At 44.6% G+C, this 144,179-nt stretch overlaps 3 protein-coding genes and 1 long non-coding RNA gene across 13 annotated transcripts in view; 1 reads left to right on the forward strand and 3 right to left on the reverse strand.

The window, feature by feature from the left end:
- The first annotated feature begins 9,096 nt into the window (after nucleotides 1-9,096).
- LOC140082711 (uncharacterized) lies at nucleotides 9,097-27,365 on the forward strand. Its single transcript, XR_011849929.1, has 2 exons — nucleotides 9,097-9,387; nucleotides 27,104-27,365. It is a non-coding gene; the product is annotated as an uncharacterized lncRNA (long non-coding RNA).
- RNF24 (ring finger protein 24) lies at nucleotides 26,895-88,546 on the reverse strand. Of its 5 annotated transcripts, none has more exons than XM_072126321.1 (7): nucleotides 88,437-88,546; nucleotides 80,016-80,169; nucleotides 37,938-38,087; nucleotides 33,065-33,107; nucleotides 32,475-32,516; nucleotides 32,154-32,233; nucleotides 26,895-31,482 (listed from the first exon to the last, which is right to left on the reverse strand). In XM_072126321.1, exons 3-7 carry the CDS (start codon nucleotides 38,078-38,080, stop codon nucleotides 31,344-31,346), a joined length of 447 nt encoding a protein of 148 aa, XP_071982422.1. In that variant the 5' UTR covers nucleotides 38,081-38,087; nucleotides 80,016-80,169; nucleotides 88,437-88,546; the 3' UTR covers nucleotides 26,895-31,343. The 5 variants fall into 5 exon arrangements, with proteins under 5 accessions (XP_071982422.1, XP_071982424.1, XP_071982423.1 ...); XM_072126323.1 differs by lacking the exon at nucleotides 88,437-88,546 and adding an exon at nucleotides 81,588-81,605; XM_072126322.1 differs by lacking the exon at nucleotides 88,437-88,546 and adding an exon at nucleotides 81,468-81,565.
- A 15,664-nt stretch (nucleotides 88,547-104,210) lies between these two features.
- On the reverse strand, nucleotides 104,211-115,493 carry LOC140082723 (pantothenate kinase 2, mitochondrial-like). Of its 4 annotated transcripts, none has more exons than XM_072126325.1 (7): nucleotides 115,109-115,493; nucleotides 112,676-113,028; nucleotides 108,599-108,852; nucleotides 108,293-108,469; nucleotides 108,100-108,223; nucleotides 107,660-107,785; nucleotides 104,211-107,527 (listed from the first exon to the last, which is right to left on the reverse strand). In XM_072126325.1, the coding sequence occupies exons 1-7, from the start codon at nucleotides 115,476-115,478 to the stop codon at nucleotides 107,477-107,479; spliced, it is 1,455 nt and encodes a 484-aa protein (XP_071982426.1). In that variant the 5' UTR covers nucleotides 115,479-115,493; the 3' UTR covers nucleotides 104,211-107,476. The 4 variants fall into 4 exon arrangements, with proteins under 4 accessions (XP_071982426.1, XP_071982427.1, XP_071982429.1 ...); XM_072126326.1 differs by having other exon boundaries at nucleotides 112,676-112,964; nucleotides 115,109-115,249; XM_072126328.1 differs by having other exon boundaries at nucleotides 112,676-112,964; nucleotides 115,096-115,232.
- A 16,962-nt stretch (nucleotides 115,494-132,455) lies between these two features.
- MAVS (mitochondrial antiviral signaling protein) overlaps nucleotides 132,456-144,179 on the reverse strand; it is a 21,757-nt gene continuing 10,033 nt past the window's right edge. Inside the window, exons 2-11 of one of the 3 annotated variants that reach the window (XM_072126330.1) lie at nucleotides 142,496-142,619; nucleotides 140,939-141,116; nucleotides 140,283-140,695; nucleotides 137,307-137,441; nucleotides 137,135-137,224; nucleotides 136,438-136,539; nucleotides 135,271-135,327; nucleotides 134,858-134,953; nucleotides 134,680-134,775; nucleotides 132,457-134,219 (exon numbers count right to left, since the gene is read on the reverse strand). In XM_072126330.1, coding sequence (XP_071982431.1) covers nucleotides 133,593-134,219; nucleotides 134,680-134,775; nucleotides 134,858-134,953; nucleotides 135,271-135,327; nucleotides 136,438-136,539; nucleotides 137,135-137,224; nucleotides 137,307-137,441; nucleotides 140,283-140,695; nucleotides 140,939-141,116; nucleotides 142,496-142,615 — 1,914 coding nt within the window. In that variant the 5' untranslated portion in view covers nucleotides 142,616-142,619 and the 3' untranslated portion in view covers nucleotides 132,457-133,592. Of the gene's footprint in view, nucleotides 134,220-134,679; nucleotides 134,794-134,857; nucleotides 134,954-135,270; nucleotides 135,328-136,437; nucleotides 136,540-137,134; nucleotides 137,225-137,306; nucleotides 137,442-140,282; nucleotides 140,696-140,938; nucleotides 141,117-142,495; nucleotides 142,620-144,179 lie in introns of all 3 variants that reach the window. The other 2 variants (XM_072126329.1, XM_072126331.1) reach the window with 2 other exon arrangements.

Here is a 144,179-nt window from a genome sequence, read left to right on the forward strand (position 1 = left end):
AGAAAGGTGATTTGAGGCCTTTGAACGTGGCATGGTTGTTGGTGCCAGAAGGGCTGGTCTGAGTATTTCAGAAACTGCTGATCTACTGGGATTTTCACGCACAACCATCTCTAGGGTTTACAGAGAATGGTCCGAATAAGAAAAAACATCTAGTGAGCGGCAGTTCTGTGGGCGGAAATGCTTTGTTGATGCCAGAGGTCAGAGGAGAATGGGCAGAGTGGTTCGAGCTGATAGAAAGGCAACAGTGACTCAAATCGCCACCCGTTACAACCAAGGTAGGCAGAAGAGTATCTCTGAACGCACAGTACGTCCAACTTTGAGGCAGATGGACTACAGCAGCAGAAGACCACACCGGGTGCCACTCCTTTCAGCTAAAAACAGGAAACTGAGGCTACAATTTGCACAAGCTCATCGAAATTGGACAGTAGAAGATTGGAAAAACGTTGCCTGGTCTGATGAGTCTCGATTTCTGCTGCGACATTCGGATGGTAGGGTCAGAATTTGGCATCAACAACATGAAAGCATGGATCCATCCTGCCTTGTATCAACGGTTCAGGCTAATGGTGGTGGTGGTGTCATGGTGTGGGGAATATTTTCTTGGCACTCTTTGGGCCCCTTGGTACAACACCACAGCCTACCTGAGTATTGTTGCTGAGCATGTCCATCCCTTTATGAGCACAATGTACCCTGTAACATCTGATGGCTACTTTCAGCAGGATAATGCGCCATGTCATAAAGCTGGAAGCATCTCAGACTGGTTTCTTGAACATGACAATGAGGTCACTGGACACAAATGGCCTCCACAGTCACCAGATCTCAATCCAATAGAGCATCTTTGGGATGTGGTGGAACGGGAGATTCGCATCATGGATGTGCAGCCGACAAATCTGCGGCAACTGTGTGATGCCATCATGTCAATATGGACCAAAATCTCTGAGGAGCTTCCAGCACCTTGTTGTATCTATGCCACGAAGAATTGAGGCAGTTCTGAAGGCAAAAGGGGGTCCAACCCGTTACTAGCATGGTGTACCTAATAAAGTGGCCGGTGAGTGTATGTCTTAGGTCATTACTGACACAGCCGTATGGGAGCGTTTATTCTTTACATTTTGGGGGAAATAAGTACTACTACTCCTATCCTGCATATATGGGTAGAGCACAGTACTACTACTACTATCCTGCATATATGGGTAGAGCACAATACTACTACTCCTATCCTGTATATTGGGGCACAACTGAATACTCCTTCAATTATCCTGTATATATGGACACAGCACAGTACTACTACTCCTATCCTGTATATACATGAGCACAGCACAGTACTACTACTCCTATCCTGTATATACATGAGCACAGCACAGTACTACTACTCCTATCCTGTATATATGGGCACAGCACAGTACTACTACTCCTATCCTGTATATATGGGCACAGTACAGTACTACTACTCCTATCCTGTATACATAAACACAGCACAGTACTACTACTACTCCTATCCTGTATATATGGGCACAGCCCAGTACTACTACTCCTATCCTGTATATATGGGTACAGCACAGTACTACTACTCCTATCCTGTATATATGGGCACAGCACAGTACTACTACTCCTATCCTGTATATATGGGAACAGCACAGTACTACTACTCCTATCTGTATATATGAGCACAGAACAGTACAACTACTCCTATCCTGTATATATGAGCACAGCGCAGTACTACTACTCATATCCTGTATATATGGACACAGCACAGTACTACTACTCCTATCCTGTATATACATGAGCACAGCACAGTAGTACTACTCCTGTGCTGTAGATATGGGCACAGCACAGTACTACTACTCCTATCCTGTATATATGGGCACAGCACAGTACTACTACTCCTATCCTGTATATATATGGGTACAGTACTACTACTCCTATCCTGTATATATGGGCACAGCACAGTACTACTCCTCCTATCCTGTATATATGGGCACAGCACAGTACTACTACTCCTATCCTGTATATATGGGTACAGCACAGTACTACTACTCCTATCCTGTATATATGAACACAGCACAGTACTACTACTCCTATCCTGTATATATGGGCACAGCACAGTACTACTACTCCTATCCTGTATATATGGGCATAGCACAGTACTACTACTCCTATCCTGTATATATGGGCACAGGACAGTACTACTACTCCTATCCTGTATATATGCGCACAGCACAGTACTACTACTCCTATCTTGTGTATATGAGCACAGCACAGTACTACTACTCCCATCCTGTATATATGGGCACAGCATAGTACTACTACTCCTATCCTGTATATATGGGCTCAGCACAGTACTACTACTCCTATCCTGTATATATGGGCACAGCACAGTACTACTACTCCTATCCTGTATATATGGGCACAGCACAGTACTACTACTCCTATCCTGTATATATGGGCACAGCACAGTACTACTACTCCTATCCTGTATATATGGGCACAGCACAGTACTACTACTCTAATACTGTATATATAGGCACAGCACAGTACTAACACTCCTATCCTGTATATATGAGCACAGCACGGTACTACTACTCCTATCCTGTGTATATGGGCACAGCACAGTACTACTACTTCTATCCTGTATATATGGACACAGCACAGTACTAGTACTCCTATCCTGTACGTATGAGCAAAGCACAGTACTACTACTCCTATCCTGTATATATGGACACAGCACAGTACTAGTACTCCTATCCTGTGTATATGAGCTCAGCACAGTACTACTACTCCTATCCTGTATATATGGGCACAGCACAGTACTACTACTCCTATACTGTATATATGGGCACAGCACAGTACTTCTACTCCTATCCTATATATATGGACACAGCACAGTACTACTACTCCTATCCTGTATATATGAGCACAGCACAGTACTACTACTCCTATCCTGTACGTATGAGCAAAGCACAGTACTACTACTTTTATCCTGTATATATGGGCACAGCACAGTACTACTACTCCTATCCTGTATATATGGGCACAGCACAGTACTACTACTCCTATCCTGTATATATGAGCACAGCACAGTACTACTACTCCTATCCTGTATATATGAGCATAGCAAAGTACTACTACTCCTATCCTGTATATATGAGCACAGTACTACTACTCCTATGCTGTATATATGGGCACAGCACAGTACTACTACTCCTATCCTGTATATATGGGCACAGCACAGTACTACTACTTCTATCCTGCATATATGAGCAAAGCACAGTACTACTACTCCTATCCTGTATATATGAGCACAGCACAGTACTACTACTCCTATCCTGTGTATATGGGCACAGCACAGTACTACTACTTCTATCCTGTATATATCAGCACAGCACAGTACTACTACTCCTATCCTGTATATATGAGCACAGCACAGTACTACTACTCCTATCCTGTGTATATGGGCACAGCACAGTACTACTACTTCTATCCTGTATATAAGGGCACAGCACAGTACTACTACTCCTATCCTGTATATATTAGCACAGCACAGTACTACTACTCTAATCCTGTATATATAGGCACAGCACAGTACTAACACTCCTATCCTGTATATATGAGCACATCACAGTATTACTACTTCTATCCTGTATATATGAGCACAGCACAGTACTACTACTCCTATCCTGTATATATGAGCACAGCACAGTACTACTACTCCTATCCTGTATATATGGGCACTGCACAGTACTACTACTCCTATCCTGTATATATGGGCACAGCACAGTACTACTACTCCTATCCTGTATATATGGGTACAGCACAGTACTGCTACTCCTATCCTGAATATATAAACAAAGCACAGTACTACTACTCTTATCCTGTATATATGGGCACAGCACAGTACTACTACTCCTATCCTGTATATATGGGTACAGCACAGTACTGCTACTCCTATCCTGAATATATAAACAAAGCACAGTACTACTACTCCTTTCCTGTATTGTACAGCATAACTTGTATATAACATGAATGTGATGGATATATGCTGTATATGTGTGTAACTGCTATGTGTATATTGTATGTTTTTATGGTGTGTATGTACTGTATGTGTGTACATATGCTATATGTCTGTATATGGCATTGTGTGTGTATATGCTCTGTATATAAATGTGTGTATATATATATAGTATATGAGTGTATAAATGTGTGTGACTGTACCTCACATGTGTGAGTTTTCAAATATGTATATTTTTTAAGCAGAAAGGGGGCCCCATTCAGAAGCCTGCTATGGGGCCCATCCTCCATGTCACAGCTGGAGATAGTGGAGCGCTGTAGTGTGTAAGTGAGTGGAGCAGCCACATTTGTGCCACCCGCTGCTCCAATGAGGGTACAAGTCCTGTGGAGGTTCTGATCCCATCAATAATCAATAGGTAATTTAAAAGAACCGCCAATCCCTTTTATGCTGCGTTCACACGCAGCCGAAATGCAACGCAAGGGCCTGATCGCGGACGCGTTGTTACTGAAACACTTGGGGTCAGGGACAAGTTACACGGGTGTTGTATCGCTTATATGGAAAACTCATAAGATCACAAAACGTTTCAGTAGAAACACATCTACGATTGGTCAAGCCCCTTCCCAGCAGATTTTGCGTTACATTTCAAAATGCTACGCTGTGTGTGAACGTGGCCTAAGCGAAGAAGCTCTCTACAATGTGTTCTCTGATAATATGTGCATACAGGACACCATTCTACCAGTAGAGGGCAGTACAGGACTGCTGATGTGTAGCATGTGCAGCGCTCCTCCTCCTTCACCTGTACTACAACATAAAGGGAACCTGGGCTGTACAGTCACATATCTGTGTGGGCCAGTACTAGCCTGAAGCTAGAAGCCCGGCCATGAGAGGACACACATGGGTCACAGGATGTTCTGTACATATCACTTAGCTGTACTTTACATCATCACACCAGCAGGGGGCAATGTGTCCTCCTATCACTATTAGGGGTGACTGTCCTATGCCATTGCTCCCCACATCATCACACCAGCAGGGGGCAGTGTGTCCTCCTATCACTGCTAGGGGTGACTGTCCTATGCCATTGCTCCCCACATCATCACACCAGCAGGGGGCAGTGTGTCCTCCTATCACTATTAGGGGTGACTGTCCTATGCCATTGCTCCCCACATCATCACACCAGCAGGGGGCAATGTGGCCTCCTATCACTGCTAGGGGTGACTGTCCTATGCCATAGCTCCCCACATCATCACACCAGCAGGGGGCAATGTGTCCTCCTATCACTATTAGGGGTGACTGTCCTATGCCATTGCTCCCCACATCATCACACCAGCAGGGGGCAGTGTGTCCTCCTATCGCTGCTAGGGGTGACTGTCCTATGCCATTGCTCCCCACATCATCACACCAGCAGGGGGCAATGTGTCCTCCTATCACTGCTAGGGGTGACTGTCCTATGCCATTGCTCCCCACATCATCACACCAGCAGGGGGCAGTGTGTCCTCCTATCACTGCTAGGGGTGACTGTCCTATGCCATTGCTCCCAACATCATCACACCAGCAGGGGGCAGTGTGTCCTCCTATCACTGCTAGGGGTGACTGTCCTATGCCATGGCCCCCACATCATCACACCAGCAGGGGGCAGTGTGTCCTCCTATCACTGCTAGGGGTGACTGTCCTATGCCATGGCTCCTCACATTATCACACCAGCAGGGGGCAGTGTGTCCTCCTATCACTGCTAGGGGTGACTGTCCTATGCCATGGCCCCCACATCATCACACCAGCAGGGGGCAGTGTGTCCTCCTATCACTGCTAGGGGTGACTGTCCTATGCCATGGCTCCCCACATTATCACACCAGCAGGGGGTAGTGTGTCCTCCTATCACTGCTAGCGGTGACTGACTGTCCAATGCCATGGCCTCAACTTCATCCCACCAGCAAGGGGCAGTGTGTCCTCCTATCACTTCTAGGGATGATGACTGTCATATCCATGGCCTCCACATAATCACACCAGCAAGGGGGAGTGTGTCCTCCTATCACTCATATGGATGTGTGCCTGTCCTACGCCAATGCCTTAACATCATCCCACCAGCAGGGGGCAGTGTATCCACCTATCCCTTCTAGGGGTGCCCATGGTATGGCCTAGGACAATGGGCAGTGTGTTCTCCGATCACTACTTGCAATGACTGTCCTTTTCCATGGCTCCCCACATCATCACTTAAGCAGGGGGCAGTGTTCCCTCCTATCACTAGTCGAGGTGACTGACTGTACTGTGCCATTGTTCGCACAACATCACTCCAGCAGGGGGCAGTGTGTCCTCCTATCACTTCTAGGGATGATGACTGTCATATCCATGGCCTCCACATAATCACACCAGCAAGGGGGAGTGTGTCCTCCTATCACTCATATGGATGTGTGACTGTCCTACGCCAATGCCTTAACATCATCCCACCAGCAGGGGGCAGTGTATCCACCTATCCCTTCTAGGGGTGCCTATGGTATGGCCTAGGACAAGGGGCAGTGTGTTCTCCGATCACTACTTGCAATGACTGTCCTTTTCCATGGCTCCCCATATCATCACTCAAGCAGGGGACAGTGTTCCCTCCTATCACTAGTCGAGGTGACTGACTGTACTGTGCCATTGTTCGCACAACATCACTCCAGCAGGGGGCAGTGTGTCCTCCTATCACTTCTAGGGATCACCGACAGACATATGTGTCTTCACACCATCCCACCAGAAGGCAGGGTTGAAGCCTAGGTGTGTGATGAATGTTTGTATGGTGGACAACACTATGTGGTGTGAATTAGTGGGGTCCCAGTTGATGGGTGCAGCGTTACATGGCACCACATCCCTATCCCTACAAGGAGCCACGGTTTCTTGCACTGTACAGTATATAAGATGGATGAGCTGTAGTTCCAGGCACGGCCACAAGTAGGGTAGTGGTCAGATATATTTGGTACAAAGTTGAGGGGCTCCAAGAAGGGGCAAGGCCTCCTCACTGTGCTGATAGATGAAGGTCTTACTACCTGAAACTCAAAAATATCGTCCTGGGAGGTTCTGCCATAATAGGTGGTGGGACCACTATATCAGTAGGGACTCACACAGCTGCCAAAATAGAGGGTCCTTCGCAAGTATTGCAGACCTGGAGACCTTTGGTGCCCATCATGGCTTCCATCAGGGGTATCAACCTGAGGTATCTTCTCTAGGTTCATATATTGCATGGCATATCAAATGGCAAATTTCCTTGTGAGCAAAGTGTTGAGGAGCAGACGTTACCTCGTAGACGTTCTGTCTGGGCCAGTAATTGAGCAGAGCATTGTGCTCGCAGTTGAGATGGCGTTGACAGGTCAGGATTAAGAACAGATCATTATAAAAGGCTTTAGGTTATTAAGAATTTATGGAGGCGCAGACCAAAACGACTCCACCTTCATAAGCCCCTTGTCGATCCCATAATCTGTTGTAGTTTGGATGACCTCACCATTGTTCTGAGGAAAGAGTTGGAGGACACGCCCTGAGAAGTTTTAGAGTAGAAGGGGTTTAAGGCAATAACTTCTGATTTGTGTAGAACTTAATTGGAGCCATCTTGAACATTGACTCACCTTGTTTTAAGGTTTTCGGAACTCCCACTCACCAGCCTCATCACCACTACCTTCTTCTGGTGGTCAGCCTTGTAAATCCACCACTCTACTTCAAGTAGGTCTTGACTAATCGTGCAGTGGCGTAACTACCGCCGTAGCAGCCGTAGCAGCTGCTACGGGGCCCATGTGTGCAGTGCTTTGCCAAGTGGTCCGGGAGTGCACTGCCAGGTACCTGGCAGATCGCGTCCCCGGGCCCCTCCTTCTGTGTCCCGGCTACCGCCCACCTCTCTCCTGGCCCACCCACCACTCCTGGATTGCCCAGTCCCTGAAACCGCCCGTCCGCTAGCCACCTCCCTTCCCCGTCCACCAGCACAGGTGACCGCGGCCCGCCTACCCCCTGCTTAGCGAGGCACAGTTGATGACCACGCCCCCCGCCCCAGCGAACACACCCCCCTCTCCCTCCGGCCTCAGCGAATGCACCCCCCTCTCCCTCCCGCCTCAGCGAACGCACCCCCCTCTCCTTCCCGCCCAGCGAACGCACCCCCCTCTCCTTCCCGCCCAGCGAACGCACCCCCCTCTCCTTCCCGCCCAGCGAACGCACCCCCCTCGCCCTCCCGCCTGGCGAATGCACCCCCCTCGCCCTCCCGCCTGGCGAATGCACCCCCCCCCCTCCCCATGCCCGAGCGCACAACCATACCCCCCCCTCCTGCCCGAACACCCGCCCAAACAGCCACCGGAACACCCGCCTGACGCCACGGCCGGGTGGTCACCTACACATCCTAAAAGGTAAGTAAATACATATGTATTTATCTGTCTGTATATGTATATTCTGTGTATATTGTATATATATATGTATATTCTGTGTATGTGTATATACTGTGTATATATGTATATTCTGTGTATGTGTATATACTGTGTATATATGTATATTCTGTGTATGTGTATATACTGTATATACTGTGTATATATGTATATTCTGTGTATGTGTATATACTGTGTATATTGTGTATATATGTATATTCTGTGTATATTGTGTATATACTGTGTATATTGTGTATATATGCATATTCTGTGTATGTGTATATTGTGTATATATGTATAGTCTGTGTATGAGTATATACTGTGTATATTCTGTGTATGTGTATATACTGTGTATATATGTATATTCTGTGTATGTGTATATACTGTGTATATTGTAAATGAAGACAGCGGGAGAGCAGCACTCCGTGGTGGTTAATGTTTATTCAAACACCAGTGGTAATAAGACACAACGTTTCGGCTAACTCCATGTAGCCATTTTCAAGCAATGAAAAAGTGATACAGGGCGGGTTTATATCCCCCGCAGGATGTGACATCATCAATAATAAAAAACAATTAGCATAGTGATATATTATGAATAACATACATTGGTTATACATCAGTGTCATATCGTGGAATAAAACAGTATGTGTGATATCCAAAGGAGAGAAATCTACCATAACACGCCATTATGAAAATATGTTGTAAGCACATGTCCCAAGGTTGCTAAGCAACCGCGCCAAACACTCAAGAAGGTTATCGCTGGCAATGATACAGCAGGTCCCCTTAATAAGAAGGTGGCTTTAACTTGTCCGCATAAGGGGCACTTACCCGATTCTGCGCCAAAGCGAACACAGTGACCCGATCGCCGGTGAGGGTCCGGACAGCGGGACCCTAGTGTTCAAATTGCGGCGCATGACAGGTCATGTGCCCCAGCGGATCTCGCGAGATTACGGAGCGGCCATCTTTGTTTTGGGAAACCTGGTCAAAGCCAATATCATCAAAGGGTACAGTAAGGTAAGTGTCAAAACTATGCTAATTGTTTTTTATTATTGATGATGTCACATCCTGCGGGGGATATAAACCCGCCCTGTATCACTTTTTCATTGCTTGAAAATGGCTACATGGAGTTAGCCGAAACGTTGTGTCTTATTACCACTGGTGTTTGAATAAACATTAACCACCACGGAGTGCTGCTCTCCCGCTGTCTTCATTTGGATCTTCTGGAGCCTTGAGTCGGGCTCTTGGAGCTTGCACCCACCTGGATTTTAATCCGTTTGCTTTGCTGTGCCGCCCTCACCTCCCTTCTGTGTTACTGTGTATATTGTATATATATGTATATTCTGTGTATGTGTATGTACTGTGTATATTGTGTATATTCTGTGTATGTGTATATACTGTGTATGTGTATATACTGTGTATATTGTATATATATGTATATACTGTGTATATTGTGTATATGTGTATATTCTGTGTATGTGTATATACTGTGTATATTGTGTATATATGTATATACTGTGTATATGTGTATATTCTGTGTATGTGTATATACTGTGTATATTGTGTATATGTGTATATTCTGTGTATGTGTATATACTGTGTATATTGTGTATATATGTATATACTGTGTATATGTGTATATTCTGTGTATGTGTATATACTGTGTATATTGTGTATATGTGTATATTCTGTGTATGTGTATGTACTGTGTATATTGTGTATATATGTATATACTGTGTATATTGTGTATATATGTATATACTGTGTATATTGTATATATATGTATATACTGTGTATATTGTGTATATGTGTATATTCTGTGTATGTGTATATACTGTGTATATTGTGTATATGTGTATATTCTGTGTATGTGTATATACTGTGTATATTGTGTATATATGTATATACTGTGTATATTGTGTATATATGTATATACTGTGTATATTGTATATATATGTATATACTGTGTATATTGTGTATATGTGTATATTCTGTGTATGTGTATATACTGTGTATATTGTGTATATGTGTATATTCTGTGTATGTGTATATACTGTGTATATTGTGTATATATGTATATACTGTGTATATGTGTATATACTGTGTATGTGTATATACTGTGTATATTGTATATATATGTATATACTGTGTATATTGTGTATATGTGTATATTCTGTGTATGTGTATATACTGTGTATATTGTGTATATGTGTATATTCTGTGTATGTGTATATACTGTGTATATTGTGTATATATGTATATACTGTGTATATGTGTATATTCTGTGTATGTGTATATACTGTGTATATTGTATATATATGTATATACTGTGTATATTGTGTATATGTGTATATTCTGTGTATGTGTATATACTGTGTATATATGCATATTCTGTGTATATTGCTTATATGTGTATATTCTGTGTTTATTAATATACTGTGTATATGTGTATATATGAATATACCGTGTATATATGCATAGATGCAAATGCTGTATTTATTTATTGTGTGTGTATATATATATGTTAGGATCAGTAGATCCTCTGGACCACCGCGGGAGATGTAACTAGCCAACACCCGGAACCGGAGCCTAGCGGCACCTGGTATTCACCAGAGCCCGCCGCAAAGCGGGTTGGACTTGCTGCGGCAGGATACCACTAGGTCGTTCCCAGGTGTGACTAGCCCACGGTGGCAGCCGAGGTCGAGGTACCTTAGCGGATGACAATCTCGTAGACAGGTCCAGGCACAGGGTCAGGGCAGGCGGCAGAGATGCAACGTCAGGTCCAAGTCCGGGGTCAGCAACAGGAGGTCCAGGCAGGTGGGAACGGGAACACAGGCACACGGAACACAGCAACACGGAGGAACTCAGGTAACACGGCAACACAGGACTCAGGAGCGGGAACACACAGGAATACACAGGAACGCAGGAATACACAGGAACGCAGGAATACACAGGAACGCAGGAATAATCGCTTGTAAGCTTTCTCTAAGGCTATGAGGCACAAAGATCCGGCAAGGGTTACAGGAAGAGGCAGGCTTATGAAGAATTGGGCAATATGGCCAGCGCCAATTAATGGCGCGCTGGCCCTTTAAATTTGGAGAAGGTGCCGCGCGCGCGCCCTAGCAGTCGGGGACGCGCGCGCACAGCGGAGGGGAGCGAGCCAGGAGCCGGGACGGGTGAGTTGCGCTGGCGACGCGCTGGCGGGGGCAGGGCGGCACGGGTGAGCCCGCGACCCGCGATGTGGGTCGCGGGACCACCCGTGACAGTACCCCCCCCCCTTCGGCCTCCCCCTCCTCCTGGGCTGGAGGAACCTCTGCAGAAGACTACGATCCAATATGTTGTCCTCTGGCTCCCACGACCTTTCCTCAGGCCCGAACCCCCTCCAGTCAACCAAGAAGAACCGCTTCCCCCTCACCGTCTTCATGTCCAAGATCTCTTTTACCTCATAGGTGTTGGTAGAGTCCGCCACTGGAGTAGGAGGAGTATCTTGCTGGGAGAAGCGATTCAAGATGACAGGCTTGAGCAGGGAGACATGAAAGGAGTTCGGAATGCGCATGGTGGGAGGAAGACGCAGCTTATAGGCCACAGGGTTAATACGCTTCAGCACCTCAAATGGACCCAGATAGCGAGGGCCAAGCTTGTAGCTGGGAATCTTCAACCGGACATATTTTGAAGACAGCCACACTTTATCCCCTGGAGAGAAGATGGGAGGAGGCCTGCGTTTTTTATCGGCCCAAGTCTTGGAGCGGGCAGAGGCCTGAAGCAGGGACTGACGAGTCTGTTCCCAAATAGCTTTAACCCCTTCGCGTCTAAGCCATTATATAGCTTCAGGACCAAGCACAATTTTTAAAATCTGTTCTGTGTCACTATTTGCAGTTATAAATTTAGAACGGTTTATCATACCTAGGTAATTTTGAGATTGTTTTTTTGTGACATGTTGTACTTCACGTTAGTGGTATATTTTGGTTGTTATGCTTTGCATTTATTTATTAAAAAGTAAGAAATTTGGTAAAAATTTTGAAAAAATGGCAATTTTTTGATTTCTAAATGTTATTCCCATTTTACAGTAAGTCTAACCACCCAAATTAGTAACTAATTAACATTTACCATAAATCTACTTTATGTTGGCATCATTTTTTAAATGTTATAATATTTTATTTGGCCATTAGGTGACTTTCTAATAGAACAGCAATTTTTCTAATTTTCAAAAAAATGTAAGATTCAATGATTTTAGAGGTCATTTCATATTGTAAAGGGTTTTACAAGTTATATTTTGTGGAACTCCTCACAAATCATCCCATTTTTAAAACTGCACCCCTCAAACTGCTCAGAACAGCCATTGATAAGTTTGTTAACCCTTTCAGTGTCTCATATGAATTGAAACAAGATGGAGGTTCCATTTGGAATTTTCTAATTTTTACAATTAAGTTAATATTTAGCCCTAAAATACATATGTCCATACAGGATAAAAGGAAAAAACCTCACAAATTTTTGTTTGTGCAGTTTCTTTTTACTATGGCAATAATCCCCATGTGGATGTAAACCGCTTTATGAGGCCACAATAGGGTAAAGAATAGAAAGAGCGCCATTGAGCTTTTGGAGGGCAGATTAGGCGAAGGACACAGATCAGGTGCCAGGACACATTTCAAAAGTTCCTGAGGTTTCCAGAAGGGTGAAACCCCCAACAAATGACACCATTTTTGAAACTACAACCCTGAAAGAATGTATTTTTGGTTATGATCAGCCTTTTGACGCAATGGTTTTTTTACAGTTTTCTGTTGAAATGTAGCGTGAAAAAAATCTTTGTGCCATTTTTCACAAATTCAGCATTTATAGGACAGATTTGTCAGATGCAGAGCATGAAAGTGAAACCAATGGGCTTAATTTTTATAGTGCAGTTTCTCCTGAGTTCAGAAATACGCCCAAAGTGGCATAAATATGTTCACTGGACATACGGCAGGGCCTGCAAGTGAAGCAGCAACCTGAGGCGTTCAAAGACCAATATTTGAATGATTGATTCACCAGCCCCAAGTAATGTTCAAAGAGACCGTGGACCCCCAGAATGATGGAAACCCCCCACAAATGACACCATTTTTGAAACTACACCCCTGAAAGAATGTATTTATGGTTATGATAAGCCTTTTGATGCTATGGTTGTTTTACAGTTTTTTGTTGAAATGTAGTGTGAAAAAAAATTTTGTGCCATTTTTCACAAATTCAGCATTTATAGGACAGATTTGTCAGATGCAGAGCATGAAAGTGAAACAAATGGGCTTAAATTTTATAGTGCTGTTTCTCCTGAGTTCAGAAATACGCCCAAAGTGGCATAAATATGTTCACTGGACATACGGCAGGGCCTGCAAGTGAAGCAGCAACCTGAGGTGTTCAAAGACCAATATTTGAATGATTGATTCACCAGCCCCAAGTAATGTTCAAAGAGACCGTGGACCCCCAGAATGATGGAAACCCCCCACAAATGACACCATTTTTGAAACTACACCCCTGAAAGAATGTATTTATGGTTATGATAAGCCTTTTGATGCTATGGTTGTTTTACAGTTTTTTGTTGAAATGTAGTGTGAAAAAAATTTTTGTGCCATTTTTCACAAATTCAGCATTTATAGGACAGATTTGTCAGATGCAGAGCATGAAAGTGAAACAAATGGGCTTATTTTTAATAGTGCTGTTTCTCCTGAGTTCAGAAATACGCCCAAAGTGGCATAAATATGTTCACTGGACATACGGCAGGGCCTGCAAGTGAAGCAGCAACCTGAGGCGTTCAAAGACCAATATTTGAATGATTGATTCACCAGCCCCAAGTAATGTTCAAAGAGACCGTGGACCCCCAGAATGATGGAAACCCCCCACAAATGACACCATTTTTGAAACTACACCCCTGAAAGAATGTATTTATGGTTATGATAAGCCTTTTGATGCTATGGTTGTTTTACAGTTTTTTGTTGAAATGTAGTGTGAAAAAAATTTTTGTGCCATTTTTCACAAATTCAGCATTTATAGGACAGATTTGTCAGATGCAGAGCATGAAAGTGAAACAAATGGGCTTATTTTTAATAGTGCTGTTTCTCCTGAGTTCAGAAATACGCCCAAAGTGGCATAAATATGTTCACTGGACATACGGCAGGGCCTGCAAGTGAAGCAGCAACCTGAGGCGTTCAAAGACCAATATTTGAATGATTGATTCACCAGCCCCAAGTAATGTTCAAAGAGACCGTGGACCCCCAGAATGATGGAAACCCCCCACAAATGACACCATTTTTGAAACTACACCCCTGAAAGAATGTATTTATGGTTATGATAAGCCTTTTGATGCTATGGTTGTTTTACAGTTTTTTGTTGAAATGTAGTGTGAAAAAAATTTTTGTGCCATTTTTCACAAATTCAGCATTTATAGGACAGATTTGTCAGATGCAGAGCATGAAAGTGAAACAAATGGGCTTATTTTTAATAGTGCTGTTTCTCCTGAGTTCAGAAATACGCCCAAAGTGGCATAAATATGTTCACTGGACATACGGCAGGGCCTGCAAGTGAAGCAGCAACCTGAGGCGTTCAAAGACCAATATTTGAATGATTGATTCACCAGCCCCAAGTAATGTTCAAAGAGACCGTGGACCCCCAGAATGATGGAAACCCCCCACAAATGACACCATTTTTGAAACTACACCCCTGAAAGAATGTATTTATGGTTATGATCAGCCTTTTGACGCTATGGTTTTTTTAGAGTTTTTTGTTGAAATGTAGCGTGAAAAAAAATTTTGTGCCATTTTTCACAAATTCAGCATTTATAGGACAGATTTGTCAGATGCAGAGCATGAAAGTGAAACAAATGGGCTTAATTTTTATAGTGCTGTTTCTCCTGAGTTCAGAAATACCCCCAAAGTGGCATAAATATATTCACTGGACATATGGCAGGGCCTGCAAGTGATAGGACAATGCAAGGATTTTGAAGCTTTTAGGGCTATTTCCCTATAGGTTTTGCAGGTCCCAGTTTGATTTACATAGGCCCTTATAGCCAGAAGTACCTCTGTTTTATAAAAGACCACACTAAATATTTTTTAAGGGGTTTTGTATATACGCTTGTATTGTTCTCTTGTTTTTTTGGAACAGATGTGGTGAATATCTGAAATATTGAAACACATTTTTTATCAAAAATGTCCACTTAGTACATCATTTTCATGCAACAGCAAAAATGTGGAAAAATATACTCTGACATTTATAAGGTTATTTCCCCTGCTTTCATAAAATAAACCTTTATATACTGCCTGGACACATGGCAGGGCCTGGAAGTGATAGAACGCCACAAGGATTCTGAGGCTTTCATTTACTTGGTATTCATCTAGGGGTATAATGGGAATTATGGAGGTGGACGAGATTAGGGGTTCAGAGTATTCAAATAAAAAAAGAAAACAGGTAAAAAAGAAATTTATAAGTCCAGGGATGTGTGGTAAATGCGGAAGCAGTTTTTAATACAAAGACCAGGGTGGGAGGGACATGTGTCGCACTGATATGTTGTGTCTTTGCGTTTGCCATTTTTGTAGCAGACAACACATCTTTTCTGGGGGTGACTTTTTTTTGCAGTGGGGGGCACTACTCCAGGAAAGTGCTGCCCAGGAACAATTCTGCAGACAGCAGTCGCAGAGGCAGAACTTTCTCCTCCCTCTGCCGCATTATCACCAAAGAGAAGACATTTAATTACCTTCTCCTGGTATTCCAGGTATGATCCCTGGTGACCAGTGCTCCTAAAGATGACATAGGAGTTGTACAATGCCGTTTGGATAAAATATACTGCCAGCTTTTTGTACCATATTTTACATTTCCGCATGGCATTGTACGGTTTGAGGATCTGGTCAGACATGTCCACTCCCCCCATAAATTTATTGTAATGCTGAATGCATAGTGGTCTTGAGATAGGTTCTGCTGTTCCGCGGACAGGGACAAGGGAGCTGCTGGCATCATGAATGCTAGATAGCATAAACACTTCTTTTTTGTCCCTAAATTTTAAAAAGAGGACCCCATCACTGTGAAGTGCTCTGCTCTCCCCAACCTGCAGGGTTTGGCTTATTAGGGTCTTGGGAAGGTGCCTCTGATTCCTGCGGATCGTCCCACATGCGAGTGTTTTTTTCTCAGCCAGGCACTGAAACAAGGGCACACTTGTGTACCAATTATCCAGGTACACGTGGTAACCCTTGTCAAACACTGAATGCAGGAGGTCCCAGGCAATCTTCCCAGTTATTGTGAGGGATGGAGGACAATCAGGGGGCTGAATTTGACTGTCCCTTCCCTCATAGATCCGAAATGTGTGAGTGTAGCCTGTTTCGGACTCACACATTTTGTAAATCTTTATGCCATATCTGGCACGTTTGTTAGGCAAATATTGCCTAAACTTTATTCTCCCCTTGAAGTGCACAAGGGACTCATCCACCGAAATCTCTCTTTTTGGGGTGTATAGGGAAGAGAATTTTTGGCTTAGAAATTTAATCAGGGGCCGAATCTTATACAGTCTGTCAAAACTGGGGTCATTTTGGGGGGGGCATTGGGAATTGTCTGCAAAATGGAGAAATTTTTGGACGGCCTCAAAGCGAGCCCTGGGCATTGTTGATCCATACAAGGGGGTATGATGTAAGAGATCTTTAGACCAATAGTCCCTTACTGATGGTTTTTTTGTAAGGCCCATATTTAGCACTAATGCCCAAAATTTTTTTATTTCTTCTCTAGTGGTTGGATACCATCTATATGGCCTGGCATAAAATGAATTGGGGTTAGTTTCTAAAAATTGCTGGGCATATAAGTTGGTTTGCTCAACAATCAAGTCCAGCAGGTCATCTGTAAAAAATAATTTGAAATGGCCAATTTCAGATAACCCTGCTGTTTGTACTTGGGCTCCTGGAACAGCGGTAAAGTCAAGTACTTGGGGGACATAGGAGGTTGTGGAAAACCAGTTACTTTCTGGAGGTGGAGGTAAAACTGGAGTTATGGCCCTCCTAACCCTGCGAGGAGGTTCTTCATTATCAGATGAGGAAGAAGAAGAGGAGGACAGAACAAATTCTGAGCCTCCCTCACTCGCTGATTCTGTATCTGAGGCTAACATAGCATACGCCTCCTCAGCACTGTATGTTTTTTGTGTCATTTTGTCTAATGCACTTTATTTGAAACTGTAACAATGTGTAATGTAATTTACTTGCAAATGTAACAATCGTTACAGTGACACTGACTGCTGCTGGTGGACACAGATGAACTGTCACTGTTCAAAACTGTCAGTCTGACAGTGAATAACGCTGTTGGACTCTCGCTGACACTGAAACTGGCTGTGACGGACACCGACTGGCTGTGGCGGACGCTGACTGACTGTGGCGGACGCTGACTGACTGTGACGGACGCTGACTGACTGTGACGGACGCTGACTGACTGTGACGGACGCTGACTGACTGTGACGGACGCTGACTGACTGTGACGGACGCTGACTGACTGTGACGGACGCTGACTGACACTAATTGATTATAACACTAACACTGACTTTTTTTAAAATTTTTTATGTATAAGTTTTTTTGACAAAGAACAAAGAAACTGAAGCTCCCTTAGATTAGGAGACTCTGACGGACGCTGACACTGAAACTGGCTGTGACAGACGCTGACTGACTGTGACGGACGCTTACTGACTGTGGCGGACGCTGACTGACTGTGGCGGACGCTGACTGTCACGGACACTGACTGACTGTGGCGGACGCTGACTGTCACGGACACTGACTGACTGTGGCGGACGCTGACTGTCACGGACACTGACTGACTGTGGCGGACGCTGACTGACTGTGACGGACGCTGACTGACTGTGACGGACGCTGACTGACTGTGACGGACGCTGACTGACTGTGACGGACGCTGACTGACACTAATTGATTATAACACTAACACTGACTTTTTTTTAAATTTTTTTATGTATAAGTTTTTTTGACAAAGAACAAAGAAACTGAAGCTCCCTTAGATTAGGAGACTCTGACGGACGCTGACACTGAAACTGGCTGTGACGGAAGCTCTCTGGCTGTGGCGGACGCTGACTGACTGTGGCGGACGCTGACTGACTGTGGCAGACGCTGACTGACTGTGGCGGACGCTCACTGACTGTGACGGACGCTCACTGACTGTTGCGGACGCTGACTGACTGTGGCGGACGCTGACCGACTGTGGCGGACGCTGACTGTCACGGACACTGACTGACTGTGACGGACGCTGAATGACTGTGACGGACGCTGACGGACACTAATTGATTATAACACTAACACTGACTTTTTTAAAAAATTTTTATGTATAAGTTTTTTTGACAAAGAACAAAGAAACTGAACTCTGACGGACGCTCACTGACTCTGACGGACGCTCACTGACTCTGACGGATGCTCACTGACTCTGACGGACGCTCACTGACTCTGACGGACGCTCACTGACTCTGACGGACGCTCACTGACTCTGACGGACGCTCACTGACTCTGACGGACGCTCACTGACTCTGACGGACGCTCACTGACTCTGACGGACGCTCACTGACTCTGACGGACGCTCACTGACTCTGACGGACGCTCACTGACTCTGACGGATGCTCACTGACTCTGACGGACGCTAACTGATGCTGACGGACGCTAACTGACGCTGACGGACGCTAACTGACGCTGACGGACGCTAACTGACACTGACGGACGCTAACCGACACTGACGGACGCTATCTGACACTGACAGACACTGACTGATGCTGACGGAAGCTAACTGACACTGACGGATGCTAACTGACACTGACTGATGCTCACTGACGCTGACGGACACTAACTGACACTGACTGACACTGATACTAACTAACACTGACTTTTTTTTTTTTTTTTTAGTTTTTTTGACAAAAAAAAAAAGAAACTGGGAACTCCCTAATAGTGTGGGAGTTATGGGGGATGATCACAGAGGGGCAGCTGTGATCAAAGGGTTAAAATGGTGGATTTTGACTATGAGGGGACAGCAGAAGGACACAGGCTCCGTTCTCTTCACTTCACAACGCTGAATGAGGAGAATGGAGCTTGCAGCCCTCCTCTGTCCTCCTCTTGACACGTGATCGCTGTCTGATTGGCCATTCTGTACAGATCGGCCAATCAGAGCGATCGCCGGCAAGGGACGGCTGTGATAGGTCCCTTGCCAGTTACTAGGATACCGGACCCGGCGGCCGGCGCCGAGATCGCGGGTCTGTGTCACTGTCACTCGTGACAGTGACACTTTAAAGTTGTGACGTGACTCTACGTCTAGGTGCGGGAAAGAGCCGCATCCTATGACGTAGAGTCACGTCAAGGTGCACAAAGGGGTTAAGGTCCGTTACCAACTCTTCCACAGCAGGAACATCAGCAGACACGGAGAGAGGTAGGGGTGGACGTGGATGTCTTCCATATAGAACAAAGAAGGGTGATGCACCAGCAGACTCCGAATCCAGGGAGTTATATGAGAACTCTGCCCAAGGTAGCAAAGTGGACCAGTTATCCTGACGGGCAGAGACAAAGTGACGCAGGTAACAGCCCAAAGTCTGGTTAACTCTTTCAACCTGTCCATTAGACTGAGGATGGTACGCAGAAGAGAAGTCCAGTTTTATCTGCAGTTGATTACACAGGGCTCGCCAGAAGCGGGAGACAAACTGGACCCCTCGGTCCGAGACGATGTGCAACGGAAGTCCATGTAGGCGAAAGATGTGGGTGAAGAACTGGCTGGCAAGGTGTGGAGCAGACGGCAGGCCTGGCAGAGGAACAAAATGAGACATTTTGGAAAAGCGGTCGGTTACCACCCAGATAACGGTATTGCCAGATGATGGTGGCAGATCTGTAATAAAGTCCATAGCCACGTGAGACCACGGGCAGGTAGGCACGGGTAACGGCAACAGAAGACCAGCTGGTTTTTGTCGTGAGGGCTTATTACGAGCACAAGAGGTACAGGACCGCACAAAATCCCGAACGTCCTTGACCAAATCAGGCCACCAATAGAATCGGGAAATTGGGGCCACAGAGTGCTGCACCCCAGGGTGCCCAGCCACACGAGAGGAATGTCCCCAGGTCAGAATCCTCTTTCGAAGTCCAGGTCGCACATAAGTCTTGCCGGGAGGTAATTGCCAGAGGTCCACCGGCGCTGCCAGCACAAGTCTCTCAGGAGGAACGATGTATCTCGGGGCACAGTCCTCCCCCATAACATCCGAAGCACGGGACAAGGCGTCAGCCTTGATGTTTTTCTCGGCAGGGCGAAAATGGATTTGGAAGTCAAAACGGGAAAAGAAGAGAGACCACCGGGCTTGACCCGGGTTCAACCGCTGAGCCGACTGTAGGTATTGGAGGTTCTTGTGGTCAGTGTAGATGCTGACTGGAAATCTGGCTCCCTCCAACAGATGACGCCACTCCTCCAAGGCAAGCTTGATGGCCAGAAGCTCACGATCTCCAATAGAATAATTCCTCTCTGCAGGGGAGAAAATTTTGGAGAAGAAGCCGCAAGATAGAGTACGGCCCCTAGGCCCCTTCTGAGTAAGGACCGCTCCAGCTCCTACGGAGGAGGCATCAACCTCCACAAAAAATGGTTTCTCGGTATCTGGTCTGGTAAGGACTGATGCAGAAGAAAAAGCAGACTTTAGTCTCGTGAAGGCCTGGTCAGCCGCTGGGGGCCAGGCACGAGAATTGACACCTTTCTTCGTTAGCGCCACCATAGGAGCTACCAGAGTCGAGAAGTGAGGAATGAATTGTCTATAATAATTTGCGAAGCCCAGGAATCTTTGAATAGCCCGTAGTCCCACTGGGCGTGGCCACTGAAGAACCGCAGATAACTTGTCAGGATCCATTTGCAAGCCTTTATCGGAAATAATGTAGCCGAGGAATGGAAGGCTTTTTTGATGAAACAGGCACTTCTCCAGTTTGGCGTAGAGATGGTTGGCCCTGAGGCGGCTAAGCACTTGCCGTACATGGGAATGGTGGGACTCGAGGTCAGCAGAATACACAAGGATGTCATCCAGGTAAACCACAACACAGCGGTACAATAAGTCCCTGAAGATATCGTTGACAAACTCTTGGAAAACGGCTGGCGCATTACAGAGTCCGAAAGGCATAACTAAATATTCAAAATGCCCATCACGGGTGTTAAAGGCGGTCTTCCACTCGTCGCCCCTCCTGATGCGGATAAGATTGTAGGCCCCACGAAGATCCAGCTTGGTAAAGACTCTCGCACCCCGTAGGCGATCAAACAGCTCCGTGATCAGCGGCAGAGGATAGCGATTCTTAACGGTGACTTTGTTAAGACCGCGATAGTCAATACAGGGGCGGAGAGAGCCATCTTTCTTGGTGACAAAAAAGAAGCCGGCGCCTGCCGGAGAGGTGGATTTGCGAATGAAGCCTCTTTGCAGATTCTCCTGGACATACTCGGACATGGCGGCTGTTTCAGGTACCGAGAGTGGGTACACCCGACCCCGAGGAGGAGAAGATCCAGGCAGCAGGTCGATGGGGCAATCGTAGGGACGATGTGGAGGAAGGGTCTCAGCTTGTTTCTTGGAGAACACATCCGCGAAGTCCTGGTATGGAGCGGGAAGCCCCCCCAAAGGCTTAGGAGACAAGGTAGAAGTCCCGACAGGGAGCGGATGTAGAACCTTCATACAGTGTGATGAACAATCCGGACCCCAGCGGAGAATCTCCTCAGAAGACCAGTCCAAAACAGGGGCATGATGTTGCAACCAGGGGAGGCCCAGCAGGAGAGTGGAAGTGCAGTGGGGCAGCACAAAAAAGGACAGTCTTTCTCTATGTACTGCTCCAACTTGCAGGAGCAGGGGTTCTGTGCGAAACCGGATGGGCACGGAGAGAATTTGGCCACTGACCGAGGCAATAGACAACACACATAGGGGCACATTTACTAAGGGTCCGAATCGTTTTTTTCCGCTGGGTTTTTCCAAATTTTACTGTTTTGCGCCGAATTGCCCCGGGTTATTTGGTTGGGGTCCTCATCAGCATTGTTCCAGTTCTATATGTAGCATCTGTTAGGATCAGTGGATCCTCTGGACCACCGCGGGAGATGTAACTAGCCAACACCTGGAACCGGAGCCTAGCGGCACCTGGTATTCACCAGAGCCCGCCGCAAAGCGGGTTGGACTTGCTGCGGCGTGGTACCACTAGGTCATTCCCAGGTGTGACTAGCCCACGGTGGCAGCCGAGGTCGAGGTACCTTAGCGGATGACAATCTCGTAGACAGGTCCAGGCACAGGGTCAGGGCAGGCGGCAGAGATGCAACGTCAGGTCCAAGTCCGGGGTCAGCAACAGGAGGTCCAGGCAGGTGGGAACGGGAACACAGGCACACGGAACACAGCAACACGGAGGAACTCAGGTAACACGGCAACACAGGACTCAGGAGCGGGAACACACAGGAATACACAGGAACGCAGGAATACACAGGAACGCAGGAATACTCAGGAACGCAGGAATAATCGCTTGTAAGCTTTCTCTAAGGCTATGAGGCACAAAGATCCGGCAAGGGTAACAGGAAGAGGCAGGCTTATGAAGAATTGGGCAATATGGCCAGCGCCAATTAATGGCGCGCTGGCCCTTTAAATTTGGAGAAGGTGCCGCGCGCGCGCCCTAGCAGTCGGGGACGCGCGCGCACAGCGGAGGGGAGCGAGCCAGGAGCCGGGACGGGTGAGTTGCGCTGGCGGCGCGCTGGCGGGGGCAGGGCGGCACGGGTGAGCCCGCGACCCGCGATGTGGGTCGCGGGACCACCCGTGACAATATATATATGTATGTATGTGTGTTTTTGTATATGCTGTGCATATAGTATGTATGTATCTGTATGTATATGCAGTATGTGTGTATTTGGTCTTTTTATACTGCATGTATGTGTATATATGGTCAGTGTATATACTGTGAGAGTTTGTATACACTCTGTATTAGTGTATAAATGTATATGAGTGCATAAAGTATATATAACATACTTATTGTGTGTATATAAGTATATAAAGGTGTATATGTATCAGTGTATAAATTTGTGTAATTGTATAAATATGTCCGTGTAGGGGTACATTCACAAGAATGTATGGGGGATGTATATCTGGCTGCAATTTGCTGACGGATATACATCCCTCATAGGCGACTATAGCGCCTCGGCTCGGTACAGTGAGCACAACGAGTACTCACTGTTTTGAGCCGTGGCCGCAACAGAAATAGAGCCTGAACTATCTATGGCCGTAAGAATGACCATGCGGCTCTATTCTCTATGGAGAGGGGAGGGGTGAGCCGCGATCACCTCTCCAGCGCGTCCGATGTGTGCCCGCCAGGCTATAGCCTGGCAGGCACACGTTTATGTGAATGCCGCCTACATATGTCTATTTTTTTTAAGGGGAAGGGGGCCCCATGCAGAAATCTGCTATGGGGCCCAGCCTCTCCTAGTTACGCCACTGTAATCATGTTTAGAGATGCATTAAGAAGTCAAAAATCTGAAGGTCCTTCATGTTAAACCCTTGTTCCTTCTAGACAGTTGTTTGTGGAGATCCAGGGTACCACCTACCTACAACTGGTACTTAGTGTAGAGAGTGGAAGTCTATGGGAATTGAGATCTTTCAATGGCAGACTGGAGACAACCACTGTTTTATGTCTTTAGGAACGAGTGGAATAATAATTCCCCGATAATCTGATCCAAATAATGCCAAAAACCCTCATGGTGAATAGGTGGTCAGGTGGAGGGAGGAGTCATGAGGTTCACATAGGTTGGGATAACCTTGGTCCACCTTCTTGATAAGTCAAATTGTAGTTCTACGGCAAATATTGGGTCTCAATCTTGAGGGCTTTGTACAATGCATGGTCATCAAGAGGTGTGTCCCAATCCATATTATAGGAAGAAACTTAGTTACTTTTCTAGTAAGAACAGATTAACCACCAGGAATTTCAGCATCTACACAAGATTGGGAGGGTTGCCCTAGTTATTGGTCATGAGAAGAAAAACACATTTTTGTATGTTATTTTTCATATTTTGGAAACAGGTAGAAAAGGCAATGTTGGAGGAGCTCATGAGCATTAGGCCGAGAGCCACCAACATGGATGTCGAAGTAGTCTACACAGGAGAAGATGAGGTGGATAGGAGGTGGCTATGGTCAGGAGTCTACACATGACTACTTGCTGGAACACTCCTGTCCTGTGGTGCCCAGTCCCGTGTGTAGTAGCAGCTCAGCAGAGAAGTTAAGAATCTGTTTATGTCACAGTATGCGTATGTGCATACTGCACGCGTGTCAGGGCATGCGTATGAGTGTGCACGCGTGTCAGGGCATGCGTATGAGTGTGCACGCGTGTCAGGGCATGCGTATGAGTGTGCACGCGTGTCAGGGCATGCGTATGAGTGTGCACGCGTGTCACGGCATGCGTATGAGTGTGCACGCGTGTCAGGGCATGCGTATGAGTGTGCACGCGTGTCAGGGCATGCGTATGAGTGTGCACGCGTGTCAGGGCATGCGTATGAGTGTGCACGCGTGTCAGGGCATGCGTATGAGTGTGCACGCGTGTCCGGGCATGCGTATGAGTGTGCACGCGTGTCCGGGCATGCGTATGAGTGTGCACGCGTGTCCGGGCATGCGTATGAGTGTGCACGCGTGTCCGGGCATGCGTATGAGTGTGCACGCGTGTCCGGGCATGCGTATGAGTGTGCACGCGTGTCCGGGCATGCGTATGAGTGTGCACGCGTGTCAGGGCATGCGTATGAGTGTGCACGCGTGTCAGGGCATGCGTATGAGTGTGCACGCGTGTCAGGGCATGCGTATGAGTGTGCACGCGTGTCAGGGCATGCGTATGAGTGTGCACGCGTGTCAGGGCATGCGTATGAGTGTGCACGCGTGTCAGGGCATGCGTATGAGTGTGCACGCGTGTCAGGGCATGCGTATGAGTGTGCACGCGTGTCAGGGCATGCGTATGAGTGTGCACGCGTGTCAGGGCATGCGTATGAGTGTGCACGCGTGTCAGGGCATGCGTATGAGTGTGCACGCGTGTCAGGGCATGCGTATGAGTGTGCACGCGTGTCAGGGCATGCGTATGAGTGTGCACGCGTGTCAGGGCATGCGTATGAGTGTGCACGCGTGTCAGGGCATGCGTATGAGTGTGCACGCGTGTCAGGGCATGCGTATGAGTGTGCACGCGTGTCAGGGCATGCGTATGAGTGTGCACGCGTGTCAGGGCATGCGTATGAGTGTGCACGCGTGTCAGGGCATGCGTATGAGTGTGCACGCGTGTCAGGGCATGCGTATGAGTGTGCACGCGTGTCAGGGCATGCGTATGAGTGTGCACGCGTGTCAGGGCATGCGTATGAGTGTGCACGCGTGTCAGGGCATGCGTATGAGTGTGCACGCGTGTCAGGGCATGCGTATGAGTGTGCACGCGTGTCAGGGCATGCGTATGAGTGTGCACGCGTGTCAGGGCATGCGTATGAGTGTGCACGCGTGTCAGGGCATGCGTATGAGTTTGCACGCGTGTCAGGGCATGCGTATGAGTGTGCACGCGTGTCAGGGCATGCGTATGAGTGTGCACGCGTGTCAGGGCATGCGTATGAGTGTGCACGCGTGTCAGGGCATGCGTATGAGTGTGCACGCGTGTCAGGGCATGCGTATGAGTGTGCACGCGTGTCAGGGCATGCGTATGAGTGTGCACATGTGTCACAGTGTTGTATGGGTGCACGCATGTCACAGTATGTGTATGAGTGCACGCATGTCACTGTGTGTATATGAGTGTGCATTTGTGTCACAGTGTGGCATACCTCCCAATCGACCCGGATTCAACAGGACAATTTTGGATTTCAGGCTCTGTCCCGCTATTCTGGCCGGTTGGAGTTATATCCCGGGACATCGATTTTATGACTTTCCTCCAGACACCGATAGAGTTTAATACAGTGATAAGGCAGAGGGCCATCAATGTGACAGGGAGCTGTGGGGGGCACTATGGGGAGAATGACACCACCCACAAAGTATAAGGGCAGGACAAAAGGCGGAGCTTAGAGTAAACATTACAGTGTCTGTATTAGTGTGAAACATGATTAACCAGGGACTTACTCCTAGATCCAGGCTCTTTGATGGTGGTAATCTATGGCCTCCTTCCTTCTAAAATCAACTTTTATAATTATGCTAATGAACCAGAAGGGCTGTGAGGGTGTAACCATACCTGCTCCATGCTGTTTCCGCCTCAGCACTTCCCCTTTCCTCTGCCGGATGTAATCTCATACAGTGGGAAGGGGAAATTCTCTTGCACAGTGTAACAGCCTGTGAAAACAAAGCATGGAGGGGCTCTAGTTACGCCCCCAGAGCTCTCCACGATCATTATTTTAAAAATTGATTTTAGAAGGGTGGAGTGTAAGAAGATCACGACAGTCACGGTGCCTGGACCTATGAGTAAGTGTCCTCGTTTTATTATGCTTGTTTTTGATGGTAGATTTCCCCTAAGACGGGGCCCAAAATAATTTTGAATGGAAATTTACAACTACGTCAACATAGAAAAAAAAAAAAGTTTTCAAAAGTTCTCCTTTATTTACAGTTCAAGTCACATGCAAAACAGTTTTCTCCTCTCATATGAATATCGTAGTTAGCAAAAAACACAGTTTTAATAGCAATTAAATATACAAAAATATAGCTTACAAAAAACAGTGAGTTTTTATTTTTTTAAAAGTTTTAAAAAATATTCTGCTGCAGAATTTTCTCTTTTTTTTCTTTTTTTAGTGTACAAACACGTCTATGAAACCGAGAACCTGAGGTCTCACAAACAACTCGAAAGAAAAAAAAAAAATGTATAAGACAAAGCACTGGACAATGGAACGAAGGATGAAAAGAAGACGGCAAGAAAAAAAAAAATAAAAAAAATAAACACTATGTTGGAATTTTCGTGACCTTGAGATAGATTCACTGAACATGTATAGGTTGTCTTGTGGCATTACAAAACACAAGAAAAACACACCAAAAAAAAAAAAAAAAAAAAAAACAACACACACCTTATTTAAAGGGGAGTAACACTCAGGCAGATTATTGCTCCTGGCATTTTCTTCCAGAAAGCACAAACCAGGAAATATAAAATGTATTTTTTTTTTCTCTCGTTGGGAATCTAAAAGGTATAAAACCAGAATTGGCACACCTGTTCCTTTAAAAGTCTAAATCCCCCTCTGATCAGGCATAATAATGGAGCGCAGATGTAATGAGGGATTTTTAGGTGCAGATTCACGCAGCCCAGTCATTGCATTCACTACATCATTTTTTATGTTATTGGTTATATTTTTGGAGAGTACAAATTTTTGGCACAATATTTTTTAAAAAATTCTCCACTACAGTGACACCCTCCTATCTAATATACTGTTATATACTAGAGCGCATATTTGACTAATAAACAAGCAAAAAGTAGCCTAGAATCCTAAAAATGCTTAGATGGAACAGCATTGTAGTTATACCTTTTATATACACATGACAGGGGCGGACATTTTCTTGAATAATCCCTATGCAACCATGACGACAAGTAATGTCCCCTCATTTGCAGTTTACAAGATGGCTGCCACCTGTGTGTTTTGCTGACAGGACCATATGACATTTCAGTGGATAATTTAGGTTATGAATGATCCTTCATATAACTGAAGCCCCAGTATTTGCAATGCAGGTTTTATTTCCGCCATCTTGGGTGGTGGCGGCCATTTTGTGTTATAATACTATACACTAGATAGATTTCTAGTGACTAAATATGTCTAGCTTCTATTAAATAGGTTTTCTTTTGACACCCCAAGATGGCTGCCACTTGTGTGTGTTTTGCTGACAGGACTATATGACATGTCAGTGGATAATTGAAGTTATGCACAGTTTTCATCTTACAACTAAAGCTGCAGTATTTACATCTCAAGTTCATTTCAGCCATCTTAGGTGGTGGCGGCCATTTTGTGTGTCATTTATAATACTATACTATTTAGATAGACTTCTAGTGACTAAATAGGTCTTGTTTCTATTCAATAGGTCTACTTTTTAACACCACAAGATGGCTGCCACAGTTGTCTATTTGAAAGGGATACTTGCTTTCACAAAATATTTTTTTAGACAACTATGAAAACTAAATAATATTTAAAATCACTCAGGCACAAATTTAGCAATATGCTATAAAGTACTGCCAACCAATTTACCACAACCGACATTTATGAAATTCAAAAATATCCAAAAATACTTAGACTAGCCATGGAGGAAAATTTACCAATTCTACCATTTATATTACGGAAAATAGAGTCTACATAGGATTATGTGTGTGTGTGGGGGTGGGGGGGAAAATGCCAAAACAGAAGATACTCTCCATCGTGTATGAAAAATTCAAAAAATTTGACCAACGTTTTGATGTTTTTCAAGCAAAGTTGGTGCCGAAAAAGTGCTTAAATGTTGAAACATGTTAACAAAAATCTGAATTCATTCCCCCATGCACAAGACTTCAATCTAATCTAAGTTAATCACAACAATCCTCTGAAACGTGTCAATATAGATTTTTTTTAGTCTTTTTAAGATACTTAAAGGGGAATTCCAGACCAATAGTAAAACAACATACTGCACTGAACCCTAAAACTGGGAGCTAAAGGGAACCCCATTACAGAGGGACCACATATCTCAACAACCCCCTTGGGGCTCAGTAGATATTTGTGTGGCTGAAAACCTGCGGGAATGTGCCTCCGATATCGTAACAGTGAGATTGTTGGTACCTTAAGAAGTAGCACGTGATTGGATGAAGCTAGGATTAAATAGGGAGTGCAGCTCTGGAGTATAATACAGGAACAGTTCAAGGTACAGTAAATCAGGTGAAGCATGGTGACTCCCCAGCAGAATAGTGAGCGCAGCTCTAGAATACAGAATCAGTTCAGGATAAGAAATGTACGTACATAGTGATTCTACCAGAAGAGATTGTAGCTCTGGAGTACAATAAAGAATCAGTACAAGATATCAGAGATGATGTATGTACATGGTAATAATCTTATATGTAAACAGTAAAATGGCATTTTTTACTAAAAAGGCAAAAAAAAAAAAAAAAAAAAAAAACACAACCGTCACATCTCACTAATCCTTTTATAGCAAATCGTTGCCACCATATAAAGAAAAATTTCTGAAAGGCCAGAAGATTTCTGAATAAACAACCGTATAAAAATAAGCCTACAACGTGTAACGACAATGGAGGAAAAAAAAAAACGAGTACAGGCCTTACGTGGGAGGAGCCTAATTACGAAATAAAAACATGCCTTTTCAAAAACAGTGCCACGCCTGCTCACGGGTTGTATCTGGTACTGCAATTTAGTTCTAGTGAAAGAGCTGAGCTACAGCAACAAACATAACCCGCGCTCAGGTGAAGCAGCATTCATGGAAGAAAGCAGCCATGTTTTTTTCTGCTCCGCCATAACCTAAGAATATGATGTGTTTTCTACCATTAAACTTATGATAAGAGAGAGGATTTCATATACAAACGCTGCCCCCAGATAATAATGAAGTCACTTCGTTAATCGTACATCAGGAATTATGTGTAGAATATAATGGTCGCCTCCTTGTCCTCTGAGGTGATTACCGTGATCCTCCATGTTCTTGTATTGACCAGGTTTCCCGCCATTTTTCCTCTCTGGATAGATTTATCCAGTGATATAAAAGGGGAGGGTGGATTTATGGAGAATCAGTAGGGGGTGTGAGATTATAATATATAAATATATTATATTTAATATATTTTAGTAAGTGCTCTAGTTTGTATACAGTGAAGATGGACGCCATGACAGACCTTATCTATTGGTAAGGTGGGCCTGGTCCTTGCCACCTTAAATTCTATTTAGCAATTTGTTTTTTTGACCATATCTTTGTCCAAAAAATTAATAATACAGTTATAAAGGGGTTAAACTCCTAAGTGCTGCTACGTTATCATCCACTTATTCAGTGAATTTCACCAATTTTGGCGACTTCGAGGGGGAACTTCCGTCACAAGATTTAGACCAAAGCCACTTGTATTGCATCAGGGAAACGCTGAAATTAGCTTTTGAGCATCGTATTTCCGTATCGGATTATCAATTGTGAGAAAACATCCCTATGACAACACTTCCTGCCCTAACGAACAGAACAGAGACGATGAGATTCACAGCAACTAATGAGAACTCTTGTATATTCTTGCCCTTATTAAAAAAAAACACAGCGCTGGTTGTTGTTGTAGTAGATCACAGGGCCAGTAAGTGTTGTCATAGGGACGCAGATTATAACTGCAATAACTCGGCACAGGAAGAAGAAGAGATTTTATATGAGGGACGTGTAACAGTCTAGATTCATAGTGAAGACATTTTGGGGGGGCTAGACCAATATTCTGATGGCTGAGTGCTGTACGCATTAAGATTTCAGCTCTGAGGCAATTCGGTCTTAAAGAGGCCATATATAGGATATTGATCAGACCGACAAAATGGCTGCACGCCCATGATGGGTTGACATGAAGAAGGCCGTATCAGTTACAGATAGACGCAGGCATATAAGGTATCTCTTATACACAGAGATGTGCGCGGGTTACAGTAAGCAGTTTGCATAGTGCGGCTGTACTCCTCCTCCCAGGTTCCCCCTGGGGTCTGGACCATCCCTTCCCTTTGTATATGGACAGTAGTGCCACATCCAGGACCTGGCACAGTGACATTTTCCTTCCAGTAAAGATTTCCATCTTAAAAAAAAAAAAAAGAAAACACAACCTGCAAAAGTCTGGTTGAAATCTTGTAAAGTGCTGGTCCAAGGCCGAATACTGCTGCCAAGTTCCCTTGTGTCCCCCCTGCGTAGAGGCAGACGATGAAAGTGCTTTGGTTGCTCCACAGTCCACATATCCCACGCCGGAATCCATCAGCTGCCGACCAGGATTCTGGGATCCACTTCCAACAATCGGGATGGGGACATGTGATCTGTGGCTTCTCGTGTGGGCGAGCCATGATGGCGGGTGGGCCGTAAACTATACAATGTTCTCCGCGCCAGGCAGCGGGCCTTGCGGGGGTCCGTGATCCTGGTTGCTGTGAAGTTGTGCCAACTGCAGAACTGGCATGTTACACAGGGGGCAAACTTTCCGCACCTCCAACCATTTAATGAGGCACCTAAAATAGAAGATCAGAAAATATGGAGATTACTTGTACTGAGTTACATCCTGTATTATACTCCAGAGCTGCACTCACTATTCTGCTGCTGGTGCAGTCACTGTGTACATACATGACATTACTTATCCTGTACTGATCCGGAGTTACATCCTGTATTATACCCCAGAGCTGCACTCACTATTCTGCTGCTGGTGCAGTCACTGTGTACATACATGACATTACTTATCCTGTACTGATCCTGAGTTACATCCTGTATTATCCTCCAGAGCTGCACTGACTATTCTGCTGCTGGTGCAGTCACTGTGTACATACATGACATTACTTATCCTGTACTGATCCTAAGTTACATCTTGTATTATACTCCAGAGCTGCACTCACTATTCTGCTGCTGGTGCAGTCACTGTGTACATACATGACATTACTTATCCTGTACTGATCCTGAGTTACATCCTGTATTATACTCCAGAGCTGCACTCACTATTCTGCTGCTGGTGCAGTCACTGTGTACATACATGACATTACTTATCCTGTACTGATCCTGAGTTACATCCTGTATTATACCCCAGAGCTGCACTCACTATTCTGCTGCTGGTGCAGTACAGGATCAGTAATGTCATGGTGGTAACAGATGTAGGTGTACAATCCTAGTATAATGAAGGATAATTACTTACTTTCTGTGAAAGGCGTGCTTGCATGGACAGATACCCAGCTCATCCTTGGGCTTGAATTCTTCGAGACAAACAGCACAAATCTAGAAGGAGATGAAAGGGGAATTAGATTACATCATTACACTCAATGAGGCAGTTAGCGAAAAAAAGAAAATTGGATCGTAAACTTGTACAATCCCTGAAGCAAAATTCCAGGTTTATAATTTGGTTTCCAGTTACTAGAGAGAAACAAAAATGTATTGCACCACTGTCTAATTATCCATCCATCTAGAACGTATTAGTTACATATCTGTCTATTCCCGATCATACAAATTCCATACAAACCTCGTACAGATTCAGTTCTTTTACTTTTTCTTTCAAGATAACCTGAAAAATGAATAGAAAAATTTTCACTTAAGTCATAAAATAAAACACTAAGTGTAGGAAGAAAATTGAAAAAAATATTAAAAATTTACATTTGGTGGGTACAGCAGCGCCCCCTATCTTATATTTTTAATAACGGGGGGGGCTCCTAGCATGTAATTGGTCATTGTGCACTTGTTTGTTCCAAAAAAACCTACATTTTGAACCCCCCCATGCATGTGTCAATGTGTCGTTTCTATAATGAGAGGGGACAGACGCCTCTAGTGGCTTTTTTTTACTGCAAAATCGGGGACTGTGTATGAATAAGTTCCACAACATCAATTATTTCAATCTTCCAACATTGATGGAAAGCCGGAGGGATTCATTATAGGATTGTCAGGTGGCCCACCAAATTTTCTACTAGGTTTCTGTAGGGGAGTAGTTTTTCAGCACTTAATCAAAGATTAGGAACAGCAATGGGCTCCTCATCCACCCCATATTTCCTAAGGAATGTATTAGGGGACACAAGAATGTAGAAAATGGGGTAACATTGCATCAATCCGTCTTCTCACCTGTTTATATGCGTATAGTTCTTTACGTGTCTGGTGTCTCAACCTGTAGGGGGCGATAAAATGGAGAGTTTGAGGAAAACTTGTACCACCAACAAGAGTCACACTCATTCAGCCATGTATACCATGCAGGTCACCAAGAAATTAAAGGTTTTTTTTTATATTATTTCATCATGGTCTGTGTTGTTTTCTGATCTCTCACCTGTGTCTTTCTATAAAATCCTAGCATGATTGGACAGACTCATCTACTGAAATACTCTGTGCTGCTGCAATCCCTCCTACCCTACTCCTGAGTGCAGAGGTCACTGTCCCCTACCAGATGTGCACCTATATTTCTGAAATACTCTGTGCTGCTGAACACCCTCCTGTGTGGCCACTGACACCCCTTTCAAAAAATACTCTGTACTGCTGGATACCTTATGGTTACATACATAGCTGTTCTCACATAAGTGGGTAGGTCTCGGACACCTAAAATTTAGAACTTCCGTCCCTTTGAATAATCAAAAGAGAAGAGTTCTGAGCAGCACAGAGTATTTCAGAAATATTGCTAGCTGACCCCTTTTAGGGAAAAAGAGTCAACTGTTCATTAATGTGATCAAGACACGTTAATGGAAGCAAGTGGGGGGTATAAAAAGTGCCTCACAGCAGCACAGAGCATGTCAGCAGAGGAGTGAATGGCTAGTAACACACAAAGTTAAATCAACGAATCAGCAACCAGCTTTCATAAAACAATCACAAGTCAAGCAATGTAAGCTTATGTCTGACAGGCTGCGGTTGGTCTTTTTTTGGACATATACCGGCAACAATCCCCTATAGTGTGTGAAAGAATAGCGAAAAAATTCATTTTCAATTCATTTCAATAGCATTTCCATGGCAACCAGTCATTATAGGGAAGAACATTGTTGAATTTACCTCCATTATAAGAACCTTTAATGTCTCGGAGTTCAAAACACAGAAATCTGTAAAACAGGCAGCACAGTCTAAAAGGAAAAAGCCCTTTGTAAAATGCATGACATTTACAGAAATGCATTAGATGTCAAAAAAAAAAAAAAAAAAAAAAAAAAAAGCTTAAAGTAAAAAAAGTGGAACGAGATAAATAATCGTAGGAAATGAAAAACAAAACAAACAAAAAAAAAAAACAGTAACGCTTTATATAAGATACAGTCATAAGCCTTTTAAAATCGGGAACAGTAATGGGCCCCTCACACGCCCCATATTTTATGATCACCATATTTTATGATAGACAAAGGAAAAAAATATTACTATGTACTTCTTTCATGGACTTTTCACTACTAAACAAAAATTTATTTCAAAATTGTCACATTCGGTCATTAAAATTAGTTGAAAATAAAGTTATTGTTTTTTGTAAAGTTTCACTAGACGAGTCATCTCTTTGGTTGAAATTGTCCATTTTGATCAACTTTACATTAACGTGCATGGCGAGCTTAATAATCATCTCAAAATATAAAAAGAGGGTCTCTGTGTAACTTCTACCATCCCCATCATCCCTGTGTGTACTACTACCACTTCACGATCACTCCATCATAGAGGTGTTCTTAACATATGTCCGCCACTATGACACTGGATGTATAATTGAGGCGCATTATTTAGAAACATAATCAATAAGTAGGAACAGTAACGGGCACCTCAGTGACCCCACATCTTTAGCCCTCAATGTAAGTACAACAGCCTTTCCAGTGGCTGTAAGTGGTATTGCAGCTCAATCTTACATCAGTTAATGCGCACCCCATATGGACAGGTGTGCTGCCATTACTGGAAGATAGCCATCATCGTTTTCTAATCTGGTAAGTCTCTTTAAAACGGAATGTCTGGTCGATATTATGAACCCATTGTTTGTGTAGATCTTATTTTGATCATTAGAATACCACAAGAATTAGACAAAACCTTGAATAATCTGACAGAGAATGGTCACTAAGGACATGCGACTTGACCATCTCAAAGCTGAACTGGCAATGTTTACAAGTAGAATAGTTTACCTTCGGTTGTGTCCTCACACTGCTGTGCTCTTAGCTCTCTGTAATGAACTTCTCCACAGTCCCACTTTTCTACTCTGAGTGAGTGCTGTAGTATTCAACCAGAAGCCTGCTTTTCGAACAACTCAATGCTGAGAGTTAAGAGAAGACATGGCTCTTCTGTGCATTGAAAAAGTTACAATCCTGGACTATAATATGTACATATATATTTTTTTTAGTCCTGCCGCTCCTAACAATATACACAAAGCTCTAATTACACATTTCTCCAGGGAGAATACCAAATGCTGGCTGCAGAGAGCACAGCAGTGCGAAGACATACCTCTAGTGCAGTTGTAAAAGCTACAATCCTGGAATATAAATCGATATCTCACAGTCCTGCTGCTAATAACAACATAAACAAAGTTATGATTACACATATCTGCAGAGACAATACTTGACTGTCTGAAAAAGAGCACAGCTGTGTGAGGACACGCCCCCAGTGCACTTGGAGAAGCTACTATCTTGGAATATACATATCCATATAAAACAGTCTGGCTGCTTTATGAAATGATTACACATCTCTCCAGGGACAATACACAACACTGTCTGTAGATTTGCATAATCATATTTGCTGACAGGTTCCCTTTAACACATAGACATCTATAAAGTGCTTAAAGAGCATCTTCAATACCACCTATTTTCATATGGCATCTTAAAGGGGCCCTTACTTTTGAATGTTTTTAGATCTGGCATTCTTTTTATGAACCAGGAGGCTCAGGATGAAAAGTACTAATGGTCCACTCCGGATTATAACAGTAGATATGGCGGAGCTGCAATACCAGACACTAACCATGCAGAAAGGTGGCGCTGTTTCTATAATAAAACATATTTTCTCATCTAACCCTTGTATTTTACAGCTGGGCCGGAGCCCACGAGGGGGTAGGGGGAAAGTAAACATGAAATATTGACTTTGTTATCCATGAGCCCTGCCCTCCTGTGGTTCTCTTTCAGTTTTCTGGGAGGTTTATTTTCCTATGGCCGAAGCACCCGACGTCTTAAAAGAAAGAGAAACTTTCTACAAAGTAGCGCCCCGCTATGACTCAGCAGCTGCGAGGGGGAAAGAGTATCGCCAAAGTAAACACAGGCGGCAGAGGGAACTAGGGGGTTAAAAATAGAAGTTTTCCAAAATAAATTAGCAAAAGTCTAGTCCTGGGAAAGCTGGGTGACGCAATGGATAGATCAGTCCTAAACAGCATCACCATAATATCAGTGGGGAGAAGTGGTACTGCAGCGGACACATCAACAAGGTCACGTGCTCTAGTCACATTCAAAGCTGCATTGAGAATTCAGATTGACTGCAGATTATCTACAGGGGCTGAGGACTGATTGGAACACGGGACTGGGAAGGGAGAAGGCACCCGGACTATGCAAGACAAAGGCAAGCAGTAGCCGCATGCTATACAGTGTATGCTATATGCTCTGCAGAGTATCACATATATACTGTGCATGGTATACACATAAGCACAAGTGACATACTATGAAGATATTTATACATGCATGCCATGCAGGGAAACTGTCAGCAGGTATGAGCATGCAATACTGCAGCCAGTGTTATGTACTGTCCCTGGAGAGATGTGTAATCAGATCTTTGTGTATGTTTGTAGCCCTGCAGGTGTGTCCTCACACTGCTCTGCCCTGTGGTCTCTGCAGCCAGTGTTATGTATTGTCCTTGGAGACATGTGTAATCATACCACTGTGTGTGTGTTAGTAGCAGCAGGACTGTGAGGACATGGGGTCGTGTCCTCACACTGCTATGCTCTTAGCTCTCTGCATTGAACAGCTGCACGGCCCCTCTACTCTGAGTAAAAAGGTGTTGAAAGGTTGAAGGTTGCAAGAGTAGAGAAGCAACACAATGCACAGAGCAAAGAGCACAGCTGTGTGAGGATACAACCCCAAAAAACTGGAGAAGGTACAAAGATACAAAATATATACATTTTTCACAGTCCTGCTGCTACTGACAACAAATGAAAATATTTTACGGGTTAGAAGATCCCATACACAAGGCATGTACAGGGTATACCATCAGCACACAGCATACAGCCATCTGCTGACAGTATGTAGTCTAGACCAGTGATGGCAAACCTTTTAGAGACTGAGTGCCCAAACTACAACATAGACCCGCTTATTTATCGCAAAGTGCCAACACAGAAATGTAATTTGTGATTTATACTTCCTTCTCTGTCACAGTTTTCACTGATACCAGCACCTGAGGACCCCAATAAAGCAGAAAATAGCCCCAGGTAGAGCTGTCACTTTAAAATAGCTCTGTGCACAGCAAGTCCTGGGCTGCCTGGGACTGCAGGAAGATACCTGGAGTCCTCTCTGGTGATGGCCTGAGTGCCCGCAGAAAGGGCTCCGAGTGCCACCTCTGGCACCAGTGCCATAGGTTAGCCATCGCTGGTCTAGATGTACTTTGGACGGAAGAGGAAATATAGGGGGCGCTAAAGAGACAGTTTTATTACATATTTTGCATATGTTCCCCAAGGAGGATTGCTCAAGACCAAATGGATCTCCAGCAGCAAAACCAGAATTTTCTGAGACTAGGGGAGTCGAAACTGCGAAAAATACAGACGTGTCATATAATGTGTAGCCCATTGATCGGCTCGGATTCAGTGATCGCTTCCTCTGTAGTAACATATTCCATAAAGCGGAGTTACTCATAGGGATTAATCACTAGGAGTCCAGGGACGGGCGAGGATGTGGCACCCATGGTGAAGATAAGACGCTGCAGTGAAGGGTGGGGTGACCCTAGGCCGTCTAGCAGATCAGACTGGCCATAGGCTTGTCACAGGTGGAATTCCTCAAGAGAAAGAAAGCGACCAATCAGAAGAAGCAGAACTTACCGTATCAGGTAGCAGCAGAAGAGCAGGCTCAGGATGAAGACAAATATCGCCGTGCCAAACACTACAATGTAGATGTTAAGGGGGAGGTTCTGGAATCCAATATTCGGCATTCTGAAGCTGTAGTGCTGGAAATCCGGGCTCATGGATGGGCTGCGGGATAAACAGAATGGGATCATTAGTAATAAATAGTTTTTTTTTTATCAAACTCAATTATACATGGTAAAAGCTGCACCCCCTTAGTCAGTTCTGCACCAGGTGACATGTAGTCTATGAGTGGTACCGCCATGGGGTCTACATACACCCCATATAATGAGACAGAATCCAGTTCGAGCTTGAACGTATGGTTCTGTTCATACCCGATGCCAGATTATCCAACATTCCAGATTATCAGATGATGCGAGCCTTGTTTCCTAATGGTGGCTAGAGGAGGTAGGGAAGCAGCCATGTTTTTGTAGTCCTGTAGAATCTACATCCCAGATTATTCTCCACTGCTGCCCTCCTGGTACCATTTCTACCAGCCTGTATACTGCAAATGCTAAAAATGCAATTCCCTACTACGCGTTCTCCGCAGTTTTCGCATCCAGTCTGGTCTTTATTTGCGGTGCAGTGGCCCCCTCATTGATGCGTTACATTCCTCCTCTCCTACAATTCTCCGTTACACCCTTCTGGCTGGAAAATTCCACTGGAGACAAAGAGACGGCAATGACGAGCCCACAGCATTATGTCTGCTCACTGGAGCTTTTTGTTTCGCAGGATCCAATTATTTAGTGGAAACTTTGTAATGAGAAAATCCAGGGGTGGGCACAGACCCCCTTACTGTCTGTCTCTTATATTAAAGGGATTCTGTCACGGCAGTCAGCCCTGGGGATCTGTGTAACCATACCATTGTCTGTATTGTTAGTAGCAGCAGGGGGTGTGTCCTCACACTGCTGTGCTCTTAGCTCTGTGCAGTGAACTGCTCCATAGACTCTCTCACCTTAGTCACAACTTATTATTGTACCCTAAGCCTGCTGCAGTGTTTATCCAAGTGTTGTGGAGCAGCTTGATGCACAGAGCTAAGAGAACAGCAGTGTTAGAAAATAGCTTACGGTGCAAACAGAGCCACTAGGTGTAAATCGGCTACTTTTGACACTCAGACTGGCATCGAGATTGAGGGCGCGTTCACACATTGCGTTTCGGTCACGCTTTCATTGCGTTTGAAACGCATATACAACAGCTGATGAGAGGTGATTTACTTAATTACATTACCGTTTACGTTTGTAAACGCAATGTTAACATGTTGTTAACACATGCATTAACATCACGTTTTGTAAAAGGAAATGTTAACAGTGATGTAATTAGGCAAATCACCTCTCCTCAGCTGCTGTATATGCGTTTCAAACGCAATGAAAATGCAACGTGTGAACGCGCCCTTATAGAGAGGCTTTTAGAATAAACTGCAGCCCTAGTTTTGCATCCGAATACCCCCTAACTAGGGCAGAGTGGCTCATCTGTGCCCCTTATTATCTACATACAGGACTAGTCCCCCATAGTCCCTGTGGTTATGACCTATTAGTCCAGATCTGGTCCCATAACTCTTCTAATGGAAGGATTCTTCACAGTAAAAGCACAAAATAAACACCATAATAATTCATAGCATTGTTGCCCCATAAACCCAAAACAGGGGCAGAATAGAGAGAACAGATCGTGGAGGGAGGGGGTTCCCAGTGTTACGTAACCAAAATTCAATACTGTATGATGGAAACTTCTGCGACACTTTTCGTTTCAATTTCTCATTAACCATCTGCTTCCTGTTGCTACATGAAAGCATTACCCCTAAAAAGATGAAAATAGTAAAAAAAAAAAACTTCACAGCTAAAACTTTACTACTGTATTCAGACTAATCAAGTCGTGTGGAGAGGTTTAACCTGCACTGACACACTGTAACAAACAGTCAGAACGAGAGAGATTTGTGTGACTATTGTATTCAGCTCATAGAAATGGTATAAAGTCCATACAACTGTAACAAACCCTCAGCAATGAGAAGTGCACAGAGCTCCACAGCCTCAGAGCTGTACGCACTGGAAAATAACATGCGCATGCGTTTTGTTAACATTGAGTTGTCAGCGCAAACGTTAACATCAATTCATTTTGGAAAATCTCTCTTCAGCTGTTGCTGCACATTTTGAAACACATGCAAGTGCAACCTGAAAAATGGGGGTCCCAATTACATTTGTTACCCATCTGCAGGGTTTGGAATTTTTAACTCTATCATTGCCATAGCTCCCAGGGTGTACAAAACAGTGTTCATGTTCATTGACAACAAGCAGAGAAAAGAGAGACCTAATCACAAATATCAAAAATGTAAAATTTGAGACGGAACCTCAGCTGCGAAGTGGTCACCTGTGCAGGTGTGTGGGCCTCATCCACATTGGGGGTTATGTACAACACCCAACACGTCAGCACTAATCACAGCAAGCACATAAAGGGTTAAAAGTGAACTAAAAATAAATGAGATGAAAAAAAAAAAAAAAAAAAGTATATAAATAAAAGAAAATATATTTAAAAAAATAAATATATAACTAAAATAACTGAAATAGATAAAAACTTCATTTATAACTAAAATAGATAAAACAGAAATACATGAAATAATGAAAAGCAAATACATAAAACAATGTATATATAAAGCAGAGATGCATAAAATGAATATATGAAGTGGCTACAAAATTAACTAAAATGAAATAGATAAAAGAATATATAAATAACTAAAAAAAGAGACACATAATAAATAACTAAAAATATATTAATGAAAATATAGAAGCAAATGAAATACAATTTAAAAAAAAAAAATGGAATTTCCCAGGAAAAAAAAAATACATTAAAAGAACAAGAAGCCTGTATGATGCCAACCGTGGAAATCCCCCTCTGGAAAAATCCTTGAAGACGTGCCAGGATTCCTAGTTTTAAGGAGTAAGAATGTGGCGCATGTCCTTGGAGGGGCGAGGATGCACGTACCCGTGGCGGCTGCGGTTGTACCTCTGCAGATGGAAGTGCACAGGAGGGAAGAACTGCATGGCGGAGGGCAGAGCGGGCACCGCAGCTCCTGGGAATGGCTGCTCTGTTTACACTGTCCTGGGCTCGCAGCCAGATGTATATACAAGTCACAGCCCAAAAGTGGGAGGAGCATGTGACATGTCCACAACAAGGAGGGGGGCGCATACACACACCCCGCCCTGGGGGATTAACAGGGGGCTGCTCGCCCACATCACATCACTAGAAGACACTGCTGCTTTCTACCAGAAACAGCGCCACACCTGTCCATGTGCTGGATCTGGAATTGCAGGTTGGATCTATGGAAGTGAATAGGGGGCGGGGCGGTGGCTACAATGTATCAGGTGATACAGACTGGTTACAATTGTATCAGATCCTCGGGCTGCGTTCACAGATGCAGTTTGGATCATAATGGGTGAGAACATATAATGGGTGATGCTACTCCTCCTCTTTATGTCACTCCGCTCCTGGACATCAAAAACTGCATCTGGAAAACTGAACATGTGAACACACCCTGAGGACCGAATCTTCCATGTGATGTTTTGTTTACATTCAGTGACAGCAAGCAGATGGTAAATGGTGAGAAACCGAAACAAAAAGTGGCATAACTTCTCCCCATGCGGTGACGCAGCTGTGTTTACATAACATTGGAAACTCCAGTGTCCGGGCGGATATCACTGGGTTGGTAACCCAGCTTTCCCAGACCTCTGAATGGCAGCTATAGCTGTACATACAATGAGAGGTCAGCCCTGTGTATGGAGCCAGCTGCGGGGTGGCACATTGTAACGGCACAGCTCCTGACCAGGGAGAGGTGGTGATAGGGATCAGTAATCCTCTGCGGTGACCTCTTATATCAGGTACATGTACTGGGCTTTCCAGGAACATCATGAATATACAGGCACAGCCCAACACTGCGCACTGGAGAGGCTTAGATACCATGGACTGTATCACACATATACAAACACGGTGTGTATTAGACATTATAGGCTTAGATACCAGGGATACATGGTCTGTATCACATGTACTGGGCATAGATATCAGAGATGATATTAGACATAATGGGATTAGATACCATAGATTAGATACCATAGATTATATTGCATACAAAAGGCTTAGATACCATGGACTGTATCACAGATACCCTGAGGACTCTTTCACACATTGCGCTTTGGTTGCATTTTCATTGCGTTTTAAAACGCATTACAACAGCAGAGAAGAGTTGATTTGCTTAAATACATTACCGTTAACATTTGCGTTTACAAAACAGCATTGTAAACGCGATGTTAACGCATGCGTTTTGTAATGCATTTTAAAAGCAATGAAAACGCAACCAAAGCACAACGCGTGAACGTGCCCTTAGATACCATGGAATAAATCGCACATAAGAGGCTTAGATGCCATAAACTGTATCATACCTTTGTAGGCTTAGATACCACGCACTGTATCAAACATAATAGTCTCACATAATAGGCTTAGATTACAACAGACTGTATCACACATAATTGGCTTTGATACCATGGACTGTATCGCACATACATACCATGGACAAGATTGCACATAAGAGGCCAAGTTACAATGAACTAGGCTTAGATACCAAAAACTGTATCACACCCAATAGGTTTAGACACCATAAATTAGATCACACTTTAAAGGCTTAGATACCATGTACTGTATCAAACATAACGGGCTTATATACTGTGTATCGCTTAATATAGGCTTAGATAACAACACAGTATATAAGCCCGTTATGTTTGATACAGTACATGGTATCTAAGTCTTCAAGGTGTGATCTAATTTATGGTGTCTAAACCCATTGGGTGTGATACAGTTTTTGGTATCCAAGCCTAGTATGTCTGATAGAGTTCATTGTAACTTAGCCTCTTATGTGCAATCTTGTCCATGGTATGTATGTGCGATACGGTCCATGGTATCAATGCCAATTATGTGTGATACAGTCTGTTGTTATCTAAGCCTATATTAAGCGATACAGACTGTATCACACATAATTGTTTTGGAGACCAAGCGCTGTATCACATGAAATAGGTAAATAGGCTTAGATACAATGGACTGTATCACATATGGCAGACTTAATTACAGATGCCTGTATCACACATGATAAACATGTCAGTATATTATAAGTAGTCTAGATAGGCTTAGATACATCATATTAGGAGACAGTATCCCATATGATAAGCCTAGATAAGTTTGATCAGTGGATGGTATCACACGTTACAGGCTTAGATACCCCAGCTCAGCAAACTTTGATACATGGCCTCAGGAGACATTATCGCACATGACAGGTGATATATCACACCACAGGGGGTTAATAGCTGTAGAATGTAAGAAAGGCAGGAAATGTATTCACTTCCTCATCATAACCGATACATTGTAACAGATCAAAGCTGTGACAACACAACATGATGTCACTCTGCGGTGCTCTCCATGTAGGGGGCAGGAGCCCACCTCATGCCATGTACACAAATATTCCCAATTCTCAGGAGATCCCCAGGCTGTATCCCACATGGGAGGCTTAGATATAGACTGTATCACATCATTCATTAAATGGAAAGTTTTACATAGGCTAGAAATGCCATACACAACTATTGATTTGTAGTTTAAGTACACACCTTATTAGCTTAGATACACTGTAAAGTATCACACACTGTTAACTTAGATACACTGTAAAGTAATACACATTGTTAGCTTGGACACACTGGAAAGTATCACAAATAATTAGATTAAATACTTTAGAAAGTTATACACATTAATAGCTTAGATACAGAAGAAAGTATCACACAGCTTAGATACACTGGAATGTATCACATACTGTTAACTTAGATACACTGGAAAGTATCACAAATAATTATCTTAAATGCTCTAGAAAGTAAAACACATTAATAGCTTAGATACAGAAGGAAGTATCACACATTATTAGCTTAGATACACTAGAAAGTATTGCACATCATTAGCCTAGGTACAGATACAATACATACTTATTATTGGCTTAGACAGACTGCACAGTATCTCACAAGAATATTTTAGATACATTTGAAAGTATCACACAATTGTATTAGATACACAAGACAGCCTTAATATAAATATTGCAATTTTCTGATTGACCAATAGGTGTCAGCAGAGCAATCCCCTGCAGACAGCACACAGAATATACTGACAGGACTGGACCAGCACCTGCCCAACATACATCACAACCTCCACCAACAAAGACTACACCTACTGCAAGACAGGACATGTCTACAGGGTAATGACCGACGTCCCAGAGTCACCACAAAAAAGTGTACATTACAGTTATATGTACAAAAATATAACTACTATAATACTGCCCCCTATGTACAAGAATATAACTACTATAATACTGCCCCCTATGTACAAGAATATAACTACTATAATACTGCCCCCTATGTACAAGAATATAACTACTATAATACTGCCCCCTATGTACAAGAATATAACTACTATAATACTGCCCCCTATGTACAAGAATATAACTACTATAATACTGCCCCCTATGTACAAGAATATAACTACTATAATACTGCCCCCTATGTACAAGAATATAACTACTATAATACTGCCCCCTATGCACAAGAATATAACTACTATAATACTGCCCCCTATGTACAAGAATATAACTACTATAATACTGCCCCCTATGTACAGGAATATAACTACTATAATACTGCCCCCTATGTACAAGAATATAACTACTATAATACTTCTCCCTATGTACAAGAATATAACTACTATAATACTGCCCCCTATGTACAAGAATATAACTACTATAATACTGCCCCCTATGTACAGGAATATAACTACTATAATACTGCCCCCTATGTACAAGAATATAACTACTATAATACTGCCCCCTATGTACAAGAATATAACTACTATAATACTGCCCCCTATGTACAAGAATATAACTACTATAATACTGCCCCGATGTACAAGAATATAACTACTATAATACTGCCCCTATATACAAGAATATAACTACTATAATACTGCCCCCTATGTACAAGAATATAACTATTATAATACTGCCTCCTATGTACAAGAATATAACTACTATAATACTGCCCCGATGTACAAGAATATAACTACTATAATACTGTCCCTATGTACAAGAATATAACTACTATAATTCTACCCCTATGTACAAGAATATAACTAGTATAATACTGCCCCCTATGTACAAGAATATAACTATTATAATACTGCCTCCTATGTACAAGAATATAACTACTATAATACTGCCCCCTATGTACAAGAATATAACTACTATAATACTGCCCCGATGTACAAGAATATAACTACTATAATACTGCCCCCTATGTACAAGAATATAACTATTATAATACTGCCTCCTATGTACAAGAATATAACTACTATAATACTGCCCCCTATGTACAAAAATATAACTACTATAATACTGCCCCCTATGTACAAGAATATAGCTACTATAATACTGCCCCTATGTACAAGAATATAACTACTATAATACTGCCCCCTATGTACAAGAATATAACTACTATAATACTGCCCCCTATGTACAAGAATATAACTACTATAATACTGCCCCCTATGTACAAGAATATAACTACTATAATACTGCCCCCTATGTACAAGAATATAACTACTATAATACTGCCCCCTATGTACAAGAATATAACTACTATAATACTGCCCCCTATGTACAGGGATATAACTACTATAATACTGCCTCCTATGTACAAGAATATAACTACTATAATACTACCCCCTATGTACAAGAATATAACTACTATAGTACTGTCCCCTATGTACAAGAATATAACTACTATAATACTGCCCCCTATGTACAAGAATATAGCTACTATAATACTGCCCCCTATGTACAAGAATATAACTACTATAATACTGCCCCGATGTACAGGAATATAACTACTATAATACTGCCCCTACGTACAGGAATATAACTACTATAATACTGCTCCTATGTACAAGAATATAACTACTATAATACTGCCCCTATGTACAAGAATATAGCTACTATAATACTGCCCCCTATGTACAAGAATATAACTACTATAATACTGCCCCCTATGTACAAGAATACAACTACTATAATACTGCCCCCTATGTACAAGAATATAACTACTATAATACTGCCCCTATGTACAAGAATATATCTACTATAATACTGCCCCCTATGTACAAGTATATAACTACTATTATACTGCCCCCTATGTACAAGAATATAACTACTATAATACTGCCCCCTATGTACAAGAATATAACTACTATAATACTGCCCCTATGTACAGGAATATAACTACTATAATACTGCCCCTACGTACAGGAATATAACTACTATAATACTGCCCCCATGTACAAGAATATAACTACTATAATACTGCCCCTACGTACAGGAATATAACTACTATAATACTGCCCCCATGTACAAGAATATAACTACTATAATACTGCCCCCTATGTACAGGAATATAACTACTATAATACTGCCCCCTATGTACAGGAATATAACTACTATAATACTGCCCCCTATGTACAAGAATATAACTACTATAATACTGCCCCTATGTACAGGAATATAACTACTATAATACTGCCCCTACGTACAGGAATATAACTACTATAATACTGCCCCCTATGTACAAGAATATAACTACTATAATACTGCCCCCTATGTACAAGAATATAACTACTATATTACTGCCCCCTATGTACAAGAATATAACTACTATAATACTGCCCTCTATGTACAAGAATATAACTACTATAATACTGCCCCCTATGTACAGGAATATAACTACTATAATACTGCCCCCTATGTACAGGAATATAACTACTATAATACTGCCCCCTATGTACAAGAATATAACTACTATAATACTGCCCCCTATGTACAAGAATATAACTACTATAATACTGCCCTCTATGTACAAGAATATAACTACTATAATACTGCCCTCTATGTACAAGAATATAACTACTATAATACTGCCCCTATGTACAGGAATATAACTACTATAATACTGCCCCCTATGTACAAGAATATAACTACTATAATACTGCCCCCTATGTACAAGAATATAACTACTATAATACTGCCCCCTATGTACAAGAATATAACTACTATAATACTGCCCCCTATGTACAGGAATATAACTACTATAATACTGCTCCCTATGTACAAGAATATAACTACTATAATACTGCCCCCTATGTACAAGAATATAACTACTATAATACTGCCCTCTATGTACAAGAATATAACTACTATAATACTGCCCCCTATGTACAGGAATATAACTACTATAATACTGCCCCTATGTACAGGAATATAACTACTATAATACTGCCCCTATGTACAAGAATATAACTACTATAATACTGCCCCCTATGTACAAGAATATAACTACTATAATACTGCCCCCTATGTACAAGAATATAACTACTATAATACTGCCCCTATGTACAAGAATATAACTACTATAATACTGCCCACTATGTACAAGAATATAACTACTATAATACTGCCCCCTATGTACAAGAATATAACTACTATAATACTGCTCTCTATGTACAAGAATATAACTACTATAATACTGCCCCCTATGTACAAGAATATAACTACTATAATACTGCTCTCTATGTACAAGAATATAACTACTATAATACTGCCCCCTATGTACAAGAATATAACTACTATAATACTGCCCCCTATGTACAAGAATATAACTACTATAATACTGCCCTCTATGTACAGGAATATAACTACTATAATACTACAGTTATGTATGTAGGATATGAGGGGGATATAACAATATATAGCGCCTCCTATCCTGGAGCAGGTGCAGGTCTGTGTACAGGTCTGGTGGTCTTTTCCCCTCCTGTAGTGGGGGCTCGGGGCCTCTGCAGTCTGATAGATGTAATATGAGTAATGCTGCAGATGTTCCCATGATCTGTGTGAGAGGGTAGAAGGTCGCCCAGCTGCCGGCGGTGTTACCGCACACAAAGAGTTATATTAACCCTAGCACTGCCAGCAGCATCGCTGGTGCTCTTGGTACCCCTTAAGGAGCAGGGACTATTGAGACCCCCTGTCATGATCTGCCAGGGCCAGTGCTTGGAGGTCCTTCCAACAACACACGGGAGGTCACATTACCGCAGCTTATTCCTGATCTATGAGGTAAGTGCTTCTGGGGAATCCGGAGAAACCGTACTCCACCGATACACCACCTCCTGCCTCTCCGGATATTCCAATCTTTTTATAACCAGATCCAGACATCTCTATTTTATGGCTTTTTTTCTATTACACATATTGGGAAGAGATCCCAGATCGTCAGACACACAGAGCTCCTCAGAGGAAGACATTTCCCTCCTCTGCATTCTGGATTATGACCCAAAAACTTAAAGGGGCTTCTGCCTCTTGATGTATCGGGGCTGCTGGCAGGGCCTGGCGTAGAAAAAGACGCAGCCGGCAACTTTTCACGTATGAAAAGTCACCGGCAGCAGCAAGTGCGCAGGTGCGGGGACAGTAACGCCCCGCGCCGGCCCACTCCCATCCGGCCGCACCCCCCCTTCACGCCCCTCTGGCGTGAAGGTGGCGGATTGGGGCAAATAATCGCAAAAGCTAGCAATAAGCTAGCATTTGCAATTATTTCAGGGCCTCTGCGCCACTGGGGGTGTGCAGATGTCCTGATAAATATGCCCCAATGACACTGTTTTTGGGAGATATAATCCTGACTCCCATCCTATAGTACAGGTTTAACGCGTTTTATGCCCTCTAGGACATGAACACAAACAAGACTTTGTACAAGAGCCATAATCTAGACCTCATTAGTTATAGAAATTCTCAATGGAATCTCAATCCCAAAACTTCATCCAAAATATTGGTTTCCTAAGTGTCCTAACATATAAGCACAGATTAAGGCAAATTCGGAGTAGTAGTTCCTTGTATTTCACATGTTATAGAAAACAAACAGGGAGAAATATAATCCCACATCCCAAATATAATCCCATTAGAAGTGGTGGTCCAACGCATTTCAGGTGTCCTAGAATATGAAGACGCAGAGAGCCCTTTTAATGGGTGATACTTTTCAGATCCCTCCCTACTTGTCAGGCAGTTCCCATTAAGGGTTGTCGTGGGCAGTTTAACAAGTAGGAAATAAAAAGAAAGTAGGTCATTTCTAGCTCCAATCTCCATTTATAGCCGGGAGCATCCATTGCCAAAAGAAGTTTGGATGACTCCCAAGATTTGTGCGAGTAAATTGCCTTAAGAAATACAACCGAAAGATGATCAGCAAATCCTGAGACCGGGGAGTCAGTGCAAGAGAGTAGAGAGCTCGGTGTATAGTCCCTATTACTGCTATATACCTTCCTCCTATATACAGTGATGACCGCCATGTATATATCTATTATATATCTGTATGTTTTGTATCTATTAACCGCTCATTAATTCCCAGCACAATATGTATTGTAGTAATAAGAATGTAACTCAGGATCAGTACAGGATAAGTAATATCATGTATGTACACAGTGACTGCACCAGCAGCAGAATAGTGAGTGCAGCTCTGGGGTATAATACAGGATGTAACTCAGGATCAGTACAGGATAAGTAATGTCATGTATGTACACAGTGACTGCACCAGCAGCAGAATAGTGAGTGCAGCTCTGGAGTATAATACAGGATGTAACACAGGATCAGTACAGGATAAGTAATGTCATGTATGTACACAGTGACTGCACCAGCAGCAGAATAGTGAGTGCAGCTCTGGAGTATAATACAGGATGTAACTCAGGATCAGTACAGGATAAGTAATGTCATGTATGTACACAGTGACTGCACCAGCAGCAGAATAGTGAGTGCAGCTCTGGAGTATAATACAGGATGTAACTCAGGATCAGTACAGGATAAGTAATGTCATGTATGTACACAGTGACTGCACCAGCAGAGTAGTGAGTGCAGCTCTGGGGTATAATACAGGATGTAACTCAGGATCAGTACAGGATAAGTAATGTCATGTATGTACACAGTGACTGCACCAGCAGCAGAATAGTGAGTGCAGCTCTGGGGTATAATACAGGATGTAACTCAGGATCAGTACAGGATAAGTATTGTCATGTATGTACACAATGACTGCACCAGCAGCAGAATAGTGAGTGCAGCTCTGGGGTATAATACAGGATGTAACTCAGCATCAGTACAGGATAAGTAATGTCATGTATGTACACAGTGACTGCACCAGCAGCAGAATAGTGAGTGCAGCTCTGGAGTATAATACAGGATGTAACTCAGGATCAGTACAGGATAAGTAATGTCATGTATGTACACAGTGACTTCACCAGCAGCAGAATAGTGAGTGCAGCTCCGGAGTATAATACAGGATGTAACTCAGGATCAGTACAGGATAAGTAATGTCATGTATGTACACAGTGACTGTACCAGCAGCAGAATAGTGATTGCAGCTCTGGGGTATAATACAGGATGTAACTCAGGATCAGTACAGGATAAGTAATGTCAGGTATGTACACCGTGACCGCACCAGCAGCAGAATAGTGAGTGCAGCTCTGGAGTATGATACAGGATGTAACTCAGGATCAGTACAGGATAAGTAATGTCAGGTATGTACACAGTGACTGCACCAGCAGCAGAATAGTGAGTGCAGCTCTGGGGTATAATACAGGATGTAACTCAGGATCAGTACAGGATAAGTAATGTCATGTATGTACACAGTGACTGCACCAGCAGCAGAATAGTGAGTGCAGCTCTGGATTATAATACTGGATGTAACTCAGGATCAGTACAGGATAAGTAATGTCATGTATGTACACAGTGACTGCACCAGCAGCAGAATAGTGAGTGCAGCTCTGGAGTATAATACAGGATGTAACTCAGGATCAGTACAGGATAAGTAATGTCATGTATGTACACAGTGACTGCACCAGCAGCAGAATAGTGAGTGCAGCTCTGGGGTATAATACAGGATGTAACTCAGGATCAGTACAGGATAAGTAATGTCATGTATGTACACAGTGACTGTACCAGCAGCAGAATAGTGAGTGCAGCTCTGGGGTATAATACAGGATGTAACTCAGGATCAGTACAGGATAAGTAATGTCAGGTATGTACACCGTGACCGCACCAGCAGCAGAATAGTGAGTGCAGCTCTGGAGTATGATACAGGATGTAACTCAGGATCAGTACAGGATAAGTAATGTCATGTATGTACACAGTGACTGCACCAGCAGCAGAATAGTGAGTGCAGCTCTGGAGTATAATACAGGATGTAACTCAGGATCAGTACAGGATAAGTAATGTCAGGTATGTACACCGTGACCGCAGCAGGATAGTGAGTGCAGCTCTGGAGTATAATACAAGCAGAGGATAATGAAAGCAATTAATATAAATAGTAATTTTTTTTAAATACATTTCAATTATTTAGATCATCTGAATTTGGGTAGATATTATACTGTCCCCACAGATATAAGATCCCATGTGGATCCAGCACATCTATACACGTCACAGGCCTGTACCGTCCCCTCTATCAGTAGAGCAAAGCTAATCCCCCTCCCCCGGTCTGGTGAATGGGGTTATTGAGGAATATGATTGGGATGGAATGATCTGACGCTTATAAATTGGAGCCTTTATTATCCTCTGACAACCGGCTACTTGAGGGGCTCCACATGCCAAGCATCGCCGCCCCCGTCCCTCACCAGCTACAGATTTTGTATTTGAATTGTCCACAATTGCAGTGGAATATCCAGCATTTCTTTCTACAGATCCTTCTGTAACTGGTCAGACTCTGACCTCACACCTCTAGGACACCCCCTTCTGGTCCAGTGTATAGAAACGAGTCTGCAGTTTGTGAATATGGGAGACTTGTTGTTCACGTTCTGTTCAGAAATCGCAGCGCTAGGACTTCACAACCCACGGACACTTTCTACTGGCTGTGCTAAGCCAAGGTGGGCTCTGAGTTTACAATTCACTGGCACCCCCTTCTGGTTTCAACATAGAGTAATTATTAGATCATTTGTGATATCCGGCGCAGCTTCTTGATGTATCCGTCATCTGGCTGCGTAGGACTTCTTCACCGGGTCCTACGTTTGAGAAGTCGCTGGCTGCAGCAAATGCAACGGCACAGGACGTTCCGGAACACCCCATACCAGCTCACTGCCGCATCATTCACGCCCACCTTCACACCGGAAAGGGGAAAATAATTGCCCATGTAGCGACACAGTAGCATTTGGAATTACTTTAGGGCTTAGAAGTCCTGCTAAATACCCCCCTTACTGTACGAGTTCTGCTCAGCTTAGTTGGGCTCTGACTTTACCATTGTCTAACATCCCCTGCTGGTCCAGAGCACAGAAATTAGTCTACAGTTTGTGAATTTGGAGTCATGTAGGTTCTGCTCACAAATAGCTTAGCTTAACAATCTCTTCCAAGGTATACTCTGACTTCACCATTCCCTGCCACCCCCTGCTGGTTCAGTTTACAGAAATGATTGTATCATTTCTTAATAGAGGTTGATTGTACACGTCTAGTTCTGCATAGTAATAATAATAATAATAATAATAATTCTTTATTTATATAGCGCACACAGATTACGCAGCGCTGCACAAGGCATGTCAAATTGGTCCCTGTCCCCATGGGGCTCACAATCTAAACAACCTAACCGTATGTTTTGGAGTGTGGGAGGAAACCGGAGGACACCCACGCAAACACGGAGAGATCATATAGACTCTTTGCAGATGTTGACCTGGGTGGGATTTGAACCCAGGACCCCAGCGCTGCAAGGCAGAAGTGCTAATCACTCAGCCACCGTGCCGCCCTAGTGGAAAAAAAAAAGATCACCTCCACTCACCGACTTAACATTTGCCTTCATTCTCATGCTGGTTCAATAAACTGGTCTACATCTAGAAATGTATCTTCAAAATCCATCCTGATAAACCAGGGACATTACTCATAGATCCGGGCACAGTGACTGTGGTAATCTTCTTAAATTTCTTTTCCATGGCCTCCTTCCTTCTAAAAGCAACTTTTAAAACTATGCTAATGAGCCTGAGGGGCTACCCTAGCTGCTGTGTGATCTGAATTTGCATAGTGTTACATGGTCTCACCCTCCTCCCTGCTCCCTCAGCACTGACATTACAACAGGAAGTGCACAAGTGCTGAGGGAGGAGGGGGGGACATGTAACAGGCTGTAAAGCTACAGAATTGAGGGGCTCTGGAAGCACCCCAGGAGCCCTTCAGGCTCATTCGAATACTTATAATTTATAAGGAAGGAGGCCATGGATACAAAATATAAGAAGATTACCACAGTCCTGGTGCCTGGATCTATGAGTAGTGTCCCTGGTTTATCATGAGGGATTCTGATGGGAGATTTCCTTCAAGCTATATTCACATCTAAAGCAATATTCAGATTTCTGTTGACGTCTCAGTTCTATCCCGAGTTATTTTATATGCCTGTTACTGATTCACTGTTGATACAGCAGGCATGAATAGCTGTTCGGTGAAGAATAGCTCAGTCTTCCTGTATGGAACAGAGAAAGGTGGTTCACACCACCTTCGATGCAGCTTTGCCTGTGACTGGAGTATAAGACAACTGAATTTCGCAACATTTATATGAGCACTTTTGTTTTTGGACAACCGTTTGTTTATAAGGGTCCCTCTGTTAAAAAAAACTTCTCTCATAGGGAACCTGCAGTATAAATTGTTAATCCACACCATGGACATATAAGGGAGCACATTGTCTCTTCTCGTATCTTGTCCCTTTTGCAACTTAGATAAATTGAGCAAGTCTGTGCACAGAGGCATATGTGCCAACCAGGGCCCGCTGGCAGCGTGGCAGGCCGCCATGTCTGGTGGCAGCTGAGAAAGCAGCGAAGTGTTGGTGGGATCAGCTGTCATTCAGTCGCCTGAGCAAATACATGTAAATGTATCGGAACACGCTACAGTCGCTTATTGGAATCAATCCTGGCCTGCTAACCTGTGGGTGACAACCAGAGAAATGGAGACCCTGTAGTGCCCGGGTGATGTAACTATTATTATATGGTCCGTTATCATTGGAGAGGACTACTGATAGACAGTGGCTGGTCTACAACAAAATGGCTGCCTAAAAGATTACACTCCTTCTGTAAACTGAAACCTCAGGGTGTTCCAGTAATGAAGATATCCACGTAATTATCAATGACACTTCCTCGAGGTTGGTGCTTTTTTGGAGCAGGAGTGTCACACTTCTGGTGGCCATATTATCGAAGACCAAACTGTGCCCTCTCCCATGATGTCCATGTATGGATAGTGGAGCACCCTGAGGTCTTCAAGGACCATCCCAAGATGGACATGGTTGATGGTCTGGGTCTGTATAGGAGATGTATCCCACTTTATCCCACAGGAGCGTCACGCTTCCAGCGGCCATATTATCAAAGACCAAACTGTCCGGTGTCTCGTTTTGAAGCTCAAATGGAGGGGGGGGGGAGATTTATCATTGGTTTCGCTGGGATTTTTTGGTGTAAAAAAGTCGCAAAGAGGGTTTTTGGGACTTTTCATTGCTAAAAAGTTGCACAGGAACCAGATTCATGACTTTATAAAAGTCGCATAGTCACTACAGTTGCCTGCTGGTGTATATGCTGCAACTTTTTGAAAGAAAAATCCCACAAAAAGACACGAGTAGAGCATAAGAACATTAATGAAAAGGGCCAAAGCCACTCGAATGAATCTGAAGGGCAGTGAAGCTCCAAAGACATAGAACTGTCCCGAGGAGCTGGCCTAATGATAAACATGAAGTCTATGGGGCAGATTTACTTACCCGGTCCATTCGCGATCCAGCGGCGCGTTCTCTGCGGTGGATTCGGGTCCGGCCGGGATTCATTAAGGCAGTTCCTCCGACGTCCACCAGGTGGCACTGCTGCGCTGAAGAGCATCAGAACGCACTCAAGTTCACCGGCCTATTCCTAGTGAAGGTAAGTGCAAGCTCCGCAACACTTTTTTTTTTAAATGCGGCGTTTTTTCCGAATCCGTCGGGTTTTTGTTCGGCCACGCCCCCCCGATTTCCGTCGTGTGCATGCCAGCGCAGATGCGCCACAATCCGATCGCGTGCGCCAAAATCCCGGGGGAATCGGCGCAAATCGGAAATATTCTGGTAACACGGCGGGAAAACGTGAATCGGGCCCTTAGTAAATGACCCCCAATGTGTGGATAGTTATGACACTGGAACACCCTGAGGTCTTCTAGGAGCACCTCAAGACGGAGATAGTGATGACAGGGTCTGGGTCTATATATCTGACTTTATGTCTTTACATTGAAATGCTTTGAGGATCGAGTCTTCCTCATGTAACCCTGCAACAAACGGAAACTAGAAGTGATCACTGATAAAGAAAGCAAAATGCAAAAAAAAACAACTAAGCAGAATAATCGTCTATGCAAAGTTTAGGGAACCGCGATGGGCACGGTCAGGGTGTCTTGTATCAAGGTCCCCTGGTAAGGAAGACAACTGAATACAATGTTAAAGACTCAACACTACCGGAGGAAATGTTATTTTTAGGTCATTTTTGAAAATAGATGGAAATGTGGGAAAGAAATTATCTTCCTAGTGGAAAATTTGTGTTTTTTCAGAGATTCTGGACAACACAAAATTTACATATTTGTAATCAAAGTCTCATCCATATGCATGCACGAATCTCGCAACGCTCACTGCGCTTATCTCCATGCCCAGAAACTAAATTTAGACCCCGGTCCAGGGTCACTGGGCCGATCATATATCTCCATGTGACCAATCATCGAAACAAGATATATGGAAAACAGGTAAGGCGAAACACCATTAACCCTTTGGGCATCAGTCGGCTTTCAGGTGAAGCTCCCGCAGCCAGAGTCCTGTGTGTGCAGGCTGTTTTCCCTATCGGAGTAATGCCGGCTCTTCCGCTTGTATAAACATAACATTGGAGTTATTCCTGGACTGTTTACACAAGCGATAACAAAATCTACTTTTTATTCATGTTTCTATGTATCCACTACCCTGAACAACCGTTACCGTATCCACATGACCTTTCCAGACTCACAACACAAGAGTTCTATGTCTTGATAGATTAAAAAGGTCGGATTGCATAAAAATATACCATACAGTGAATGTTTCCCATTGTGGTTCCTATCTATAATGTGAGGATAGCCATATGTAGGATAAGCTTAGACTTCTTTTTGGAAGATGCTTTGGGTATATACACAATACCAACTAAGGATGCTGGACAGCGGTGCTCCGGCTATAGTGGACAACAAGGTCCTGCCATGGGGTCTACAACCACCCCAACTGAAACCATCTCCCACCAAAACAGCAATCCTAAAAGAAAAAATGACAACGCTGTTGGGTCACAATCCTTGATTTCCTAGTAATGCCGAAAGAGGAAGTAGTATAGTATATAGTAAAGTATATAGTAAAGAAGGCTGTGGAGAAAAATGCACCTGCTAGATTTACACTACTGCTCTACTATATGTCTCTTTTGATGTGACCGTGGCTTAATTGGGTCATAGGACACTCCTTAGGGGTAGAGAGGAATGAAGAATCAAGGTCCAAACTGAACCTCCTTTCAAAACCTGGAGACACTACACTCCAGCTCCTCAGCACTGCAGGGCACAATACTAAGAAATTGGGGGTCATTTACTAAGGGCCCGATTCGCGTTTTCCCGACGTGTTACCCGAATATTTCCGATTTGCGCCGATTTTCCCTGTATTGCCCCAGGATTTTGGCGCACGCGATCGGATAGTGTCGCATCGGCGCCGGCATGCACGCGATGGAAATCGGGGGGGCGTGGTCGAGCGGAAACCCGACGGATTCTGAAAAACCGCTGCATTTAAAAATAAAAAAAAAAAGTGTTGCGGGACTCGCGCTTACCTTCACCAGGAATAGGCCGGTGAATTTCAGGACATTCCGGCGGGCCTCGGGGAACTTCAGCGCAGCAGCGCCACCTGGTGGACGTCGGAGGAACTGCCTTAGTGAATCGCCGGAAGACCCGAATACACCGCAGAGAACGCGCCGCTGGATCGCGAATGGACCAGGTAAGTAAATCTGCCCCATTGCGCTAGTACTTCATCTCCTGCTGACTAGGCTTTGCTTTAGTAGGTGCATAGTCAGCTCATCGATCAGTGTTGTAGTGATTCCTGCTAGAACTGTAACGTTCTACGATTGTCTTCTCCAAGATCTGCCAGGGAAGAGGCAATATAATATATGATACCTCTACGAGGCAGATATGAGGCATGTAACCTTTGAAGAGGACTGCTTGAAGGGATTCCAAAGAATGAATGGAAACATCCTCTAATCTGCTGGCTGTAAACCCTATACACACTCACCATCCCAGGAGACACGGAAGAGAGGAGCGATGGAAGGTTCTGGAATGGAACAGCAAGTAAAACTTGGCTCAAGCTATATGCATGAAATTCTGAAGAAATCCAACCCCCCCCCTCCCTCCCCCCCCCCCCTCTATATCCTCTTATAGTTCACTCAGGTCATAATCAAGTACATGCTACATAACAGACACCCACACAGACACACTGCTCCAAACCCTCACCGAGAAAAGAAACAATGTCCCTCAACCAAAGAGTACATAGAGGGCAGTATTATAGTAGTTATATTCCTGTACATAGGGGCAGTATTATAGCAGTTATATTCTTGTACATAGAGGGCAGTATTATAGTAGTTATATTCCTGTACATAGGGGCAGTATTATAGTAGTTATATTCTTGTACATAGGGGGCAGTATTATAGTAGTTATATTCTTGTACATAGGGGCAGTATTATAGTAGTTATATTCTTGTACATAGGGGCAGTATTATAGTAGTTATATTCTTGTACATAGGGGGCAGTATTATAGTAGTTATATTCCTGTACATAGGGGTCAGTATTATAGTAGTTATATTCTTGTACATAGGGGGCAGTATTATAGTAGTTATATTCTTGTACATAGGGGGCAGTATTATAGTAGTTATATTCTTGTACATAGGGGCAGTATTATAGTAGTTATATTCTTGTACATAGGGGGCAGTATTATAGTAGTTATATTCTTGTACATAGGGGCAGTATTATAGTAGTTATATTCTTGTACATAGGGGGCAGTATTACAGTAGTTATATTCTTGTACATAGGGGGCAGTATTATAGTAGTTATATTCTTTTACATAGAGGGCAGTATTATAGTAGTTATATTCTTGTACATAGGGGGCAGTATTATAGTAGTTATATTCTTTTACATAGAGGGCAGTATTATAGTAGTTATATTCCTGTACATAGGGGCAGTATTATAGTAGTTATATTCTTGTACATAGGGGGCAGTATTATAGTAGTTATATTCCTGTACATAGGGGCAGTATTATAGCAGTTATATTCTTGTACATAGAGGGCAGTATTATAGTAGTTATATTCCTGTACATAGGGGCAGTATTATAGTAGTTATATTCTTGTACATAGGGGGCAGTATTATAGTAGTTATATTCTTGTACATAGGGGCAGTATTATAGTAGTTATATTCCTGTACATAGGGGTCAGTATTATAGTAGTTATATTCTTGTACATAGGGGGCAGTATTATAGTAGTTATATTCTTGTACATAGGGGGCAGTATTATAGTAGTTATATTCTTGTACATAGGGGCAGTATTATAGTAGTTATATTCTTGTACATAGGGGGCAGTATTATAGTAGTTATATTCTTGTACATAGGGGCAGTATTATAGTAGTTATATTCTTGTACATAGGGGGCAGTATTACAGTAGTTATATTCTTGTACATAGGGGGCAGTATTATAGTAGTTATATTCCTGTACATAGGGGGCAGTATTATAGTAGTTATATTCCTATACATAGGAGGCAGTATTATAGTAGTTATATTCTTGTACATAGGGGGCAGTATTATAGTAGTTATATTCTTGTACATAGGGGTCAGTATTATAGTAGTTATATTCTTGTACATAGGGGTCAGTATTATAGTAGTTATATTCTTGTACATAGGGGGCAGTATTATAGTAGTTATATTCTTGTACATAGGGGGAAGTATTATAGTAGTTATATTCTTGTACATAGGGGGCAGTATTATAGTAGGTATATTCTTGTACATAGGGGGCAGTATTACAGTAGTTATATTCCTGTACATAGGGGGCAGTATTATAGTAGTTATATTCCTGTACATAGGAGGCAGTATTATAGTAGTTATATTCTTGTACATAGGGACAGTATTATAGTAGTTATATTCTTGTACATAGGGGGCAGTATTATAGTAGTTATATTCTTGTACATAGGGGGCAGTATTATAGTAGTTATATTCTTGTACATAGGGGGCAGTATTATAGTAGTTATATTCTTGTACATAGGGGGCAGTATTATAGTAGTTATATTCCTGTACATAGGGGGCAGTATTATAGTAGTTATATTCCTGTACATAAGGGGCAGTATTATAGTAGTTATATTCTTGTACACAAGGGACAGTATTATAGTAGTTATATTCCTGTACATAGGAGGCAGTATTATAGTAGTTATATTCTTGTACATAGGGGCAGTATTATAGTAGCTATATTCCTGTACATAGGGAGCAGTATTATAGTAGTTATATTCCTGTACATAGGTGGCAGTATTATAGTAGTTATATTCTTGTACATAGGGGGCAGTATTATAGTAGTTATATTCTTGTACATAGGGGCAGTATTATAGTAGTTATATTCTTGTACATAGGGGGCAGTATTACAGTAGTTATATTCTTGTACATAGGGGGCAGTATTATAGTAGTTATATTCTTTTACATAGAGGGCAGTATTATAGTAGTTATATTCTTGTACATAGGGGGCAGTATTATAGTAGTTATATTCTTTTACATAGAGGGCAGTATTATAGTAGTTATATTCCTGTACATAGGGGCAGTATTATAGTAGTTATATTCTTGTACATAGGGGGCAGTATTATAGTAGTTATATTCCTGTACATAGGGGCAGTATTATAGCAGTTATATTCTTGTACATAGAGGGCAGTATTATAGTAGTTATATTCCTGTACATAGGGGCAGTATTATAGTAGTTATATTCTTGTACATAGGGGGCAGTATTATAGTAGTTATATTCTTGTACATAGGGGCAGTATTATAGTAGTTATATTCCTGTACATAGGGGTCAGTATTATAGTAGTTATATTCTTGTACATAGGGGGCAGTATTATAGTAGTTATATTCTTGTACATAGGGGGCAGTATTATAGTAGTTATATTCTTGTACATAGGGGCAGTATTATAGTAGTTATATTCTTGTACATAGGGGGCAGTATTATAGTAGTTATATTCTTGTACATAGGGGCAGTATTATAGTAGTTATATTCTTGTACATAGGGGGCAGTATTACAGTAGTTATATTCTTGTACATAGGGGGCAGTATTATAGTAGTTATATTCCTGTACATAGGGGGCAGTATTATAGTAGTTATATTCCTATACATAGGAGGCAGTATTATAGTAGTTATATTCTTGTACATAGGGGGCAGTATTATAGTAGTTATATTCTTGTACATAGGGGTCAGTATTATAGTAGTTATATTCTTGTACATAGGGGTCAGTATTATAGTAGTTATATTCTTGTACATAGGGGGCAGTATTATAGTAGTTATATTCTTGTACATAGGGGGAAGTATTATAGTAGTTATATTCTTGTACATAGGGGGCAGTATTATAGTAGGTATATTCTTGTACATAGGGGGCAGTATTACAGTAGTTATATTCCTGTACATAGGGGGCAGTATTATAGTAGTTATATTCCTGTACATAGGAGGCAGTATTATAGTAGTTATATTCTTGTACATAGGGACAGTATTATAGTAGTTATATTCTTGTACATAGGGGGCAGTATTATAGTAGTTATATTCTTGTACATAGGGGGCAGTATTATAGTAGTTATATTCTTGTACATAGGGGGCAGTATTATAGTAGTTATATTCTTGTACATAGGGGGCAGTATTATAGTAGTTATATTCCTGTACATAGGGGGCAGTATTATAGTAGTTATATTCCTGTACATAAGGGGCAGTATTATAGTAGTTATATTCTTGTACACAAGGGACAGTATTATAGTAGTTATATTCCTGTACATAGGAGGCAGTATTATAGTAGTTATATTCTTGTACATAGGGGCAGTATTATAGTAGCTATATTCCTGTACATAGGGAGCAGTATTATAGTAGTTATATTCCTGTACATAGAGGGCAGTATTATAGTAGTTATATTCTTGTACATAGGGGGCAGTATTATAGTAGTTATATTCTTGTACATAGGGGGCAGTATTATAGTAGTTATATTCCTGTACATAGGTGGCAGTATTATAGTAGTTATATTCTTGTACATAGGGGGCAGTATTATAGTAGTTATATTCTTGTACATAGGGGGCAGTATTATAGTAGTTATATTCTTGTACATAGAGAGCAGTATTATAGTAGTTATATTCTTGTACATAGGGAGCAGTATTATAGTAGTTATATTCCTGTACATAGGGAGCAGTATTATAGTAGTTATATTCTTGTACATAGGGGCAGTATTATAGTAGTTATATTCTTGTACATAGGAGGCAGTATTATAGTAGTTATATTCTTGTACATAGGGGGCAGTATTATAGTAGTTATATTCTTGCTTAAGTACACTATCAGTAGAATGTTTCAAGAACATTTATGTGATACAAAGTAAGACTCCATGAGAAGATATCTTACATCCCACTGATATGGGGAACAATGTAGTGACTGTCTGCTATCTCCATGTGCAGTGTCAGGTGATGAATCTGTTTGTAAACATCTATAAACCCAAGGTCAGGGCTGCATAACACGAGGGATGGCCCATCCTGCTATGACATAAGCATCAGTCTGCTCTATTCGAGGCCTCGCAGCCTGGAAGCAGGATGCATTAACCTTCTAGATCTTTCCTATTACACAGTCTAATGATTTCCCTGTGACAACCTGCACAGTCGTGATCACGGCTCCGGTAAGAGTTGTCATGGTCCAGTTTTTAGACATCTTGAAAGACCTATCATTAGTCAATGATCCAGCAGTGAAGTACTTAAAGGGACATCACTTCCTCCCGGGGTGTATGTCATACACCATGTTGCTACGTTACTCGGAGGATATGGCCGTCATCATCTCTTCAAAACTCAGGTGAGCGGATAATGTGCAAGAGCGATAAACATAATGGCTGCTCACATCGCCATCTGTATGGACCATAAAGTCCCCTCCGTAATCATGAGAGCCACTCATAGCCTGTTGTATCCATGAGAAGATGTATCCGTAGATCCTTCCGTGACGGAGGATACACCTTTCCAGTGCTCAAAGAAACAATATCTATCTCTCATATCTATCTTTTGATGGTTTCCATCAGTCATGTGACCTTTTTGCAGTCCCATTGAAATAAATCGGACTGAGCTGCAATACCAAGCATGGCCACTATACAATATATGGTGCTGTCTTTCGTACTGTAAAGAAACCAGAACAACACAGACTTACTGCTAATAAGTAGGTGCCAGGTATCAGTGAGGAATACATACAAAATCATGGACAACCCCTTTAATAAATCTTGATATTGGTCAGGTCCCCTTGTGGTGCACTACTTCTATAAATCTTGATGAGTGAACTTTTTTCTCACAACTGATGTCGTACACAATGACTGATGATGTCACACATATGATTGGTAGCGGTGTGCACGGTTTTGGACAGGATTCGGCGTACGGCGGCCACTGCTGGGACATTCTGGGGGTTTTATATGTGTCCACTTGATGACCTCAATGTCTGATGTTCTCGGCTACAGCTTAGAAACAACAGAAAGCTCGAAAATATAACAAAGGTCACATCCTAACACAAGCAGCAAAGTACAGAAAAATATATGTCATCACCCTTATATCATGGGGGGTAGCTGGCCAGTGACCTATCCACATGATGGTGAGCCAGGTGCTGGGGCCTATACAGCCAGATGTATATTTACCCCCCATCTGGTTATAATCTACCCTCGTGTTGTAATATAAGGGCTGTCGACGTTGTCTATAATTTGTTTATTTCCCCATACCGCTGGCTGTGGAGTAAGGAGTTACCTAGCAACCACTTCACTTCCTGTGTGGGGACCACCATTTTGTCTTACAGATACTTATACAGGCCACAGGAAGTTTGATCTATTGGTACAATACACTGAATTTACACGCAGCACCGTCTTGTTTTGTACCCCGTTCTACAATATTGGTGTACAGGTCATCGAGTCAAGAACAAAAATAGAGATTGTAACTAATAGGTCAGATTTATCCAAATTTTCCCATTCCCCTATAGCAACCAATCACAATATAACTTTTACCAGAGCAGATTACCATGTAAAAGGGAACCTGTCATCAGGAATTGATCTTATAAACCATTACCAGAATATTGTCAAGCAGCGTAAAACTGCTAGTTATTGTTTCTTTCAAAGTCCTGCATGGTGGCATCATCCAGGAAATCAAATGGATGTATAAAGTCAAGGAGGAGGAGAGTTTAACACTGAAGTCAAGGTGGGGATCTCTGATCGCCTCCTCTTGATCATGCATCAGACTTCAGGAGATCTGCCTAGTGAGATCTCCGGATACAGCACCATTGATTACTGTGAAGGGGCTTTCTGGGGAAGAGAGAGCTTGACTTCAGTGTTAAATTCTCCACCTCCTTGACTTTATACAACCAATTTACTCCAATCTCACTTCAAAGTTGATTGGCCACCTGGCTTTGGGTCCCTTTGGCCCTTTCAGCCATTGGGTTACTGGTATTTAGGGCCACAAACCTGGTAATCTCATTAATATTTTGTGAAAGATTTCCTCTATGAGTCCATATGACTCCTTCCATGGCAATTTTTTCAGATGTTTTGTAGCGACTATTCCAGAAACGAGACCATAAATGAGTGACATATTGAATGACAAAATTACATTTTTAGGTTCCTCTCAGATGAAATTGGGTTGGTCTTCACACAATTTGGCTTCTCCTGTTGATAGGTTTGCTTCTAGGTACATGGACAGCCATGTCTCATCCTCTGATGTCTCATCCGCTTATCTTCAGTGGTATAGACCTGAATGAGGCTCCTCTAGGACATAAAGGTGGTACTTGAGTCGACAACAAAAAAGACAACATTGACAAGTCCGTTATTAGGAAAACATCACCGGAGGAACAAATGAGGTCAACGACCACGGGGCTTTCATTATTTTCCAGTTGTCTAGAGTTAACCGCCAGATAACGCATGGATAATAATACTTGACCCTCATCCTGTCCAGGTCAAAGACCTTCTGAACAAATGTCCAAAAATGACAATCAGGTTCTGTTGTCTGAGGAAGTGTTTCATCTGCTGCTTTTCTTGTGTTATGCAAACAGTCAGGTTTAGCGAACTACTAGGCCCTAATGCCACGTGGGCCCCATCGAAAACTGAGAGTACATGTCTACTGTATAGGAGAACGGAGACAAGTTGGTGGCTGACACTACTGCCAAAGCTGTGGTACACATGGACTTTCCCAAACCTTCTTTTAAAACCTTTGAAATGCGTAGAGCCAATTTAATGTACTTCCACCCAATATCTAGACTTTTACCAACTATCTAGACGAATCAGCAGTGACCAATCCAGAATAATGTTGACCAGTACATTGCATATGGAGTAATGTTTGGATTGAACACAAATTAAGATAAGACAATCCTAAACCAAAGCCATGAGAAACAAAGGCAAATCGTCTGATCTAATCTTCCACATAGTTCGTTTCAGCTGGGGTTGTCCTCACTTCTTTTCCAGCCTTTCAGAATCTCCTGTCATCTTGTCCCCATCAATGCTCATAGATAGGGGATAATTATTACCCTTAACAGCTTTCAACCCAATCAAGTAGTAGACAATCCAACAAAAAACTGGATTGTCAAAAGTTTAAGATCATATCAGGGGTGTAACTAAAGTGGTAGCAGACATAGCAACTGCTATGGGGCCCACAGTGTCAGGGGGCCCCATCATCCAACCTAAAACTAAAGAATAGAGGATGTGCACCATTATATACATATTTTACTGCACATTGTACAGTATATTATGTATATAACATATATGTGATGTATATATTCTGTATGTCTGTATATGGCAATATATGTGGGTGTATATGTGATGTGTATATGCTCTATGTGTTGTAAGTGTATAAATGTGGGTATGAGTGAATAACTGTATGTTTATGTACATAAATATATGTATATATATGAGTGTAATATGCACATTTTAAAGTGGGAAGGGGGGCCCCATTCTGAAGTATGCTACGGGGCCCTGTCTTTCCTAGTTACGCACCTGGATCATATAGAACAATCTAATGAAAGGCAATGCTTCAAAGTCTTTTTTTAAATGTTGGCCTCAAAAGATCTTGGACCTCTTGTCGTGTTCGTGTTCATTGCTATGAATCAAAGCTAATAGAAACTGGCCAATCATTGCATCCAAAAATTAAATTGACCATGAGTTCAGTCTCTTACATTGCTTTGGTTTTTTTCGAGGAACCTCCATTACATTGACGGATCTTCTATACGAGTCTCCTGTAAAGGGATCAGGAGGTAGGGATGTCACTCATTAGACTACATTAGACAGTTTTCATGTCTAGAGAGATCTCACCACCACATGGTGCGCCCAGGAGAAGGCTTACTCTACAATCTGTATACACCAGATGGTCAAAATTGTCCAGGGACCAATGTTGATATAACTCAAGCGTTATTCTTCAATGCTGGACATGGCGAACACCAAGGTCTCTTTTGACCCATCCGTGGGCAACATATGTGTCCGTCAGTCTGCCAGCTGTCACCACGGGTGACTCGGGGTCTGTGGAGGCTTTGCTTAGCCAGAAGGAGATTGTCCCTCCAATAGGTAGAGATGTCTATTTGAGTAGATATCGCCAAATGTCTAACTCCTTAATGGTAATACACATCAATTGACCACCAATGACCAAAAATTCCAACCCCCTGAATGCCCGATTAAAAGATTGTTTTGTAAATGACCTCTCCCGATAACCTGTAGACTGCAAGGCCTAGCTTATCAAGTGATACTTTTCTCATCTTTGGTGGGATAACCCAACAGGGATAATACATGTAGGTGGTCCTGATAAGAGCATTATTAATAATGAGATAAGATTAGGGAGACCCAGCACATAGTGTAAATACAACCCAAGCTCGGAGATAGCAACGGGAGCAGGACACGGGTAACTGGCATCATTATCTTATCTGCAGATGCTCTAGCGGGGGGCTCAGCTGTGTGGGGTCTGGACCCTCATGGAGACTCCACCATTTATGTTTTCCTTTGAATCGACTATAAAGAAAGATGAAAAAGCTAGATGTATCTTATGCCTTGTGCGTGCTGTGGGTGTGGCTATGAATTTGACAGCCCTTAAGGCCACACCCATGGGGCACCAAAATTCTCATTTTCTGGTCAGATGTGACCCTGGAACTGAAAGGTCTTTCTAGTTTTCCCTTAAATTCCTAGATACCCATTAGAATCTATTTCCATGAAAGCTGACTTCCCCCGGAGATTACCCATATCCGGCGCGTGCTGCTAGCCGCCCGCTGTGCTTTAATGCTGTATGAACGCACACGGGTCTATGGCATTCGCCAAAGTAACTGAACTCAATGTTATGAGCCGTGATTTACTGATCTGATTGTAGGAGATTAGATTTATCCCTTCAAATCATCTAATCTTCTGAAGGGTGGAGTGCGGCAGCTGTCTGGGCGCATGGCCGCGGATAACAGAAATTGATCAAACATGTTACAATAAAATCCTGTGAGGAGAGACAAGGTCCGAGAGGTGAGGATGATGGAGGAATTCCTCCCCAATAATCAGTCCCATGATGGTCCATGCAGAGACTGGGGTCCTGCAGTGTCCCATAAGGGTGTCCCTGATCACCCCCAATCATCACATCAACCAGGGATGGAGCCAGTGGACAAACTTCTTTAAATGACACATTCAACTTAGCTTCATCTCTCCATGTCCTGCTAAAAAATCATTTACAGATCTCATAAGGAAAGATCTGTCTCTGTCCGACTATAAGCTGGATAATAGGACATTCCTGAATAGAAAGGTGTGACAGGAATAGCTGCGTGTAGTGTGTATACATAACCAGAACCTAGCCAGGTGTACACTGTGCGCCACTACATCATGTACAATTCCGGTTAAACAAGTCTGTGGAAAGAAGGAAATACAGAATTGTACCACATGACTGGAATACTGTAATAACTACTATAATACTGCCCTCTATGTACAGGAATATAACTACTATAATACTGCCCCCTATGTACAAGAATATAACTACTATAATACTGCCCCCTATGTACAAGAATATAACTACTATAATACTGCCCCCTATGTACAGCGATATAACTACTATAATACTGCCCCCTATGTACAAGAATATAACTACTATAATACTGCCCCCTACGTACAAGAATATAACTACTATAATACTGCTCCCTATGTACAAGAATATAACTAATATAATACTGCCCCCTATGTACAAGAATATAACTACTATAATACTGCCCCCTATGTACAAGAATATAACTACTATAATACTGCCCTCTATGTACAAGAATATAACTACTATAATACTGCTCCCTATGTACAAGAATATAACTACTATAATACTGCCCCCTATGTACAGGAATATAACTACTATAATACTGCCCCCTATGTACAAGAATATAACTACTATAATACTGCCCCCTACGTACAAGAATATAACTACTATAATACTGCCCCCTGTGTACAAGAATATAACTACTATAATACTGCCCCCTGTGTACAAGAATATAACTACTATAATACTGCCCCTTATGTACAAGAATATAACTACTATAATACTGCCCCCTGTGTACAAGAATATAACTACTATAATACTGCCCCCTACGTACAAGAATATAACTACTATAATACTGCCCCTGTGTACAAGAATATAACTACTATAATACTGCCCCTGTGTACAAGAATATAACTACTATAATACTGCCTCTATGTACAGGAATATAACTACTATAATACTGCCCCTATGTACAAGAATATAACTACTATAATACTGCCCCCTGTGTACAAGAATATAACTACTATAATACTGCCCCCTATGTACAAGAATATAACTACTACAATACTGCCCCTATGTACAAGACTATAACTACTATAATACTGCCTCCTATAATACTGCCCCCTATGTACAGGAATATACCTACTATAATACTGCCCCTATGTACAAGAATATAACTACTATAATACTGCCCCCTATGTACAGGAATATAACTACTATAATACTGCTCCCTATGTACAAGAATATAACTAATATAATACTGCCCCCTATGTACAAGAATATAACTACTATAATACTGCCCCTATGTACAAGAATATAACTACTATAATACTGCCCCCTATGTACAGGAATATAACTACTATAATACTGCTCCCTATGTACAAGAATATAACTAATATAATACTGCCCCCTATGTACAAGAATATAACTACTATAATACTGCCCCCTATGTACAGGAATATAACTACTATAATACTGCCCCCTATGTACAAGAATATAACTACTATAATACTGCCCCCTATGTACAGGAATATAACTACTATAATACTGCCCCCTATGTACAGGGATATAACTACTATAATACTGCCCCCATGTACAAGAATATTACTACTATAATACTGCCCCCTATGTACAAGAATATAACTACTATAATACTGCCCCCTATGTACAGGAATATAACTACTATAATACTGCCCCCTATGTACAGGGATATAACTACTATAATACTGCCCCCGTGTACAAGAATATTACTACTATAATACTGCCCTCTATGAACAGGAATATAACTACTATAATACTGCCCCCTATGTACAAGAATATAACTACTATAATACTGCCCCCTATGTACAAGAATATAACTACTATAATACTGCCCCCTATGTACAAGAATACAACTACTATAATACTGCCCCCTATGTACAGGAATCTAACTACTATAATACTGCCCCTATGTACAAGAATATAACTACTATAATACTGCCCCCTATGTACAGGAATATAACTACTATAATACTGCTCCCTATGTACAGGAATATAACTACTATAATACTGCCCCCTATGTACAGGAATATAACTACTATAATACTGCCCCCTATGTACAGGGATATAACTACTATAATACTGCCCCCGTGTACAAGAATATTACTACTATAATACTGCCCTCTATGAACAGGAATATAACTACTATAATACTGCCCCCTATGTACAAGAATATAACTACTATAATACTGCCCCCTATGTACAAGAATATAACTACTATAATACTGCCCCCTATGTACAAGAATACAACTACTATAATACTGCCCCCTATGTACAGGAATATAACTACTATAATACTGCCCCTATGTACAAGAATATAACTACTATAATACTGCCCCTATGTACAGGAATATAACTACTATAATACTGCTCCCTATGTACAGGAATATAACTACTATAATACTGCCCCCTATGTACAAGAATATAACTACTATAATACTGCCCCCTATGTACAAGAATATAACTACTATAATACTGCCCTCTATGAACAGGAATATAACTACTATAATACTGCCCCCTATGTACAAGAATATAACTACTATAATACTGCCCCCTATGTACAAGAATATAACTACTATAATACTGCCCCCTATGTAAGACATGATCACACTGATGGGGGAGAGGTCATAAGTTTGTGAACAATGAACAGGTTCCCTTCTTGTACTATGAGGTAATTGTATGATACCATAACAAGGTAACAATTGGCACTAACCCTACAATTAGCAATGACTCTGACTCTTCTGTATGTAAGGCCTCTGGCTCGCTGCCTGTAGTAATTATTAGGGAAGCCTCTCTCTCCATTGTACATCCCTGGAACACAAGAGTGCGGGTTATTTTTGCAGTGATGTCAGCGGGGCAGAGGTGATGTCATCAGCGGGGGGTCCTTTCAGCTGCACCAGGTTTATTTTTTATATCCCGTTGGAGAATCAGAAGTTATTACAATATGAATAATATTATTCAGGCCCCTGCGGGATGGATGAAAAGCTTCAACAGAGACAAATAAATCTCCTCTTCTCTGATATAAACCCACATGGAGCAGCTGTTCTCCGGGCAGGATGAGGCCAACTGTATCCACGAGCTGTCAGCCAGGTCCTAATTACAACCATATAAATCCCAGTCACCTTCCCTTTCCACAATGAGAGAGCAGATACATAAAAATCCATGAAAACAAATGCATCAAAATATAAAAATAATATAATGAATAGTAGAAAATACTGTAAAATTCAATAGCAGATGTAATACAATAGGAGGTTATTACTTGATGACATCATCACTGCTAATGACAAACATCGGAGGCCCCTGTCCAGTTGACAGCTGGAGGCCTAGTTTCCCTTCCATTCATTAAATCTGTGCCGGGAACACAGCTTACTAGGTGATGTTGTCACCCACATGCTAATGGCACTCATTAAAGTCATAAGCAACAGGACTTGGGCATCTGTACCCACTGGTTATGTCCTAACAATGCACGGGGAGGGGTTGGGGGGGGGGAACTCTAGTAAAAACAAACTCTAAATTTTAAAGAGACACTCAACTTACAGGGGGTAACTTATAAAAGAGGAGCGGGGTAGATAAGAATCACTCCTATGTATAGAAATATGACAACACTTCCTGTCACTGTGCTATAATCAGAAACCAGAAATGGTTAATAACGGGGAACATTAGAATTCAATCACAGAATACGAGAGATTTACTGTCCATTTAATAGCACAAATAATTATATGGAGTGTACGGTGGCAATTACTGAGGCCTAAATAATGTTTTCTGAAAAATCTGATTAATAAAGCTGTAGAAAATAGCAAAAAAGCTCATTTGGAGCACTATCTTCCTAAGATGTAACAGTTGATAACAGGGAACAATAGGTTACAATCACAGCATATGAGAGATGGAATAGATATAGAGTCTTACCGAAAAATCTGATTAATAAAGCTGTAGAAAAAAGCAAAAAAGCCAATTTGGGGAACTATCTTCCTAAGATGTAACGTGATAACAGTAGGTTACAATCACAGCATATGAGAGATGGAATAGATATAGAGGTCTTACCAAAAAATCTGATTAATAAAGTTGCAGAAAACAAATAATACAAGCCCAGTAAGAGCACTATCTTCTGGATAATAAACAGTGAACAATAGAATTTAGCCTACACATATGAAAGACAGACTAGAGTAGGCATCCCTTCAATACAAAGTATCATTATACAAAAAGTAGGATGGCTAGAACTGAGGTAAAAGAGGTCTGGATACAGTTTTGCAGAGAAATCTGATTAATAAAGCTACAGAAAAACAAGAAAAAGGCCTGGTTTCTGCACTATAGTAAGTATCCTCCAAACATTTAATGATTGATAAAAGGGAACAATAGAGTGCAATCATATCATATGGGAGATGGAATAGAACTAGGGTTTATTTAATAATAGTCCTCAATAGAGATTTCAGAAAAATCTGATTAATAAAGCAACCAGAAAACAGTCAAAAAAGACCTATATTAAGTATATTTTTAAAATGTAATGATTGATAACAAGGGTTACAATCACGGCATATGAAGGATGGAATAGATTAAGAGTCCATCTGAAAATCCTGATTAATAAAGCTGCAAGAAAATAACAAAAAAGCCTGATGTGGACACTATAATAATTATCTCCCTAACGTGTAATGGTTGGTAACACGGAACAATAGAATTTAACCTACTCATATGAGAGATGGAAGAGATTTAGTGTCCATTTAATAACAGTTATGATTACACACAGAGTAGGATGACAACTACTGAAAAAAGGAAGTCTATGTACTGTTTCCCCAAAAAAATCTGATTTATAAAGCTATAGAAACACAAAAAAAAGCCCGGTATAAGCTCTATTGTAAATATCTTTCTATTAAGAAACAGATGATAACAGAGGGCAATGGAGTAAAATCACAGCATTTGAAAGATGGAATAAAGAGTCTGTCCAAAAAAATCTGAATAATAAAGCTTACAAGAAAAAAGAGAAAACAACAAAAAGCCCAACCTATACGTGTATTGGTTGAAAAAGTACATTATAACATACACATATGAAAGATGCCTTAGATTTAGCATCCCTTCAATAGAGGGACAGCTATAACTGTGGTAAATGAGGCCTAGATAGAGTTTTCTAGAAAAATCTGATTAATAAAGCTACAGGAAAACTTGAAAAAGACCTGGCTTGAGCACTATAGTAAGTATCTTCCCAACATATAATGACTGATAAAAGGGAACAATAGAGTCCAATCACATCCTATGGGAGATGGAATAGAATTAGTGTTTAATTACAGTCCTCATTATAGTTTCAGAAAAATCTGATTAATAAAACAACAGGAAATCAATAAAAAAAAACTAGTTTTAGCACTGTACAGTGTTTTTACCACCAAAGAGATGCTAGAACTACCCTGAGAGCAGTGGCGTAACTAGGAGAAGCAGGGCCCCATAGCAGGTTTCTGCATGAGGCCCCCCTTCTCACTAAAGAAATATACATATTTTTATACTCACACATGCAAGTTATAATCACACATTTATACACACACATAGAGCATATATACATCACATATATGTTATATACATGTTATGCTGTATAATGTGCAGAATAATATGTATATAATGGTGCACATCCTGTACTCTTTAGTATGTCAGGTAAGATGACGGGGCCCCCTGACACTGTGGGCCCCATAGCGGCTGCTATGGCTGCTACCACTGTAGTTACGCCCCTGCCTGAGAGTAGAGCAGGGGAAAACTACAGTGACTCTGTGCTTTCTATCTATCTTGCTTTATTAATCAGATTTTTAATGTGATTTTAAAGTGGAACTATTTTCAGACAAAGTGATGTCATTGAGATTAAAGTACATTGAAAACTGAGTCTTAAATGTGACATGGACGAAAAAACACACAATAAAAAGAGTCAAAAACAAAAAAACAACCCGGTAAATACCCAGATAATAAACATCTATAATAAAAAACAATCCCATGATGCCTCATACAGGATAAATGTCCTGTGTATCTGCTCCGTAACTAATAAGGATAATATATATAAATCCAGACTTACATCATGACAAGAAAAGGACAAGAATAGAAATAATAATAGAGTAATAAAGACGTGTTCATACTAGGTTTATGACATAAGCACAGAACTGCAGATGACTCTACTGATAACCTCTGACAATAAGGGAATGAATCAGAGGGCAGGGGGCTAGAGGGGACTGATGACTAGGGCACTAAGTTAGTGGATATCAGGGTCTGGGACAACATCAGGGGCTGAGGAAAAAAACACTAGACACCAGGGACAGGAGAAACAACCACTAATACATGAAATATCAAACAACTAGACACCAGGAATGGAGAAACAACCATCAGACATCAGACACCAAACCACTAAACACCAGGGACAGTAGAAAAAAACATTGACACCAGGGACTGGAGCAGCAACCGCCAATGTGATACCAAACCACTAGACACCAGGGAATAGGATACCAACCCATGTTGTATTAAGCCACAAGACACCAGGGCCTTAGATACTAAACCACTGGACACTAGGGATTTTTATACTAAACCCCAAAACACCAGGGACCTGTATACCAAACCTCAAGATGCCAGGGACAGGATACTACACCTCAAGACACCAGGGACTAGGATAACAAACAACTAGATACTAGGAACTGGGATACTAAACCACTAGACACCACAGACTGGGATATTAAACCACTAGACGCCAGGGACTGGAATACTAAACCACTAGACACCACAGACTGGGATACTAAACAGCAGGAACTGGGATAACAAACTACTAGACACCAGGGACTGGGATATTAAACCACTAGACACCAGGGACTGGGATACTAAACAGCAGGAACTGGGATAACAAACTACTAGACACCAGGGACTGGGATACTAAAACACTAGATGCCAGGGACAAGGATACTAAATCATTAGATGCCAGGGACTGGGATACTGAACCACTAGACGCCAGGGACTGGGATACTAAACCACTAGACACCAGGGACTGAGTTACTAAACCACTAGACGCCCGGGACTGGGTTACTAAACTGCTAGACGCCAGGGACTGGGATACTAAACCACTAGACGCCAGGGACTGGGTTGCTAAACCACTAGACGCCCGGGACTGGGATACTAAACCACTAGTCACCAGGGACTGGGATACTAAACCACTAGACACCAGGGACTGGGATACTAAACCACTAGTCACCAGGGACTGGGATACTAAACCACTAGACACCAGGGACTGGGATACTAAACCACTAGACACCAGGGACTGGGATAGTAAACCGCTAGACGCCAGGGACTAGGATACTAAACCACTAGACACCAGGGACTGGGATAGTAAACCGCTAGACGCCAGGGACTGGGATACTAAACCACTAGACGCCAGGGACTGGGATAGTAAACCGCTAGACGCCAGGGACTGGGATACTAAACCACTAGTCGCCAGGGACTGGGATACTAAACCACTAGACACCAGGGACTGGGATACTAAACCACTTGACACCAGGGACTGGGATACTAAACCACTTGACACCAGGGACTGGGATACTAAACCACTAGACACCAGGGACTGGGATACTAAACCACTAGACGCCAGGGACTAGGATACTAAACCACTAGACACCAGGGACTGGGATAGTAAACCGGTAGACGCCAGGGACTAGGATACTAAACCACTAGACACCAGGGACTGGGATAGTAAACCGCTAGACGCCAGGGACTGGGATACTAAACCACTAGACGCCAGGGACTGGGATAGTAAACCGCTAGACGCCAGGGACTGGGATACTAAACCACTAGTCGCCAGGGACTGGGATACTAAACCACTAGACACCAGGGACTGGGATACTAAACCACTTGACACCAGGGACTGGGATACTAAACCACTTGACACCAGGGACTGGGATACTAAACCACTTGACACCAGGGACTGGGATACTAAACCACTAGACGCCAGGGACTGGGATACTAAACCACTAGACGCCAGGGACTAGGATACTAAACCACTAGACACCAGGGACTGGGATAGTAAACCGCTAGATGCCAGGGACTAGGATACTAAACCACTAGACACCAGGGACTGGAATAGTAAACCGCTAGACGCCAGGGACTGGGATACTAAACCACTAGACGCCAGGGACTGGGATACTAAACCACTAGACGCCAGGGACTGGGATACTAAACCACTAGACACCAGGGACTGGGATACTAAACCACTAGACACCAGGGACTGGGATACTAAACCACTAGACACCAGGGACTGGGATACTAAACCACTTGACACCAGGGACTGGGATACTAAACCACTTGACACCAGGGACTGGGATACTAAACCACTAGACGCCAGGGACTGGAATACTAAACCACTAGATGCCAGGGACTGGGATACTAAACCACTAGACGCCAGGGACTGGAATACTAAACCACTAGACACCAGGGACTGGGATACTAAACCACTAGACGCCAGGGACTGGAATACTAAACCACTAGACACCAGGGACTGGGATACTAAACCACTAGACACCAGGGACTGCTGAAGGTATCTCCAAAATGGCCTACTTTCACTTGAGTCCACTTCTATAAAGATTTTGAGTTTTGGCTTGCCCCATGAGTAGAGTGGGACAGGGATCATTCTCTTTAAGGAGGTAATTAGTGACATTTGTTCCTGGACACGTGTCACCAGGGCTGTCAATGTTCCCCGCAGCTGCCCGTCTATTACAGCCGCTCATGACCTCCAGATGCATGCTGGGACCTGGCATCTTGGCTGCAGAGGAAACAGAAGAAATGCACCTGCCCCGCAGCGCTCATATTCCCAGATATAAGGGATTCCCACTAAGTGGGGGATAAATATAACCCCCCATGTGACAGGAGGAACCCCACAGCACATCATAGGAACTGACATCACCCAAAGCCATATACACCCCTTACTACACACCCTGTACTGCAGCATTACACTCACCTATACATCTATATATACACTATACACGTATACGCTATACATCTATACATCATTCTGTAATGGAAGAGAGCACTAAATCACCATTAGAGGGCACACGTCTGACAAGGGGGTGGAGCTTAGCTGTAGATGAGAGCGGAGGTCAATACTTCACAATGGTAAAAGCAAATTGTTGAATTATATTAAATCTTATATAGAATTAAACAGTGAATCTTTTGGATAGGGGAATGTCAGGTGCTGCCACCTAGAGGCAAATATCTGTGAATGTCTCACCAAAAAAAATGGCGAAAAACATGAAAATGGATGAAGTTTGTTGTTTGTATTCAAAGCTATTCTCCATATGTCTTAAGGTTTGTCTTGACGCGGAGGCGTTGGTTTTTGGCACCGGACAGGAAAGTTGTCAAAGGGGCGGAGTCAACAGCTGCTGTGGTGTCACAGAATAAGCCTCTGTACACAACATAACCTGCAGAGTACATAGGAGTGTGAGCACAGGAGTGTGATCTGCTGCTGAGACATGTAGAAAAACTCCTCGACAGGATACAATTGTAACAAACCCTCAGCTGTGTCATAGGTCTCCACAGGCTGTAAGCCGCCTCAGGATATAGATAAGAATGTTTATATTTACTTACAGCAAGCGGAGATAATTTGTAATACAAGGTAGCAAAATGTCAGCTGTGTTCCAATTCCGATGTGTGGTCCTGTCTAAATATTTCGGCATTTTTAAGATCTCTGCCGCTTTCAGGGAATGGTACAACCCTTTTATTAGCTGGAGGCTAAAAACTGACCAAAGCTGAGGGTTTGTTACACTTGAATCTAGTCATTACAATCCTTTATGTTTTACCTGCACTGAAACATTGTAACAACTGATGTATATCACCAAAAGATTGTTACTTTGACTGGATACGACTGTAACAAACCCAGCTGTGAGATAAACAGTCCAGGTTGTCAGGTTCAGGACTGCAAGCAGCACATATGTACTGACAGCAAGCAGAGATCTAGGTGCACAAAGCAGCAAAACCTCAGCTCTGTTCCATCCTGCCATGTGAGTCTCCGTACAAGGAGACGAATGTACAGAGCCCCGAGATCACGTTACACCGAAGGTCAGATATCAGTGACGGATATGGATGTAAATAATAGTCTCTGAGTAGCCTGAAGTGGCTGATAACAGAGAGAAATAGTTTTTACAGCAATGTGATTCACTGTGTAGCCCCAGTCTTAATAAAGCAGATTTAACTCTGCTACATCTGTGTGCACTGATAAACAGAACAAGGATCTGTTTAGAGCGTCAGCGCCTTCATGCAACTTTTTCAAAATGTGTCGTAATAAAGTGTGAGCACGGTCTGACAAAAGGACCTCTAACCTCAGGCCTGTGCTACATGGCAGCTTGTGCTGGGCCATGGTGTCACAGGAGGGTGGCAGGGCTGCAAAAAGGGCGCCATCCTGCAGCTTTTACGTGAACTGTTTCAACAAACTTTATTAAATGTGACAAAGTAACCAATGTACATCCCATGCAACCAGCACATGCCTTACACCGACTATTACGGGTGCTCACCTGTTGTACAGTTATTATGGTGCCGATGAAACAAAAGTTCTTAATATAGGGCCGGTTCAAAGGTCATAAGGCCAGAGAGGATAGTGGGGGCCCCTGTCTAGCCCATCCATGACTTGATGAACAGAGAGCATTCTTACTCAAAACACCATGAGCCCTCTAGCCACTGTCTGACTACAGGCCATGATGTCTCATAGTCTCACCCGTACTGATACATTGTAACAGACCATCAGCCATGTGAGCAGGAATAGGAATTCTGTCAAACGTAATTTTGACCATGAAGAGCTGCAGCTCCAGAGATATATAATCATACATTTGTTTGATGTTAGTAGCAGCAGGACTGTGAGCTCTCTGGGTTCGTCCTCACACTGCTGTGCTCTAAGCTCTCTGCAGCCAGTGTTCAGTATTGTCCCCAGAGATCACATCTCTGTGTATGTTGTTAGTAGTGTCAGGACTATGACATACAGAGTGCACTGGGGATTCATCCTGACACTGCTGTGCTCTAAGCTCTCTGCAGCCAGTGTTCAGTATTGTCCCCAGAGATCACATCTCTGTGTATGTTGTTAGTAGTGTCAGGACTATGACATACAGAGTGCACTGGGGATTCATCCTCACACTGCTGTGCTCTAAGCTCTCTGCAGCCAGTGTTCAGTATTGTCCCCAGAGATCACATCTCTGTGTATGTTGTTAGTAGTGTCAGGACTATGACATACAGAGTGCACTGGGGATTCATCCTCACACTGCTGTGCTCTAAGCTCTCTGCAGCCAGTGTTCAGTATTGTCCCCAGAGATCACATCTCTGTGTATGTTGTTAGTAGTGTCAGGACTATGACATACAGAGTGCACTGGGGATTCATCCTCACACTGCTGTGCTCTAAGCTCTCTGCAGCCAGTGTTCAGTATTGTCCCCGGGGATCACATCTCTGTGTATGTTGTTAGTAGTGTCAGGACTATGACATACAGAGTGCACTGGGGATTCATCCTCACACTGCTGTGCTCTAAGCTCTCTGCAGCCAGTGTTCAGTATTGTCCCCAGAGATCACATCTCTGTGTATGTTGTTAGTAGTGTCAGGACTATGACATACAGAGTGCACTGGGGATTCATCCTCACACTGCTGTGCTCTAAGCTCTCTGCAGCCAGTGTTCGGTATTGTCCCCGGAGATCACGTCTCTGTGTATGTTGTTAGTAGTGTCAGGACTATGACATACAGAGTGCACTGGGGATTCATCCTCACACTGCTGTGCTCAGAGCTCTCTGCAGCCAGTGTTCGGTATTGTCCCCGGGGATCACGTCTCTGTGTATGTTGTTAGTAGTGTCAGGACTATGACATACACAGTGCACTGGGGATTCATCCTCACACTGCTGTGCTCAGAGCTCTCTGCATTAAGTTGCTCCACAACCTACTGAAGTAGTCAACCAGAAGCCTGCTATAGGGGAGTTAGAGCAGTTCAATGCAGAGAGCTAAGAGCACAGCAGTGTGAGGATATGTCCCCAGTGCAGTTGAAGCAGAGGTGAGACAAATGTAGCAAAATGTATATTCCGGAAACACGAAGCTACTACACTGATATGATAACAGAATATGATAAGTCCGGATAAGGCAGATTCCTGAGCCGCGCTGTATAATAATACAGTACTGAGCGTTATTACAGCCCGGAGCGCACCAACTGCCAAACAGGGGGAACCAGTTTCTCGGCAGCACATTTTTCGGTCATTTCCCACAACATATGTGTCTGTGTGTCCTGTCATCCCCTCCTCGTCCCCCCTCTCGGAGTCGTCTGCCAATGGCCGGCATCTCCTCAGCGCACACCCCCCCTCCCCCTGACTATGAATTGTGCAAGTCTGCATTCACCTTCAGCATGCTCCACATGGGAGCAAAGACAAATATAAACACCAGTGGGCACAAGGCAGGGCCAGGGCGGCATATCCCAGAGGGGTTATGTGGGCGAACAACACCCATAAAATCTGCGAAAAGGGGGGATAATGCTTAGTAGGGATTTAAGGGGGTCAATACCACCTTAACTATGTAAAGGGGAAATTACCATATATCGCATTATAACGGGGTTAGATGTCACAAAGCTGTGTGGAAAATTACAGCAATGTATATACGGGCACCGCGGGCATCCTCCATACCCGATATGGGCCATTGTACGGTTCTGTATAAGAGACAGGGCGTAGTGGAAAGTGACTTCATCATCATTCCCGGAGGAGACGGTACCAGGATGGCACCATCCAAAACTTACATCCCTGAGCACTACATCTCCCGCAATGCTACGCAGCCCAAGCACTATACATTGCACATGGCTTGGATCTCCTCCGCATGGTTTGACTTTGCAGTAATAAGCGGGTCACCATGCCCAGGTGCCCATTGTGATGATGCCCGGTGTATGTGTCAGCGGTGCCGGTGATGATGATGATGTGGACTCACCCAGGGAAGAGGTCCAGATGTGAGTTCCAGGGGTTGATCCGTGTAGTAATCCCAATGCTAGGGTTGGGCACTGCAATGAGTCCTAGGCGATGTACCTTGGCATAAGGCGGGCAGGTCCTGGTGCCCCTCTGGGCTATCGGTCACCACTGCTGGGCTAGAAAGAGAAAAATGATCATTTGTCTGGCAGGATTTCTTTTCTTTGCACGTAGCATATGAGAGAGAGAAGAGGAGTCCTCCCTCCCCTGCCAATCATCCCCTGCCTGTCTGTATACAGAGGGCGGGTGCGGGGCCGGGCCTGGGAAGGGGCAGGGATAGAAAGAGCCAGAGGAATGGAGAGGAGGGGAGCACATGCAGGCAGGATGGAGGGGAGAGCCAGCACAAGGCATGGCTGCTCACAGACGCCAGACACAAAGGATGTCACCAAAAACGCACGGCCTCCACTAGTCTGCCCATACTTATAACAAAACTGTAGCACAACCCAGTAATCAGGAACAGATTTGCCATTCAGGGGTCTGGGAAAGCTGGGTGGTCGTCTCTGTGGATGCCGCACTATTGATCAAAGATATAAGAAAAGGGTTTGCTAGGGGGGGGGGGGGGGGGGACGCATTTCAGCGACCTTCCTAGTGTTATCTCTGCCTATAGGATCCAAAGTTATCCGCCTTTCTAGTATGGATCTTCCCTGGTAAGATCATATGGACAGAGATGGGTATAATTGTAGCAAAATCTCAGCTCTGAGAAGTATAAGGTTTGTAGTATAGACTGATATAATTGTGACAACACCTCAGCTGTGAGAAGTATTAGGTCTGTAGTTTAGATGAATATCACTGCAACAACCCCTCAGCTGTGAGAAGCATTAGCTCTGTACTTTAGATGGATATCATTGTAACAACCCCTCAGCTATGAGATATATTAGGTCTGTACATTAGACTTATATCACTGTAACAACCCCTCAGCTGTGAGAAGCATTAGATCTGTACTTTAGATGGATATCATTGTAACAACCCCTCAGCTGTGAGAAGTATTAGGTCTTTACATTAGATAAATATCATTGTAACAACCCCTCAGCTATGAAAAGTATTAGGTCTGTACTTTAGATGAATATCATTGTAACAACACCTCAGCTATGAGACGTATTAGGTCTGTACTTTAGATGAATTTCATTGCAACAACACCGCAGCTGTGAGAAGTATTATGTGTGTACTTTAGATGGATATCATTGTAACAAAACCTCAGCTGTGAGACGTAATATGTTTGTACTTTAGATGGATATCATTGTAACAAAGCCTCAGCTGTGAGACGTATTAGGTTTGTGCTAAAGTCATTTTATTGTAACACCTCGGATGTGATAAGTAGACTAATATCACTGTAACGACACCATAGCTGTGAGAAGTAATAGGCCTGTAGTTTAGATGGATATCATTGTAACAACACCGCAGCGGTGAGAACTATTACATTTGTGCTATAGACTGAGATTGTAACAACACCGCAGCAGTGAGAAGAATAAGGTTTGTACTATAGATATCATTGTAACAGCCCCTCAGCTCTCCCTGATACAGGTTCCTAGTCACTGACAGTAAGCAGAGCTTTTCTTTCCTTTGTTAGGCCCATGTTTCCCATAGCAACCAATTACAGCTTAGCTTCCATTTTTTTAAAGCCATAAAGGAAATGAAAGCTGCACTGTGATTGGTTGTTATAGGAAACAGAGACAGAGATGCTTTTATACTGTATTATATATCACTGTGAAGTGAATAGTCACCGTCCTGCTCCTGTTCTACCTCTGCCTCTCCTTCCTCTCCCCGACGCCTCTTCTCTCTCTTACCATAATTACAGAATCATTAATGGATCTCAGTACTTACATAACTGCTCATTACACCCATCATTAATCTATAACACGGCTCCACCGGCTCAACCGGGCCAGACGACTCCCTGCTGGTACACACAGAGTCACCAGTTTATATATATATCCAACACCGCATAATATAACCACAAGAATAGATGCAAGAGTGGTCCCTACCCAGCTTTCCCAGAATCCTGATTGGCAAATATCTCTGCCTGCAGTATTATCAGATGGGCATCAGTATAACCTGTCACATATGTTGTATCCAATGAGATAATCTCAGACACACCAAGGTTCATAATCCTGAAGGAAAATCTGGATGGGCTATAGCAGCGATGGCGAACCTTTTAGAGGCCGAGTGCCCAAACTACAACAAAGACCCAATTATTTATTGCAAAGTGCCAACACAGAAATTTAATTTGTGATTTATACTCCCTTCTCTGTCACCGTTTTCATTGATACCAGCACCTGAGGCACCAATAAAGCAGAAAATAGTCCCAGGTAGCACTGTCACTTTAAAATAGCTCTGTGCACAGCAAGTCCTGGGCTGTCTGGGACTGCAGGAAGATACCTGGAGTCATCTCTGGTGATGGCCTGAGTGCCCACAGAAAGGGCTCTGAGTGCCACCTCTGGCACCAGTGCCATAGGTTAGCCATCACTGGGCTATAGGAATGAAATAGTTACAACTCATATCCCTGGTGGTCTGAGGTAGAAAAAGAGACTTAAAGCTAACATCCTAGTCATCCTATGCGGTCTACAGCAGTGAAGAGGTTAATGCTCAAATCCGTGGTGGTGTAAGGTACTGAGGGGGCTTATACTGAAGGACTCACATAGTATTAGGTTGAGCCAACATCCCAGGTGGCCTAGTGTATTCAAGAGGTTAAAACTTATGGCCTGGGTGCTCTAGGGTATTGAAGATGTAAAGCTAACACCACAGGTGGACTAGAGTAGTGAAGAGGTTAATTCTTATGTTAAGTGGATTACGGTAATGAAGAGGTTAATGATCATGGACTAATGTAATAATAATAATAATAATAATTCCTATATTTATTAAGCGAACACAGATTACGCAGCGCTGCACAGAGTTTTCCCAAATCGGTCATGTATTGAAGAAGTTAATACTCATATTGTAGGTGATCTGGGGTAGTAAAAATGTAAAGCTTACATCTCAGGTGGAAAAGGGTAGTGAAAGGGTTAAAACTCATATCCCAGATGGCCTAGGGGTTAAAAAAGAGGTTGATGCTTATGTTGCAGGTGGACTAGGGTAATGAAGAGGTTAATATTTATACCCTGGGTGACCTAGTGCAGTGAAGAGGTTCATGTGGTTAGTGAAGAGGTTAATAATAAAACATACCCTCACACCCCTGGTGGTCTGGAGGAGTGAAGCCCCTGTGTTGAAGACTACAGCCAATCACAAAGGAACCCAAAAAATCATACAGGCTCTGATTGGATGAACACCATGCAATGAGATGTGTGCAGAGTTGTAATTGGCCAGAGTGTCTTCACCCCCTTCAGCGACCCATCAGTCCCATCAGTATGTCCAGCCCTGCTGGGCCTGTATGCCATCTACATGCACTAATGGGTCATGTCTCCTCATACTCCTTATATCTGCTCCTGGGAAAGCTGAGTATCTGCTCACCTTGTGTAGTTATAAACTGCCATTCAGGAGTCTGAGAGAGCTGGATGAGAATAACAATTCATCTTGCAGAGCTTGGTGCACACTGATACCACAGTAATGGCCCCTCTGCTGTGGGATGTTATAATCTCAGCAAGCAGAGTTCTTGAATCTGACATGCAGCAGCGTCCACGTTACTTGCCTTAGCCATATCTGCTTCTAGGAAAGCTGAGTGACTCGAGGGGCTGAGGAAGTTGGAGATGTCATTCCAGGATTGCACAATACGGTCACATTCCAGGCGTTCCCAGCGGATGATTGTTCCCGGGTATAAATAGACGTCTTCCCTGGTATCATTGCCCTGTACACGTTGGGGCAGATAATTGTGAGCTGTAATATTGTGCATATTTTCTTTTAATATATTCAGCACTTTCCCTACCATGTCTCTAGTCACATCTAAAGCTGCATTTAGAATTCTGAATTATTTTTTTTTTAGGGTTTTAGCCACATGACTGAAGAGTGAACCACCTACCTATATCATGGGAGCACTGGGACTTACCGATGTTATACAGGGGAACTCTAAGTGATTAAATGTGTTAAAGGGAAGGGGAAGCAGCAGAGGGGAGGCACATGCTACAGAACACGTACCCCAGGATGATCAATAAGGAACTGATTTACATGTGTCTATTGAAAAGTCATTAATCCTGACCAGAAATCCAATACCAGAGACCGCCCGGTCACCAGAAGGAGATGACGTGGAAATTACTCCCCAATTTGTGGGCTATGTACAGAGTGGAACTACTACAATACTGCCCCCTATACTGCCGCATACAGTGTGCAAAACACATGAAGGATCCCGGACTATGAGAAATAAGATTCTCTTATGAGACAAAGGGCCACATGTATCACTCTTTTTTTCTGTTGTTTTTGCGCCTTTTCATTCAGCGCACCGTTTTTGCGCAATTTTTGCGATTAAACGCTAAACTAGCCGCGCAGCAAAAATAAGCAGCTTTCCCTCATCTATCTTACCAATCCAGATGTTTTGCTGCGCCTAATGATATTCATCACTTGCAACGTTTGCATTTAGGCACAAAAACACTCCAGCTCGAAGGTGGCGTTATCTGAGAAGAAAGCACTGAGCCCCTTTGCAGAACAGCTCATTTCTAGCAGCAAAGCTCAGCCAGACACTGGAACATATAATAGATACAATAGATACTCTGCAGACACTGGAACATATAATAGATACAATAGATACACTGCAGACACTGGAACATATAATAGATACAATAGATACACTGCAGACACTGGAACATATAATAGATACAATAGATACACTGCAGACACTGGAACATATAATAGATACATTAGATACACTGCAGACACTAGAACATATAATAGATACATTACATACTCTGCAGACACTGGAACATATAATAGATACATTAGATACTCTGCAGACACTAGAACATATAATAGATACATTAGATACACTGCAGACACTAGAACATATAATAGATACATGAGATACATTACAGACACTGGAACATATAATAGATACAATAGATACACTGCAGACACTGGAACATATAATAGATACATTAGATACACTGCAGACACTGGAACATATAATAGATACATGAGATACTCTGCAAACACTAGAACATATAATACAGACATTAGATACTCTGCAGACACTGGAACATATAATAGATACATTAGATACACTGCAGACACTGGAACATATAATAGATACATGAGATACTCTGCAAACACTAGAACATATAATACAGACATGAGATACTCTGCAGACACTGGAACATATAATAGATACATGAGATACATTGCAGACAGGAGCTGCAGACTCTATTTACAGTTCATCATCTTCTATTTACAAAATATTCTGCAAAACGCTGAGCTCACAGCAAGAGCAAGAGAAGTTTGCAGAATGTTGCAGATACTACAGACAAGTGTCCCCCATGTAATTCTGCACAGTGTCTGAGGGGGATACTGTGCAGAATTACAGGGGGGCAGCAGGAGACCAGCACTGGGGGATCCCCTCCAGGAGAAGCCCCTGCTGAGGAGGTCACTGGGTGCTGGGTGTCACACACCTGGGTGCTGCTGTGAGTGTTATCTTCATTCTGGGCTGTGGGAGAAGCAGAGAGGAGCTTGTAGCAGGATGACATGTAAGTGCCCGAATCTAACATTGCGCCTAAACTGCGCCAAAATTGCGCCTAAACTGTTTTAAAGTAAAGTGATTAATAAGAGGCAGAAAATTACCTTATCACAGATGGTTGTAGCTTGTGATAATTCTGGCAAAACAGAAACTACTACACTTAGGCGCACAAAAGTGATAAATGTGGCCCAAAGATCGAACTTTTTGGTGTTAATACTAAGAGATGGAGAAAACCAGGCGCTGCTCATTACCTGCCAAATGCAATCCCAGCAGTGACACATGGTGGGGGCAGCATCAGGCTATGGGGGGGTGGGGGGGGGGGACAGGACCACTGGGTGTGAGGGAGGGAAAGATGAATGCAGCCAAGTACAGAGATATCCTGGATGAGAACCTCTTCCAGATGCTCTGGACCTCAGACTGGGCCGAACCTTCCAACAAGACAATGACCCTAAGCACACAGCTACAATACCACAGCAGAGGCTTCAGAACATCTCTGTGACCATTCCTGACTGACCGGCCAGAGCCCGGACCTAAACCCAATAGAGCATCTCTGAAGAGACCTGAAAATGGCTTCCACCAATGTTCATCAACCAACCTGAGGGAACTGGAGAGGATCTGCAAGGAGGATGAAGAGGACACCCAAATCCAGGGGTGAGACACTTGTAGCATCTTCCCAAGAAGACTCCTGGCTGCACCAGCTCCAAAACTGCTTCTACTCAATACTGAGCAAATGGGCTGAATACTTATCACCGGGGGCTGAATACTTATCACCGGGGGCAGAATACTTATCACCGGGGGCAGAATACTTATCACCGGGGGCTGAATACTTATCACCGGGGGCTGAATTCTTATCACCGGGGGCTGAATTCTTATCACCGGGGGCCGAATACTTGTCACCGGGGGCCGAATACTTGTCACCGGGGGCCGAATACTTGTCACCGGGGGCCGAATACTTGTCACCGGGGGCCGAATACTTGTCACCGGGGGCCGAATACTTGTCACCGGGGGCCGAATACTTGTCACCGGGGGCCGAATACTTGTCACCGGGGGCCGAATACTTGTCACCGGGGGCCGAATACTTATCACCGGGGGCCGAATACTTATCACCGGGGGCTGAATACTTATCACCGGGGGCTGAATACATATCACCGGGGGCTGAATACTTATCACCAGGGGCTGAATACTTATCACCAGGGGCTGAATACTTATCACCAGAGGCTGAATACTTATCACCAGAGGCTGAATACTTATCACCAGGGGCAGAATACTTATCACCAGGAGCTGAATACTGATCACCGGGGGCAGAATACTTATCACCGGGGGCTGAATACTTATCACCGGGGGCTGAATACTTATCACCGGGGGCTGAATACTTGTCACCGGGGGGTTGAATACTAATCACCGGGGGCTGAATACTTATCACCAGGGGCAGAATACTTATCACCAGGGGCTGAATACTTATCACCAGGGGCTGAATACTTATCACCAGGGGCTGAATACTTATCATCAGGGGCTGAATACTTATCACCAGGGGCTGAATACTTATCACCAGAGGCTGAATACTTATCACCGGGGGCAGAATACTTATCACCGGGGGCAGAATACTTATCACCGGGGGCAGAATACTTATCACCGGGGGCTGAATACTTATCACCGGGGGCTGAATACTTATCACCGGGGGCAGAATACTTATCACCGGGGGCTGAATACTTATCACCGGGGGCTGAATACTTATCACCGGGGGCAGAATACTTATCACCGGGGGCAGAATACTTATCACCGGGGGCAGAATACTTATCACCGGGGGCTGAATACTTATCACCGGGGGCAGAATACTTATCACCGGGGGCAGAATACTTATCACCGGGGGCTGAATACTTATCACCAGGGGCTGAATACTTATCACCAGGGGCAGAATACTTATCACCGGGGGCTGAATACTTATCACCAGGAGCTGAATACTTATCACCGGGGGCTGAATACTTATCACCAGGAGCTGAATACTTATCACCGGGGGCTGAATACTTATCACCGGGGGCTGAATACTTATCACCAGGAGCTGAATACTTATCACCGGGGGCTGAATACTTATCACCGGGGGCTGAATACTTATCACCGGGGGCTGAATACTCATCACCGGGGGCTGAATACTTATCACCAGGTGCTGAATACTTATCACCGGGGGCTGAATACTTATCACCGGGGGCTGAATACTTATCACCGGGGGCTGAATACTTATCACCGGGGGCTGAATACTTATCACCGGGGGCTGAATACTTATCACCGGGGGCTGAATACTTATCACCGGGGGCCGAATACTTATCATCGGGGGCTGAATACTTATCACCGGGGGCTGAATACTTATCACCGGGGGCTGAATACTTATCACCAGGTGCTGATTACTTATTACTGGGGACCGAATACTTATCACCAGGGGCCGAAAAAAAACAACTTTTTTGATCTTACCAATTGGCTGCAATGAAACAAAGATTGAAAAATGTGAAGGGGTGTGAATACTTTGCGTACGCACTGTAATATACTATAATCTGACTGCTATTATACTGCTCCTATATGCCGCTGAGCTGCAATAGTGGACAGATATGGAACTGTTTTTTGGAAAAGAGGTGTCATGATTTTTGCAAACTTGGACAAACCCTTTAAATTTAGTACCATGAATATTTAGTTCATGAATGGACTTGTATCCCCTCCCCCTATTTATCCATATCTGGGGGTCCTGGTGTTTTAGGACACTATTATCGCTACCATTTTCTTTATCAGACAGATGACATCTCCTCTCACATTACGGTAGATCTGGATTCGCCGCTCTCCTGCCATTGATAGAAGTCGTTGTTATCTGCCCGGGTCTTTATATAACTGCACAATGATTCATCTCTCCCTGGAAGAAAAGCAAAAATGAAAGCAGAGTTCATTAAAAATTCCCTCCTGGTGCCGATCCGACGATGTCACTGCTTCATGTAATGCTTCCTGCTCCGGAACAAAAGACTACATTACACTCGCTGATCTCGAGGCAGATAGAGAGATATGGAACCTGTACAGTAAAAAACATAAAAAAGTAACAATCACAGCTTTCTCTTCACGGATCTAAAATAATATCTGAACGAAAATGATCAAAATGTCATACAGACCCCAAGGTGCAGCCAATGAAAACTACAAGTCATCTCATAAAAAATAAGCCCTAGCAAGTGTATTATGGTATTATGGATTTGGAAACCTGAAAAGATCTAGGATCTGGAAGGGCTATGTTAAGGAGGTGAGGCCTTCATAAGCATTACAGTGGTCCGTGGAGGTCCAAGGATACAATATACGGTACACTCACCTGCCACTTTATTAGGTACTCCTGTCCAACTGCTCGTTAACACTTAATTTCTAATCAGCCAATCACATGGCGGCAACTCAGTGCATTTAGGCATGTAGACATGGTCAAGACAATCTCCTGCAGTTCTCCCGAGCATCAGTATGGGGAAGAAAGGTGATTTGTGGCCTTTGAACGTGGCATGGTTGTTGGTGCCAGAAGGGCTGGTCTGAGTATTTCAGAAACTGCTCATCTACTGGGATTTTCACGCACAACCATCTCTAGGGTTTACAGAGAATGGTCTGAAAAAGAAGAAACATCCAGTGAGCGGCAGTTCTGTGGGCGGAAATGCCTTGTTGATGCCAGAGGTCAGAGGAGAATGGGCAGACTGGTTCGAGCTGATAGAAAGGCAACAGTGACTCAAATCGCCACCCGTTACAACCAAGGTAGGCAGAAGAGCATCTCTGAACGCACAGTACGTCCAACTTTGAGGCAGATGGGCTACAGCAGCAGAAGACCACACCGGGTGCCACTCCTTTCAGCTAAGAACAGGAAACTGAGACTACAATTTGCACAAGCTCATCGAAATTGGACAGTAGAAGATTGGAAAAACGTTGCCTGGTCTGATGAGTCTCGATTTCTGCTGCGACATTCGGATGGTAGGGTCAGAATTTGGCGTCAACAACATGAAAGCATGGATCCATCCTGCCTTGTATCAACGGCTCAGGCTGGTGGTGGTGGTGTCATGGTGTGGGGAATATTTTCTTGGCACTCTTTGGGCCCCTTGGTACAACGCCACAGCCTACCTGAGTATTGTTGCTGACCATGTCCATCCCTTTATGAGCACAATGTACCCTGTAACATCTGATGGCTACTTTCAGCAGGATAATGCGCCATGTCATAAAGCTGGAATCATCTCAGACTGGTTTCTTGAACATGACAATGAGGTCACTGGACTCAAATGGCCTCCACAGTCACCAGATCTCAATCCAATAGAGCATCTTTGGGATGTGGTGGAACGGGAGATTCGCATCATGGATGTGCAGCCGACAAATCTGCAGCAACTGTGTGATGCCATCATGTCAATATGGAGCAAAATCTCTGAGGAGCTTCCAGCACCTTGTTGTATCTATGCCACGAAGAATTGAGGCAGTTCTGAAGGCAAAAGGGGGTCCAACCCGTTACTAGCATGGTGTACCTAATAAAGTGGCCGGTGAGTGTATATGGTTGGTAGGCATGGGTGCCTCTGAATGTCACATATAACCAGACTGAATACATACAATGAATGGTAAAATAAATCTTCACATATAATGTGAAGATTCTCCTACCAGAAGCATGGTTGAGGAGTATGAGATCCAAAAAGTCACCATATGTGGTGTGTTGGACCATCCAGAACCTCCTGGTTCCACTAGATCTCATATAGAGCCAGGTTGAGAATATAGGACAATGCATTGGGAAACAATGCTGCCATATAATGTTCTATGTCCACTAGAGGCACTGATGTGGTCCATGGAGTTCCAAGAAGACACCATATGGGGTCTATGCACCCATAACACACACCTATAAAGATTTAATACAGGGCCAGAATGAGAACATTGGACAATACATATGAAGAATTCCTGACATATAACATCAATGTTCTCTGCCAGAAGCAGTGATGTGGCCCATGGAGGTCTAAGAAGGAACCATACGTGGTCTGTGGCCCTTGGCAACCTTCAGGTACCACTAGATCTCACATAGAATCAGAATGAGGACATAGGACAATGCATAGGGTGAAATCCTGACATCAATGTTCTCTGCCAGAAGCAGTGATGTGGCCCATGGAGGTCTAAGAAGGCACCATACGTGGTCTGTGGCCCTTGACAACCTTCAGGTACCACTAGATCTCACATATAATCAGAATGAGGACATAGGACAATGCATAGGGTGCAATCCTGACATATAACATCAATGTTCTCTGCCAGAAGCAGTGATGTGGCCCATGGAGGTCTAAGAAGGCACCACATGTGGTCTGTGGCCCTTGGCAACCTTCAGGTACCACTAGATCTCACATAGAATCAGAATGAGGACATAGGACAATGCATAGGGTGCAATCCTGACATCAATGTTCTCTGCCAGAAGCAGTGATGTGGCCCATGGAGGTCTAAGAAGGCACCATACGTGGCCTGTGGGGCCACATCTAACCTTCAGGTGCCTCCAGATCTCACATAGAACAAAGCTGAGAACATAGTTAATTAGGGTTAACTAGTGACATATAATGCCAGTATTGTCCCCTAGAAGAATTCAAAACAGTCCATGGAGGTCCAAGGAGACCCCATATCTGGTCTTAAAACTGATCCCCAACCCTGGGGGTAACAGATTTTATACAGCGTCTGACTTAACACAGAGGACAGTGCACAGGGAAAAGTAGTGACATACAACATCAATGTTTTCAACTAGCGGGATTGCTATGGAGGTCCAAGGAGACACCATACGTGGTCCGTGGGCCAAACCAAACCACCAGGTGCCTTCAGATTGTAATTGCAACCAGAACATATGACAATAAATAGGTAGAAATCTGGACTCCTCTATGATCATTTGGATCTGGAGACAACATGTGTGGTCTGTGAGCCCTACCAAACCACCAGGTGCCTCCAGACTCTACTTGAGAAAAGTCTTGACAACATAGGTCACAATTGTGATCCATTTTGTCAACATTGTCCTCCAAGAAGCATTTGCTGGGGAGGCTGTAGGTAGAAGAAGGTCCCTAGTGCCGCTGGAAGACTACAACATAGGTTGGTACTGGTTTTGGGGCACCAGGACCAATGTTTTCACGTTCTCCATGCACATCTAGCAACAGCTTATTTCACCGTATGAAGAGAAGTACCCACAGAGCTTATTAGGATCGAGTGTCAACCATCCGGCTGCTAGCGAGGCCTGAGAGCTTCACCATCTGTCTGACATAGATTCGGAGTCTCTAGGTGGCCGGCGACATGACGGATCGTATTGCCGAGGAGGGAACAGATTGCAGAATAAGGTTCACACGTTGGACTATTATGTGCACTGATGGCCGGGTACAGGGAGGATTATAGATGACTTCCTGAAGGGGAGACCACCATGTTCATAGAGGAGCCCCTTGCGGCTTTGCTCACTTCACATATTGGCATACTTGGGAGCATAGTTTTTTCCTTATGTCCCACTCATGTACCACCCGCCCCCTATATGAAATCTCAGCTGAATCTGTCTTGGTCTCCCGAGGTGGATGGTCAGGTCATTGATGTGTCTGTAATGTCTCATAGTTGGCTCACTACAAATTTATAGTACTTGAGTGGACCAGTTAGGACTGATCACCCAAATGAGGGGCTGTAACTCAGAGATCCAGCTTTCTATGGAGCATAACCCAACTTTCCATCGTAATTCCTACTAGAAATAGACTGCATACAAGCTACTAGTGCGTCATGTATTATTATAATGTTGTTATTATTACAAAATCACCTGATGTTAGTGCAGGCTGTACCATTGGCTAGCACCAAGGAACTTTCCAGAAGTTGAGACCTAGAGGCTACAGGTATAGACTCAGCCCAGGATTCTGAGTCTCTCCATTTTGAGATACTAGTGAGAGAGAACACTCCAGTTATTTGTGCTGCCGATGCAGCAGAGCTGACATTGCTCCCAGGAGATATGTACCAGTTCTTACTGCAAAAATATTTAAAAAGTACGTTTGCATACCATGCAAAAGTGGAAAGTTGCACAGCCTGTTACAGCTGCTGACCCCATCTGCCCCCAAACACTGTTAGGCCCTGATGGGGATGTTGCAAATCAAAGACATTGGGGGTCATTTACTAAGGGCCCAAATTGCTTTTTTTCCGACGGGTTATCCGAAAATTTTCGATTTGCGACGGTTTTTCCTGAATTGCCCCAGGGACGATTTTCCCTGAATTGCCCGAATTTCCCTGAATTGCCCCCGGATTGTGGCGCATGGGCGCCAGCATGCACGCGATGGAAATCGGGGAAAAACCGCCGCATTTAAAAAAAAAAAGTGTTGCTTGACACGCACTTACCTGCACCCACAATAGAACAGTGTACTTCACTGCATTCCGAGGAACTTCAGCGCAGCAGCGACACCTGGTGGACGTCGAGGAACTACCTTCTCGGCAGAACCCTAATCCTCCGCAGAGAACGCGAATGGACTGGGTAAGTAAATCTGCCCCAATGGATTATGGAGAGAAAGAGAAGGATAAACATAGGCATGGATAGAACACTTACCAGTAGCTGCAGCAGATTCTATCTGTCCTTAAAGGTCATATAAAACAACCAAAATAAACTCTGTGCACAGACAATATTAACAAAGGATCCAATAAGAAAATTAGGAAACAAATTACTTTCAGTTTTTCTTAATTGGAATAAGTCTTTAAAAAATGTACTCTTTGTTTTAAGATTATTAAAATGTAAATTTAACAGTAATGTCCTACTATTCTCCATCCATCATCCATGACTATGACTGAAGCAGAACATCCATATAGAATCCATATAAAGCAGAGACATAGGCACATGATGCTGCAGCTAATAATAGGTTTTCTATCTCTCCCATAGTATAAGCAATACTGTCCTTTAATGTCCTATATGATTCGGCTGAAGCTGCGTCTTCTCTGTTCTTCTTTGCATTGAATCAGAAGACACAACATGTAGGTTTACGACAGATGGATGTGACTTCAGAGATAGATCTGGATCATCACAAAGGCCAAGAGAACACAATGGACTCTATGGGAAAGCTGAGTGCTGCCGCTACCCCATGCTACAAAAACAGATAGCAACCATGGATACCACAAGTCTTCGCTTCTCATCCTGAAATGGATATGGCGCCATATGTCAGTATACAGGATTCTCTTCTCCATGTTCTCCACCTGTATCTGCCTTCACAGAAAGCTAAATGAGGCTCCAGCTATGTCTGCAGGAGGAGAACACATCTTATCTGCTGGTGCAGCTTCCCCCCAGGAAATTACTAATTACCAGGAAGAAAATTATATAAACTGGAAATCATAACTACTGCTCCACAATGTGCAAAAACTAGTGCTGCACTCACTATTCTGCTGCTGGTGCAGTCACTGTGTACATACATGACATTACTTATCCTGTACTGATCCTGAGTTACATCCTGTATTATACAGCAGAGCTGCACTCACTATTCTGCTGCTGGTGCAGTCAATGTGTACATACATGACATTACTTATCCTGTACTGATCCTGAGTTACATCCTGTATTATACTCCAGAGCTGCAGTCACTATTCTGCTGCTGGTGCAGTCAATGTGTACATACATGACATTACTTATCCTGTACTGATCCTGAGTTACATCCTGTATTATACAGCAGAGCTGCACTCACTATTCTGCTGCTGGTGCAGTCAATGTGTACATACATGACATTACTTATCCTGTACTGATCCTGAGTTACATCCTGTATTATACTCCAGAGCTGCACTCACTATTCTGCTGCTGGTGCAGTCACTGTGTACATACATGACATTACTTATCCTGTACTGATCCTGAGTTACATCCTGTATTATACCCCAGAGCTGCACTCACTATTCTGGTGCTGGTGCAGTCACTGTGTACATACATGACATTACTTATCCTGTACTGCTCCTGAGTTACATCCTGTATTATACTCCAGAGCTGCACTCACTATTCTGCTGCTGGTGCAGTCACTGTACATACATGACATTACTTATCCTGTACTGATCCTGAGTTACATCTTGTATTATACCCCAGAGCTGCACTCACTATTCTGCTGCTGGTGCAGTCACTGTGTACATACATGACATTACTTATCCTGTACTGATCCTGAGTTACATCCTGTATTATACTCCAGAGCTGCACTCACTATTCTGCTGCTGGTGCAGTCACTGTGTACATACATGACATTACTTATCCTGTACTGATCCTGAGTTACATCCTGTATTATACCCCAGAGCTGCACTCACTAATCTGCTGCTGGTGCAGTCACTGTGTACATACATGACATTACTTATCCTGTACTGATCCTGAGTTACATCCTGTATTATACTCCGGAGCTGCACTCACTATTCTGCTGCTGGTGCAGTCACTGTGTACATACATGACATTACTTATCCTGTACTGATCCTGAGTTACATCCTGTATTATACCCCAGAGCTGCACTCACTATTCTGCTGCTGGTGCAGTCACTGTGTACATACATGACATTACTTATCCTGTACTGATCCTGAGTTACATCCTGTATTATACTCCAGAGCTGCACTCACTATCCTGTTGCTGGGGCAGTCACTGTGTACATACATGACATTACTTATCCTGTACTGATCCTGAGTTACATCCTGTATTATACCCCAGAGCTGCACTCACTATTCTGCTGCTGGTGCAGTCGTGGTGTACATACATGACATTACTTATCCTGTACTGATCCTGAGTTACATCCTGTATTATACTCCAGAGCTGCACTCACTATTCTGCTGCTGGTGCAGTCACTGTGTACATACATGACATTACTTATCCTGAGTTACATCCAGTATTATACCCCAGAGCTGCACTCACTATTCTGCTGCTGGTGCAGTCACTGTGTACATACATGACATTACTTATCCTGTACTGATCCTGAGTTACATCCTGTATTATACCCCAGAGCTGCACTCACTATTCTGCTGCTGGTGCAGTCACTGTGTACATGAATGACATTACTTATCCTGTACTGATCCTGAGTTACATCCTGTATTATACCCCAGAGCTGCATTCACTATTCTGCTGCTGGTGCAGTCACTGTGTACATACATGACATTACTTATCCTGTACTGATCCTGAGTTACATCCTGTATTATACCCCAGAGCTGCACTCACTATTCTGCTGCTGGTGCAGTCACTGTGTACATACATGACATTACTTATCCTGTACTGATCCTGAGTTACATCCTGTATTATACTCCAGAGCTGCACTCACTATTCTGCTGGTGCAGTCACTGTGTACATACATGACATTGCTTATCCTGTACTGATCCTGAGTTACATCCTGTATTATACTCCGGAGCTGCACTCACTATTCTGCTGCTGGTGCAGTCACTGTGTACATACATGACATTACTTATCCTGTACTGATCCTGAGTTACATCCTGTATTATACTCCAGAGCTGCACTCACTATTCTGCTGCTGGTGCAGTCACTGTGTACATACATGACATTACTTATCCTGTACTGATCCTGAGTTACATCCTGTATTACACTCCAGAGCTGCACTCACTATTCTGCTGCTGGTGCAGTCACTGTGTACATACATGACATTACTTATCCTGTACTGATCCTGAGTTACATCCTGTATTATACCCCAGAGCTGCACTCACTATTCTGCTGCTGGTGCAGTTACTGTGTACATACATGACATTACTTATCCTGTACTGATCCTGAGTTACATCCTGGATTATACTCCAGAGCTGCACTCACTATTCTGCTGCTGGTGCAGTCACTGTACATACATGACATTACTTATCCTGTACTGATCCTGAGTTACATCCTGGATTATACTCCACAGCTGCACTCACTATTCTGCTGCTGGTGCAGTCACTGTGTACATACATGACATTACTTATCCTGTACTGATCCTGAGTTACATCCTGTATTATACTCCAGAGCTGCACTCACTATTCTGCTGCTGGTGCAGTCACTGTGTACAAACATGACATTACTTATCCTGTATTGATCCTGAGTTACATCCTGTATTATACCCCAGAGCTGCATTCACTATTCTGCTGCTGGTGCAGTCACTGTGTACATACATGACATTACTTATCCTGTACTGATCCTGAGTTACATCCTGTATTATACTCCAGAGCTGCACTCACTATTCTGCTGCTGGTGCAGTCACTGTGTACATACATGACATTACTTATCCTGTACTGATCCTGAGTTACATCCTGTATTATACTCCAGAGCTGCACTCACTATTCTGCTGCTGGTGCAGTCACTGTGTACATACATGACATTACTTATCCTGTACTGATCCTGAGTTACATCCTGTATTACACTCCAGAGCTGCACTCACTATTCTGCTGCTGGTGCAGTCACTGTGTACATACATGACATTACTTATCCTGTACTGATCCTGAGTTACATCCTGTATTATACCCCAGAGCTGCACTCACTATTCTGCTGCTGGTGCAGTTACTGTGTACATACATGACATTACTTATCCTGTACTGATCCTGAGTTACATCCTGGATTATACTCCAGAGCTGCACTCACTATTCTGCTGCTGGTGCAGTCACTGTGTACATACATGACATTACTTATCCTGTACTGATCCTGAGTTACATCCTGTATTATACTCCAGAGCTGCACTCACTATTCTGCTGCTGGTGCAGTCACTGTGTACATACATGACATTACTTATCCTGTACTGATCCTGAGTTACATCCTGTATTATACTCCAGAGCTGCACTCACTATTACCTTAGTCATGGACCCTCCTATGTTTATCTAGAGTTCCTTATTAGTTAATGTAGAAATGCAATTTATAATCCACACAACTGTTTAACCGTTTCCCCTACGCAGATAAGCATCATAGCCTCACACATATATGTGTGAAAGTTCATATATTGAGGAGGCGTGTAACATTTCACATGCTAATAATAATGTTGCGGTATTAATTATTGCTGTGTAGTATGTAACCATGAATTCCAGGCTGGGGAGAGGCTGAGAGCAATCCTATGGCACTGAGGACAGGCAGTAACCTGTGCGCAGGAGAAAGTCTTCCCCCAGTGGCTTTACATTGAGTGTAGAATCTGGAGACCGATCCTCCGATCCATCTCCTCCTCACTGCGATTGTACAAAGAACTGGAGAAGAGGCTTTTCCATCTAGTGATCATGAGGTTCATCATGAAGGCCCCACATTGTCACTGGCATTTACAAGAAACCAGAGGATCTTAAAATAGGAAACTTTCCATTACATAATTATTTTGCAATAACTTTATTGACATATAAAGTTCAGACAAGTTGAGAAATTGGCCAAATAAAAAAGGATCAATAGAAACCAGATGAGGACCGCAGTGTAAGAAGATACAAGAAGACAAATGTAAAGAAACTGTGCATATTATCCACAATACTGACAGATACTACAAAAATATAACTACTATAATACTGCCCCCCATGTACAAGAATATAACTACTATAATACTGCCCCTATGTACAAGAATATAACTACTATAATATTGCCCTCTATGTACAGGAATATAACTACTATAATACTGCCCCCTATGTACAAGAATATAACTACTATAATACTGCCCCCTATGTACAAGAATATAACTACTATAATACTGCCCCCATGTACAAGAATATAACTACTATAATACTGCCCCCCATGTACAAGAATATAACTACTATAATACTGCCCCTATGTACAAGAATATAACTACTATAATACTGCCCCCTGTGTACAAGAATATAACTACTAGAATACTGCCCCCTATGTACAAGAATATAACTACTATAATACTGCCCCCTATGTACAAGAATATAACTACTATAATACTGCCCCTATGTACAAGAATATAACTACTATAATGCTACCCCCTATGTACAAGAATATAACTACTATAATACTGCCCCCTATGTACAAGAATATAACTACTATAATACTGCCCCTGTGTACAGGAATATAACTACTATAATACTGCCCCCTATGTACAAGAATATAACTACTATAATACTGCCCCCCTATGTACAAGAATATAACTACTATAATACTGCCCCCCTACGTACAAGAATATAACTACTATAATACTGCCCCTATGTACAAGAATATAACTACTATAATACTGCCCCTATGTACAGGAATATAACTACTATAATACTGCCCCCTATGTACAAGAATATATCTACTATAATACTGCCCCTATGTACAGGAATATAACTACTATAATACTGCCCCCATGTACAAGAATATAACTACTATAATACTGCTCCCTATGTACAAGAATATAACTACTATAATACTGCCCCCTATGTACAGGAATATAACTACTATAATACTGCCCCCTATGTACAAGAATATAACTACTATAATACTGCTCCCTATGTACAAGAATATAACTACTATAATACTGCCCCCTATGTACAGGAATATAACTACTATAATACTGCCCCCTATGTACAGGAATATAACTACTATAATACTGCCCCCTATGTACAAGAATATAACTACTATAATACTGCCCCCTATGTACAGGAATATAACTACTATAATACTGACCATATGTACAAGAATATAACTACTATAATACTGCCCCCTATGTACAAGAATATAACTACTATAATACTGCCCCCTATGTACAGGAATATAACTACTATAATACTGCCCTTATGTACATATCTGGTATAATACCGCAGCAGGAGCTGTATATGAATACATAGAGCCCCGGGGGTCACACGTGATCTCTTGGGGGGGCAGCTGTCATACACAAGGTGTTTTATACATCAGAGATTTCCGGATTTTCTTCCTTCTTGACCTCGTTGTTTTCCTGAGGGAAATGATTCAATGGACAGAAATGTAAACTGAGGGAATAAAAATAGAAAAGTTTTGGTTTCTCTCCTGCAGACGCTTACGGGAAGCGGAGGTCAGATCCTGCACATGACATGATTTGCGCTGCTCTGTGACGCTACGAGACTTTCCTGCGGGAGAACTAGGAATTAAGACGGAGGTATTTAGCCGGAAGATGGGAGGAGATGAAGCCTTTGGACCCATAATTTGGAAACTTCTAATGTAAGGTGGACAGACACATCCAGATATGTCATAGGGTTAGGAGATATATTTAGCCCATATTCCCTGGTGGTCTAGGGTCAGGAGAGGTATACAGCCCATCTACTATGGAGGTCTAGGGTCAGGAGATGTATACAGCCCATCTACTATGGAGGTTTAAGGTTAGGAGATGTATTCAGCCCATCTCCCCTTGTGGTCTCGGGTAAGAGGATCAACCCATTTTCTGTAGTGGTTTAGGGTTAGGAGAGGTATTCAGCCCATCTCCCCTGGTGGTCTAGGGTCAGGAGAGGTATTCAGCCCATCTCCCCTGGTGGTCTAGGGTCAGGAGAGGTATTCAGCCCATCTCCCTTGGTGGTCTAGGCTTAAGAGAGGTATTCAGCCCGTCTTCCCTGGTGGTCTAGGGTTAGGAGAGGCATTCAGCCCATCTCCCCTGGTGGTCTAGGGTTAGGAGAGGTATTCAGCCCATCTCCCCTGGTGGTCTAGGGTTAGGAGAGGGACTCAGCCCATCTTCCCTGGTGGTCTAGGGTTAGGAGAGGCATTCAGCCCATCTCCCCTGGTGGTCTAGGGTTAGGAGAGGTATTCAGCCCATCTCCCCTGGTGGTCTAGGGTTAGGAGAGGGACTCAGCCCATCTTCCCTGGTGGCCTAGGGTCAGGAGAGGTATTCAGCCCATCTCCCCTGGTGGCCTAGGGTTAGGAGAGGCATTCAGCCCATCTCCCCTGGTGGTCTAGGGTTAGGAGAGGTATTCAGCCCATCTCTCCTGGTGGTCTAGGGTTAGGAGAGGCATTCAGCCCATCTCTCCTGGTGGTCTAGGGTTAGGAGAGGCATTCAGCCCATCTCTCCTGGTGGTCTAGGGTTAGGAGAGGCATTCAGCCCATCTCTCCTGGTGGTCTAGGGTTAGGAGAGGTATTCAGCCCATCTCCCCTGGTGCTTTAGGGTTAGAAGCGGTATTCAGCCCATCTCCCCTGGTGGTCTAGGTTTAGGAGCGGTATTCAGCCCATCTCCCCTGGTGGTCTAGGGTTAGGAGAGGTATTCAGCTCATCTCCCCTGGTGGCCTAGGGTTAGGAGAGGCATTCAGCCCATCTCCCCTGGTGGTCTAGTGTTAGGAGAGGTATTCAGCCCATCTCCCCTGGTGGTCTAGTGTTAGGAGAGGTATTCAGCCCATCTCCCCTGGTGGTCTAGGGTCAGGAGAGGTATTCAGCCCATCTCCCCTGGTGGTCTAGGGTCAGGAGAGTCATTCAGCCCATCTCCCCTGGTGGTCTAGGGTTAGGAGAGGCATTCAGCCCATCTCCCCTGGTGGTCTAGGGTTAGGAGAGGTATTCAGCCCATCTCCCCTGGTGGTCTAGGGTTAGGAGAGGCATTCAGCCCATCTCCCCTGGTGGTCTAAGGTTAGGAGAGGTATTCAGCCCATCTCCCCTGGTGGTCTAGGGTTAGGAGAGGTATTCATTCTGCCTACCTTCCCTTATTCTAGGGGTACATGAAGCTATATTATTATTATTCTGTATGTCCTGGGGAAGAGCTGCTGCTGCTGCTGTAGCCAAGTGCCTATCAGACAAAAACAGTGTAATCCAAATGATTCTACTACAGACTGGAGAAGAAATCAGCCTATTAAGAGATTATTATTATTATTATTATTTTGTTTACAACTGGATGAGTGGGTAAAAAAGTAAAAAAAATTTTAGAAAAAAAGACTGAAACATTACGGCCCAAACTCTGCTCCTCGGTCTGTGAGGATGGGGAAATCTTGTGCATAAGAAACAGTGATGACAACACTGAGTAATATTTCATCAGGGAGGATGTGGCATCATCCTGGGCAGGGAGGGCCGGAGGCCATGGTCATGGGACAGGAGGAGGCTCAGACACTTCTGTTTTCTCCTGTTGCCAGTTTTACTGTAGAAATATGTGATGTCAGTGTTTGCTTTTCTATAGAAGTGTAAGGAGAAGTCCAAGGGAATTTTTTTCATTGTCCCCATCATAAAAGCTGCTTGTGTACATGGTAATACATATCCCTGGTGGGCTGGGGTTACAAAGGGTTCAATTTTATTGCTGACATTGAGTGCTAATGCTGACTTTCTTCTCTACTGGTCTAGGGTAGTGCATGGGTGCCGCCCGGTACTTGGTGGTCTAGGGGAGTGGATGGGTGCCGCCCGGTACTTGGTGGTCTAGGGGAGTGGATGGGTGCCGCCCGGTACTTGGTGGTCTAGGGGAGTGGATGGGTGCCGCCCGGTACTTGGTGGTCTAGGGGAGTGGATGGGTGCCGCCCGGTACTTGGTGGTCTAGGGGAGTGGATGGGTGCCGCCCGGTACTTGGTGGTCTAGGGGAGTGGATGGGTGCCGCCCGGTACTTGGTGGTCTAGGGGAGTGGATGGGTGCCGCCCGGTACTTGGTGGTCTAGGGGAGTGGATGGGTGCCGCCCGGTACTTGGTGGTCTAGGGGAGTGGATGGGTACCGCCCGGTACTTGGTGGTCTAGGGTAGTGGATGGGTACCGCCCGGTACTTGGTGGTCCAGGGAGTGGATGGGTACCGCCCGGTACTTGGTGGTCCAGGGAGTGGATGGGTACCGCCCGGTACTTGGTGGTCTAGGGTAGTGGATGGGTACCGCCCGGTACTTGGTGGTCTAGGGTAGTGGATGGGTACCGCCCGGTACTTGGTGGTCTAGGGTAGTGGATGGGTACCGCCCGGTACTTGGTGCATGGCTTGTTGTGTTTCTGGTCATGTGATGTCACACAGGCTCATTATATCACTGAGATTAATTAGATTTGGGTTTTATATTTAGCCGTGCACCTGTGTGACATCATATGACAAGGGACCAATCTTTATTCACAGGATGGAAATAAAGACGCTTCCAGTGGAATGACAGCAAGCAGAGATCTAGAAAACCAACAGATTCTCATACTAAAGGTATATTGGAAAATTGTATAACATTTTATTACACAAACTATTTCTGGTTACCTGGTGGTCCAGGATAAAAGATGGATTAATGTCTAATATTCTGATCGTGCAGGGTAGTAGCGGATGAATAATACCTTGTGGTCTAGAGTAGTGGATAGGTACAGTAAATACTCAAGTATAAGCCTAGGGTGGGGAATGCAGATACATATATATCCACAGCCTCCCCTCGTTAATAAAATGTTTAGTGCTGAAAAACTTGGCTTATACTCCAGTATATACGGTAATATCCGATTCCCTGGTGGCTCAGGGCAGCACAGGGGGTAATACCTGGTGGTCTAGTGGCTCATTTCCTAGCCACGCTCCAGTATTCTGTCTTGTTTCCCATCTTGACCACACAAACTACTTCCCAGAAGGGTCAAATAATTCTCCAAGCTACAAGTAACCGGGGTCTGACCGCCGTGACGGGAAGTCATGCTGTATCTGGGGCCGCCCCCTCCCCATGTGACCAGCGCCCCCTTATTTCTCAGACAAATCTCTCCCCCCCCCCCCCCCCCAGGGCTGCACATTCCCTTTAAGTTATAAAGGACCCTAATCCCGGGAGACTGATAAACCCTCTTGTACTCATCTGTATCCAAAACTTACAGTATCTTTACCCCCCTTGTGACTCTGCACCTCCCTGCGGCCTGGATGTATCAGGTCATGGGATCACACGCTGATGACCGCACATATAAGAGGATGACTTCTGAGCAGATGATGGAATCACATGGCCGGCATGTGACACGCCCTCAGGGACCACAGTTTGCTTTGGAAATTTTGGGGAGGAAGTTTTTTTTTTCCTGGAAAATCCCTTTAAGATGAGTTTTAAAGCACAAAACTGCTGACACAGCTACATGTGATCACCGGAGAGCTTGGCACATGCAAACACACTGATGGCGGTTCTTCACATTTAACTTCTCTCTACAGCCCCTCCCCCTTTACTAGGTGAAAGCTTCAGAAGACTCCTAGTTGAATACTGCAGCTTTTACTCAGAGCATATTGTGAGCAATTCAGTGCAGAGAGTGCTTCAAGGTAAAGAACCGCCCAGTGCACTTCTAAATTAAAAACTAGAGCTCTGCAGGCTTCCCCTTAAAGGGATTAAAGGGAAGAAACTTCTGTCTATCCTCAAACCCCTGCACTCCCAAACCAGGTTTACTTTGCATAGTAAAAACTAGGACAGCAGCTATTCATCCAAATATCCTGTGGACGCTCATACACTACCCGACCGAGCATGCATGTGTGGTTATCCAGGAGAGGGAAGTGACTGATACAGAAGATCTGCAAGTGATCTAAAGCAAAGGTATCATCCCCAAATTATGGGAATAGACTAGGACAATACAACACCACTGCACTGCGACCCGTACACAATACCGCCGTGTCCCCAGCATGGAATTTCACTATAATATATATATATATATATATATATATCTCTCTATATCTATCTATCTATCTATCTGTACGATAAACCACCACAGGTAATGGTGCCATCTAGTGTACAACCAATGAACTGCAGCACACCTACCTACATGTCATATTATGGACAGAAGAGATAAGTGAGGACACACAGATATGTTCAGTAGGTTATAACTTGCCGTACTTTTATTAAAAAATATACAAAATGTTTACGGGCAGGTGCCCGCTGGGGCGGGGGGCGGGTGCGGTGTAATATATACATGGAACAGTCCTGTTATCAGAGGATCTCTCTTTGGTATGGATTATGTACACAGCTTGGTAAATGTCCATGACCGATCCATATGGTGCCACATTATAGGGCAGGGTGGGGGGAGGACAAACTGAGCGTCGCTGTTCCCCACCACAAACTTTACAGCTTAGTGGACGGACGTTGTACAGTCACTTTATAACTATGGAGAGACCGGCAGCGGTTTGGGGTACAGTATGTGCTCTGCCGCCTCGCTGGCACTTTGGAAGAAGCTGATCTGTCCCTGAGTGGCACTTGTATTTTAGTAGAATATAAGACGATGTTATGTGTCCCATCATGCACCCACTACCCCCATACACCCCGGCATCAGGGGAATCCTCCGTATAGCGTCACCCGCTGCCCCCCATACACCCCGGCATCAGGGGAATCCTCCGTATAGCGTCACCCGCTGTCCCCATACACCCCGGCATCAGGGGAATCCTCCGTATAGCGTCACCCGCTGCCCCCATACACCCCGGCATCAGGGGAATCCTCCGTATAGCGTCACCCACTACCCCCATACACCCCGGCATCAGGGGAATCCTCCGTATAGCGTCACCCGCTGCCCCCCATACACCCTGGCATCAGGGGAATACTCCGTATAGCGTCACCCGCTGCCCCCCATACACCCCGGCATCAGGGGAATCCTCCGTATAGCGTCACCCGCTGCCCCCCATACACCCCGGCATCAGCGGAATCTCTGTATAGTGTCACCCGCTGCCCCCCATACACCCTGGCATCAGGGGAATACTCCGTATAGCGTCACCCGCTGCCCCCATACACCCCGGCATCAGGGGAATCCTCCGTATAGCGTCACCCGCTGCCCCCATACACCCCGGCATCAGGGGAATACTCCGAATAGCGTCACCCGCTGCCCCCATACACCCCGGCATCAGGGGAATCCTCCGTATAGCGTCACCCGCTGCCCCCCATACACCCTGGCATCAGGGGAATCCTCCGTATAGCGTCACCCGCTGCCCCCCATACACCCTGGCATCAGGGGAATCCTCCGTATAGTGTCACCCGCTGCCCCCCATACACCCCGGCATCAGCGGAATACTCTGTATAGCGTCACCCGCTGCCCCCATACACCCCGGCATCAGGGGAATCCTCCGTATAGCGTCACCCGCTGCCCCCCATACACCCCGGCATCAGGGGAATCCTCCGTATAGCGTCACCCGCTGCCCCCCATACACCCTGGCATCAGGGGAATCCTCCGTATAGCGTCACCCGCTGCCCCCCATACACCCTGGCATCAGGGGAATCCTCCGTATAGTGTCACCCGCTGCCCCCCATACACCCCGGCATCAGCGGAATCTCTGTATAGTGTCACCCGCTGCCCCCCATACACCCCGGCATCAGGGGAATACTCCGTATAGCGTCACCCGCTGCCCCCATACACCCTGGCATCAGGGGAATCCTCCGTATAGCGTCACCCGCTGCCCCCATACACCCCGGCATCAGGGGAATACTCCGAATAGCGTCACCCGCTGCCCCCATACACCCCGGCATCAGGGGAATCCTCCGTATAGCGTCACCCGCTGCCCCCCATACACCCCGGCATCAGGGGAATCCTCCGTATAGCGTCACCCGCTGCCCCCATACACCCCGGCATCAGGGGAATCCTCCGTATAGCGTCACCCGCTGCCCCCATACACCCCGGCATCAGGGGAATCCTCCGTATAGCGTCACCCGCTGCCCCCCATACACCCCGGCATCAGGGGAATCCTCCGTATAGCGTCACCCGCTGCCCCCATACACCCCGGCATCAGGGGAATCCTCCGTATAGCGTCACCCGCTGCCCCCCATACACCCTGGCATCAGGGGAATCCTCCGTATAGCGTCACCCGCTGCCCCCATACACCCCGGCATCAGGGGAATACTCTGTATAGCGTCACCCACTGTCCTGCACCCTATGGGATTTCTAAGCTCCTCCTAGTGGTGGCTCTAGGTAATAACCGCTAATACTCTACAGGGAAGGGAGGGGCGTTGGGACTTCTGATATCTAAAAGAAGATATTAAAAAGGGATCTGTCAACATCCAGAGCCATTTATTTTTCCCACAGAGATGTGTAATTATACCTTGTGTGTTAGTGGCAGCAGGACTATAAAATATGGATTTATATTCCAGGATTGTAGCAGGACCTTGTGCACTGGGGGCGTGTTCTCACACTCCTGTGCTCTGTGCAGCCAGTGTTGGGTATTGTGCCTACAGAAATGTGTAATAAGACCTTTGTGTATGTTGTTAGCAGAAGAAGAAGGACTGCGATTCATGAATCTATATTCCAGGATTGTAGCTTTTGCTCACACTGCTGTGCTCTTCATTCTCTGTAACCTTTTCGCTCCAATCACAATCCTGCTACAGCTTTTCCTCAGAGCCATGGGAAGGGGCTACGCAGAAGCACTGAGAGCCCACAGCACAGCAGTGTGAAGTTACAATCCTGGAATATAAATCCACATTTCACAGTCCTGCTGCCATTAACAAGATGCACAAAGGTCTGATTACACATCTCTCCAGCGATAACGACTGACACTGGCTGCACAGAGCACAGCAGTGTGAGAACACCCCCAGTGCACTTGGGGAATATAATAAATCCATATATCACAAACCATACACCAAGCTTACACATCCCTCCAGGGACAATACCTGGCTGCTGAGAGCACAGAGCGCAGCAGTGTGAGGTATGATATACACGCCTCCCCATACTGGCTGCAGTCAGATCCCTGTGAATATTATGTAGCACAGAAGACGTTATGGTGGACCCCTGAGGCAGGTCTTCTGTCCAGCACATCACAGCAGTGTAAAGAATGAACGTGCTGTACAGATTATACAGCCGCTAATACCTTATATTACATTCATTATGGCATCTGTAAGGTGGACGCCGACCAGGGCTGATCCTCCTCCACTATTGTTCTACTAGATACAACCTGGGCATAGCGCCCCCTAGTCTACATGGCTATATCCTGTTATGGGCAGGACCCCGGATTCTTCCGTTATCGCTTCCCTGTCCTATGCTATTCTATATAATGACTATAGGAGGCGCCTGTGAGCCCGCACATAAGAGTCTACTGAGGAGGTCAGACCTGGGGGCGCCTGTAGTGCATAGGGTTTAGTAGATATGGCCCGGGGACGTCAGCCACATTGTCAGGTTGTGTTCAGCAACTCCAGCAGCGCCCCGACTGCTCCGAAGTATCCCTGAAACAGAGGGAGAGGAGGATCACTCACAGCCACGTTATGTGTCACTCTTACAGGGATTGCTCCAAGTATTTACGCCATCCCCACCGACACTGCACCCCTAGAACAGTATACCGGACACCAATGACTCACCTCATGCTCCAGGAAGAGGGCCTTGAGCTGCCCCTTGGACCAGTAGTCCAGCGCGTAGGCCAGCAGCTTTATGGAGATGGTGTTGATCCTGAGGAAGTTGCCCACAAATACCACGCGGCTGATGTTCTGCAGGAGAACATAGGAGTCACAGCATGTCAGATAGAGGGTGCAGTACTGATGTGTGACCACTAGGGAGCGCCGGTGCCTACGAGAGGATAGGACGTCTGCTCTCTCATAGCCCTGTACAATGCTGCTTGACATAGATGCTACAAGGCAGCACTGTAAAGAAGCTGAGAGCCCAGCGTTAGACGGCACATCCAGCCCGGGTCACAGATACTACACACAGCGATAAGGGGGTGACCCCACGACCCCGGCCATAAGGGGGTCACCGCGATGCAACACACCTGGTCATAAGTGCTACTTCTATAGAGGAGGATTACCTCGTTGACCGCGCACATCCTGGCTAGGGATCCGATGTTGTTGGTGATGGTGATGAGGGTGGCGCGGGCCAGATCTTCTTTGCTTGCCAGATCCCTCCGCTCCTTACTCATCATATTCCCGAAGCTGGAGACAGAAGAGAAGGGTGAGAGGTGCACAGGTATACGCTGTGTCCAATGTCTGCACATGACTCACCTGGAGGCCACAGCGTAGCCCGGGAGCCCAAACCTCTCGTAGTCTCCTCCATAGATGTCCCGCACCAGCTTGTCCACTTTAGTGCTGTCCCCCAGGGCAGCCATCTCTAGCGCCTCCTCAAAGGTGGAGCAGCCGGTCAGGAGGCAGCAGAGGCCGAAAAATGTGCCTCCCCCGAGACTGCGGAGAAAGACAAGAGGAGACCTATACTATGTATGCTGGTCCCCACATGTCATCCAGTCCTGGTCAAGGTCTTGTAGCTGGAAGACTGGGGTCCCCCTACAAGAATCTTATATCCTAGACACTCACCTTGTACCCGATATCCGTTTAAAGTCAGTCTGGGAGTACACAGCCAAGATACTGACCCCCGACCCAATGTTAACCAGCAGCAGTGGGTACGGGTTCTGCAGGGTGTATGGGATTTTCTGGCACCTTTCAGGGTCCTTAGGGTTTTCCAGGTAAAAGCACTGAGATTGTCCATTAAACCCGACAGATTCAATAAACAGGACGCCCCGAATAAGACAATCCAACTCATCCAACTTGCAGAGCTGAAGACCCCCGACCTGCAGATAAATACATATCATTATAGGATGCTGGTAGCATTCCTGTACACAGGGGGCAGTATTATAGTAGTTATATTCCTGTACATAGAGGGCAGTATTATAGTAGTTATATTCCTGTACATAGGGGGCAGTATTATAGTAGTTATATTCCTGTACATAGGGGGCAGTATTATAGTAGTTATATTCTTGTACATAGGGGCAGTATTATAGTAGTTATATTCTTGTACATAGGGGGCAGTATTATAGTAGTTATATTCTTGTACATAGGGGGCAGTATTATAGTAGTTATATTCTTGTACATTGGAGGCAGTATTATAGTAGTTATATTCCTGTACATAGGGGGGCAGTATTATAGTAGTTATATTCTTGTACATAGGGGGCAGTATTATAGTAGTAATATTCTTGTACATAGGGGGCAGTATTATAGTAGTTATATTCCTGTATATAGGGGGCAGTATTATAGTAGTTATATTCTTGTACATAGGGGGGCAGTATTATAGTAGTTATATTCCTGTACATAGGGGCAGTATTATAGTAGTTATATTCCTGTACATAGGGAGCAGTATTATAGTAGTTATATTCCTGTACATAGGGGGCAGTATTATAGTAGTTATATTCTTGTACATAGGGGGCAGTATTATAGTAGTTATATTCTTGTACATAGGGGGCAGTATTATAGTAGTTATATTCCTGTACATAGGGGGCAGTATTATAGTAGTTATATTCTTGTACATAGGGGCAGTATTATAGTAGTTATATTCTTGTACATAGGGGGCAGTATTATAGTAGTTATATTCCTGTACATAGAGGGCAGTATTATAGTAGTTATATTCCTGTACATAGGGGGCAGTATTATAGTAGTTATATTCTTGTACATAGGGGACAGTATTATAGTAGTTATATTCTTGTACATAGGAGGCAGTATTATAGTAGTTATATTCTTGTACATAGGGACAGTATTATAGTAGTTATATTCTTGTACATAGGAGCAGTATTATAGTAGTTATATTCTTGTACATAGAGGGCAGTATTATAGTAGTTATATTCTTGTACATAGGGAGCAGTATTATAGTAGTTATATTCTTGTACATAGGGGGCAGTATTATAGTAGTTATATTCTTGTACATAGGGGGCAGTATTATAGTAGTTATATTCTTGTACATAGAGGGCAGTATTATAGTAGTTATATTCTTGTACATAGGAGGCAGTATTATAGTAGTTATATTCCTGTACATAGGGGGCAGTATTATAGTAGTTATATTCCTGTACATAGGGGACAGTATTATAGTAGTTATATTCCTGTACATAGGGGGCAGTATTATAGTAGTTATATTCCTGTACATAGGGGGCAGTATTATAGTAGTCATATTCTTGTACATAGGGGGCAGTATTATAGTAGTTATATTCTTGTACATAGGGGGCAGTATTATAGTAGTTATATTCTTGTACATAGGGGGCAGTATTATAGTAGTTATATTCTTGTACATAGGAGGCAGTATTATAGTAGTTATATTCCTGTACATAGGGGGCAGTATTATAGTAGTCATATTCTTGTACATAGGGGGCAGTATTATAGTAGTTATATTCTTGTACATAGGGGGCAGTATTATAGTAGTTATATTCTTGTACATAGGGGCAGTATTATAGTAGTTATATTCCTGTACATAGGGGGCAGTATTATAGTAGTTATATTCCTGTACATAGGGGCAGTATTATAGTAGTTATATTCTTGTACATAGGAGGCAGTATTATAGTAGTTATATTCCTGTACATAGGGGGCAGTATTATAGTAGTTATACTCCTGTACATAGGGGGCAGTATTATAGTAGTTATATTCCTGTACATAGGGGGCAGTATTATAGTAGTTATACTCCTGTACATAGGGGGCAGTATTATAGTAGTTATATTCCTGTACATAGGGGGCAGTATTATAGTAGTTATACTCCTGTACATAGGGGGCAGTATTATAGTAGTTATATTCTTGTACATAGGGGGCAGTATTATAGTAGTTATAGTCTTGTACATAGGGGGCAGTATTATAGTAGTTATATTCCTGTACATAGGAGGCAGTATTATAGTAGTTATATTCCTGTACATAGGGGGCAGTATTATAGTAGTTATATTCCTGTACATAGGGGGCAGTATTATAGTAGTTATATTCCTGTACATAGGGGGCAGTATTATAGTAGTTATATTCTTGTACATAGGAGGCAGTATTATAGTAGTTATATTCCTGTACATAGGGGGCAGTATTATAGTAGTTATATTCCTGTACATAGGGGGCAGTATTATAGTAGTTATATTCTTGTACATAGGAGGCAGTATTATAGTAGTTATATTCTTGTACATAGGGGGCAGTATTATAGTAGTTATATTCCTGTACATAGGGGGCAGTATTATAGTACGGTAGTTATATTCTAGTACATAAAAAAGGAAAGATAAAAAAAATTAAGTGCGTAGATGGGTCACTGTAGTGACAACTGCAGCTCTATAGTGTGCCAACTCAGCATTGGACTGACAATTATCTCAAACATGTAAGAACCAATCTGTAGCTATTATGGTATCAGACAAAAAAACCTCCTACAACTTATTAGAGGATTGGACCCATCTCCCCGCAGTCTTACCATATATAGTGCACACAGACCATCAGTCTCTATATACAAGATGATTTTCTCATAAAATCTTACTAGGCCTTTGCACATCTCTTTTCTGTATATAACTAGTAGGGTTCTGCATCCATAGAATAATTTTACTTGTGATCTTTCCATGCTGAATGTTAATGATACTGCGTTACATTGTTAGCAGCATTTAGTATCATTACTTCTTATCGCCTACATTTAGTTACATTCCCATTGATTTCTATTTACTAGTATTGTAACATTTATAATCTTGTACTTTGGATCATTATTAAAGAGGCCGGATTTTTAGTCTTTTTGACCATTACAGGCAGTCCCCGGGTTACGTACAGGATAGGTTCTGTAGGTTTGTTTGAATTTGTATGCAAGTCAGAATTGTATATTTTACAATTGTAGCCCCAACCTTCATTACAGAAGCCTGTGATAACTGTTATAGCTGATTATTGTAGCCCAAGGCTAAAGTACATTAAAGGGGTTGTCCGAGAGTTAAGAAAAAAAACGATAGGTGGCCGGGAGGGGGCTGCTTAAAACAATAAAGATGTACTTACCTTCTGGTGCCCTCCGGTATCCAGCGCTGTTGTCGCTCCGGTCCGGTACGCATATACGCCCCTATACACAGCATTGTGTATGGGGGCCGGAAGGTTGTCGGGTCCAGCCGGAAGCGGAGTCCAGCGCTGCTCCGGCGGCCATGTTTGTTTACATGGCGCCCGGACTGAAGTGACAGCAGCGCTGGATACCGGAGGGCACCGGAAGGTAAGTACATCTTTATTGTTTTAAGCAGCGCCCTCCCGGCCACCTATCGGGTTTTTTTTTTTCAGAACTCGGACAACCCCTTTAAATTACCAACATCCAGAGGTCCGTTTAACTAGGGTTCGTCTGTAAGTTGGGCGTTCTTAAGTAGGGGACCGCTTGTATGACTTAAATTCCTGGTTCTCTGCTTCCCAGACTAGATGGAGCTTCGCAACTCTCCGAGATCAGGAGCAGAATGAAGTACCTTATAGAGCAGCACTGAGCGACACTGGTATAAATGAAGGACTTGGAAAGGAGATCTAAAAACTGATCTGATCAACATCACTTAAGTTTTTGTCCTCTGCACTTTCATTGCTGTAGTATTTCTGGTCTCAGTTCTCAGAGGATCTCCCCTCGTTATATTTACTTGACCTCAGCTTGTGCCTCCTTATACTTACGGTCAGGAACTCCTCCTCAAACTTGTAGGCCCCGCCACCAGTGGCACACAAGGACGTGTGGAGGCTGGAGAACTGCTTATCCCGTGCCATCTGGATGAAGACGGACATGTCGTGGGTGGGAAATCGGATGAAATGTAGGTTCCCCTTGCGACCACACAAGGTCAGGTCCTTCAGCTCCAGGTGGACGTCACGGATTCCCGTTTGCCCGTAAGCCACGTGTGACATCAGGTACTTCCGGATGCTCTTGAGGCTATCCACTTCTTCCTGCTCCTCTTCGGCCGTGATGTCTCTGGGTTCAAAATAGACAAGTTTGACCAGCGTCCCACCAATATCCAAGCCAAACCAAGGGAAGGCTAGGACGAAAGACACACACGTTATAGAGGGGCCAAGGAAGGGCGCCATTCTTATCTAAACCAGCCATCAACTATTGTCTATGACTTGGGTTTCTACCACTTATTCTCACCACTAGAAGCCAGCTTATTAGAAGCCATATAGCGCTGAAGAGAGATCGCTGCCCCCTTGTGGTGACAACTGGCAGATAAGATTCTGAAGCTTAAAGGGGTTGTCAGGCTTTGGAAAAAATATTTAAAAATATGTCTACAGGTGGGCCAGGGAGAGCTGTTAAAAATAAAGCTGTACTTCCCTCCTCCGGCGCTCCCGATCCCCCGGGGCACGGCGCCTCCGCTACACCTGAAAGCAGTCTGAACAGAGATGCTGGAGATCGAGAGCGCCAGAGGAGGGAAGTACAGCTTTAATTATTTTAAAACTGCCCCTCTTGTATTTTTTTTTCCCCCCTAAGTTGGACAACCCCTTAAGAAGCTTAGTAGGACCTCTACAGGGTATAAGCAGCAGAGCTTGGACCTTGGGATGTGATCAGGTTATTGGTTATCAGCAGAGGAGCTCAGTCTATAATCATCACAGCACAATCCCAGCAAGGAAAGCATCTAGTCCAGTAATGAGCTGCCTCTAACTCCGCCTCCTCATTATAATCACCTCACATTGTCTTTGCACCCACATCCCTCATTATAGATACCACCCAAACCCGTCCATGACAAACATTCATGAGAAACATTCACTTTTATCTTTGAACTGAGATCATATTACAGACCCCCATAATTTGCATTGTATGCACATCCTCATATCTAGGACCTCATCCTAATACAGGTAACCTCCTGTAAACCCATATTTTTGCTTGACTGACCTCTGACCTTCTAAACTACCCCTTTCCTGCTACCTCCGTTTTTCTATGACCCCTACCATTCTCCAATCATTATACACTGCCCTGCATCCACGACCTCGCCCCCCATCATTATACACTGCCCTGCATCCACGACCTGGCCCCCAATCATTATACACTGCCCTGCATCCACGACCTGGCCCCCAATCATTATACACTGCCCTGCATCCACGACCTGGCCCCCAATCATTATACACTGCCCTGCATCCACGACCTGGCCCCCAATCATTATACACTGCCCTGCATCCACGACCTGGCCCCCAATCATTATACACTGCCCTGCATCCACGACCTGGCCCCCAATCATTATACACTGCCCTGCATCCACGACCTGGCCCCCAATCATTATACACTGCCCTGCATCCACGACCTGGCCCCCAATCATTATACACTGCCCTGCACCCACGACCTGGCCCCCAATCATTATACACTGCCCTGCACCCACGACCTGGCCCCCAATCATTATACACTGCCCTGCACCCACGACCTGGCCCCCAATCATTATACACTGCCCTGCATCCACGACCTGGCCCCCAATCATTATACACTGCCCTGCATCCACGACCTGGCCCCCAATCATTATACACTGTGTTGTATCCAACACAGTAAGCTCCTCCCCCTTATGTTAGCCCCACCCTATTTTTCATAACTTCCTGTATCTATGATGGTACCACGTCTCATTATGGACCCCCCAAATCTTACAAACACCCCACTATGTACAAATAATCCCCTCTTATTACACATCTGACCCGGCCACCGCTCTGTAACCCCTCCCTTGAATTAGGACCCTGCCACCCTCATACCCTGGCGATTTCCTCCTCCATTCCTCTATGGCCACACCTCCTTGTCCATTGGACATACAGCAACGGCCAATAACACAGGATATGCAGTATTTCTAATTGTCGTTAACGACAAACTGTTCACTTATGTGAAATAAAATTCAAGGGGTGCTCCACAACTGCAATAGGCGGGGGCATACAATGCTCCTCCACTGTAACCACTCCCATTTTACCATAACCCCGCCCTTTACTTTATACAAGCCACTCCTCTAAAATAATCACACCCATCACGTAGCCACGCCCTCATATGCCTGACCCCGCCCCTCTTATACATAACTGCCCGTATTTCTTACACATAGATGATACAATACAGATTGTTCCCGCCCGGGTGTCTCCCTCCTTACATCCGTCACTTACGCGGCCTGTTTTTCCGCAGGGAGTCGAGGCGCGGCCGAGCCCGGGGGACTGAATTCAGCCTTTCCCGGGGAGCCCCGGCGGACGCCTCGCTGGAGCTGGTCCGACGTCGGAAAACCGAGTCCTGTCCCCCCGCCTCATCGTTCTCCGGAGCCACCGGACCGTTCTGCGCCATCACCGCCACCACCGCCGGCTCCCAGCAGCAGCAGCCCGTCACTGCCGCCCTGCGCATGCGCGCCCCATTCTGACAGGCGCGGCGGCCAATCAGAGTGTAGAGGACCAGTGACTGACGTAAGCCGCAGCCAATAGCGGCGGGAGACCAGTCAGGCGGGAGGTGGTGCCGTGTGGTGAGTGACAGCTGGGTGGTTTCCATGGTAACAGCAGGGGATGTCAGTCAGGAGCCTCTGGAGGGGCTATTTTTGGAAGCAGAAGAAGCAGAGCGATCACTGTAGATCCTCATTGTTACTGGGGAGAAGAGAAATATCCCCTGTCATGTCTGCAGCCCCCCGCCAAGGCCCTGTGTATCACACAATGTTCTCTGGGTGCACTATATGGCCATGTATAGGGGGCTATACCTCATCCTCCCTCACAATCACGTCTTCTTATAATGGCGGCAGTGCTTCGCAGGTCCCTGCGGTGTCTAACCTGCCATATCCGGCCTAGAAGTGCCAATATCTACACTAAAACAACAAATATACACCGCCACATGTGCAAAGCAACGTAGAAAGATTACGGATCAGTTTCAATGAAATTTGATAAATTTTGGACATAAGTGAATCAAGAAATGGAGGTTTATTGCAAAATTTCGGCAAAAAGTGATGGCCGAGGAGAATGGCGCTGCAGATAATACCACCCCCTCTCTGTATAGGTATATAGAGCCCCCATAGGGGAGCGCAGCATCCGGCCTAGGTCTACATAAGTCCACAGGCTCAGGAATGAGGAAACAGCAACGTAATTGCCCCTCGGTAGCCATATGTTCCCTCTATGCTGATATTCTGTCTCTTTAAGGGTTAAGAGATCATGTGACATCACACTTTTGGGGGTATTTAAAGGGAGTCTATTGTCTCAAAAATACCTTCCATAGACACTAATGGGGCTGCCTTTGATAGGAGCAGGAATATACCTTTGTGACCACAAACCAATGAAAAAATGCAGAAATAATGAACTATTTGTGGATATACAAATAAGCCTTTAAGTGCTTTGGAGGAGGAGCCTATTGGACAAGGTTAATGGAAACCAGTCACCAGATTTTGCCCAATTAAACTACTAATCCCCTCAGGTAAGGGGTGAAAAGTCCTTTCTAGAATTCCCATTTTATGTGAAATCTCCCGTTTCCAGTCATATTAAAGGAAACCTACCACCACGGATCTACCTATAAAGGTAGATCGGGTGGTAGGTGCCTCTATTGTACGTGAGGATAGCCCTTTTAAGCGCTAATCCTCACGTCCCCGCAATCTTTTAATTACTTTTAATTCCCTAATATGTAAATTTTCTAAAGAGGCTACTGCGGCGTGGAGTAGACAGAGCTCAGGCTACACAGTGCGGCAACTCCACGCCCAAGTAGCCTCTTGGATCCTCCTACCAGAAATCTTCGGCTGCGCAGCTTCGAAGCAGTGACAGCGCAACCGCGGGCCTGCTGTTCTAAGTATGCGCAGATGGCAGGCTTCACGGATGAGGCCGAAGATTTCTGGTAGGAGGATCAAAGAGGCTATTGGGGCGTGGAGTAGCAGCGCCGTGTAGCCTCAGTTCCGGCTACTCCACGCCGCAGTAGCCTCTTTAGAAAATTTACATATTAGGGAATTAAAAGTTATTAAAAGATTGCGGGGACGTGAGGATTAGCCCATAAAAGGGCTATCCTCACGTACAATAGAGGCACCTGCCACCCGATCTACCTTTATAGGTAGATCCGTGGTGGTAGGTTTCCTTTAAAGGTAAGAATCTCATCTTTCAGATTGCATCAGTACTGTGGTTCTGTGAGCTACAGATCCAGAGATACCGGAAGTTAATAAAGAAGGCAGGAATTGTATCTTTATCTACAGTCCACATTTCCATCTATGTGTTTGCCTGCCTGTATCTCTGGTTCTGAAGTTCACAAAACCGTCTGATGGGATCTTAAAGATGAGATTCTTATCTTTAAGATGACAATGGCACCATGTGCTATAAAACCAAAGTTCTGGTTCTTTGCAGTCGCTAAACTTGACTCGTCTCGTGCAAAATGTAAATCTTCTGTGCTGTATTCAGCCTGTGGAGGAGATGAAAGGTGACGATATTTCAGAAGGACATTTCATCCCCTACCTGAGAGGGCAAGTGGTCTAAAGAGGTCAAATCTAGTGACGGGTTCCTTTTAAGGAACCCAAATCCGACACGAGTAAAGGCAGAAACCACAGGACAGCTCAGCACAGGTCCTTATGAGTGCTCATATACCTAGTAATACTAGCAAAAACACTTTGCAGAAATCTTGCTTGTGCTACAGGGGGAGCACCAAGAGCAGAATGGAGGCACCGGGAACGTTGACTATTTTTGCCTAACATGAAGTCAAATTTAGTTTTCTAGGATAAGGGTCTCTTTAAGCTGTTCTCAGTCCTTATCTCTTTAGTAACTGTCTACCAAGAAAATGAGGAAGTCTTACACACAGAGGAACAGGGCACCAAACTTCTCATGGATGGGTTATGTTCGGTCATAGTATCATTGGAAAAAAGGTTAAAAAAGACATCAGTCCATCAAATCCAACTTATACATTATATTGTGTTGATCCAAAAGGCGGCAAAAACCCTACAAGAATGATGCCAGTCGGCCCAAAGCAGGGAAAAAAATCTTTCCCTTCTGGCAGAGAGTTTCATAGTCTCACTGCTGGCACAATAAAGAACCTATGGTGGGGGTAGAGCCGCCTCTCCTCTAGGTGTAGAGGATGCCCCCTGTCTATGGGGATGGTAGAACCTCCTCTTCTCTAGGTGTAGAGGATGCCCTCTGTCTATGGTGATGGTAGAACCTCCTCTCCTCTACGTGTAGAGGATGCCCCCTGTCTATGGTGATGGTAGAACCTCCTCTCCTCTAGGTGTAGAGGATGTCCCCTGTCTATGGTGATGGTAGAGCCGCCTCTCCTCTAGGTGTAGAGGATGCCCCCTGTCTATGGTGATGGTAGAACCTCCTCTCCTCTAGGTGTAGAGGATGCTCCCTGTCTATGGTGATGGTAGAATCTCCTCTCCTCTAGGTGTAGAGGATGCCCCATGTCTATGGAGATGGTAGAATCTCCTCTCCTCTAGGTGTAGAGGATGCCCCCTGTCAATGGTGATGGTAGAACCTCCTCTCCTCTAGGTGTAGAGGATGTCCCCTGTCTATGGTGATGGTAGAACCTCCTCTCCTCTAGGTGTAGAGGATGTTCACTGTCTATGGTGATGGTAGAACCGCCTCTCTGCTAGGTGTAGAGGATGCCCCCTGTCTATGGTGATGGTAGAACCTCCTCTCCTCTAGGTGTAGAGGATGCCCCCTGGCTATGGTGATGGTAGAACCTCCTCTCCTCTAGGTGTAGAGGATGTCCCCTGTCTATGGTGATGGTAGAACCGCCTCTCCTCTAGGTGTAGAAGATGCCCCTGTCTATGGTGATGGTAGAACCCCCTCTCCTCTAGGTGTAGAGGATGCCCCCTGTCTATGGTGATGGTAGAGCCGCCTCTCCTCTAGGTGTAGAGGATGCCCCCTGTCTACGGTGATGGTAGAACCTCCTCTCCTCTAGGTGTAGAGGATGTCCCCTGTCTATAGTGATGTAGAACCACCTCTCCTCTAGGTGTAGAGGATGCCCCCTGTCTATGGTGATGGTAGATCCTCCTCTCCTCTAGGTGTAGAGGATGCCTCCTGTCTATGGTGATGATAGATCCTCCTCTCCTCTAGGTGTAGAGGATGGCCCCTGTCTATGGTGATGGTAGAACCGCCTCTCCTCTAGGTGTAGAGGATGCCCCCTGTCTATGGTGATGGTAGAACCGCCTCTCCTCTAGGTGTAGAGGATGTCCCCCGTCTATAGAGATGGTAGAACCTCCTCTCCTCTAGGTGTAGAGAATGCCCCCTGTCTATGGTGATGGTAGGACCTCCTCTCTTCTAGGTGTAGAGGATGTCCCCTGTCTATGGTGATAGGAAACCTCCTCTCCTCTAGGTGTAGAGGATGCCCCCTGTCTACGGTGATGGAAGAACCGCCTCTCCTCTAGGTGTAGAGGATGCCCCCTGTCTACGGTGATGGCAGAACCTCCTCTCCTCTAGGTGTAGAAGATGCCCCTGTCTATGGTGATGGTAGAACCTCCCCTCCTCTAGGTGTAGAGGATGCCTCCTGTCTATGGTGATGATAGATCCTCCTCTCCTCTAGGTGTAGAGGATGGCCCCTGTCTATGGTGATGGTAGAACCGCCTCTCCTCTAGGTGTAGAGGATGCCCCCTGTCTATGGTGATGGTAGAACCGCCTCTCCTCTAGGTGTAGAGGATGCCCCCTGTCTATGGTGATGGTAGATCCGCCTCTCCTCTAGGTGTAGAGGATGTCCCCCGTCTATAGAGATGGTAGAACCTCCTCTCCTCTAGGTGTAGAGGATGTCCCCTGTCTATGGTGATAGGAAACCTCATCTCCTCTAGGTGTAGAGTATGCCCCCTGTCTACGGTGATGGAAGAACCTCCTCTCCTCTAGGTGTAGAAGATGCCCCTGTCTATGGTGATGGTAGAACCTCCTCTCCTCTAGGTGTAGAGGATGTCCCCTGTCTATGGTGATGGTAGAACCGCCTCTCCTCTAGGTGTAGAGGATGCCCCCTGTCTATGGTGATGGTAGAACCTCCTCTCCTCTAGGTGTAGAGGATGCCCCCGTCTATGGTGATGGTAGAACCACCTCTCATCTAGGTGTAGAGGATGCCCCCTGTCTATGGTGATGGTAGAACCACCTCTCCTCTAGGTGTAGAGGATGCCCCCTGTCTATGGTGATGGTAGAACCACCTCTCATCTAGGTGTAGAGGATGCCCCCTGTCTATGGTGATGGTAGAACCTCCTCCCCTCTAGGTGTAGAGGATGCCTCATGTCTTTGGTGATGGTAGAACCTCCTCTCCTCTAGGTGTAGAGGATGCCCCCTGTCTATGGTGATGGTAGAACCCCCTCTCCTCTAGGTGTAGAGGATGCCCCCTGTCTATGGTGATGGTAGAACCCCCTCTCCTCTAGGTGTAGAGGATGCCCCCTGTCTATGGTGATGGTAGAACCTCCTCTCCTCTAGGTGTAGAGGATGACCCCTGTCTATGGTGATGGTAGATCCTCCTTTCCTCTAGGTGTAGAGGATGCCCCTGTCTATGGTGATGGTAGAACCTCCTCTCCTCTAGGTGTAGAGGATGGCCCCTGTCTATGGTGATGGTAGAATCCCCTCTCCTCTAGGTGTAGAGGATGCCCCATGTCTATGGTGATGGTAGAACCTCCTCTCCTCTAGGTGTGGAGGATGGCCCCTGTCTATGGTGATGGTAGAACCTCCTCTCCTCTAGGTGTAGAGGATGGCCCCTGTCTATGGTGATGGTAGAACCTCCTCTCCTCTAGGTGTAGAGGATGGCCCCTGTCTATGGTGATGGTAGAACCTCCTCTCCTCTAGGTGTAGAGGATGCCCCCTGTCTATGGAGATGGTAGAACCTCCTCTCCTCTAGGTGTAGAGGATGCCCCCTGTCTATGGTGATGGTAGAACCACCTCTCCTCTAGGTGTAGAGGATGCCCCCTGTCTATGGTGATGGTAGAACCTCCTCTCCTCTAGGTGTAGAAGATGCCCCCTGTCTATGGCGATGGCAGAACCACCTCTCTTCCAATCTTGGTTGCTCTCCTCTTCACCCGTTCCAGTTCTACTTTGTCCTTTTTATAATCTGGTGCCCAAAACTATACACAATGGGGCTCATTTACTAAGGGTCCGCAGACCGCACTATCGGCGGAATATCCAACGATTTCCGATTTGCGCCACATTTAGAAGGGTTTTTTGGAGCACGTGATCGAATTTTGGCTCATCGGTGCCGGCTTTCATGCGACAAAAATCGGGGGGGCAGGCCGTCGGACTGAGCGCGGGATTTAACATTTAAATTTGTGTTGCAAGACAAGCACTTAAAAGCACCAGAAAGAAGAAGGTGAACTCCGGCGGACCTGAGCGGGGGAAGCGACACATGCAGGAAATCAGGCGCACAATCTTCTTGAATCGTGGCAGATGTGCATTTCGGCGGGCATTCAAAAACAGGGATTGTGCAGGAGCAGGTAAGTATATGTGCCCCATTATTGCTTGTGTGGTCTGACCAGCGATTTGTATAAGGAAAAAACGATGTCCTTATCGTGAGAATCTATTCCTCTCTTGATACATCCCATTATTTTATTTGCTTTAGCAGCAGAGGCCTGGCACTGATCACTAACATTGAGTTTACCATCCACCAATACCCCCAAGTCTTTTCACCAAGAAAATTATAATTTAAAACATAATTATAATTATCATTTCCTCGACCCAAGTGCATAACCATACATTTATCTATATTAAACCTCATCAGCCATTTCTCCGCCCACTCCTGCAGCTTCGACAAATCCCTTTGTAATGCTACACTAAAGGATTTACAAACTTATCACCCAGTAAAAGATTAGCCCTAAAACGAGCTCCAAAGGCATTTTTTAGAAGAACCTGCCACTGGATATACCTTAATAGGTAGATCCGACATGGTAGGATTCTGCAACACCCTCGCCGATGCAAGGCAGAGCTGTGTTTGCGAATACGTCCCACCATGTAGCGTGCAGCCTGTGTAGGGTCTAGTCAGCCCCACAGCATGTCACTACATCACACAGGGGACATTGCAGTGGTAGATCCTGCCTGGTAAGGCAGGAGTTAATTGTTTTATGTGATGTCATATGTGTCAGTCAATCACATGTATTGCATCCTGTCTCTGTGAGCTGAGAGGTAATTGGAGGAGCAGCCACCACCTGACCAGTGGGAGTAATAAAACCCCTGGCCAGGAATGTTCTAGAGAAGACTCTTAGAGGAGTTTCAGTCAGACCAGAGAGTCTGAACAAGTTAGACAGAGAGAGAGAGAGGAAAGGGGTATCATCCTACCTTCAAGGGTGATACCTGAAGCAATCCAGGACAAGCTGAAGCATCCTTCCAGGACACCAGCCTGCCATTGCATCCAGGCTGGTGATCCCTCCTGTGACTCCCTCCAGCTGCATCTCAGTACTCCACCATTTTTTTAAGGCACGTTGCTGATGTTCCTGTCGGTTCCAATAAAGAACTGTAAGTGTTTCTGTTCAACCTCTGCCTCCGTCTGGTCCCTGCTACTCCGGCTATCACCATCACGGGCACCCTGTCCACCCCACAGAGACTCATACTCTAGACACCAAAGGGTTGCCCCAGGGAGATCCGCTACAGCAGTCTCTCCCTCATTTCTTGCCAACACCACCCTGCTGGAGACCTGCCAGGCTGTAGGACAGCCCTCCGGTTCCCCATACCAAGCACCGTGACACAAGCGTGCTTAGGCCGCAACCGCCAGCCACTCAGGTACTGCGGGGCCCAGGCTGTCTCCAGGCCCCAAGAAAAAGGCTGGGCCCCGGTGGGGGATGTTGCAAGTAGCGTCACGATCACAGGATATATACTTCTGTGCCTTATCCTGGCACTAAAGACTGTACTTTATTAAGAAACAATTGTACTGCCTAACCCTGCTGCCATTCGGGTATAGGCCCAAGTGACTTTGTGTGTTTCACATTGAACTGTATTACTGCTGCCACGTGCTGTCGAGCTCCGCTCCAGCACTCAAGAGGTTAAACCCTGCAAAGAACTTTGTCAGCTCTGCTACATCCGGCGCTGCCGCGCCTGAAGCATTTTACCTCAGAGGCTGTGGCGCAGCAAGTATTTCCAGCCCGCCAAATCCTGACTGGCGGGAACTCCAGAGTCGTCACTAGGCTCCGCCCCCTGCACGAGTGGCGCGAAGTACCGTGGAGGAGGAGCTGGAGCGTTTGCGGCCGGCAACGAAGAGGGTTAATCGGCCATCTTGGATTTTGGCGCAGGCCGCACCTGAAGCCTGCCAGCAGCGTGCGCCTCATCCGGAGTTCCGGCGCACGTGTCCTGTGACTGGAGGAGAACACCGCTGAGCATCACCGTGCCCCTGCTGCCTGCCGGACATCGGGAACAGAGTCCTTCATGCACCGGAGCTGTCCTGTCACCGCGGCTGATCCTGAGTGAGTACCACTGGGGAAGTTAAAGGGGGGTAGAGATTGTTTCCGATGCTAGGTTATTGGCTCACCTCCCAGGGAATAGTGACTGTGTCTTAAAGTGCCCACGTCCCATTCTAGCCATCGCCCATAGCAACGGACATTGTGTAACCCTATAGACTTCCCTCAGCTAGGCCAGTCATGTCCGCCAGGGACGAAGATACGGGACTGGAGCAAGTCCCGTCCCCTGGTCCCTCCTCAGGGTACCGGAGCATGTTAAGTCCTCCAGAGAGTCCCTTCAGCCCTGCTACAGCTAGTGTCCCTGGGACTCCCACCGTGATGCCTCTGTCTATGCCATACTATCCGGGGGCCCCCTGGTTACCCCACTACGAGGGAGAATCACACACTCTCCCTGAATTCAGAGACAAGTTGTTAGCCACCTTCGCCCTGTACCCGTTCACAGAGGAACAGAAAGTGGGCATCCTAACCGGGCAGTTGAAAGGACCCGCTCTCCGGGAAGTCAAGTCTTGGCCCCGAGAACAGTGTCAGAATGTGGTCCAAATTCTTGATAGGCTACGCAACACCTTTGACAAGTGTACTGCCTCAGAGTTGAAGCAGCAATTCTTCGGGAAAAGACAGAAGCCCCAAGAGTCCCTCCAAGACTTTGCCCTCTCCCTACAGGAGACATGGAAGGCCATAACCCGTCTTGAACCCAAAAACGCTGAAACCTCTGATCAGACCCTGAGAAAACAATTCATTAATGGACTTGTTGATAGAAATCAAAGGTGTCAACTAAAGATCATCTCTTCTCAACATGCCCAGGCCTCCTTTCTTGAGTTTAAGGAAATTGCCATTGACATATTAGGGGACCGACCGCCTACTGGACCGCAGAAAGAGCCTGAATCCGTGGAAATGGAGGAATCTGCTCTAGCTTGCTATCCAACGCAGTCGACATCACCTACTCCTGCGGCTACGGAAGTTGCTGACTTAGCAGGACAGGTCTCTAATCTGGCGTACACCCTGCATAAAATACTCGATCGGTTGACCCAGTTGGAAGTGACTGTCTCCGCTATGAGGAAGAAACCTCCAGAGAACTCTGTACGGTCAGCTACCCCTCGTGACTCCCCGGCCAAACAGCGCCCAAGAGAAGCGAAGTCGTTAAGCACCTGGAGTCAGAAGGAACCCCACCAGCGGTGCAGCTACTGCCGTAAATACGGGCATGAAGAGGATGTATGTCGTCAGTTAAACGACAAACCCTTGGAGCTAAGGGACGACCCCCAAGGGAAGAACCTCTAAGTCCCCGAGATGCCAACTGGATGCCCAGGTTCGTGGGGACTCGCCCCATGGTTCATGTAACCATCAACGGAGTTACCCTACCTGCCTTAATTGATACCGGCTCTCAAGTGACCACCCTCCGGAGTGCTACCTTTGAGAAATGCCGAGGAGGAGCATCCTTAGTCCAGCCTCCCAGGGCTTATTTGAACATTATTGCTACAAACGGAAAACCCGTACTCATCCGCGGCTACTGGGAGCCCACACTAACCATTGGAGACACTGAGTTAACCAGACAGGGCGTAGTGGTGACACGAGTGCCCGAAAACGGTAACTTCCCACTGGTACTGGGTACCAATGTCCTCCGCAACTGCTACCCTGAAGTGCTGAAGGCTCTCCACGACACTCTGCCAACAGTGCCCAACGGTTCCCGAAAGGTAATTCAGGAGACTATGCAGGTTCTAGCGGCGCAACAGAAGTTTGCTGGCCCTAATGGTGAAATCTGCAGAGCCCGGATCAAGGATCCCCAACCTGTCCGCCTTCAACCTGGGATTGAGACGTTAGTATGGTGTCGAGCCTGCATGGGCGTCCAAGGTCAAGACTACCAGGCGATAGTAGAACCTCTACCAGCTGATGAAGACCTGCCCATTCTAGCCGCCAGGAGCCTAGTCACTGTATCCCGAGGACAAGTACCCATTCGACTACTAAATGTGGGAGACTCCCCAGTGGATCTGAGAAAGTACCAAGCCGTGGCCACTCTCTTCAGCGTCCATCCTGAAGACTTAGTGGAAACCGCTCTGTCTGCTTCCCAACAGTTGGAAGTGAAGCAAAGTGCTGAAGGTGAGCCTGCCGAGCAATCCTGGTGGCTTGAGCTCAATATTGGAGATGATGATTTTACTCCTGCAGATCAAGTTCAAGGTGTCCTAGATGTCGTGATGAAGCACCACCAGGCCTTCAGCAAGCACCCACTGGATTTTGGGCAGACTACCCTGATCCAGCATACCATCCCTACTGGCTCTCATGCTCCTATCAAGGAACGATACCGGCCCATACCTCCAGCCCGCTACCAAGAGGTGAAAAAGCTGGTACAAGAGATGAAGACAGCCAACGTTATCCGGGAGAGTCACAGCCCATGGGCTGCCCCGCTGGTCCTTGTGAAAAAGAAGGATGGAACCCTTCGATTCTGTGTTGACTATAGGAAGATCAACAATATCACCCACAAAGATGCCTATCCTCTGCCTCGAATCGAGGAATCCCTCGCAGCCCTAGGGTCAGCTGCCTACTTCTCTACCCTGGACCTGACCAGTGGCTACTGGCAAGTGGCCATGGCGCCGGAAGACAGAGAGAAGACGGCTTTCACCACCCCAATGGGCCTGTTCAAGTTCAACAACATGCCGTTCGGGCTATGCAACGCCCCAGGCACATTTCAACGGCTGATGGAGAATTGTTTGGGTCATCGCAACTTCGAGACCGTCCTGCTATATTTGGACGACATCATCATCTACTCCAAGACTTATGAAGACCACCTCCACCATCTGGCTGAAGTCTTCCAAATCCTGACCCAACATGGGTTGAAGGTCAAGCCATCCAAGTGCCACCTGCTACAACCTAGCGTCAAGTACCTGGGACATGTGGTGAGCGCTCATGGAATTGAGCCAGATCCGGAGAAGATTGCAGCTGTCCACGACTGGCCTACCCCATCAACCATACGGGACATCAAAAGCTTCCTGGGATTTGCCAGTTATTACAGGCGTTTCATCCCGAAGTTTGCCCAGCTGGCGGCTCCCTTGCAAGAACTTCTAAGGGGCCTGCCAAAAGAGAGCCAACGTTCCCGAGTATCCATTGAGTGGACACCTGAACGAGAAGCTGCCTTCCAGATGCTCAAGCAACGGTTGACTGAGCCTCCGGTGTTGGGATATACAGACTACAGTCTGCCTTTCACCCTATACACTGATGCCAGCAAGCAAGGCCTAGGGGCTGTACTATCCCAGCTCCAAAACGGAACTGAATGGGTCATAGCCTACGCCAGCCGTTCCCTCCGAGAACCGGAGCAAAACGACCAGAACTACAGTTCCTTCAAGTTGGAGTTTCTGGCGTTAGTCTGGGCTGTGACCGAAAAGTTCAAGGACTACCTGGCTGCATCCTTCTTCACTGTCTTCACAGACAATAATCCCTTGGCGCATCTGAACACCGCTCGTCTTGGAGCACTGGAACAACGGTGGGCCTCCAGACTTGCCAACTTCAACTTTACCATCAAGTACCGGGCTGGTAAGACCAATGACAACGCCGACGCTCTGTCCCGTCTCCCTGACCAGTGGGAGGGACCCTCCACGGATGCTCAGTGGGAAGATGTCGAGATGCCAGCGTTCTATGCCCGGTTTGTGCGTCAAGATGCCCAGAGAGTTTACTCCTTACCGTCAGAGGCAGCGCCAGCTACTCCCAAAGAAGTGTCAGAGCCCCCTGCGGAAAAGGACCTCTGGATAAGTCTTCAGGCGGATAGCCGCGCCATAGGAGAAGTAATGGACTATCTCTCTAGTGGGCGAGTGCCTGAAAGAATCCGCCGCAGAAGAGCTGATGGAGAACTGTCTCAATTGTGGCGCCATAGAAAAACTCTGAACATGCATCAGGGTCTGTTAAAGAGAAGAACTCTGGACCCTATCACTTATGACCGGCTGTACCAGATTGTGATTCCCAGGAGGGACGCCAAGATAGTACTGGATATGTACCATGACCAGTCCGGACACTTTGGCGCTCAGAAGACGGAAGCCACCCTCCGAAAGCGCTTCTACTGGGTCAACATGAAGCCCGACATCAAAGCCTGGTGTCGAGAATGCCCAGCCTGCGCCATCGCTCGAGGAGAGCGACACAATCAAAGGGCCCCTCTACATCCCATTGTGAGCCAGCGGCCCTTAGAGATCCTGGCATTGGATCAGGTGAAGTTGGAGCCCAGCAGATCCGGTCACAGTTATGCTCTCACGATCATCGACCACTATACCAAATTTGTGGTTGCAGTACCTGTCAGAGATCTGTCCGCAAGGACCACCGCAGCGGCCCTGTGGAAGAGCTTCATCCTCCTCTATGGCTGTCCGGACCAGATCCTTACGGACCAAGGAACAGCATTTGAGTCCCAAGTCTTCCAGGAGCTGTGCACTCTATATGGCTGCAAAAAGCTGAGGACCACAGCCTATCATCCCCAAGGCAACGGGCTTTGTGAAAAGATGAATCAGACTCTAATCAATATGCTGAGGACTCTGACCCCTGCAAAAAGGGCTGACTGGCCAAAACTGTTGCCCGAATTAGTGTACCTGTACAACAATACCACTCATTGCTCCACAGGATACACCCCGTATTATCTGATGTTCGGGAGGCACGGCCATCTCCCTGCGGATATGACCTGGGACATGGAGTCCCCTGATTCCCAGTCTTTACTCCCCCGACTGACTGTGTTCACGAACACCAGAGGCGCCTGGCGGATGCCAGAGAAGTTGTGGATCTGCGGTTGGAAGAGGCCCGGGAGAAACAAAAAAGGGACTTCGATCGTAATACCTGTGCTGAGCCTTTTGCCCCAGGAGATCGAGTGTGGCTGCGCAACAACCATCCTACCAGTAAGCTAGATGGGCGTTGGGAGCGTGAGCCATACCTAGTTAGGGACAGTCTCTCCCCTGAAGTCTACGAGATTTCAAGAGGAGACCGTCCACCACTCCGGGTACATAGGAACCGGCTGAAGAGATGTCTTCGTCCTTTTGCCCCTATGTCCACACCTCTCACCTCGACCCCCAACTTACAGACCTCCTTGTGTTCACCTACCCCCAGTTTCTTAGAACTTGTGACTGTGCCTCAACTCTGTTTTGTTGTTTCCACTCCAGTAAGAGGTACCCCAGAGAGATCATCATCCCCACCGCAGTCTCCAATACTGCTGCCTGTGGAGGATGATCCGGCTCCAGAGACTGCAATCCCTGAAGCATCAGAGGCAGCTGAGACTCCGACTCCAGCGCCTGACTCAGAGGAGGACGATGAGGAGGTTGTTATCTTCTCCAGGCCGGAACTTCGGAGGTCTCAAAGGGAGACAAAAGGTAAAGCTCCTGCGTACCTGCAGGAGTACCAACTGGTGTCACACAGAAGGAGGAGGCAGGTACGCTTTTCTGACACCGAAGTACTTACCACCGAAGAAGATTCTGAGTAACCCCTGATGGGCTGAAAGCCCTAACAGGTACTGTGTATCTTGTACATATGTATATTTATTATTGCTATCCCATTTGGGCTGAGTGCCCGCTAACCCTATAGAGCCAGAGACTTTCCTGGGACTCTCACCCTTATTTATTTCAGTCAAGAGACATTCCTTGAACTGCCCACTGTCATGTGCTATGATAGCACCCCTTCCTCTGCCACAGCAGAGATTCCTACAAAGGACTTGGTCCCTCTACACAAAGAGGAGACCCTTTGCATCTTTCTTGCACTTTTCCCCATCTCAAGGGCTGTACCCAGAAGATGAACTTTGATCTTAGAGACCTTCTGTGAGACTTTTGGCCAACCTCAAGGAAAAGTTGTTGCTTTATTTATTTTTATATTGCACTAACCTTTGATAGGCTTTTCAGATTGTAGTGTGGCTGTGTCGGACCGTCTCTATGTAGTATAATGTTTAATTGTGTCACATATGCTAATGTAATGCATATACACCCTATATATTTGTCGCTAGGGAAGAAGTGTTTATATAACAAATATACAGGCCCTGGTGCAAGGAGTGGATTACAGGACATGACACCACACCTTTCCTACTGTACAGTTTGGTTTAATGGCGTTAGCGACCAACTGTCATACTTAGCATTTACATATCTGTGTCTTAGTCCGACACCAACCCAGGTGCCTGTCTCCAGGACCATGGGCGGTTTGTCCCTACATATCATGTAGCCTGCACTTCATAGAAGTGCCCCTATCTACCTCTGCACCCCAAACCATCCGTAGTCGAGCCGAGGGCGGCTCTTTCAATTGCCCCGGGGGTATGCAACACCCTCGCCGATGCAAGGCAGAGCTGTGTTTGCGAATATGTCCCACCATGTAGCGTGCAGCCTGTGTAGGGTCTAGTCAGCCCCACAGCATGTCACTACATCACACAGGGGACATTGCAGTGGTAGATCCTGCCTGGTAAGGCAGGAGTTAATTGTTTTATGTGATGTCATATGTGTCAGCCAATCACATGTGTTGCATCCTCTCTCTGTGAGCTGAGAGGTAATTGGAGGAGCAGCCACCACCTGACCAGTGGGAGTAATAAAACCCCTGGCCAGGAATGTTCTAGAGAAGACTCTTAGAGGAGTTTCAGTCAGACCAGAGAGTCTGAACAAGTTAGACAGAGAGAGAGAGAGGAAAGGGGTATCATCCTACCTTCAAGGGTGATACCTGAAGCAATCCAGGACAAGCTGAAGCATCCTTCCAGGACACAGCTACCTCCCAGCCTGCCATTGCATCCAGGCTGATGATCCCTCCTGTGACTCCCTCCAGCTGCATCTCAGTACTCCACCATTTTTTTAAGGCACGTTGCTGATGTTCCTGTCGGTTCCAATAAAGAACTGTAAGTGTTTCTGTTCAACCTCTGCCTCCGTCTGGTCCCTGCTACTCCGGCTGTCACCATCACGGGCACCCTGTCCACCCCACAGAGACTCATACTCTAGACACCAAAGGGTTGCCCCAGGGAGATCCGCTACAGCAGTCTCTCCCTCATTTCTTGCCAACACCACCCTGCTGGAGACCTGCCAGGCTGTAGGACAGCCCTCCGATTCCCCATACCACGCATCGTGATACAAGCGTGCTTATGCCGCAACCGCCAGCCACTCAGGTACTGCGGGGCCCAGGCTGTCTCCAGGCCCCAAGAAAAAGGCTGGGCCCCGGTGGGGGATGTTGCAATTCCTTTAATTACTTTACAGAGCTTAGTATCATCTGCAAATATTGAAACTCTACTTGAAACTCTCTGTGTGATCATTAACAAAATTATTAAAAAGAAGTGGCCCCAATACTGACCCCTGTGGCCCTCACTGGTAATTTCAACCCAATCTGAGAATGTGCCATTAATGGCGACCCTCTGATTTCCATCACTGAGCCAATTATACAAATACACAGATTTTCCCATAATTCCAGTAGTCTCATTTCATGTACTGACCTTTTATGTGGCACTGTATCAAATGCCTTGGAAAATTCCAGATACACAACAGCCACAGCCTCCACCAGGTCAAGTCTGGAACTTACCTCCTCATAGAAGCCAATCAGATTAGTCTGACAGGACCGATCCCTCATAAATATGATGATCATCCTGGTTTATATGGTTATGTACAGTGAGATACTCCAGGACAGCTCTAATAAACCCCCGGAAATATTTTCCCGTCAACTGATGTTAGACTCACCGGTCTGTAGTTCCAGGATCGATTTTTGATCCTTTTTTGTATATTGGCACCACATTTGTTATGCACCAGTGCTGTGGAACAGAACCAGTCCTCAGGGAATCTTCAAATATTAGAAATAATGGTCTGTCTATTACAGCACATTTTTCATGCAGTACCCCAGTGTGTATGCCATCTGGATCTGGGGATTCGTTTATTTTAGTGGTGTTGAGGCGGCACTGCACCTCTTCCTGGGTTAAGCAGCTATCATTAAAAGACAGTTAAGAAGGCGACATAGGTTGTTCTTTTCCTTATCTCCCTCCACCATGATCCCAGGTTATTCCTCAGAGGACCCACACACTGTTTTTATTTTTTTATTATATATAAATATTTATAAAATAATTTGGGATCATTTTTACTTTCCTTGGCAATGCTTCTTTCAGTTGCTGCCTTCATCTGTTTTATACAGGATTTATTTTTCTTTGATTAATCCTGTAACGCCTCATCGCTACCTTCATATTTTAGTTACTTGAATGTCTTATCCTTCTCGTTTAGCAGTACTAGTTACCACAGTGGCTTTTTCCATTACATTTCTTTTTGGTGCTTTTATTTTTGAGAACATTTCCCAGTTTATGCTTTTAAGGTCCTCCCTTAGCTGTTAAAAAATTTGCCCTACTAAAGTTTAAAACCTCCTCTGCCAACTAACCATCTTTTCCACCACCACGACTGGTTTAGGTGCAGCCATCCCTAGCAAAGAGCCTGTAGTTGGCCGAGTTCTCCAAGAACCCAAACCCTTCCTTTCTGCACCATTTTCTAAGCCACTTATTAAACTACCGAAGCTCCTGCTGTCTCTCTAGTGATGCTCATGGCACTGGTAGTATTTGTGAAAACACGGCCTTGGAGCTCCTTGATGTGAGCTGTCTCCCTAGTTCCCTAAAGTCATTTTTGAGGACCTTTCATCTCTCACTGACTTTGTCATCGGTACCAATGTGAACCATGACAGTTGGATCTTCTCCAACCCGACCCAGCAATCTGTCTATCCTATTCACAACATGCCAAACCCGAGCATCCGGAAGACAACATAATTTTCATACCCAGTGACAGATAACCCTGTCTGTCCACTTTATTATAGAATCCTCTACCAATAACATCTGTCTAACTCTTTCTGCACTCCTAGTCTTAACTTTCCTACAACAGTCATCTGTTGGATGGTGTGGAGGAAAGGAGACTGAGACCAAGCCACACAGCCTGCTGTACTGCCCCGGGATTCCCCACACACCTGGCAGAAAGCCAGGTAATGTGCAATAAAGTTTTATGAAGTAGTGGCAGTATTCAGAATTCTGACAAAGGCATTTCATAGGCTACAATGTCATTCCTGGGGACAGGTTCTCTTTGCACTGTCCTGTAGAAGGACAGATCACCATAGAAAATGTAAGCTCATTGGCCAGGCCGTGGAGATTTGTTTGTTCTTTCGGGACTTGCAGAGGACTCCCCTTATTTAAAGAGTTGTCATGTTACACCCCTGAACAAGAAATTTTGATTGTAGTCCAATGTTCTCAATCACTTTTTATTTAGAAGGAACTGATTCATAAAATCTTTACAGAGGCGTAAAACAAGGCCTGGGCCACTACAACGGAAAAAAATGTCTAAAAAACATTGCAGAACAGCTTATGTGTGGCAGGGAGCTACAGGTGGCATTGTCTTCACCCTGAATGAAGATACGGTTCATAACCTTAGCTCGGCATATACCCAGGACAAGGTTGTTGGCACCTTTCTTCTGCTCCTGGAGCTACACTACTGGTCTGGTGACTTTCCTTGGCCATGAAGCAGCACCATGTCTACTTTTTGGGTAGAGTGTGGCAGCTCTGACCCGGTGGTCCTCAGTGTGAGGATTTTGAGTTGGCTTGGTGCTGCCACCGTTGCTTCCCATTTCTTATGGGTGGGCATGTAGCTGAGAGCGGATTTTGGATGAGGTTGTGGCCATAAAAATGAGGTTTTCTCGTTCTTCTGTGGACATTGGTGGGAGTCGATGATGAATCCCAAGTATCTTTCAAAAATTGATTTAGATTCCATGGTTGTACCTTCTAAGAGGGAATGTCCTCACACTGCTGTGCTCTTTCCATTGAACGTCGCCACAGTCCCTTCACTCCCTCCAGCCTGCTGGATTTGGTAAGGATCGATTTTTGGGTTGGTAATAGAAAAAAAACAAAAGTTCAGATTCAGAAATCTAAATCAGTTGATAATTCTAGCCTTCACTCCCCTTAATGCCTAAACTTCTTTATCATTCGTATATCCAGCACAAAGGACCTCTAGGACCATTTACATACACTCGTATCTCTGGAGAACGTTAGCAGCAACTTTGTTCTTTCGATCATTCGGCTCTTAAATGGGTTTTACCGATATTTGGTATTTTTGTCTAAAAATAGAATTAAAAAATCCATCTTGTCGTGAGGGGGCATTGGTTCCAACGTCGGCTCTTTGGTTCCTTAGGACGGGAAGTGATGATGTCATGTACATTGTGGGCGTGGACTCATGGTCATGTGACTTCTGTACATGATGTCATTACTTCCAGTCAGATGGTTCCCAAAGTCCATGGGTTCCCCTTAGCAGAAAAAGGTATCGTTTTTTTACATTTTTGTGTTTTTTTGGAAGATTGGAAGATACCTTCACACTTTAATGCCTCTAGTGTTGTCTAATTTTCCAAAAAAGGTATAAAGAAAGGCAAAGGGACGCAGCGGTGATGGTAATCAGGACCATCCTCTCGCGGTCCCGTCCTTCTTGCCTTCCGCTATCTTCTTCCTTAGTTTTCGGCTCGTCCGCCTCCCTGGTATTTTTCCTCGCTCTGCTCCTCAAGGCGTCGTCATTGCCTCCCATAAGGTCCACACCTGGTTCCTCGCTGAACTGAAGGTTGAAGTGACTGACACTTTTACTTCCATAGCTGTTCTCCTCCGGCTGATGTGATGAGGATTGGACGGGTCTCCCGGTACGGACAGGGCTGTAGGTGTAGTCGTTCTCCTCAGGGCTTCTTCTGTCCTGGGTCTTCATGTCTTGGTTACTCGGAGTACTCCTAGAGGGAGCCTTACCCCGTGTCATGGATGAAGGAGAAGGCCGGACGTTCACGTTATTGGATTCACCAGTCTCGGTGCAGTCACTGATTTCAAGTACAACAGGACCGGACATGGGTGACAACTCTCCACCTTCATCTCCGACATGCCCAAGACCTAGTGTAGACGTCAAGACTCCGGGTTTACTCAGATATTCCTCTTCGGAATTGTTGTCCAGCGGTCTGCAAGACGAGCCTGTAGGAAACTAGAAGAACAGAAGAATAACCTTTATGTAAAATAAGAATAAGAAGGAAAGAAGTAAAGGAAACTGTCAGCATATTTTTACCATGTGTCAGTTATCGTCTCTCCGGAGATCTGTGTAGCAGATGTGTTAGTAGCAGCAGGACTGTGATATATGGATTTATATTCAGGGTGTGTAGCTTCTCCAAGAGCACTGGGGGGGTCCTCACACTGCTGTGCTCTTTACTCTTTGCATTGAATTGCTGTATAGCCTTTTCTCCTTGCTCTGAGTTACTGCTGTAATATCCATCCAGAGGTTTCCTACAGCTTTTATTCAGAGCAGAGGGGAGGCAAGAAGAGCAGTGTGAGGACATAGCTACTGTGCACTTGGAGAAGCTGCAATCCTGGAATTTAAGCGCATTGTTTCTCTGTATTCTCTATCGTCTATATATCTCATCTATCTATATTTCATATCTATCACTCACCTGTTGATTGGCCGGCCGTTCCCTGCTCGCTCCTCCTCCGGCGCCCTCTCTGTCTCCACGATGGTGACTTGGATGACTGTCCGGAACGTCTTCATCCTTCATGAGAATAACATTCTATCGATCATATGACTGGATGATTCTGATGAGATTCTTATAATGTGATCTATCTATCACTCACCTGTTGATTGGCCGGCCGTTCCCCGCTCGCTCCTCCTCCGGCGCCCTCTCTGTCTCCAGGATTGTGCCTTGGATGACTGTCCGGAACGTCTTCATCCTTCATGAGAATCACATTCTATCGATCATATGTCTGGATGATTCTGATGGAATCCTAATAGTGTGGTCACCGTATTCCTTTACCACGTTCTGATGTAGGGGCCGAGGACTCGTGTACTTATAGAGGTGACTCGTTATTACAAAATACAGAATATCATTAGACACCATAATGGACGGAGAGTCCCCCGGCTTGTCTAAGGATTGCTGTACTGGTAGAAGTACACTGTGTATATCTGGTGTTTACCGTGTTTCAGAACTATACAGGCGTGGCTGATAACAGAGAGCAATAGATTCCATTCAATAATAACATAAACTCACCGTCTGTCCATTGCGCTGTCCACCAGCTACAACCCGGGAAGGCACCGGAGCCGCTACCTGGATAAAAACTATTTATATTATACAAATCATATAAAAAACCCTCATTTTATTACCTCGACTACACTCATGAGCAGTGGCTCTGGCTTAGCTTCATTGCCTATTGGAGGCAGCAGTAGTGTAATCGTCCAAGGCTCAGGTAGCGTCTTACTCTTTCCCACATCCTTTACACTGTAGCGCTGCTCAGCAGGGGGACAAGAGATGTATGTACATAGGGGGCAGAAATAAGGTCAAAACTTTACATGAATGAAGCCACGCCCATTCTCCCATTATGCCCTCCTAGAGTATTGTGCCCCCCTATGGTATAACGCCACCTTGTGGTCTCCATATGGTATAACACCCCCCGGGGATCCTATACCTCCCAACTTTCGTAGAAAAGAAAGAGACACACCCCTTCATTTTTTTGCCCTAAGTCATGCCTTTTGCTCCACCCCTGACTCCACCCCCCACTCAGTATAATTTCAACTCCCCTAAAATTGTGTCCCCAGCTCCCTGGTAGTGAGGGGAAGTCCGGCTCTTTATAATGAGTTGGATTATTAGGCTCCGCTCACTATAAAGAACCGGCTCTCCTGACTCCTGACTCCCTAGGTAATTACATAAGGAATCATTTTCAGGCAGTCAGCCACCCACCCCAACTCCACTTTTAACTCAAAATGTTCAGGTTAACAGTGGAATGGCCCAAAATAAGAGGCAGGGATACTCGATTCGGGGTGGGGTCATTCACCATAAAGAGCCAACGCGTTCACGACCAACATATCACTACTCAGTGTCACATTGTAGCCCCCTATTATTGTGGCCTCCAGCATCTCCCCCTCATATGGTGCTCCCCCAGCATTTTCCCCTCTTATTGTGCCCCCCCCCCCCCCTGCACCTCCCCCTCCTATCTTTCCTAGCTCTCTGCATTATCACTGTTATCAGCTATGTCGGCGTCTGGATGCACATACCCCACCCCAGGCGGGACAGAGCCCAAAATACTGGACCGTCCAGCTGGATCCGGGATGGTTGGGAGATATGTCATCCCAGACTGTATAATCAAGATTTTTTATGGAATGCAGCTCTGGGAGTGATTGGAGAATGAACCCTAGATTAGAAGACATGGTAGGGTCTTACCCTGGGTGTGACAGGATGGTCTCTTTGTTGTTCATATCTCCCGTGGTCCGGTCCAGAACGTACAGAAATATACGCCGGGGTTTGTTCTGAAATCTTCTCCGTCTGTATCATACAGAACAATAGATACATAGGGGGTTATTTATCATTAGGCGGCTCCTTGCGGCAATTCTATGTCTATGTTTGGGGCTCCAGTGCTCATCAGTTTCAGCAAAGTGGTTTTGGCCCTTTAAAAAATGTTCTTATGGTCTATTTTCTGTCTGGGATTTTTTTTTTTTCAAAAAGTCCCAAAAAAGTCTCAAAATGCATAAAAAGTCTCATCACATACAGTACAGTAACTATGAGACATTTTGCAAAAGTCTCTAGTCATGACTCTGGCTTTGCACGGTGTTGCACTAGCAGTGTTTGTTAACGCATTATAAATTCAATTCATTTAAGGAACAGAAATCCATGTAAACATTGGGTTAACATTCCATTTACATCACTTTTATGTAAATTTTATGTTAACACCTTTGTCAGCACAGTGTAAATGCATTGTTAACGCGATGTAAACTCAATGTAAACGCAACATGTAAACGCACCCTGACACCCTGCCTCCTAAGGCTGATGGGATTCCTTAACGACCAGTGTTTGGATCTACTAACCCACAAATAAGGAAATGCCAAGCCTGGGGAATAGACCCTCCCCTCTCCTCGCTCACCTTGAGCTGCACAGATTCACTCGAGCTTTCCACCCCGCTGTCGCTGCTTGTAGAAGGAATATAAGGGACAGAAATTCGAGTCTCTGGCACCTTATTGGAAAGATTAAAAATAGCATAAAGCTAATGGTTTAATAATGTTTAAAGTTATGGTTCAAGGAGATATTTGACTAACTGTAGCTGGAGGTACGTCCCCAGGGGTCGGATATCCGGGCACCTCTGTCCGTGGCGCTGGCTGGCTGGGGGGCAACCTATGACCAGGTAATGGATCTGGTGCAACGCGTGGATGATCAGAGACTGAGGTTTCATCCTAAAAAACATATAGAAGAGATGTGCCACCTTAAAGGGGTTGGCCCATTAAAGACAGTTCTCAAATTTCAATCCCCTAGTGATGGTTACACAATAAAGATCATTTTTAACCACTTACTTTACTAAGATCGTGTGCCCGAGTCCCTGCATCTGTCCCTCCCCCGCCGGAGTTCACCTGCTACTTCCTGTTGCTTGTAAGTGCGTGTCTTGCGACACAATTCTAATTGTTAAATCCCGCGTGTTGTCCGAATCCGTTGGGTTGTCCGAGGGCCCGGCCCCCGATTTCTGTCAGCTACAAGCCGACGCCGTTGTGCCAAAATCTGCGGCGCGATGCATCGCAAAACGGAAATCGTTGGAAAGCCTGACCAAAATGCGCTCTGCGGACCCTTAGTAAATGAGCCCCAATGTGTTTAGATTATCAGGGTACAGGGTTTATATACACTTTTATTTAGCTTCTGAACATTCACTAGTATTTGACACATAGAAAAAAAGATGAGACAAATCAGAGATTTACATTTACAATGTGTTAACAACATGTTATCATATTGTTGCATAATGGGGCATATTTACTAAGGGTCGCGCTGTGCACCTTGTCGGACCTTCCAATGTTTCCGGGTTTTGACAGGTATTTAACAGTGGTTTGCACTGGGATTGTGTTGCACGCCGAAGATCCGACTGATTCGGGCTGAGCGCAGGATTTAACATTCAAATTGTGTTGCTAGATCAAGCACTTACATGCACCAGGAAGAAGAAGGTGAACTCCGGCGGACCTGAGCGGGGAAGCGACACATGCAGGATATCGGGCGCACGATCTTAGTGAAGGAGGTGAACTCCTCGGAACAGGTAATTAAATGTGCCTCATTGTGTAAATAAGATGTGAACACATTGTAAACTCAATATTAATACAATATTTACACAGTGTAAACACAATAGCAATTACGTTTATGATGTGTTAACAAACGCGACATGTGAACGCAACTGAGAGTACAGCAATCAGTTCTAACATTGACACCATTTACTGCATCTGCTCAGCAAAAACGTCTGACTCCTTGAGGGTGCTGTCACACAGTGGGGGCCATTTACTAAGGGCCTTATTCGCGTTTTCCTGACGTGTTACCCGAATATTTCCGTTTTGCACCGATTTTCCCTGAATTGCACTGGGATTTTGGCGCACGCGATCGGATTGTGGGGTATCGGCGCTGGCATGCACGCCACGGAAATCGGGGGGCGTGACCGAACGAAAACCCGGCGAAAAACCGCTGCATAAAAAAAAAAGTGTTGCGAGACTTGCACTTACCTTCACTAGGAATAGGCTGGTGAACTTGAGTGCATTTCGGCGGGCCTCGGGGAACTGCAGCGCAGCAGTGCCACCTGGTGGACGTCGGAGGAACTACCTTAGTGAATTCCAGCAAGACCCGAATCCTCCGCAGAGAACGCGCCGCTGGATCGCGAATGGACCGGGTAAGTAAATCTGCCCCAGTGCGTTCTTGGGCAATTCTTGGACCGATTTTAAGCGTACTAAAAATATGCGTTTTTGTATGTTAACCATGCGTTTGGCTGCTTTGAATCTGTTTTTGTACATTTCTGGAAGTGTAAGCAGCTTCTAAACAGATTAAAACCAGCCAAACCCACGGTAAACATACAAAAATGTATATATACATTTTCAGTGCGTTTAAAAACGGTTCAAGAACTGTCTAAGAACGCACCGCGTGACAGCACTCTTAGGGTGCATTCACAAGTTGTGTTTATTAATGAATTGTAATAAATTCTTTAAACTAAATAATATTGTGTTAACCTCACTTGAACATTACATTTAGGTAAACATAATGCAAACACATTTACATTAAGAAATTGTTAACAAAATGTTAACTTGATGTGTGAATGCACCCTTATTCATGGACCCCACGGGAACTTAGAAGATGCCCTCTAGTGATAGCAGCAGATGCTCCAAGTCCTCTACGTTGTAAGGTGCCACCTCCATGGATCAGACTAGTTTTCTTGCATATCCTGCATTCTCCAAATCCTTCAATGGGTTCAGATCTGGAAATGTGGGCCCAATATTACGACTGTTGGCCTTCCTCGGTTTCCGATGTAGCTAATTCCATGTTCCGCCTCTCGTTGCCTTAAACTAATTGCTCTAGGTGGAAGTTTACACTTTCCTCTGCAAACATAACCTCTGTAGCCATTAAACTATGCCCTGTGTATTGTCCCATACTAAGCCTGGACTGCACTATGGTATAACAGCACCACCTAGTGACAGGGATTTACCGGTACACTATTTCCGATTTATGTGTGTATTGGTAACAAAGGGTCGCTATGTTTTATTTATGTTAAATTTATCTTTTATAGTTTCTCCTGAGGTAAAGCAGGCTGTGATTGGCTAGCTTCCTGGAACCTTCCAGAGCTTGGTTATAACGTCTATAAAAATAGGCTCAGCTATTGTGTTCTGGTTTATTGTCTCCAATTTGAGATTGTTCTATGAATAGATTGTTCTGTAGCCTAGCTGATCACTGGTCCAGGCTGAAGCACTCTTTGCTGGTTCCTGCTGTGAAGGGAGAAGTCTCAAGACTATGCTTGCATACACGTGGTTGACCCCCCCGCCATCATCTTACCTCTTGCTCACCCTGCTGGCTATGACAGCTGTGGATGAGGCCTATGGTAGGAGTGAGCTACATTGCCATCCGTGGTTAGGCCACAACCAAGCCAACCACTCAGTTCCTAGGTGGGGACGTTGCACTTGCAACAGACTATGGTGCAAACTTAAAAACCCACCCTTACAGTCCATAAAAATCATGTGTTAGGTTGCATTTGTTCCTCATACAACACGTTTAGAAGAACCTACCTTCTGTAAAGGATCGACGTTAACCTCAGGGGCTGCAGTCTGACATGGAGATGTTTCTGGGATTGGGTTTCTACACTGGGTGTAGTCTTCTAGTGTTCCACTGTCGGAGTGTTGGGGAGATGAAACATTATGAGAAGGAGATGTTCCGGGCGGAGGAGGTGGGTTGTAGGTTGGGAACGCAGGAAGACTCCTAAACTCATGGTCTTGATTGGACCATGAACTTCTGTTCATCTCCTCCTCAGGTTGGATTTGGTTGAATTTTTGAGAAGGTTTTGGTAAAAGATTTGGCTGTGGATCTTGGTGCGGTGGAGACATCTGTACTTGGAGGTTGGAGCTGCTTTGTGGATTTTCTTGACGTTGTTGCCGGTTATTATGACCCAGTGATGGAGGTAAGGAATGAGGAGAGTGGTCAGCTGCAAGCCAAACATATATACATTTAGCTGTAGGATATAGCCAGTCATCATTGACCTGGTCGTATTAGGTACTGATTGTATTAGGTTCTTCCACCAGTCACTACCCAATGACCCAGTCCTAATACAATCACAGTCTACAGCACCAAGACTGGATGACCCAGTCCATAGACATAATACCGCTAAGTCAGGGGTGACATCGTCTTTGCCCCCATTCCTCCCTTACAGAGACAACGTTTTACTTACATTTTGGGAGCAGATAACTAGAGTAAACCTCAAGGAACGTGTTTGACAGTTCTTCATGTCCGCACTCCCTCAGAGCGTTAATAAAAGTGGGCACCCAGTTGTCACCTCTAAGATTTAGATAGAAATCCAATACTGAACTCCTGTTGCCCTGGTTTCTCACATAGGTATGCAGCTTCTCCTGCAAAACAATGCACAATGTAACTGTTTATATTATATGACCTTTTATTGTGTTTCAGAACCCAGTCCTCGACCCCGACCTATGATTAATTATGGAAAAGGGGTTGATTGTTTTTTTTTTATTCTGTAGTAGAATAGGTAAAGGAGGCTGGGAGGAGAGGCATAAAAAAATAACTTAGTGTCGGAGCCAAGTGGTGCTCTGCAAAACAATGTACAATGTATCTGTATGAGGTAATCTGATGGTAGGTGTCCTTTACTGAGTGGGTTTGGGTGCTGCTTATGAATTAATGTGGGGGTTTGGGTGCTGCATATGAATTAATGAGGACATGCTGGCATTGCATATTATATAATGAGGACATGCTGGCATTGCATATTATATAATGAGGACATGCTGGCATTGCATATTATATAATGAGGACATGCTGGCATTGCATATTATATAATGAGGACATGCTGGCATTGCATATTAATTAATGAGAACATGCTGGTATTGCATATTTATTAATGAGGAGGTGCTGGATATTAATTAATGAGGAGGTGCTGGTGCTGCATACTAATTGAAAAAGGAGGTGCTGGTGGTGCTGCATATGAATTAATGAGGATGTGCTGCATATGAATTAATGAAGAGGTGCGGCATATGATTAATAAGGAGGTGCCGCACATAAAATCATGAGGAGGTGCTGAATATGAATTAATAAGTAGGTGCTGAATATGAATTAATAAGTAGGTGCTGCATAAGAATTAATGAGGAGGTGCTGCATATGAATTAATGAAGAGGTGCTGCATATGAATTAATGAGGATGTGCTGCATATGAATTAATGAGGAGGTGCTGCATATGAATTAATAAGGAGGTGCTGCATATGAATTTATGAGGAGGTGCTGCATATGAATTTATGAGGAGGTGCTGCATATGAATTAATGAGGATGTGCTGCTTATGAATGAATGAGGAGGTGCTGCATTTGAATTCATGGGGAACTGGGGGTGCTGCATTTGAATTAATGCAGGGGTGCTGGTTTTGCATATGAATTAATGAGGGTATGTGGGTTCTGAATATGAATTGATGAGGGGGTTTGGGTTCTGCATATTAATTAATGATATCATGTTAGTATTGCATATGAATTAATGAGGAGGTGCTGGATATGAATTAATGAGGGAATGCTGGCACTAAACATCAATCAATTACATAATATTGTAATTGTGGCAAAATATCATATTAACAAGGGAAAATTGACGGAAGATAATATGTAAACCCCCGACAACCAGGTTAGGAAAAGCAGAATTATGATTGCAGCTCTGAATGTGAGCAGTGTCATAGACGTAATGAACCTCAGGACCAGTCGTACAATGTAAAGCAGGACGGATCATACTGAAGAGTTACCAGAGTCGCATCGGTGAGACACGTCATGTGCGGCAGCAGCTCCTCAATGTTTACGCCTTTTAGTTTAGTCACATTCTTTTTTAGATAATCCATAAACTTGTCCTCCGCAAAACCCATCATACACCTGGAAGAGAAGGGCTGGAAATTAGAGGAGTCAAAAGGAAATCAGCAGAAATCTTGTATGTATTATGCGTGACCCCTGACCTGTAACTACACATCCACTACAGATTATGCTATATACTCAGCGATCCATCCTCTGTGTATCCTCCATCCTCTGTATATCATCCATCCTCTGTATATCCTCCATCCTCTGTATATCCTCCATCCTCTGTATATCCTCCATCCTCTGTATATCATCCATCCTCTGTATATCATCCATCCTCTGTGTATCCTCCATCCTCTGTATATCCTCCATCCTCTGTGTATCATCCATCCTCTGTATATCCTCCATCCTCTGTATATCATCCATCCTCTGTATATCCTCCATCCTCTGTGTATCCTCCATCCTCTGTATATCCTCCATCCTCTGTATATCCTCCATCCTCTGTGTATCATCCATCCTCTGTATATCCTCCATCCTCTGTATATCCTCCATCCTCTGTATATCCTCCATCCTCTGTATATCCTCCATCCTCTGTGTATCATCCATCCTCTGTATATCCTCCATCCTCTGTATATCATCCATCCTCTGTATATCCTCCATCCTCTGTATATCCTCCATCCTCTGTGTATCCTCCATCCTCTGTATATCCTCCATCCTCTGTATATCCTCCATCCTCTGTGTATCATCCATCCTCTGTATATCCTCCATCCTCTGTATATCCTCCATCCTCTGTGTATCATCCATCCTCTGTATATCCTCCATCCTCTGTATATCCTCCATCCTCTGTATATCCTCCATCCTCTGTATATCATCCATCCTCTGTATATCCTCCATCCTCTGTATATCATCCATCCTCTGTGTATCCTCCATCCTCTGTGTATCCTCCATCCTCTGTATATCATCCATCCCCTGTATATCCTCCATCCTCTGTATATCCTCCATCCTCTGTGTATCATCCATCCTCTGTATATCCTCCATCCTCTGTATATCATCCATCCTCTGTATATCCTCCATCCTCTGTATATCATCCATCCTCTGTGTATCATCCATCCCCTGTATATCCTCCATCCTCTGTGTATCATCCATCCTCTGTATATCCTCCATCCTCTGTATATCCTCCATCCTCTGTATATCCTCCATCCTCTGTGTATCATCCATCCTCTGTATATCCTCCATCCTCTGTATATCCTCCATCCTCTGTATATCCTCCATCCTCTGTATATCCTCCATCCTCTGTGTATCATCCATCCTCTGTATATCATCCATCCTCTGTATATCCTCCATCCTCTGTATATCCTCCATCCTCTGTATATCATCCATCCTCTGTGTATCATCCATCCTCTGTATATCCTCCATCCTCTGTATATCCTCCATCCTCTGTGTATCATCCATCCTCTGTGTATCATCCATCCTCTGTATATCCTCCATCCTCTGTGTATCCTCCATCCTCTGTATATCATCCATCCTCTGTATATCCTCCATCCTCTGTATATCCTCCATCCTCTGTGTATCCTCCATCCTCTGTATATCCTCCATCCTCTGTGTATCCTCCATCCTCTGTATATCATCCATCCTCTGTAT

The sequence above is a fragment of the Engystomops pustulosus genome, chromosome 1 (genome assembly GCF_040894005.1).
Source record: "Engystomops pustulosus chromosome 1, aEngPut4.maternal, whole genome shotgun sequence".
Classification (NCBI taxonomy): Eukaryota; Metazoa; Chordata; class Amphibia; order Anura; family Leptodactylidae; genus Engystomops; species Engystomops pustulosus.

What these genes read in the sequence shown, in the direction of transcription:
- RNF24 (XM_072126320.1), bottom strand. Translation starts at nt 40,990, where the DNA reads ATGCAGTTCTTCCCTCCTGTGCACTTCCATCTGCAGAGGTACAACCGC. An exon ending in TTCTGCTGCTACCTGATACG is followed by an intron (nt 33,108 to 37,937) that starts GTAAGTTCTGCT and finishes CGCCCCCTACAG; the next exon opens with GTTGAGACACCAGACACGTA. An exon ending in AAGAACTGAATCTGTACGAG is followed by an intron (nt 32,234 to 32,474) that starts GTTTGTATGGAA and finishes ATCTCCTTCTAG; the next exon opens with ATTTGTGCTGTTTGTCTCGA.
- LOC140082723 (XM_072126325.1), bottom strand. Translation starts at nt 115,478, where the DNA reads ATGGAAACCACCCAGCTGTCACTCACCACACGGCACCACCTCCCGCCT. An exon ending in GGCTACGCTGTGGCCTCCAG is followed by an intron (nt 108,224 to 108,292) that starts GTGAGTCATGTG and finishes TTCTGTCTCCAG; the next exon opens with CTTCGGGAATATGATGAGTA. An exon ending in CCCTCTTCCTGGAGCATGAG is followed by an intron (nt 107,528 to 107,659) that starts GTGAGTCATTGG and finishes CCTCTGTTTCAG; the next exon opens with GGATACTTCGGAGCAGTCGG.